Here is a 141,248-nt window from a genome sequence, read left to right as displayed (position 1 = left end):
CAAAGGAATGTAGTAAACCCGCGCGCCCTCGTGGGCCTATAAATGGCATACAATAACAACAATTGAAATAAACCAGCAGAAACTACCACTCCATGGCACCGGGACTGACTGTGAAAGACAACTTTTGCACACGAAAAACACAAGAAAATAACGCAGAAAAAAAGGTGTTGCTCTTAATGTGCAAACGTAAATAGCCCATCCATCTCCGTGGTCAGTTCTGTGATTAAACCAAGAACAGAAATTCGTCTTGAACAAGCTCATCTGCTCTTGTACTCGCACTGACAGCAGTCTTTGTGGGGAGGTGCTGCTCGTGTAAATGCACCTGGTCGACGTCATGGCTACAGTCTACTGACAAGCCTACGAGCGAGCGCTACTTCCTCAAACACAGAGCAGGATCTCAGAGCGAACGAGAGGGAGAAGACGAAGTTGAGAAAAAAGAAAATAAAGAAGTTTAGTGTTAAGGACCCATTGTTGACTATAAGAGGAGGTGAGTTTTAACAATATTTGCTTATTACAAGAACGGAACGGATACTGCTAAAATTTCATAAAACTGAAATGGTAGGCTAACTTAAGTTTGCTTGAAAACTACGGCTCTGGTCATCTGTGCGTAGCCTGCTCTAACACGTTTCATAGCTCGAGGAGGCTAAGTGTGCAATATGGCAAACTACAGAAAAGTGATGTTACAAGTAGCCTAAACATCAACTCTTTGTGCTAGCTATAAGGATGTAGTCTGTACATTTTAAAGTGAAACACTATTAGACCAGAATAATCAAACTTCTTTAACTCAAATGAAACTAGCCTATATAGAAACCATTGTGTGTTTTCGTAACTTCCAGGTCGACTTGAACAAATAACGTCTCTCTACGTACATTTCTTTCGAAATGGGCCATTGACTTCAAGTTGCAACGTGAATGTTCATATGGGCAGGGAGAGGCAAGAACATTATAGCATATCCTATGTAAATATGACTTGTTACGTCGAAACCAAGTGTATAACGTCTCGGAATACTCGCCTCTGGCTAGAGCCAGCAGAAAACAATAAAGCGGTATCGAGTCATTCGGGGAACTTTTTATATGTAAGTTGCTGTAACTTTGGCAAATTTCTGTCCATCTTATGCTGTGTCGAGGGAAGTGACAGCGGTATTCTCTTGTCGCGGAAGTTTCATTAAACGTTCTCAGTTTTCCGTTTTTACTGTACTGCATATATAATGTATGCTGTATTGGACCACTTTGCAGAACGCAGGCGCGAACAAGCTGTCTTTGTTGACTGACATGGATTTAAAAACTTTTCGACTTATGTCGATTTTGTTTTGACAGATATCCACAGAACCTCTGCAATGCAGCATGCTGCTCACTTGTCCTATTTTAGAAACGAGCACTAATCACTTTCCATCACTTTATAGCGTGGTGTTCATAAAGCTCCTTTTATGATAGACTGTGACTTCGGCTATTAGTTGGCCTAGGTTAACTATTTCATTCAACATTTAAGGCTGCGACATGCCTTTGTTGGCGCTCAATTTGTACTACTTTTGTCATTCAAATCTAACCTCAAGGACCATTTCTGTTGTCACCATGGGCAGAAAGCCCCTCCAACCCAACCTGAATAGGGGCTGCTCGTGAGTCACTGCGCTGAGTCAGATTTATTGTATATGTAAGCCAAACAGTGTTAGGCTAAATGGTGAATCATAATCGCCAAAAAGTTGAATATAGACTGTTCCCATCTCCGGCGACGTATATCTGACTGTTTCCGGAGACTCGCACACCATATTTGTTGGTCTTGAAACGCCGCAACAGAATTAACAGAACAGCTACATGTGACAAGGTGAACGCGCATTCTAGCCACACCCTGACGGTACCGGCTGAGTTTTGTATATTAAGTGAAAAGGCAATGTCGCAATAAGAGCACAGAAATAACGAAATAATAGTCATTTGAATAATAGTAAAAGCTGTGCATTCTCTCATGTTTTAATACATAGTCTAGCCTATTATTAGGTGGTCTGTAGACCATCTCCATCTCAGATAGGACGAAAATCGACCTATATTTAAGGTGGCGGGCTTAATGATTGGTATTGGGGGGTATTTTGTGAGAAATATGTCCTGTACTTTGTTTAAAACAAATGCTCAGAAAAAATATATCTTAACTGTTCCATAGGTAGTATTTTTAAATGATGAAAATAAAATAAATTTATTTAAACTGTATAAAGGAGACTGGTGAATATTTTAAGAAACCTCAATGTTACCATGAGCTAGCAGGGTGAAAAAAAATGATTATTTTCACAACCAAAAAATGAATAATATTTATTAGATATTTTTAGGAAAAATATGTCAGGTATTAATATGATGAGTTTAAGAATCAAATGAACCTGCATGTTTATAGAAATGTATTAAACTTATAAAAAGAGCTGATTCTTACATTTAGCTAAGAGACTGTTGGCATAGAGCACATTATTAGCACAAATAATTGACTAAGCTTACCTTTGAGAAATCCAACTCTCTTCAGATCACAGGTTATCTACAACTCATGTATATAAGTGCAGTATGGAACACTGAAGTTAATTATTCTTTTTGTTGACTTATAAAGAAGGGGTTGAGTTCACTGTGTGTTTGAGGCGAATGTGACTCTGGGGCCATTTATTTTTGTTGTTCTTTGTTAGTGCTAGCTTTGGATGTGTAGTGGCTATCTACAAGGCTTGATGTCCAGCAGTGGAGCAGCCGCCATGTCGCTCATTCCCGTCATGATGTGTACCTCAAATTGCTAGAGGAAATGTTGGGAAGAATGTGTTTCATTTTACTCATTTGCTCTTTGGTCATTAGTCTTCAGTCTTGGACTGACCGCCTGGGGCTGTTTGCTGACAGCAAGTAACACATTGGCTGAGAAGATGCACTTTTTTAAAATAACTAATTTGCAGTTCACATGAGCACTGTAATTTTCACCTTTTTTTTCATGGTATTGCTGGTTGGTGCAGGCATGTGGCACATCGGTACAAACCTGCTTGTCAGTCTGTTTTCTCCTCAGCCTGTTTACCAGCCAGTGCAGCAGGGCGCCATCTGCGAAAGTGCTGGTGACCCCTGTAATTTCTGTCTGATTGTCTCCCGGCACAAAGCCCGAGTCAGGACTGTGTCGGCTCCTTTCTCACTAATGGGCTCGGTTTCATCCGTCCACTATACACTTTCACCGCCTGGAGCGGAGTTCTCTGTCTGTGAACCAAGGGCCCCAGATTAGCTGGGATACGGATGGTTGCGTTCCTGCTGCCGCTAATACTCTGCAGCATCTATGCTGCAACAATGATAGCCCATTCCCATAATTCCATGCTGATTTATTGAATGAATTTAAAACGATCAAATGTTGCAATGGCCGGCATGTCGGTGACATGACAACTAGAATATACTGGGCCACCAAAAATTAATAGGACAGCAAAATGCTAATTATCTCCAGTGGCCATCATTTCAAATTCTGTTTCCATGGTAATGTCGGTTCTGTAACACATTAGCTACAAGACCTCAAAACTGAGAAAATATGCAATATGCACATTCATTTAATGGTGTTCTTCTGTAAAATTTAGAAATTCAGCTTCCTTGGCTGAATCCACAACACACAGTGGCAGGCGTCTTGTTGATTTTCCAGGTAATATGATGTAGGCTAATGCTTAAGTTGGTTGGATGACATTTTCTTTAATTTCAAATAAATTATACACAGATTAATTAAATTCCTTTAAATTGAACTTGGAAAAAGAGACAGAAGACAGAAAGTAATTTAGAAAATATTAACTTACCAGTAATTCAACTGATCCAATATTTGAGATGAAATGAATCCTGACAAATACCGAACCTGGCACATGCTTTCAAGTCCTACTGGGTCCAGGTTGGTCATTAACAGCCTTTAACCGTAACTGAATATGCATCTGCAAAGCACCAAGCTTCCCTCAAAGTCTCAAAGTTTCAAGCACCATTATATAGGGAAACCTGTCTTGGATAATCTGAATTTTGAATGCAAATTCGGTTTATCAAGGGTTCCAAAAGATTTTGAGCTCACAACCCACTTAATGAGATAAACTTTCTGTGACCTGCCTATTGGAAAAATGTTTTCTCCTATCTAGCGTCTCTCTTTGTGCAGCGCTGTTCAGTGTCACGGCATACTGTGATGTTGGCACCAGCTTTTCTCTGAGTAAATGTTTACCCCTAACCCTAGCCCATACACCTTTAAAACACACATGCTCACACACACACACACACACACACACACACACAGATTTCAGTCTCCTAAAACCTGGAAAAGGTTCCATCACCAGGGAAATTGGTTGAGATTATATAATAGTGTGTTACGCAGATAATCGTAATAAGGCAATCTGTCGATATTTGCCGATCCTGGAGATTTTCCTGTCTTTGCTCAGTTTCTTTGCTCTATCTTTGTCCTGAGCTGTCAGGTATAAAATTAGGATATGCTGTCGCACTCCATCTGGCCAAGGTCTGGGGAAAAAGAAGAAGGAAAAAGCCATTTGCCTCCCCATGGGGGACCGATTAGGTCCCCCACCCAGACTCACAGGCCTGTCTTTCTGAGCCTAGAGCAGGGGTGTCCAGTCTTACCTGGGAAGGCCTGGCGTGGGTATAGGCTTTTGTTTTAGGCCAGATTCAACCTTGACACCTGAATCAACTAATTAACTAACCATGGTCTGTGACAGTTCTTTTTCTGGAGATGTTAATGGGTACTGAAGAGAATCTTTCTGATTTTCAAGAATGGAAAGCTATTTCGAATTAGAGCAGTGCTGCTATATAGACAATCTTCATAGCAAGGCCTTAAGGGTTGCTTTGTCATTGACCGTTGTTGCAATAGCTCAATAGTTCCCCTTTGGTTTTGCTGTTGTAATGAGCTGTTTGACAAGACTGCCACAAACTGCGGCAAGCCAGTTGTGGTAGCAAGTTTCACTTGAATTTTTTACTACTTTTCTCATGCTGCATTTCAGATTGATGAAATCACATTAATTGGACCCCAACTGTGCGTGTGTATGGCTGATTAGGAACGGTAGTGGATTGTATAAGTCATGTTCAGTGTGTGTGTGCGTGCGTGCGTGCGTGCGTGCGTGCGTGTGTGCATGCATACATACCCTCATGTCTGTGTTCATGTATGTTCGAATATGTTTGTGTATTGTGTTGCTTGTGTGTGTCCGTGTATCACACATGTCTGAGTGTGTTTTTGTGCTGGTATATGATTGTTCACACCTACTTGTATGTGTGAGTTTGGCCTGCAGTGGGTGGAAGTGTGGAAAGCGCTGGGTGTTTTCACTTCCACTTCCAGTTCTGCATGCCCATTTTTGATGACTTTGCTCAATACTGCAAGTTAAACTGTAGGCTACTGCTTCTCTTTTGGGGGTTGGGGGTGGGGGGTGCGGTTGGGGGTCAGACTCTCTTTCTGTCTTCTCCCTCTGTTTTTTCTCTGTCTCTGTCTCTGTCTCTCTCGTCTTCTCTCTCTCTGTCTTCTCTGTCTCTCTCTCTCTCTCTCTCAGCCACCAGGCCTGCTCAGATTTGACAGTTTGCAGTGGGGTGCTTTGCCAGCAGCCCTGGGGTCACGCTAAATGATCAGCAGCGGGCGGAGGAGAGAGGTGGACAGATCAGACAAACGGACGATAAGGGTCATGACCGGGATGGCGTACACCACGTTCTCTTCGTTCTTCATGGGGACAGGCCTCACATGCACTAAGTGTGCGGTGGACTTCGAGCGTGCTGGCCCAGCTAATGTGCTTCTGAACCAGAACCGAGGCTAACAAAGCCGCGTATTGTGCAAGCGACGCAGATGCCCGTGTGCTCACGAGAAATTTTCCCCCTGCATTGTTCTCTGTGGAAGCACACACAGTAAGCTTGTTTAGAGGGTTATTATTTATTCAGTTTGAGGTAGCCTGTAGCCTTACAGAGCTTTTCAAGTGTTTTAACAGTGCTGCTGCAGAGCCTCATAAACACACCTGGTTATCCAGCCCCCCCCCGCAAACACATTTCCAGCTTCGCTTATTAATTTTTCATAAGCACACGCTGAGAACGTTGCGCCAGGCTGCGTGCGCATTTCCCACACGGCCGGAATAATATCTCTCCATCTGTGAGCAGCTGGGTGACATCTCTGCAGCTCATGTTGGAGCCCGTCAGTTTTGACAGGCCAGAGAGGACAAAGTGGCCATCAAACACAGAGAGAATGTGTTTACCCAGTACGCACTGTGCCGGTGAATCTGAACATCTCAGTGATGCGCTCACACCCAGAGACCCGCACGGCAGTTTCGCCGCCCAAACACCGATTTATGACAACAGTGATGGATCCAAGGTCTTACTTAGAATATAGGGGTAATGCCAAATGGATTATCTTCGTTGTCATGCAGAAACCTTGTATCTCCCAAAAAATAAATTAATAAATGTATTCTCAGGAGCAGAAAAAATCTTTGTCACATGGAGCTTTGGAACACATTTCATTGGTTGTTGAGCTGTGATACATTTACAGTGCATAGGGCCTGGTAAGAAGACCACTGTTACTTCAGTGGATACTCTGTATTCCAGCATGCGGATGGCAATGCAGGGAGTATGTAGACGTCCTCTCTCATTTTTCCACTGTGTTACGTGTGTCTCACGATGTCATGTGTGCCACGCCCACAGCGTCGCCTGCCGCAGCCACTCTCAGGCCGACATCCAATCAGAATTGATTTGAGGTCACAGCTGGTTCTGAATGGCATTAAAAATGGCACAGTCAGAACGGGGAAAGGCCTGGCCCTGTGTGGCGTGGCTTTGTGAGAGCGTGATGGGAGAGATGGGGCCCGGGTCTCTGTGGGATGCACCAGCAGTGTGTGAGCTGAGGACAGCTTTAAACCAAGGGCATCCATCCGGTCTACTGGCCCCCTGGCAGGGGCTGCCCCCCGGCCCGCGTGCGCGCGCGTCCACGTCCGAGCGCTGGGGACCCAGAGGCTGCGCGGAAATCAAACGCTGTGTCAAACGCTGCCTTCACGGGCCCTGTAACCATGACAGCGGGAAGCTCTCTCCTCCCTACTGCGGATCGCTCTTTCCCACCAAATCAGTCTCCAGCATGGTCTGCCACTGAAGGCACCCGTGCCAGAGCTTCTCCATGACCGCTGCTGCGTAAATAGCAGCCGTAGCGCCGCGGTCTGCGGAGCCGCGTCTCTGGGGAATGTGTTTTCCTTGGAGTCAGAAAGAAAAAGCTTTGCCTTTTTCCATCAACTCTTTGTCCTTTCTTTCTCCTCTCTGTCCTCTTCACTTATCTGTCCTTACACTGGTCTGTGTAATTGCATTGACTCATCTTTCATCCTTCTCTGCTTTTGAGCTCTCCACCCACACTCTCAGCCTGTCCCTGTTTGAGGGCTCCACCAATAGTAACTGGCCTGGAATCCCAGTGAAAGTAATTGATAATAAAATGTACTCATTAACCTGCCTGCTGTTTCCCTGTGTAATGCGTCAGTGCTCTGTTGTGTTCTGCTCTGCTCCGTCTCCTCCGGCTCCTCACCGTTTCTTGAGCAGGGGCTTGGCGTTCCCCGTCCTCAGACGCGCGCGGCGCGCGGGTAAGCATTGACCCGCTCGCTGCCAGAGCCCGCGGCTGCTGCTGTCTTTACCCCCCCGGGGTGGGCATAATTGGGGTTTGTTTCCCCCAGAGTCTGCTATAATGGCGCACCGCTCTGCGGAGCTGGGATATGCAGCAGCACAGGTCTACCGTGGGTGTTCAGTTAATAAATGTTTAATGAGGCTGATGATTGCGGTCCTCCGCATGGTTTGTTTGAGTTTTATGCTTCTATGCTTATGTCTTCAGAGCCCACAAACACAGCTCAGGTGTGATGGATGCTTGCATGTCTGCAGCGAGGAGGCGAGTCTCGCCGAGACTGTGTAGCTCCTAACCTGTTTTTCAGTCCTGACTCATCCCAGAAAGAGCAGAGGCCTTTCATTAGTCTGCGTGGTGGTGACACAGCAAGGTGGAGAACACGGTCAAGGTATCGCCAGAGTATATTCCAGTAACAAAACAACATGGCTTACATCACCAAAGGCATAGTTTCCATTTGTATATGCCTGCGTCTTTCCAAAGAATTTCAAAACGAGCTCTCGCACGATACCATCTCCAGACCTGCGCAGTTATACAAGAGCCTTTCATGGAAGAACAGAGCTAGTCTGCATACGAGTGGTAACTGCACACTGAAAGCCTGTTATCTATATTTGTTTAACCCAGATTGCTGGAGCCTAGTTGGTAGCAGAGAGCCGCGTTCATATTTCAAGAAGCCAGACTCACGTGACCCTCATACTGGTGGGCAAACGGACTGACGGGGGTTTCCAGGTATAGGGGTGGGGTGTGGTTCTGCTGGTATCAGTCACTGTGAGGGATGAGATGTTATTTGCAATGTTGTTATGTTTGGGTCAGAGTGAGACTGCTGCTCACCTGGGTTGGGTCAGTTGGGTTAGCTCACTCCATCCAGTAGCATGTCCCTGCACGTTCATCTCAGAATGTTTATGTAATTCTTTTTATGGGATGTACTGCGACAGCCAGATTAGCGGGCTGTTGTTTCCAGCTGACACCTTGCCTGAATAAGGTCACATGTCACGCACATTGAAGGGGGTGTCGGCATTGTCCGCACAGTGCTGTGCAGCGAAACAAATCAGGATTTTGCCTGATTAACTCTACACCTGACGGTACGGCAGCGAACTCCGGGAGAAACTGTTGTTGTCATGGAAACCGTGGCCTAATTTTTTTTTATGGCGGGGGGAGGGCAGGGGCCGGTATTTCTGGCCCTCCATTTTCCACAGGGCCAGTCCAAGTGGACCTCTTCAACGAAAGCAGATCATTTTCTCTCTCTTTGATATGGGCCTACACTGCACATTCAGTGGCCTGAGGAACGCAGGACATGAAAAGGGCTATTGTGTTTGTGTGTGTGCATATGCAGGTGTGTGAGTGTGTGTGTGCGTGCGTGCGTACATGTGTGTGCGTATGTGTTAGTGTGTGCGTGCGTGCATGCGTGTGAGTGTGTGTGTGTGTGCATGCGTGTGAGTGTGTGTGTGTGTGCATATGCAGGTGTGTGAGTGTGCGTGTGTGTGAGTGTGTGCCTGCATGCGTGTGAGTGTGTGTGTGTGCATGCGTGTGTGTGTGTGTATGAGTGTGTGCGTGCGTGTGTGCGTGTGCATGCGCGTGTGTGTGTGTGTGTGAGTGTGTGCATTTGAGTGTGTGTGTGTGTGAGCGTGCGTGTGAGTGTGTGTGTGTGTGCATGCGTGTGAGTGTGTGTGTGCATATGCAGGTGTGTGAGTGTGTGCGTGCATGCGTGTGAGTGTGTGTGTGTGTGTGTGAATGAGTGTGTGCGTGCGTGTGTGCGTGTGCATGCGCGTGTGTGTGTGTGTGAGCGTGCGTGTGTGCATGCGTGTGAGTGTGTGTGTGCATATGCAGGTGTGTGAGTGTGTGCGTGCGTGCATGTGAGTGTGTGTGTGTGAGCGTGCGTGCGTGCGTGCGTGCGTGTGTGTGTGTGTGTGCGTGTGTGTGTGTGTGTGAGCGTGCGTGTGTGTGTGCGTGTGTGTGTGTGTGTGAGTGTGCGTGCGTGCGTGTGTGTGTGTGTGAGTGAGTGTGTGTGTGTGCGTGCGTATCCGCAGCTCAACGCTGTGCTGCCTCCGGTGCAGTTGTGGGGTGCTTTGGAATGTGCTGAGGAAGTGGGTCAAGGTTCCTCGCTCACAGGCAGCGCTCCGCTAATCGCAGAATCTGGGGCACGGCTTTCGCTTGACCGGCCCGAGCTCCGCATCGCCGGACGCGCTTTTCCACAGACACCTGCAGGATCACCTTTCCCTTTCTCAGCCCTCTCTCTTCATCCCCCCATCACCAGCCAGCACCCTGGCTTTTAACAGGCACCCAGAACCCTTCCCTAAAAAAAGAATCCCTCGTTGACCTTTCAGTTATAATTTAACGCAGATGTGTAACCATTGCTTGGAGTGATTTTTTCTGGAACACCTGAGTAGGAACATGGTAATGAACCCATGACCCCCAGACAAACTGCTTTGTTTAACATGCCAAGCACACACCAAGTCCATGACCCTTGTAGCGGCGAATGTTGACTATTTCCAACTATTGACCTTCATTATCCTTCCAGTGAAGGTCATTCTCTCGGGTGTATTGTTCTCACTGTAGTTGCTGTATATATGCATACACTATTACTATCAAGCTCTACTTTTGTGAAAACAGATAAGAATGTTGTTTAATGAAGTTTGTACAGTATGTACAAAATACTGTATGTGCAAGGCCTGCTTTTTATTGATGATTGATTCATTTTCTTGGAGCATATTAAATGAATCAGTTTCATCAGTACTTTTTGATCTTAAATGCAGTGGTGGATTGTACGTTTCGGCAGCAGTGCTGTAATGTGCTGATCAGACAGGAGTAGACAGCCCGGTCAGTCAAACTGTGTCAGGTACCTTACAGTCTAAGCCTAACCCTGCTGGCTTGCCAGGGGGGTTTCAGCAAAGTCAACTGGAATCCCCAGTTTTTGTCCTCAAAGTCGTTTTTCCACTAATATGAATGTGTGCTTGCCTGTCTATGCGCATGCTTATATAATTCTGAGTACGTGTGAGTGAATCTGTTTGTATGTGCATGCTCTTACATATGTGTGTATGCGTGTGTGTGTGTGCGCGCACGTGTGCGGTTGCCTGTGTGCGTGAGTGTGTGTGTGTGTGTGCTCGCACTCTGTCTGTGTCCCCCGTCTGTGGTACAAGCTCCTAATTGTCTCCCCTCACACCCTCTCTGACTGGCTGTGCTCACTTTTTCCACTCTCCAGAGGAACCGTGTTTTCTGTTTTTCTGTGTAGAAGAACTCATGGGCTGGGTGGTGCAGAGGGACGTTAAGAAGGCTGAGATCATTGCGGGACAGAGGCAGGGCTATTCTGGTGGGGGTGGTGGGAGATGTAGCTGGGGTGATGGGGATTGTGGATATGCAGGTTGGAATTATTGGAGTGGTTATGGTTGATGTAGAGGCAGGTGTTCTTGCTTCAAGGGCTTTTGGAGTTTTTCTCCACACAGTTCCCTGGAGTTGGTTCTCCCCTTGAATAGGATGTGTTGTAGAGGGTGATGTGTGGAGCTCAGCATGTGTTAACTCTAAACACAGACTGTGTGTGTGATCGTGTTTGTGCATTTGCAAACTTTTGTGTACTCGTGACAGAAGGAAATGGAGCGAGACGTTGTGCGCCTGCATACAGAGAAGCGTCTGTGCGGTTAGAGATTGCGAGATGGAGATGGAGATGGGAGTCTCCCTGTCTATGGCAGTCAATGAGTCAGCTTCTGTGATTTTCTAGGCATTTCCCTGCGTCTGTCTAGCACACAGCGAGCATGTGTTAACCAGGCCGCCTACCCCGCCTCACCTGCGAAAGTGCGCCTCTGTGGCGCTCCAGCCTGGCCAATCAGATCACAGGCCCAGGAGCCCGGTGTCAGGTTTCCTGCGGCTCAGACTCAACTTAAGCAAACAGAATAGAGCCAAAGTTCCAGCCTACAACATTGCTGCTGCAAACCAAATCGGTGCTTGTGGAAGGCCACCAGAGCCCAAATATTTGCTTGTGTCCTCTTAAACTCTTAAAGACTCATATTATGCACAAGGGCCTCTGTCCAGTGTTTAAAAAATAGTACAGTGTTTACTATTAACAAGACACAGGATGGTATGCACTGTTATTCGGTATTGTAATGTTCGGACTCACGGAAATAAAGCTGTTGTTGTTGCACAAATATTTAGTCTCTGTGCACTCTCCCGCAGGTGCACGGACTCCAAATGAATAACCAAGTGGATTCTGCTGTTGCACCCTGTAGGGGTAGACAGGCTGCTCTCAGCATGAATGGCTCTTGTTAAGGTCAAGGTTGATTGTCCATTTGCTCGCCCTCCAGCACAGAGCACGCTTCCAGTATCCGCGGTGCTGCAGGGAACAGGCATGGTTGGCCAGCTGCTTTTGACACGCAGCCTGCAACGCGGCTTCAGCAGTAGCGTTTCCCTCCAAAATGTCGGATTCCAAAAAGTTCTGGAATTCATTCTGTAGCCTCATGAGTCGATCAATGACCATCTGGTCTGCCTGGTCTTCTTATTTACAGCTTATGTCAAAAAATCTGTGTCCTGATGTGGGCAGATATACACCAAACATTTTCCTGTTGAAAAACTAGAGGTTGTTTTGATGAACCATTAGTTAACCTTTGGTTGGTTTTGCAGTTTTGTCTCATTCATTGTTGTATGGCCATAGTATTTTTTTCTTTCACATGTCCTTGGCTTAGTTCAAGGTTTTATAAATATAGGGCTTTTAAATTAGCTGTCTAACTTCTCTATTTATCGTTAACTTGGGTAAGCAATGGTACACAATTTTTAATATAAACAATTGAAATTGAATTGTTAGAAAATGTTTATTATATGATTATGATTAATAATAATAATTATTATTATTATAATTATATATTATAATTACAGTAGCCATACAAGTAGTACTAGTAGGTCATAAAATCTGCGTTAATTCAAAGGGTTAAGGAGCCTCTGCTGTCTGTGCTGTGACAGGTTTCTAAATTGATACAGCACCTTTCCTCTCCGAGGATGTTTTGCATTTTTTGTGTTTTGGGCTGGGTTGAGAAATTTGGGTGTAAAATGAGGCTGTTGAAAACAAATTGGCAGATCGGACACGTATGCGAGTGCTTCGTGCCACGCGCTTTTCCGGATGGAAAACGGCTGTTCGGTGCATATTTCAGTCGGTCGTCATAAACCAGGTGATTAACGTTCAGGGCTCGCACCTGACTCTGTCACCTAGCACTTACACAGCATGAGTCAGGTATCTGCACTGGAGCCCATCCAGCCGGTCCCACAAGCCCGTGTGTGTGAGTAGGGGCCCCGCCCTCTGTGTGAAGCAGCACATGCTGCTGCAGAACTACAAGCGTCTGAACTACAACCTGCACTCTCTGCCACCTTGGACCGAAAGGCTGCCTCTGAATCTTCACATCAGTGAAGTGCTTCCATTGTGGGTCTGGACCTGAGGCTCTCCTGTAGTGAAAAGCAGCTGGAGGAGGTTTTATAGTGAGTTATTTGTAGGAAGTTGAGGCCCAGATTGAGTCTTGGCCTGAGCCTGTAGAGCTGAAAGAGGTGCTTGTTTGTGGGGCCCCACTGTGGTTGGCTGTAGGGGGGTTTGTGGGGGGGAGGGGGGGTGTTTGTGGAGCTCTGTTTCTTTCACCTAGCTCCTGCCTGCTGGACGGAGCCCCAGAGCTTACAGTAACTCTGCTGAAGCCTTCCTGGGCCCCTGCTCAACCGTGTGTGTGTGTGTGCTGCTGTAAAATGAATACCATGGAATATACAGCAAGGGGACAGTGGATACTGTAAATTAACTGTTGCCTTCAGAATCAAAAAAGAAGAAAATGCCATGTCACTGGTTCTGTATGTCTGAAATACATTTAAAGTATGCCATGAAAATATTATAGCACATAATATGCATATCCACAGGCAGTTGGGATTCAAACTCTAGACAGTCTAAACCCCAGTATCTGTAGTGTTTGGCTGCTGCCACATGTCAAATGAGTGCCTGAGCTTTTATATGTAAACTATGTGTTGATGTGGGCACGTTGATCTGAACAGTGGTGTCCGTGTTTGTGTGTCCTTTGTTTTAGATTGTTTGTCAGCCTTATTGTGTGCTCAGGTGCCCTAGGTGTTCCAGTTGGGGAAACTTCCTGCTTTTGGTGTGATCACCTCCACAACTACAGCAGTGACTTCTGATTTTCAGTGTTTCTGGGACCAAAAGACATCCTGATGTATTACTCAGAATCTGACGTAATTGCCTAATTCCTTTTTGGGAGTTTTGATGTACGGTTGCTGATGTGTTCAGTTAGATTCCTGTTTGTACCACACCAGTTTACTTACTAGGTTGGCCTTCTGAGTGCTGTGTTGACACATCGTGTTGTGTTATTTTGCAGGAGGCTGGATGACAGATCACCATGGCTCCCTTCCTGCGAATCGCCTTCAATTCCTTTGATCTGGGCTCCCTGCCCCCGCTGTCGGACCCGCCCTTCTGCGCCATCAAGATGAAGGAGTCCCTCAGCACTGGTTAGGGTCCCGTCAGCTCCACCCGTCACACAGCCTTCTCTCACACATCTCACACACGCACAATCACTCACTCTCTCTCCCGTTCTCTCACTTACTCACTCCCTCATTCAGTCTCTCACTCACTGTCTTTCTCTTACTCGCTCAGTCTCTCTCTTTTTCTCACTCTCACTCATTCATTCACTCACAATCTCACTCTCTCTCAAATACACGCACAATTGCACACACACTCACATTCTCTCACTCACGTGCTCTCTCTCAGTCACTCACACACTCACACACACACACACACACACACACACACAATGCTGATGCTTGCAGTAGAGCTCAGTCTTTCATGATGTCCTGCAGCAGTATGGCTCTGTGTCCAGACCGTCTCGGTTTCTCATGGCCGCGCGCGTGCTTGGCGTGTCTCCTCAGCCCGCGGGAAGACTCTGGTCCAGAGGAAACCCACCATGTACCCGGCCTGGAAGTCCAGCTTCGACGCCCACATCTACGAGGGGCGTGTCCTGCAGGTGATCCTGATGAAGACGGCCGAGGAGCCCCTGTCCGAGGTCACCGTGGGCGTGTCCGTGCTGGCCGAGCGCTGCAAGAAAGGCAACGGCCACGCCGAGTTCTGGGTGAGAAAGGGAGACGGCGGCGGGCGCTGCTCTGAGTGTGCCAACCAGGATCTCTCCCACGGGAATGCGTCTGTGTGCCTACGCGAGTAACATGTAGGCTGTATGCTTTCAGATGGACCTGCAGCCCTCGGGCAAGGTGATGATGGCGGTGCAGTTCTTTTTGGAAGACGCAGACTCTGGTGAGTGAGAAGTAACTCGCCCTTTTTCCACACGTAACTTTATTACCTGAACAAACAGCCACATTAGTGTCTTACGTGCTCCTCCGAGGTGGCTACATTAGGAGAAGACCATAAAGACAGGCCCCTACAGTGTGTGCCCGCGACAGTGGACTTTGGGTTTCCGTAGTTACATTTTCTTATTTTAGTTGTAATGAATTTATTTATCCTCAAAAAATAATTTCTCCCCGACTGTCTTGCCTGTGAAGCAGGTGTTTAGAGGCAGGTCTGCAACTGTAAACCCCTGCTTGCCTGTGTGATTCAGGAAACGAACTGATCAAGCAATAATGTAAAGGTATTTACAGCAGCATCATTTTTATATGATTAAAAAAGGCGAAGCGTGAAAAAACAAGGCCTTGGGCAGGGAGTATGTCTGAAACTAGGCCCCGCCACGTTACAGAGTGAGCTCTACTGCCTGTGTAAGCAGAGCTGGCCACAGACAGGATCTACCAGCTCTGCTGGAATGTAACCCGGCCTGAACTTGATATTTAATACTAGTGCACAGTGTGGCTCTCCCTGGATCTGGAGACAATTCAGCCAAATCCCACTACGTTGAAAGACTTTACGTGTGTTTTTGTTTGTGTGTGTGTGTGTGTGTGTGTGTGTATTACAGCTGGCTCTTCTTAACCCTATAGAAAACCTGGGTGCCTTGTCTCTCAACTCCACTGTTGTGAACAATAGGTTGCCGTTGATCCATGAAACAAAGCCTTTATTTGTTCCGGTGGAGAGATGATGACTCACTGTTTCACTGTTTACCCTTTTAATCATGTGTTTGAGTTTATGCATGGCAGTCAGTTATAACCGATACTCATTTCTTGGCTAATTGAATTCACGCCTGTTCTCAGGTAAACAAGTGAAACTGAAAATGTTTCCCTTAAGCATTGACATTGACATGACATTGAAATGAATGATCATGCATAACAAGGCACAGTTGTTTTAGAAATGTTTACAGCACAGTGACAATCAATTAACTGATTTTCACAGCTGCTCAAAATACATTGGTCAAAATTTAAGTGGCTTAATAGGTTAGAAATAAAGGGGAAAGGCATTGTAAACAGTTGTAAAAATGAATTTTGCATTTCCACTGTGTGCATTTCTGTGAGAAAGCTGTCTTGTGACATCTGATCAAATGGTAAGCTGAGATAATGTTCAGGATTCAATACTGAATAAACTACTTCTGTATTTTTGACTTGCAAATGGAAGTGAGCAGATTAAATGGGGCCCATATTGTGTGGATCTGAATGATTGTAACCCCTGCCGTTCCACTTTGCCACCTTAAATGATCCCCACCCCCAGGGCTGCAAGCTATTTGCACTAAAGACCATAGTTCAACAGCCTGCAATTTGTCCTTTAGCCTTCTTTGACCCATTCTGTCCCACCCAGCTTACTTGGATCTGTTTTACTTTTCTTCTTTGATCTTGCTTTCTCTTTCCTATCTCCCCATACGGCCTGCACTCTGTTTGTCTGTGGTTTTTGAAGTGAAAATAAGATAAGCCAAACAGTGATCTATCCAGACTATGTGCAAGTATGACCATTGCTGGTGTGAGTTGTAGGAGAACAGGAAGTCACTTTGACAGCAGGAAATGTATGTTATGTGCAAGAGAAGGAAGGGGAAGAAGAGATCAAGAGAGAAAAAGACAAATGGGGATAGAGAGAGAAAGACAGTGATAGAGATGGAGAACCCACAGCACAGCGTCTTTATGCCTGACCGGGTCCTCTTTGAACCAAAAACAAATCATTCTGCCAGGACTGAGACAGACATCTGGGCATGCGCTGAAGCCTATGGGCGTGGCTTGGTGAGAGGAGGGGGCAGGGCCCTCTCCATGAACTCCCTGGTTTCCTAAAAAGCAGTCCAGTCCAGGCAGAGGTTAGGAGAGCGAGTCTCAACACCCTCAGGAGTCCTCCTCCTGTGTGTTTCTGTCTGGGGCAGAATGGACGCAGTCAACCTCTGTCAAACACTGAGCCTGGTTAGCAACAATAGCATAGAGACAAAGACCACAGCAACAGTGAAACCTTGTGGCAACTCTGGGCCAGACTTACATACATAAAACTCGCAGCGCAAATTGCAGCCTGACAAGGGTATGTTGATGCATACGCAGTCTCAGTCTTGCGCCTTGATTTATGCCTGCTCTTTTGAGGTAAAGAAAAAAAGAAAAAAATCAACCGTCGTTAATTTCATGAACTTTAGCCAATTCGGCAGAATACATAAGCGGCCACACTTGTATCTCCTTCCCTGCAGTAGAGCTAAGGCAGCATATTGAAGGCCCTTCCAGGTACGGCCGCACAGACGGCGTGACCGCCTCTGCTCTGTCCTCAGAGTGTAAGCAGTCTGTGAAGGAGGAGGAAGGAGCCCTGACACTCAACCGCCGGAGAGGGGCCATCAAGCAGGCCAAGATCCACTTCATCAAGAACCACGAGTTCACCGCCACCTTCTTCAGACAGCCCACCTTCTGCTCCGTGTGCCGGGAGTTTGTCTGGTGAGAACTGGGGAGGGAGCGGATGAGAGAGGGAGGAAGTGAATGAGAGAAGGAGGAAGTGAATGAGATTGTGTGAGAAAGCGTTAGCATTCTATTGATAACGACATACCATCTATGTCCCTAACTGTCATAAAACTGACTGAGAACAGCTGCAAAATGTAATTCAACTACTAGTGTAACTACATGTACTTACAAACTACTCCCCAACACTGCTTAATAGCTTCAGTAGGTTAAAAAGAAAGGGGGAAGAAATGAAGAATTCATTGTAGAATGAATGTTGCATTTCCACGTTATCTTTGCTTGTGCATTTCTGTGGGTAAATCACATATCTGCTCAAATGTGTGTTGTAAGCTGAGATAATTCTCAGGATGAGAGAGAGAGACAGAGTGTAAGAGATTGTGTGAGAGAGAAAGTGTTAGGATTCTATTGATTACATTCTCTATATGCCTTGAACTGACATAAAACATTGACAGAATCTCAGTTTTATCGTTTTTCAACTTTTGTTGCCATTTAGTTTGTTGTTATTTTGTCTGTTGCTATCAACTGGGCTTTTATACCTTTTAAAGAGAACATTTTAGGCATCATGTATTCTCATGCCGGTAAAGGGTACAGTTGGGAGACAGAGTGCTGGATTGTGTTGAATATTGACTCTGTGGAGTGAAGTCCATTCCCCTGCATGTGAGAGAGTCTGTGCAGGCTTAGATCCTCTTGGCTCTGTGGCCTGATGGAAAAACACAGCCATTCCTCTGGCCTTTCTGCACAGTCAGCACAAGAAACAGGGCCGACCCTTTCCTGCCTGCTGTTTTTCTCTCTCTTAATCAACAGGTCTGAGAAGTGCCTTCTGTAACACTCTTGTTTGTATAATGTAAAGTAATGTGAATTTTTTCCCCCGGCTTTTGCCCAGTCTAGATGGATTAGCTTTTTAATGGGAGAGTAAGCCAGTCTTGGAGGTTGTTAGCTCAGTCAGGTGAAAGGGGTATTAGCACAGCATAGCGTGCTATTGCCATGGTGAGTGTTGCCAGGCCACTCAGCCTTCTGCCACTGCGTGCACAGGGCCCAGTGCATGTCTCGTGCAGAGTAATGTACCAGGAATGTAGCTGTTTATGAGCTGCCAGTGTCTGCGGATAGTTTGCGGTGGAGTCAGTTTCTTATATTGCCTTATATTACTACCTTTGTGTGTGCGCGTGCGCATGTGCGTGAGTGAGACTGTTCCCTGTCTCTGTTTGACCAACCTAGCATAACTCCAAAACAACTTTACTGTGTATGTATAATAACAAAATAGAGGTGTCCTTTATGTATCACCTTTCACAGTTTGAAAGTGCTTTAAAGTGAAGGAGGGAACATCACCTGAACTATTCCCAATGCACTGCTCCCACTGAGGCGATCTCAGTCTGCGTGAAGGGAGGGAGAGGAACTCCATCCCTCGGTGTTGAATAGTGTGTTCCAGCCAGGGTTATATGCCTGTGATGAGGTCAGCTCATCATCCACTCCTGACTGAAGAGGAACTCTCTGTTGCCTCCAGTAATTTAGGTTGGCTATTCGCATACAGAGCAAATTCCCTGACAGTTCATCCTGTTTCTCTTCCTCTACAGGGGGCTTAATAAGCAAGGCTACAAGTGCAGACGTAAGTTTCCACCGTACCATGCAACTACTCGCTATACAGTTCTGTTCTGGAATAGAATTGAGTAGAATATAGGTTTTAGTGTGCACTTGTTGAAACCGTAACTGGGACATCTCAGATGCTCCTGTGAGCAACATTCATTAAAATAGTTTCTTTCCTCATAGAATGTAATGCTGCTATCCATAAAAAGTGCATCGACAAAATCATTGGGAGATGTACAGGCACGGCGGCCAACAGCCGCGACACCGTGGTAAGTCTGCAGATTTATCAGAGTCCTGAGCTGTGGCTTTGGTGCTGCTCTTAGTTGTTCTGTGTATAGTGAAATGCATTACTTACCACCATTTTTTTGATAGGGGGTAGACCCATTTTTCAAAAAATGTATAAACTGAAAGTAAACATGTTTTGATAAACATTTAGTAAAATCGTTAAATTTACCTACAAGATTTACCTACTGCATTTTTCTAATTTAGAGATCTAAATATTTAAATCTGAAAAAAATCTGTTTTTTCTTGCAAAATGAGGTAAATGAAAATTTCTATGGAAGCTTTCCTGTGAATGAGGCGTACTATATGAATATTCAATCATTGAATTGATTAGAGGGTGTGAGGAGCATTTTCAGGTTAACAGAGGACTTGATAGCAGTGATGTCATTAGGGTCTCTCAGCATGGGGACGGTCAAGGCACAAAGTGCACTCACCCCCACCAACCAATCAGAGAGCCGAAACTCCCCCAATAGAGAGAGGACGACAAGGGTTGGCTCAATGCTGGTATCAGATGAGAATTTCAAAGAACCCCTTTCCTGGATCCTTAAAGCAGGTCCCTGCCCTCTACATAAATGTACCTTCACACAGGATGTAAAATTCCACTTCAGTGAAGGGTCTGCTTTAAGGGCAGGGTCAGAGGTGTGTTCTGACCAATGTAACACAGCTTAAAACCCCCCTGCAGTGCTATATGAAAGCAGAAGTAAGCTGCCCTGGCAGTGGTAGTGAAAACCTCTCCACCTTTTAGGATAGGGCTATTAAGCAGCAGTAAGACACAGCCTACAGAAGCTACCACAGTTGCTGAAGGGTTAAGTTAATCTAGGTGAAGTCTTACCACCCTGGGCACTGGTATTAGGAAACTTCTACAGTGAGCAGTGATTTGGTTGCTGGCATAAGTTCAGGTAGCAGAGGGTTAAGCAGCAGGTGACTGAGGTGCATGCTGGGAGTCTGGCAGCAGAAGGCTATGAGGCCGCAGCGGCGCATGGAGAGATGGCACAGACAGGTGCAGGTGGAGCCCCTTTGGGCTGACATGCCCCTCGTGTGTCCGCAGTTCCAGAAGGAGCGTTTCAAGATCGACATGCCGCACCGCTTCAAGACCAACAACTACATGAGCCCCACCTTCTGCGACCACTGTGGCAGCCTGCTGTGGGGCCTGGTCAAGCAAGGCCTCAAGTGTGAAGGTAAGGCTGAGCCGCGTGGATACTCACCGTGACACAGTGCTCGCTGCGTCACTGCAGCGACACTCTCCTCAGACTGTGCTCCTCATCCTGATTTTCTCTCTCTCTCTCTCTCTCTCTCTCTCTCTCTCTATCTCTCTCTCACGCCCTCTCCCTCCCCTGCTCACTGTGTTCCTCATCCTGATTCCTCTTTGATCCCTCTCTCTATCTTTCTCTCAATCCCCACTCACTGTGACCTTTATCCTGATTCCCTCCCTCCTCACAGACTGTGCGATGAACGTCCATCACAAGTGCCAGACCAAAGTGGCCAACCTGTGTGGGATCAACCAGAAGCTGCTGGCGGAGGCCCTGACCCAAGTCAGCCAGGTGAGGGAAATGCCCACAGGAGAGAATCACACAGTGTCCGCAGCTATACAAGTGATGAAATATATTACTAACTCTGAAGGCTTTTCTTATTCTAAACTACTGTTGGGGACTGTCTCACTCACTGGAACATTCTCATCCTTTGATCGTTAATCACTGTGAATACAATCCTAAATGGTTGTTGTATGGTGTAGTGGATGGGTTCAATTTACTGAGGCGGCAGGATGGGTCCATGGGATTTCCCCTTCCCAGACACAACTCTGAAGTTTCCAAGTTTTTTAATTTCCCCACCGGATTGCCTCTCTTGTCTAAAATATACTTTTTTTGGTTGAAGTGGCACTTAGTAGCTAAACTGGATTACCTTTGGTAAGGCAGTCTTTCCAGTGAATTTACCCAATCCCTTTAGTAGCCTAGCCCAGAATCAGCCAATCAACAGTGATCATCCAATCACATGATCAATCAATCAATCATTTTCTAATGACCACACGACTGAGGTCGGTGGAATTTGCTTTCGGTACAGCATGGTGGGTAAGCTCAATTCATTAGTGTCAGCAACATCAAACATAGGCAGATATCAACGTCACCTAATCACTAGACACAATCACCTCTGCAACTTCAAAGTATTAACGTGATTGCTATGAGGAGTGGCTTAGTATAGTGTTTTGATGTCTTGGTAGTAGCATTAATTACATGTTTGTTTTTGAAGTGGTCTCTTTATTGTGTTTTCATTTGTTCTGATGGTGGAAGTGGGATTAATCTCTGGAAAGGTCTGGTTTACTGGTCTCTTGTTCTTTTCTGGCAATTGTCAATGTACTGTATTTGTTAAAGGCATACTATGCAGGATTTCTTTCCTGGCATCGCTCTTGTGTTACCTTGAAAAACGTCTCCTCCTCTATTCTCAACCCCACGTATACCCCGAAGATGACAAAGCTCATGCACCAACAAAACGACTATTTTGCCGGTATGTCAGTAGATTTGTAACATCGTATTACAGACTGCTGGAATAATGTCTCTTTAGCTGCATTCATACCAGTCAGGATGTCACAAGTATACCAAAATTATACACCTAAGATATGAATTAAGTGAAAAATGCAATGTGGCTCTCTGACCACGGATGTTTGTGTGTAGTAGTCGACCTGCAGTCGTGTCTGGAAAAAAATACATAACATATACTGTATATTAGAATTCTCAAAATTTGTGTTACCTAGCTCACGATGGTTGGCTTACCCGTGTGAGCCAAGAGAAGTTCATTGTAATCTTAAATTCTCCAGCCTTAAGTTCTTACTTTGTAGACCCACAGCAAATTCTCAGGCCATCATGGCCAGCCAACAAACATTGCCAAACATAACTTTAGTTAGCTACCTCACGTTACTGAACACTGACCTGTCACTTGGTTAGCGATAGATTAGCCATTAAGGCGACTCTATCTCTCTAGCACTAACCCTGCTGAAAACGCACAACTGTTGTAGGTAATCCATACACGTTTCCTCCTCTTCTTCTATTGGCCACATGCTTTTTAGATACAGTCCACAAAGAAAAAAGGGTCATTCCCAGTGCATCATATTAATGACTGAGCATGGTTGTTTTGTGATATTTTCTAAGTGAAAATCCTGCATAGTATGCCTTTAATGGTTTATTTTTAGTTACAAGAACATAAGTGAGTGTATAACTTAGCATTTTATTTCTCATTTTGATGTCTTTTTCATAACCTATTTACTTCAGCTTATTTGATCTTCAATGTGATTTGAAGTTACAGATTTGCAGTTGATTTTCCAGATTACTGTTTTATTAACCTGTCTGAATCTGGATGTCTGAAAAGGTTTTTAAAAAAATATATTATTATATTATTTTTGCATTTAATTTGTGGTTTAAACATTTTTCAAATAAAAATATGGACAAAATTTAGGATCCTGCTTGCCAGACATAATATAGTACAAAAATAAAAAATTTAGATTATAAAATGATACTATATTTTTTTCAATTCTGAATTAATAGAATTTGGAACAGTATATGTGGGGAAAACTTTAATTTCTGGATTTCCCTGTCTTCACCATATAACCCGTGCTTTTTTGCCTATGAATTTGTAGTATAATTAACGTTTGGTGATCTTCACTAATAAAACATTAACAGTAATTATGTTTTCCCCTTCTAATCACCACATTCATTTATTTCTTCATTTAAATGTGTGTGCATGATTCATTTTCACCTTTTCTCCCGTATCTGCTGTCCTGTATGTCCATTGCATGGGGTAGAAGCACACTGTATCGACGGTAAGACTCGTGATTGTTCAGATCAGCTGACTGGTCTTTCTCTGTTCGTGTGCAGCACGCTGTGCAGTGTGCTGAGTAGCCCTGTGGTAGCCCACAATGTGTCGCTGGTCTGTGCAGCTTCAGAAAGGCTTCTAATCAGAGCACTTTGTGTTCACCTTTACTACAGGTTCTCTGCTGTCTTGCTTTGACCTTTGGACTCCTACCCACAGCATGTGGGTGGGGCCTCATGTCTGTGCTCTAACCAAAATCTGTGCGATGTCACAACCGTAGATACAGAGTGATTAGATTGGAAACAGCATTCTGACATGCATTTAAACTCCTGGTCATATATGACTCATTGTGACCACTCAGAAATCTGGAAATTCTTTAATACTTTGTGAAATCCACATTCTAAGATACAGCCGTCCAATATGTCTGCCTAGCCGATTTTACAGATTATTTTACTTGACCAGTCTATTCATTTTGTATCTATGTCTTGCACCTGTGTGGTGCAGTCCTGTGATTTCTCTGTCACTTGCGCATACTCTGTGATTTATAGGCCTACGTATCTAAACAGTGCTGAATTTGTTTTTAGCTGGAGAACATTAGCAAATGCGTCCATGCAGAATGTGTTAATGTTCTGCAGTTTTATTTCCCAGAGAGGATCATTTTGAATAGCTGACACAGTACTTCAGACTCATTTCCTGATTATTTACTTCCCACACTTCCACAGAAATCCACAAGGCATTCAGACAGCTCCCTATCTGACATTGGAATCTACCAAGACTTCAAGACTCCAGGCCTGGCAGGACTGGATGGCACTGGTAAGCCTCTGTGATAATGAGGATAGAAATTCCGGCTGAACTTGGAGTCGAATGGAAAAAGGGATTGTTTGTGCCTGTGGACGTCTGGTCTGGTGTAACGTGTCTGGCCATCTGGCGCGTCCTCCCTTGTGTGTTCAGCAGATGGTGGTCCGTACGGGAAGCTGTGGGACGGCGGCGCTCCCCGGCCCGTGTCTCGCATCTCCCACCAGACCCGCATCAACGTGGACAACTTCGTCTTCCACAAGGTTCTGGGAAAGGGCAGCTTCGGCAAGGTAGGTCTTAGCCGTGATTGTACCCGCCCCTTATTCTGCTGTTCTGCTCTCTGTCCCACAGTTGGCCCTTCAAGCACAGCTCATATGAATGTGTCCATTGCACATTAGCTACATCATTATTGTACGTCACTTTGGATAACAGCGCCTGCCAAATAAAATCTACTGTGCATAATGAACATTATATCCTGTGTGTAATGGTCTCAGGTCCTGCTGGCGGAGTTGAAGGGGCGGGGAGAGTATTTTGCAGTGAAGGCCCTGAAGAAGGATGTGGTTCTCATGGATGATGACGTAGAGTGCACCATGGTGGAGAAGAGAGTGCTGGCACTGGCCTGGGACAACCCCTTCCTCACACACCTGTACTCCACATTCCAGACCAAGGTAAACTCCGCCCGCTGACTTTCCTCACAGAGGTGTATAGAGGGGCAAGTGTCGCACAGACACAGTTTCCGGCAGGTGTCTTACGGTGGGTAAGTGGTGACAGTGCTGTCTGTATCTGCAGGAACACCTTTTCTTTGTGATGGAGTACCTCAATGGGGGAGATCTGATGTTCCACATTCAGGAAAAGGGGCGTTTCGACTTGTACAGAGCCACGTGAGTTTCCCGCCTCATTCTGCACAGTCCCTTTCCTGTTAGTCTATCCCTGCATGCCAGCACACATACGAAGTGACATCAAAACGTCTGCACCCTGGCTTTCTGAACGTCGTCAAATACCCCCATCTCCCCCTCACAGCCCCCAGCCCCTCGGGGCAGTCTGCGGCTCACAGATTTTAGGAGGGGGTGCCGTGGGTCGGGGCTCTTCCTCTCACCCCAGCGCGCTGCAAGCTCCCACGCTCCTCTTTCCCCAGCGCCGCGGCCATACCCCCGCCCACTAGCCACGTCGTGATGGAAACCAGACGGCTGTGTAAAGAGTCTGTTTCCACAGTTACGTGTGTTTTTACGGGATTTCGGTTCCTCCCCTTCTTTGGGGTTTCATTTAGGCTGAGCACGCTGTCGCCTGGGGAGACCGTAAAACTTGCGGTCACGTGACTTGGCGTGCAGCGGGGAGAGTGCGGGCCAGGCCTTCTCTGCCGCCGCCCGAGGTCAGCGCTGGGCTGCGTTTCCGCGCGGCTCCAGGCTCCGCGCCCCGTCTGCGTTACGGGCGCTGTCTGTGCGTTCGTCAGCCCGCGCCCAGAGAGAGCGAGAGAAGCTGGCTCGGCTCCCAAACTCACTCGCCAAGAACAAGGAGGCCACAGACAAAAAACCTGCCAGGACAAGACAGAGGAAGTGTCTGCAGAACAAAGAAGAAAAAGCCCAATTGATTGGTTTTCCTAACGGCACAGAGAGGAGATTGTGGTTCACCCCCGCCCCCCGCCCCCTCTGCTGTGTCATCAGTCAAGGCTTCCCGGAGGGACGGGGCAGCCAAAACCAGCGACGCGCCGACACGTGGAGGCAGGGTCGCGGAGGGTGGGCGCTTGTGCCCGCTCGGCCCCTGGCACAGCCGGGGGGCATGGCACATTCCTCACATCCTCCAGCCGAGCCTTAGCGCTCCACTCTGGGGTTAATATTAACCTGGATTAAAGGTTCCGCTCCGTGCTGCAGAGCCTCAGGGCTTTGTTACTTAGTTACACAGTCAGTCTCTCTCTGTGATTCTAGAACTTTTTACAAAACACTTGGCACTAAATATATTAGGTGGAAATACTGTTTGAATTCTAAAACTGCTAAAACACTCTGACCAGTCCATTTCCGGAGAAGGATTGTAGGCCGATTCCTTTTCAGTGCAGTCAATTCAGGAAATGGATTGAAATTCTGCCTTTGAATTTAAAAATGTGCCATTTACAGTGCCATTTAAACTCAGGAATTGAATGTCAAGTCATTTCCTGAATTGACTGAATTTAAAATGAGTTTACCCCAGACTTGCCCCTAACCATTCCCAGAGTGCTCATGAAGAAGGCACACACATTATGCTTCGTTACATTTCAGAGGCTGGTTGTAAGTGAGCGTGTTTAAAAATGCCAGTTGACTGGCGATGTTTTCCGTTGTCTGTTTTCCCACGTTGCCTGCTGAACTGCGGATGAGGAACGGGATGGTGGACTGTGCCGCAGGGCCATTTGTCTTTGTTTGCCAGCAGTTGATGAATAAAAGAACCCGAATGCAAGCTGTTGGCATTTGTCCTCAACCTGCTCACCTGTTCCCCCTGGAGCAAGGCTGCCTACACAGATTCACATTCATTTTTACACTTTTCACCCCCCTTCATTCGGTTCATTGCCGAGTTGAGCGGGAATATGGCGGTGCGCGGACGTGCCAGCTGGCGGCCGGCGGCTCAGGTTTCGGCAGGCCCCACACATGGCGAGCGGCTCGCCTGTTCAACCGGCGAGCAGAAATGTTCTCCTGAATTATTCAGCAGCCTCTGAGCGCGCTCCGTGCTGACAGCACGACTGATCCCCCTCTCCTCTGCCCTCTCAGGTTCTACTCGGCCGAGATAGTCTGTGGCCTGCAGTTCCTCCACTCCAAAGGAATTATCTACAGGTAAGACATGCCCCTAGGGCATCCTTTATCGCTTCCTCACACGTCTTAAATGTTAAATGTGCTGCTGTAAGTAATTGGCAAGAGCCAGCTGTATTCACAGAGCAGCCTCTTTTCTGTCTTTGTTTCACTTTTAAATACATCAGTAGATTTGTTCAAATCTTCCTAGAGACCTGAGAAATGTTTGTTTTTTGAGCTAACTTGGGTAGACTCTGGTAAATGCACAGAATATACTGACTCTCATGTTGAAAACTGTACACTGTTCTTGTCATAGAAAATATGTAAATAAATAAACACAGGCATGGCAGCCCCTGCGATTACAGTCACAGCACAGTGCAGCCCTGCTCTGGCCCGTGATGAGTTGTGACATGTTATTCCTCGCTCTGATTGCTAAACCTCAGCCTGGTCAGGATTCTTTCATGGTTACATTACTCCAGGGAGCGTGGGCCTGATCGGGCTCTCCCAGCTCTAACTCCCGCATGGCGTTCAGCAGGCTGAGTGACGTTGGGTTTGTTTTATGTGGAGTGAGCCGCGGGTCTCCCATAAGCTAACACTGCGGCAAAGAACGGTCTGGGCATTGGGTTATTATTAGTGAAAGAAGACACACTGAACAGGGGAATGCATGGTACAGACTGGGCTGAACAGCTCTACTCTGAAAGGGCTGGTGTGTATACCACTTAGACTGGCTTAATTCTCTAAACACCTGTATACACATCAGCGATGGTTAACTCCTCTATTACACCTGGGGCATTGGGGTTTAGTTGACCAGAGGAAAGATCGCCACCTACTGGCAACCAACACCACTTCCAGCAGCAGTTTAGTTTTCCCAGGAGGTCTCCCATCAAAGTACTAACCAAGCCCACACTTGCTTAGCTTCAGCCAGTCGGCAGGAGCAGGGTGCATGGTGGTATGGCTGCTGGCCTTTTTTATTTTTATCCTTTCTGAGCTGTAATGAGCAGTTCATCCTCTGCCATGTGAGAAAGCACAGATGGCTGTGATAGCCAGCTGCCCTCACACAGACGGATGTGCCTGTTTAGACAGCTGTCTTCTGGGTGGCACGTGGAGCAGTAACTGTGTCACACTCCTTCTGTCCTCCCTTCGTCTCTTTCCTTCACCACTGCTCCTCCTCACTTGTCCTCCGCTCTCCTCAGGGACCTGAAGCTGGATAACGTGATGCTGGACCGCGATGGACACATCAAGATCGCCGACTTTGGGATGTGCAAGGAGAACGTTTTCGGGGACAACCGCGCTACAACCTTCTGCGGGACCCCTGATTACATTGCACCTGAGGTGCGTCTGTCATATAGTGGCATTGCTTTTAAAGGTCTTAAAGGCACGTCAGACCCAATGTATTTCCTCCTGGGGAACAACCACTTTCCTCACTGTCTGTGTGTGTGTATGTGCACGCGTGTGTGCGTGTACTCACAAATGTGCGCATGTGTTTTGTTGTGACTGCTATTGTTTGTATTCTGGCTGTGTGATTGCATTATTTGCGACACTGATCATTATGTTGTAAGATCAGTAGTTAAATATAGGGGGTGAGTTCTCTTCACCCAACAAAGCTATTGCTGTATAAATGCATCAGAAAGCATTCACCACAGCCATATTGGAAAAAACAACCTTTTATAAAGCACAAAACACTGGGGTCTGGTGTGCAGGTGTCAGAGCTGAAATGGCTCTGATTCATAATTAACCATGTGTGCTTTCACATCGCATTTGCATGAACCGGTGATTGTTGATTGTTGAACTGCACTGTGATTATGGTTGAGCAGTTGTTGAGCCAGTCACTGCACCAGTGACTGATATGAGCACATTGTAAACATGATTGGCCACTTTGGGATTGTGGTAGGTGTGAGTAAACAGGGTCAGATTCTATTGAGTGTGTCTGTGATTATGTGTGTGCTTCTGTCCATGTGTCTGTCCTCAGATCCTGTTGGGACAGAAGTACACCTTCTCAGTGGACTGGTGGTCGTTCGGGGTGCTGCTGTACGAGATGCTGATTGGTCAGTCGCCCTTCCACGGCGACGATGAGGACGAGCTCTTCGAGTCCATCCGCATGGACACCCCCCACTACCCGCGCTGGATCACCAAGGAGAGCAAGGACCTGCTGGAGAAGGTCCGTCCGTCCATCTGTCCACTCTTTGCTCTCCGCGTGCACTGTGTTTACCAGACAATGCTTAACTGTCTCTCAGTTCGTCTGTCAGTCGGTTGCTTTGCCTGTGCTCTGGCTGGCTCCAGTCTGTCAGTGGAGCAGTTAGTGTGTTAGTGACTGGGGCTTGTGGGTGTGTGGTGTCAGGCCAGCCATCCACATCCCCATCTGCACCGCAGCGTCACTCAGCGCTGTTCCGTCTCCTCTCCCCGCAGCTCTTCGAGCGCGACTCCACCCGCAGGCTGGGCGTCATCGGCAACATCCGCACACACTCCTTCTTCAAGACCATCAACTGGGTGGCCCTGGAAAGGAAGGAAGTGGACCCCCCCTTCAAGCCCAAAGTGGTACGGTCCAGTTGTGACAGGGTTCAGCGTGTAATCGGCAGAAACTGTGCTTTTATACGCTTAATAACCCTCTGAAATTCTCTTAAACTCTCTTAGTTTTAGATCAACTGCGGTTTCAGGTCAAGTCAGTCATTCACCGTGTCACACCTTCATGCTCTGACTCTTTTGCTGACTGACATTTCGTTTCTCCCAATCACAGAAAGCCGCCAACGACTGCAGCAACTTTGACCGGGAGTTCCTGAGCGAGAAGCCCCGCCTCTCACACAGCGACAAGAACTTAATCGACTCCATGGACCAGACCGCGTTCGCCGGCTTCTCCTTCATCAACCCCAACATGGAGCATCTATTGGAGAAGTGAGGGCAATGCTTAATCTTGTAAATGAGGAAACGGTGAAACCAGTGTTAGATTACCGCTCTCAAGGTTCAGGCTCTTGGTTTCTTTATCTCTTGATCAAACTTTAAATCAGTGAAATATTTAATGTACTGTATTGTGATTGTAATGTACTTTGTGTAAGCACACACACCCGCCCTACTATTTCAAAAAAAAAAAAAGAAAAGAAAAGAAATGGGACATTGTACAGGTTAGATGTTAATATGTGCATGCTAGGATATTCAGGGTTAGGGTGTGGTTTTTGTCTCACGATCCTACTGAGGGGCTTGTGGGATAGTTTTCCCCTGGGGCAAGTGTTCTGAAGAAGAAGCACAATCAAAATGGCTGAGGTCTCAGGCCTTCACAAGGCCTCTGCATGCATTACTCAGGACCCTGTATAGTCACCACAACGCTAAGTCACCTGACTCTTAATGACCAATGGTATGTCATTGCCCTGAGGTCACTGCATGGAGAAGGCCCACTTTTTCCAGTGGCCAAATGAGATGTTCATGTTAGACACTTAAACTACCAATTAAAACTTGCGTTAGAACAAGACAAGGAGAAGTTGAAATGAACCTAATAGGAAGTGAAAATGTATTACGCGCACAGATGTGCGTGATGCACTCCGATCCCAATGGATCATTCCTCCGTGTGCCTGAAAACCTCAGTCAGCAGCCTCTGCCCAGGTGTTTGGTCCAATCCAGTGCTCTCTGGTCCAGCTGAACTATCAGTGAGTCCAGCTGTCCTGAACAGCTGCTGTTATTTATATATTTTTATGAACAGATGTTAGCTTTAAAGGTCCCGATAGTTCCTTCATCCCAGGTACAAATATAAAAAGATGAAACCGTGTCATTGTGTATGTCATTTCCTGTGTGCGATTTTGTCTGGCGTGCACCAGTTCACCAGTCACCTGTGTTGTCCGGTCCTGGTTCAGATCGAGGCATACGGAGTTCACTTCACTGCCGAGTAAGAGCCCTGACCTGTTGTCACATGATGCATGTTTTGCAGCATTACTGGTGTAATATAGGATATGGCAGGTGTTCCTGCAGCAGGAAATGATGTCACTGAGGGGGGGAGGGGGGCTGGAGACAAATCCTGCACTTGTGTTAAATAAGTGTAAATGTGTGTAATGTTACTTGAATGTAATTATTTTAACAAGAATCAGTAAGATGCTGTATATATATTTGTTCTAACATATATTATTGGTGCGCTAAAGATGTGCTTTTTTACTGTCTTCATCTTTTACATCTTAATAAAAATCTTCATTAATGCTCGTTTGCACTGAAAGATTCATTTTATTTGAATGTGTTGAACTTGTGGTACAAGTGAGAATTCTAGCCGTTCATGAATGAGACATGGTACATATATTATCCTGAATACTGCTCAATGATGGACAGGTAATTTGGCTATTTTCACCGTACATTCAGATTGTAATGGGGTCACACATCATGACAAGTCATGACAGGTGACAGAGTCATTTTGGGGGCACGAAGCAGAGTAAACACCATGAACTGGAAATCATGGTACGGATACTCCAGGCCTGCACTGTAAATCTGAGTGCCAAAATACCAAGCTGTATTCCTTGTTAGCACCACAGAAACGCTTGCCTTTTTGTTCTTAAACAATGAAGACTGAGACCAAAAAAAGGACACCCATCCTCCACCCACAGGACCTCTTCAGCCCAAAAAACTGATTATAATAACATAACCAGCACATATATTTTCAAAGGCAATAGACCAGAGTGATACATTATATCTGATGAATAACACATTCGCCAGAACCAAATACAGACTGGAGACCATATTCCTTATCCCACTGGCTCTGATTATATTATGAACAGGATGTATTTCTAAGCCTTTCCCCCTGAGGTACTCTATGTAAGTGCACAAGGCACAGCAATGTTGCAGGCAGAAAAGAAGGAGCAGTTGGTTTGTAATGTGATTCTAAATCCTGGAATGCCTGGAGCCTGTAATCCTTGGGGGCATCTAATAATGTGTAGTCCCATGTCCTATTGTGGGGAGGATATGGACTATACCCACAAAACAACTAAAATTACAGAATAAAGGGAAATAAGAAATGTTCCTTATAAAATGAGACAGCAGGGACAAATATAAGATGTTTAAGAGGGATGTTTTAATGAACCTAATCATATGCACAGTGCGGTCTGTAAGTACTTGGACAGTGAGACCATTTTTGTTGTTTTGGCTCTATACTCCTGCACATTGGATTTGAAATGAAGCAATGAATATGAGGTCAACGTGCAGACTGTCAGCTCTGATTTTAGGGTATGCACTAGTGAGCACAGCAATAGCAAACAACATGGTTGACCACAGAACACCACTGTAGTGGATGACAGAAGATTACTTCCCATTGTTAAGAAAAACCCCCTTTCAACTGTCACCCAGATCTAGAACACTCTCCAGGATGTAGGCGTATATGTGTTAAAGACTATCATAAAGAGAAGACTATACCAGCATGAACTCAGAGGATTCACTGCAAGATACAAACCACTGGTAAACCTCAAGAACAGAACGTCCAGAATAGAGTTCCCCTAAAAAGTACATCTAAAAAACTGTAGAGCCCTGGAACAAAGCCTTCTGAACAGATAAGACAAGTAAGAACCTGTACCAAAGTGAAGAAAAGATGAAAGTGTGGAGAAAGAAAGGAACTGCTCATGATTCAAAGCAACCCCTCCCCATCTGTGAAACATGGTGGAGGTAGTGTTATGGCTTGGGCATGTATGGCTGCTACTGGAACTGGCTCACTTCTCTTTATTGATGATGTGACTGCTGACAGCAGCAGCAGAGTGAATTCCAAAGTGTACAGAAACATCTTCTCTGCTCAGATCCAACCAAAATACCTCAGAATTCATTGGACAGTGCTTCATCTTGCAGCAGGACAATGACCCTAAAAACGCTGCTAAGCAACCAAGTTTTCAGGGCCAAAAAGTGCAATGTTATTGACTGGCTAAATTACTTGCCCCACCTGAATCCAATTAAACATGTGTTTCACTTGCTGAAGAAAAGACTGATGGCAAAATCCCCCAAAACAAACAGGAACTGAAGATGGCTGCAGTACAGGGCTGGCAGTGCATCACCAGGGGAGATATCCCGCATCTGGTGATGTCTATGGGTCACAGACGTGAGGCAGTCATTGAAGCAAAAGATTTGAAACCAAGTGCTTTACTTAATTTGTCAAATTACGTATGGTCCCCTAAAATGGGAGGACTACGCATAAAAAAGCTTGTAATTTCTACACAGATTGACCAAAATGGATGTAAATTCCATTAAATTAGAGCTGAAAAGTCTGCACTTTAACCTCATATTGCTTCCTTTCAAATACAATGAGCTTGAGTACAGAGCCAATACAACAAAATGTGTCACTGTCCAAATGCTTACAGACCACACTGTATGTAATCTGAGCATTTTTTAATGTATCTGAGCATTTTTGCCTTCCTAAAGTTGAAAACTGGATATGAAACCCCCAGATTACTTTAGTCGCTTTAATTCATCTCAGTAATCAGGATATGGTGAGGATATGAAGAAGAAAAAATGAAAAAAAGGGAAGTTAAGAAATGCAAAGCCTGAGAGGAATTCGGATTACATATTTACAGATTTTGCCCACCTCCTTGAGAATTTTCATTCACTTATTTATTTATTTTGTTTATTTATTCGTTTGTTTGTACATTGCCCTCTAACAACATTCAGCGGACGAGGACAACGGCGTTATGAACTGCATGCGGAAAGGATTCAGGTCGTGCCCAACATAAGAACATTTTTTTCGCAAGCAGTCTTTTGCATTGTGGCTGGTGAAACGCATAGCTCAAATTCAAATATTAAAACGGGGCGTATCAGTAGGAAGAAGTTTCATTAAACGTCATTCCTCATAAATTATTAGTCACCACAGTGACGTTACCGTTTTCGTGGTGCATTCATAATAACTGCCAAAATAAGTGCTAAAGCACAGCGCCGTCTTGTGGTCTTTCGAAGTTTTTTTTATTCATTTATTTATTTATTTTAAAGCTTCTTTCTGACGTCAGTATTCTGCGTCCGAATGAACTGTCATCATTTAGGCATGTGTACGGAAGTAAAGCGAATGAAGTTTCCAATGGAATCACTAACCTCTGAAAGGAACTGAAGTGGTGGATCGGGTTACCTCCTTTTGTTGCTAGATATCTGCAATACTTTTTAAATATATATATATATATATAACAATGTCTTTAAAATGATGACAGCGCTGAAGCACCTCCGAGCATAGCGTGTTATGCAGTTTTATAACGCTAACTAGCTAGCCAGGCGAGGAAGTCTTCACAATGACTGCTAAAGACGTGCTTAAAAATGCCGCAACTCTCGCTTCATACAATGTATTGCTTCAGGTACAGTAGCAACCAGCTAAAGAGAAGTAGCCTACATCCAATGCGTTGACTGACTAGTTAATTCGATAGTTTATGCAGTTTTGGGCATTCCTTTTACAATAAGGGACAGCAAAATTTGCGCTTAGAGAAATGTTAGTTAAAATGTAACATTACTTTGCACGTTTTTGTAAATTATTTATGGGAGAGAGAGGGGGGAAATAATGCTTATAACTGGCCGGGGCTAATGGTGATATTTAATAATTGCATAAACATTCATTTTTCTATCTATTTCTTGTCTAAAGCAATATGTAAGTATTGCTTTAAAACAGCAAGTTTGCGATAGTTATGACAAATGCATTTATGTTTCTCAGTGCTGTTAGTTTAGATCGAATGCATTTATTGCGCTATAGATGCAGACTGTTGTAATCTCATATTATCGCCCATGTTCGAATGTTAATCCTTCTTGTATGCTAGGTTTGCGGATGGAATGTTCAGTGGCTAGATTGACAATTTACTGTTATGACGACATGTTTGTGTTACTTTCCGTTAACTTTCAGTGTATGATTTTTATAAAACGGGTAGCTCAAATCACGGCTATGACGTCAGGTTCCTTTGCAGAATTCAGTAACACTCTCCGTCTGAGAAAAAAACGTTAGCCTAAACTATTTAAATTGGAGTGTGTCTATTAGTTTCATATTGCCATACTTGGTGACCGTTTTATAAAAGCAATACCATGGCCTGTCGCGAGCTATTGCTTAAATATATTTGCAAATATATAGAGTATGTATTGCATTTTGTGGATACACAGATCCGCACCATTTATGGACATCATTATCTATGTGTCACTGTCTGTCTTGGTAGGTGATGTTTCGCGTGCTCACCTTCCTTCTGAATGCCTTCACCCTCCGCTTTGTATCCAAGGAGCTGATCGGTGTGGTTAATGTCAGGTAAATTCCGTTTCTACAGCAATGAATAGCTGAAAGAACAAAAACAAAAACGTTCAGGCCCAAACCAGGGCGTGCACATGCAGTGATGCTGCAATAATTACTTATTTCACACCCGTTCAGAAAATAGATATATTGTGGGTAGTTTTCTTTAAACACGAATTAATAAAATGGTGTTTTAGCAACAAAGTCTGGCCTTCGTTAGATGTAAAATGTGATTTTTTCATCATAATTTAATCATAATTTGAGTCTAACTATTGTGAATGAACTTTTATGCAATTATAAAGTTAAATTCAGCACCGCCGTTACTCATTCTGTTCCTGACTGTGCAGGTTGACGCTACTCTACTCAACCGTGGTCTTCCTGTCCAGAGAGGCCTTCCGCAGAGCTTGTTTGAGTGGCAAGGATGAGCATAACTGGAGACAGATCATCAACTTGTTGTGGCTGGCGTGAGTGTCAGTGTCCACTAGAGGGTGGTGTTGTAAAATGAGAAAAAACGTTTTGTTTTTTTGCTGGGTGCACCTGTCCGAACAATGCAGTTGCACCTGGAGAGTTTATAATTGTGATTTACAGAAAATAATAATATGTTTTATTAGGTCATTGTTCTCTCTGCCATTTTTTGTTGCCAATCACAAGCAAAAACAGAAAAAAAAGATTGTCAGCAGTGAGGATTATAAAGCATTGTAGGTCAAAATGTGTTTGCTTTGATGTTTATGACATTGCCCACCTCATAAATACCCAGTATACTCCCCTCAGAGGGACTGATGACCCTATTAAAGACCAAATCGTATCTCTCTACCCATTAAAAGTCAAGTAAACTTACTGTGTCTATTATTGATCAAGTGAATCGCTCAGTACCTATTCCAGATCCAAGAGGCTCTCACTGTACTCATTATGTCTCCAGTATATTTACATTGAACCAATTACAGGTCCAGTAGGTTTACTTTGTAGCATCACCATCCCGCTCACACTCTCGCCATGTTTGCTGTTCCTAGGGTGCCGCTGGGTGTGCTGTGGGCGTCAGTGCTGGGCTGCGTGTGGCTGTGGCTCCTGGAGGCCCCAGATCCCCAGGCGATCCCCCACTATGGCCCTGCCGTGGGCCTCTTCGCTCTGGCTGCGCTGCAGGAGCTGCTGGCCGAGCCCCTCTGGGTGCTAGCCCAGGCCCACATGTTCGTGCGCCTCAAGGTGACGTGGCGTGGGACGCGCAATAACGTGAACACGCGACACACTTCTGACTGTTTACGGCACCTCACTGAAATATGTCAGTTGTATCATTTTTTTCTTTGTTTGTGTGTGTATGTGTGTTGGGGTGGGGCGTGCTAGTGTGCACAGAAAAAAAAAGAGTATTTCCCCAGGATGAATGAATGTGCACACAGCTTGAGTGTCTTATTCATCTACATGGGTTCTCGTATGACAGAAATGTGATCTCTCTCCCTCTTTTCTCGTTCCCTCTGGCTGTGCAGGTGGTGGCAGAGAGCTTGGCGATGGTGGCGCGGTGTATGCTGACCATGGCGCTGGTGGTCTGGGCTCCGCAGTGGGGGCTCTACATCTTCTCCGCGGCACAGGTCAGGAGGACTAATGTTATGTGTTTCCCTTGTGGTTTTGGTGGGAGCTATTTTACACCATTTGTGCAGTACATGCTTCGATGTTGGTTTGTTTAAGTTGTTGTTTAAGCCGTAAATACAGTATGGCCCTGAAAATGATTGCTTTTGTTTTCTGATGTTGCAAGCTGTGCGGTAAGAGTCATTGTTCATAATGTGAAATTACTGACGTGCTGTATGTCCTTTCTTTGGACTCATAGCTGGTATACACAGGGTTCCTGGTGCTGTGCTATGCTGCATTCTTCCTGCATTTCCTGAGCTCTGGGGAGGCAGAGAGACAGTCTTTTCCCCTGTGCCGTGTGGGGGATTTACTGCCCTCGAGAGTGGACGGGGAGGTAAGGTCATGGTCCGCCCACTCAGGTTCAGTGCCCATCTGACTCCACCTACAGCTGACTGTCACTTTCACCTTTTACACAAGTGATCACCTAACCTATGTATATTGGGTTGTGACTGGTGACTGGTTGTGTTTGTGTGTGGATGTGGATGATTGTGTTGACATGTTGGGATGTGATTGGCTGTGTTCCTGTCTCTGCAGTCAGTGGTGAACTTGAAACTGGCCAGACTGACCTGGAGCTTCTTCAAGCAGTCCTTTCTCAAGCAGATCCTCACTGAAGGTATCGGAGAGGCCGCCAGTTTCTGTTACTGTATTTATATTGTATACATCTGACCTACATATGTAAACATAGTCAGCAGTCATGGTGAGTTACAAGCCCAGTTCCCTAACCACTATACTACTCTTTCACCATCCACACAGTATACACAATCAGCACATTTCACACATGCACACAACTGGCTCCACACTGCCACATAGTCACATTAATGTCAACACCATCCACATATATACACACAATCTACACATATCCCCATCCAAAGGATTAGTGCTCTTTAGGCACTTATACTCTAATCCTGCATCACAAGTACAATGAATGCATTTTCCTCCCTCAAAGCTTTACTTCAGAATACATTAACAGGTACTGCCAGAGCCTTTAGTGTTGCACATGTACAGTAGCAGCCATGCTGTTACGTTGCATTACGCATTGTGTCATTGTGTCACCTTTTTTCTTGCTTGTATTCAATGTGTCTCAGATATTTTATTCTCTCTGAATTTTGGTATTTTCAAATCATGCATCTGACGTACATCTGTTCATATCACAGGCGAGCGCTACGTGATGACTTTCTTGAACGTGCTGAACTTTGGGGACCAGGGTAAGTGACCGAGTCCTGGTAAATATGAACGTAGTGTTTTCCTTGCACCTGTGAATTGTATAACTTCTGACTTCCTCGCCTTCACTCCCTCTCACCCTCTCTTTCCTCTCCTCACAGGAATTTATGACATTGTGAACAACCTGGGCTCCATGGTGGCTCGGTTTGTTTTCCTGCCTATTGAGGAGAGCTTCTATGTCTTCTTCGCCAAGGTGCTGGAGAGAGGGAGGGAGGTCCGGCAGCAAAGGCAGGTAAGTGAAGAAGAGACCACCAATCAGAAGCCTGATTTTTACTTGTAGCCAATCAAGAGCCAGGTGTATAACGCGGCTGCCTGACTCATCTTCAACCTTCCGAAGTTCTCACACGTCACCCCTGCTGAGGTCACTCCACGTGCTGCCGGTCACTGGTAGGGTCAGGCTCAAAGTTTTGAGTCTGGCCTACACTGCATCTAACAGGACAGCCCCTTCCTACCTACCTACCTGGACATAATACAGCACTACGCTCTAGTCTAGATCGACCACTCTGCTGTGTATGGTTCTCGCTCATCCTGACTGCAGAGCTTCTCTACTCTAGCTCCCTAGTGGTAGTCTCCCCATTCACTGCCTATTTGCTGTCATGGTCTGAAGACACATCTCTTCAGGCTGTACCTTGACATAAAGTTCACACTACAATTCCCTTTAGGCCTACCCACCAGTCAAGTAGCACTTTCATGTAGCACTTGTATCTTGATCTTAATGTTGTAGTTCTTTTATCATGTCTCTTGTAATCACGCCTCACTTCTATCTTGAGACTTAGCCACAGGTTTACTGGCTTAGCCTTTGGACTTAGCCATAGCTTTACTGTGTGAACTAAAGCTGCTACTTAATGATAGAATCGTACTTTATCTGACTAGCGTTTGCATTTATTCCATTGACCTTTGGTACGCGCTTACTGCTCATCGCTTTTAGATAAAAGCGTCTGACAAATGAATATAATGTAATGTAATGTACTATAGTATATTTATACTGATGTGGTTCCTGCTCTGACAAGTGTCCACTTCCTGTCTTTCATGCTTGGTGTACAACGTGATGATTGGTCCGCAGGAGGAGGTTGCCACGGCAGCTGAGGTGTTGGAATGTCTGCTGAAATTTGTGCTAGTGGTTGGCCTGATCATCACCGTGTTTGGATACGCCTACTCTTACCTGGCACTGGACTTGTATGGGGGGTCTCTGCTGAGCAGCGGAACAGGTGAGTCAGAGAGCAGTCAGAGACGAGGAGACGGTGTGTCGTAGAGACAGAGCTGTTTTAGAGACGGGTGTGTTAAATAGACCAGCATGACCTGGTGTGTTACTGAGAGAACTGTGTGTGTGTGTGTGTGTGTGCGTGTGCGCGTGTGTGCACGTGTGTGTGTGTGTGTGTGTGTGCACGTGTGTGTGTGTGTGTGCGCGCGTGTTGTGTGTGTGTGTATCCCCCGTGCAGGTCCCACCCTCCTGCGCTGGTACAGTGGGTATGTTCTCCTGCTTGCTGTGAATGGAGTGACAGAGTGCTTCACCTTTGCTGCCATGAGTAAAGAGGAGGTAGACAGGTGAGAATCTGCTGGGAGAAAGCATGCCAGATGGATGCCCACATCTATACACACACACATACGTGCACGCACACACACACACACACACGCACGCACACACACGCAGAGAGGATGAACAATGGACAGATGATTGGAGGATTGAACCGCTACAGTTATATTTGCAATGATAATTAATGAAATTTTTTTGTGAGAATTCAGTTTTTCAAGAGTCTGTCTGATAAACCTAGTTACAGTGAAAAAGGCTGAATTTTCGGTGAAAAGGTCTCATAAACATTGGCAGATGCTTTCCTTGAGTCAAAGTCACAGAACAAATGAAATACAGCCTTGTGCCAGGTTTTTCAAGGGCTGCAAATGAGCAGCATTTAACTGTTGTGACAGAACTGCTGTATCAGAAGGCAACAGGCTAAAATGTGAGCCCTTGCATTCTGTCCGAGACAAGCTGTTTGGTGCCGCAGCGCAGCTACGGTTGCAATTGTTTAGATAGTTTGTTCAGTAAGCGAGGAATTTTTACATGTACCATCTTTGTTCTGTAAGAAACCCCTCAAATACACCAAACGGTGCGTCGAGGTCACCAACACCAAGAAACCAAAGTTGTCACGTCGAGGTCAGCAACTGCAAGAAACCTCAACAAAAGTGTCTGAGTGGCGAAGCAATGCATGTAGTCTTACCCAGTGCTGCTGGAACGGGATTAATTTAATGTTATCTCAGTTATCTGACTCCAAAATGGTGTTTTAACCATTCCTCTGTGCTAACAGTTATGCATAGACTGAGGAGGCTCCTGTTTGCCAGTAGTGTTTCTCTATACGGATCGCTATCTAACTTAGTTGCGGTAGACGCAGCCACGTCTTTGGCTTGTGTAGCCTGCATAAATGCAACTGTGTGTCCTGCCACGACGCTAGTGTATAGGCAAGTGACTACAGGGTGCAGACATTCTGAGTTCTATGTGTATGTTAGGACCTTAAAACTCCTAGGTGTGCAGTGGTTAGAGTCAAAGAGGAATACCAGGTTAAAATGACTGCAGTTTTTTGTTCAGTGTGTTCAGTAATAATGACAATATACAATGGTGAGTGTGAGTGTACAAATGTGAGTGGTGTGACTATACGCATGTGTTGCGTAGGAGACTGTGTTGAGGAGTCTCCTCCAACCATTGCACTTCTCTCCTTATATATAAGGAAAAACCCCAAGTCATCAAATAAAGACACAATCATGACAAAACAGTGTAACAATGAATCCTGCTTGCGCCATCTCTGTAAGCACATCATACTGGTTTGACCTTTGTAGCTCAGACACCAACTCGTTCCCCATGACATCAGCTTTCCAACAATGCAACATGATTACACTGTATTATGGAGAACCTACGTTTTATATAATGCTGATTCAGCATGATGTTTTGCAACTGAGCACTGTCTCTTAATCTCACATGCAGACTCCCTGTCAGCACAGTAAACAGTCTGTTTCCTTTTGGGGTCTGATAAGAGGCACACGTCTGTGAACTGCCCTACAGTTTTGTTCTACCAATTACATGTTGATAGATATAACTCAGCCATTTATCTGTGTTGAGATATAAATCTGTTGTTTGCCTTTGTTCAGTGATTACTGTCATTTACCTATGAACAGGTATGAGTACCATTTACCTGTGAATAGGTATGAGTACCATTTACCTGTGAATAGGTATGAGTACCATCTACCTGTGAACAGGTTTGGCTGCAATTTACCTGTGAACAGGTATGACTGACATTTATTTGTATTCGGGTACGTCTGCCACTGTCCTGGTGTAACTGTGTTGTTTCCGTGTGGGCAGGTATAACCTGGTGATGCTGGGGCTGTCCGTGTCCTTCCTCTTCCTGTCCTACTTCCTGACATGGTGGCTCGGCAGCGTCGGCTTCATCCTGGCCAACTGCCTGAACATGGGCCTGCGCATCGGCCACAGCCTGCTCTTCATCCACCGCTACTTCCTGCGCAGCCCCTGGGCGCCGCTGCGCGGCCTACGCCCCTCCCCCTCCGTGCTGCTCGCCCTCGGCCTCAGCGCCGCCCTCACCGCCCTCTCGGAGGTAAGCTTTCAGTGGCCATTTTCCTTTTCTGGGGTCGGCATCGGCCAATGAGATGCAGGGAATAAGCGGTGAGTTTATGTCATTTGCATATTTTCTGTTTAGTCTCAATGTGGTCTCCTCTGTGTCTCAGTAGTCATCTCCTGCATTTAGTATGTTCTCTTTGCCTCAGTGTGGTCTCCTGGGAGTTCTTGTGGTCATGTTATACATTTAACAGTTTCCAAATGTTTCACTGTGGTATCCTGTATGTCTCAGTAATCAGTGAATTTAAAAACAGACTACTGCAGTTGGATAGTTACTGTAGCTAACATCAACAAATCTGTAGAGAATGCATTTTTTATTTTCTGCTGCATTGTTTTCATGAATTAGTAATTCAATTCACTAGTAACATAACATAATGACGAGAACAGGCCATTCAGCCTAACAATGCTCACCATTTGCCTGACTAAATTAGTGCTCAGAGTACCTACAGACTAGATAGTATCTAACACCATATCAAGCCTGGTCTTGAAAATCCCCAGAGTTTCTGCCTCTACTACGTGACCTGGCAGGTAATGATTTGTAACAGTAAGGTATCATTCTGGCAAGCTTGGCAAGATTTTCAGTGGCTATGAGCTAAAGTATGCTCGATGCAAGCCTCATAGTGAAAAGGATATAGGATATAGGATAAAGCTGAAGACACAGAACTCTTCAGTATCAAAAAAATGTTTTATTTTATTATGCAGACATGGTGAAAGTTTAATGAGCAAAGTGCACAAGTATGGAATATGAAATGGCAGCAAGCATTTCAATGAATTTCCTCGGCGCAAGACCTCTGAGGTTTTCTGCAGTGTGCACAGCTCCGCTCTATGTATTGTTGATTCCTAGCTGCGCACACCTGCGGGATTAATATTTGACCGAGCGTAACGGTCTTTCCCCGCGTCTGCTCTGGGCTTTCGGCCGTGTTCTCCGTGTCTCCTCGCCGTCTCGTTGCGTGTGCTCTCAGAGGCCTCTGTGTGTTTTGCAGGCCGTGTTCTGCTGCGACGGCGGCTGGCTCTTCAGGGCGGCTCACGTGGCGGTGGGCGGGGTCTGCCTGCTGGCCGTGCTGGCCACCGTCCTCTACGCGGAGACCCGGCTCGTTCACTTCGTCCGAACGCAGCTGCTGTCTCGCTACACCAAGAAAGAGACCTAGGGGACAGACTTCCTGAGGAACCCGGGCCACATGGAGAGTTTTAGATTAAAGACTCGTAGGGCCCTTGCGGATCAAAGGACGCCAAGCACAGCAGCGGTCTGCCACCTCCGAATGTCCCTGTGCTCACCTTTTCACACTAGAGACCAAAGGGCTGATGGGAGACTCTCTGAGTAGAGCCTGTAAGAATGGATGGAGGAGATTCCTCCAGGAGTTCTGCTGTTACAGACAGCTGCCCCAGGCAGAATCCTCTGTCCATGTCTCCCCTGCAACATAAGCAGACCTGGACCACTGTAATTCTTGCACTGATTAAGACAGAGCTTAAAGGTTACTGTACCGAATGGATACGTGGTGTTGTATTTGGACCACTGAATAGATTGTATTATCTATTAACTGTATATTTTTATTCAGTAAATGTGAATTGATACCAATGAAATCATTCTTCCTGTGAACACACTCTTGTTTTTTAATGACATTTTTTGAGGAAATATCAAATCAGAGATGGGTCTGTATTTTTGTAATCTTGAAGAAAGTTTAAGCTTTAGTATGTGGTGGTATATACAGTATATGGACTTTGGACAAGCAACCATTGCTCGTAGGTACTGATCGATATATATAAGATTAAGTTATAAGTAACTGTCGCCTCATAGCAAGAAGGTCACTGGTTTGAATCTTGGCTGGGACCTCTCCGTGTCTGCATGGGTTTTCTCCAGCACCAAAGACGTTCAGATTAGGTTAATTGGAGACTCTAAATTGCTCATAGATATGAGTGTGTGTGAAGGGTGTGTGTGCCCTGCAATGGATTGGTGACCTGCCTAGGGTTTAATTCCTGCCTCTCACCCAATGCATGCTGGGATAGGCTCCAGCACCTCGGTGACCCTGACCAGCAATAAACAGGTTGGACGATGGATGAGTGGGTGGATGGGTGGTTAGATGGATGGAATACTGTAAGTGTATGAATTTATTTCCTCAGTTTCCCAAAGGGTGGAGCCATTTCCTTTCATAAGAACATTGTGGTGTTTCAGTTACTGCTTACATATTTTTTCCAGATTTGTGGAACAATGGGCCAACTAATTGTATGATACATTGTTATATATGGTTCTCTCTGTATTCCAAACAAGTTAAGGTGGAAGTGGAAGGTATAAAAACAAGGATCTTTTTTGGAGTTTTTGTCTCCTTGTGGTTCTGGGCAGGGAGGGCTTTGAAGGTGAGTTATGTGGAGGTAAGAGACCTGTTATTTTAGATGTGGGCTTGTCCACAGCATCCTGCCCTGTCACTAGAAACAGGGGTTAATGGTTTGGAACAGCAGGCTCAAGGTAGCCATCCTTTTCAACTGACTGAAGCCACCAAGCATGAAAACACAGTCCAGGTAGAGTGGTGAGAACAGCATTGCTTTTGGTGAGAAGGGATGTAATATGTTGCGTTTCTGCGTCGTCTGAAAAGGCTGTTTTGTGTCTTATTGGTATTTGTAAGCAGGTCATTCCTGTGGCTTGACGGCTTTGTGTCTACACTGCTGAGCTGGAGGACCTTGTGTTAAAAAAAAGCAGAATGGCTGCATAATTTAAAAGCCTTAAAGGAGTAGTGGAGAAACAGCTGTTTCCATTAGCATACCTGGGAGTGGGAAATACACCTCTGTGTGTGTGTGTGTGTGCGTATGTATGTATGTGAGAGAGAGACGGAGATACGGATACTGATGGAAAGACCTACCCAGCTTTAGCAGGTAAGAGTGAGAATCATAACACCCCTTTCTCACGTTTTCGAAAGGTTTCTGCTCTCATCCAGGTGCCTGGTGTTTCATGTCCTCACTCAAAGGTGGTGTCACACTGCAAGGTAAAAAAAAATACTTTTTCTTTACCTTTAAAATACTATTTCATGTTTTTTATGTTGACAATTTAATGAAAGCATTGCAATTAATCATGATTAATCCGGCAATCAACTCATTTTTCAATAATTTGACAGCCCTATTGTTAGACACACATGGTGTATTAATGATAATGAATTCCAGAACAACAACACCTCGCTCCCCGACCAGCTCAATACGTTTTTGCCGACTGTTTGAGGAAAACGCAGCTCTCCCAGCATCCCCAGCCTCACAGCCCCGCCTCCCGCTATGCCCCCCTCCCAAATTTACCCTCCCCTCCACCCACCACAGCCCTCCTGTAGACCTGCCTAGGCTGAACAAAGGAGAGGTGTCAAAGAACCTGTGGCAGAATGATACATGGAAGTCAGTCAGCCTAGGTGCGATACCTGGGCATGCCTGGTTCCTGTGTTAACATATTTCACCTCTCCTGCATCCAGACTGTCCTTCCAATGTGCCTCTAGATGTCCACTGTCATTTCTGTCTCCTAGACATAACTAAGGCCAGAGTTACGTGCCTTACTGACTACATAGTTGTAGCGCTTACCCCCGTCATCATGAAAGGCTTTGAGAGGGCAGTCAGAGAACACATCTCCACCCTATCAGACGTGCTGGACCCCCTGCAGTTTGTGTACTGCACTGACAGGTCCAAAGATGACGCCATTGCTCTTACACCGAGGCACTGGCCCAACAGCTGGCAAAGAAGGGCAACCGTGTGAGAATGCTGTTCATCGATTGCAGCTCAGCGTTCAGTACCTTAGCGTCCATCCTTATCTCCAACCTGGAGGCCTTGTGTGTGAACGCCACACTCTGCCTCTGCACCCTCTGGGTTCTGGGCTTTCTAATGGGAAGACCTCAGGCAGTGCAGGTGGGCAACATTTCATCCTACTTAGCCATCACATTTGGCATCCCCCTAGGATGTGTGTTTGCTTACATCGCCCGCCTACAGTATATTCCATCTGCATCATCGACTGTACAGTAAGGCACAGCTCTAACGCTGTCATCAAGTTTGCCGATGACACGACGGCGGTGGGGCTGATCACCACTAAGAGCACCACAGCCTATGTGAATGACTCTGAGCTCTGACACAGAGTCCCTCCCCCCTTTACCTGCCCAGGCCCTACCAATACCTGCCCCATTCACCCTGACTCCCTGCTACCACACTGGACATTACCACAACCCCCCCCCCCCCCCAAACCACACTGCACCTTACCCCCCCCTCTCCAACAGCCACTTACTACTTATACTGTTTTACCGCTTGCTTTATTTACGTTATTGTTCTTGGCAACTTTGTTTTTGATTTCTATATTTAACTGGTTATGAAACTGCTGTTGTCATTGCACAAGTTTGACAGCGAGATATGGGAACTCATGTAACTCGTGTCTGTGACTAGATTACTTGATAAAGTTGTATTCATTTTCATTAAATTAATCACATGATATTGTCTGCATTTTGGGATGAACATGCAGTTCAGTTTTAAGAAATTAAATAAAACAGAGCCCAATGGCATCAGTCGGTAACTGTATCAATTACCTCATGTTCCTCATTGCTTTTTAATCAGAAGCTCGTCACAGAGCCTGCAAGTGTGCAAACATGCTGCACAAATGCAAAATGCAGTTTTCTGCAAAACGAATAAAACAAACTGATCATCCTTCAGCCACAGCAAGTTCCACAAAGTGGAAACAAAGCTTTGCCTGCAGTATTAATTGGACACTGCAGAAACCTTTGACTGTAGTGGATGGATATTGGTAAGAAATGTCCTGTGGAGATGCACCCCTCACTTTATTAGACTACACTGTGTGTGTGTATGTGTGTGCGTGCATGTGTGTATGTATACGCAGGGAGCTGAGCATGTTGCTCTAGACCCTGTACTTCAAAAATATAAATAGCTGGGATTTCATTTTTCCCCTTCCCCCAGTTGTTCTTTAATTTGTCAGCGAGCCTTCAACCGTCAGCCCATAAAACACATTTCCTCTTCTTGGAACCCCTTAGAACCCTTTCATTTCAAAGTGTTTCAGATCCTTGTGAATTGAATCTCATTTGCTTGTTGTGCATGGAATTCCCCTGGGATTCTCTAGCAGGACTGAGTTGAAGGGGGTGGGGGTAAAAGAGAAGGAGACATGGAGAAAGAGAGGAAGTGGGAGGAAGAAGCAGACCATTTATGATGGGAAATAGACTTATCACCAGCGTTAAGTGCACACTCTGCAACAAGCTACAGGACAGATCAGTTTTGTGGGGGATGATTTTAATTGAACTGTCCTACAGTGAGATTTGGGCATACAAGCTGAAGCACAAGCCGGGATCCTGGACATGAGGTTAAAATCTGAGACAAAGTCAGCCTTTAACCAAAGATTGAGTTAATTCTACCCTCCTTAAATCCAGAATAGAGCTGAAAGTATTCATTCAAAATGAAATACAATGGTTAATTCATGCATGAGAATACTTAGCAAGGACAGTGGGTGTGTTGAGTAATTTTTCATCTGATAACCTGAATCTTAACATGCCCCATTTGAGCAGGATTTGTGTCGAGTCATCTGTTTTCTCACTGATACTCATTTTGCATTGTCCCACATGCCTTAAGCATGCTCTAGCTGTAATGAGTCTTCACCCTAAAACTAAGCAAGCTAATGAACTTCCATGTGGGTGTGGCATAGCAACAAAAAATAGCTTAGACTTCTTTAAAGGTTTGACTTAAAGTAATTCACTAAAAATCACTGCGGCATCATTTAATTTGCTAAGTTGATACAGTGGTTGATCTCATCAGCACGCATTAATGAACAGCATTAATGAATTCTTGGAGCCCTGAAATTGCTGGTTGCTGCTATATTTATTTTTAAGTTACTGTCCACTGTTATTTGGCACTGGATGATGATTGATACATGTAATGTTGATTCTCAGAATCAATGAACTGTTATTAGCCTCTGTAATGTCTCATTGTTTTTAAGTATGAGCAGATGTTTGTCCTTTGGCCAGCAGATGTGGATATGCAGGCTAGGCAAATTGCATCTATTGTTTAACCAGCATTCAATGGAATGAGTTTGTTGTGTTAACCACTGGGAAATATGGATACCTGAGTTCAATCAGGTACTGTAGTGTGGGCTTGGAACCTCCTCAGCAAAAACAACAGATATGATGAGGCATCTTGACAGCATCACAAACAGAGGTTTAGGGAAGGACCTAATATGGCTGTAGGGCACTTAAGGGCTCAGACCTTGTGTGACAGTGTAAAATGAAGGATCAGTGAGGAAATAGATGATAAGTACTTGACAGAAGTGAGAAACAAGAGTATGATTCACAGCAGAATATTGGAATTCGGGGTCATACTCCATCTGATTTGCCTCATTCATAAATACACTGAAGTGCAGGAATAAATCAGCAGCGTTATTTTGGGTTACATTCAAATGAATGGGTCATGTCTAATGAATTACAGATCAAGAAAATCCGTGGACAGTTAACCTTTTATTTATGGCTGAGTCTGTTCATAGTAAACAGTCAGTAAGACCAGTATGGTCAGTAAGTAAAAGTCTGAACAATGAGCCACTTACAGTGACAGCATTGTATAATGTTTTGGGAACTGGGCTTTAACATAAAGGTTGCGGGTTTAATTCCCAGCTGGGATGCTGCCAGTGTACCCTTGATCAAGATTCTTATCTTGACTTGCCTCTGCAAAATATCCAACTGTATAAATGGATTGTGTGTAAAAATGTAATCTCTGTAAGTCACTCTTGCTAAGAACAGCTGCTAAATGCTGAAATGTAATTCAATGTAGCAACACAGCACTATTTTTGGCTGTTTGAACGCAAGTTTCAAGATACGAGTAAGAAAAACTACACTCAATACCAGGTACCATGACAAAAGCTTTGTGCATATTTATTTAATAGAATACGGTATCTGAACTTAAAATATACATTAGAGTAAAAATGAAGCCCCAACCAGCTACAAAGCAAAGTCATTTACAGTGCAGCCTCGAGTTTCCCGCCTCCCCCACCCCCAACACATTCTACTCTTCATGATGTAGTTGCCATAGAAACGGAATGGTCAGACCTAAGATTCCCTCACCCCCAAAAAGACAGTGTAGAATACTCGACAAAGAGCCTACAATCTTTGTAATTAACATCAAAAGCTATAAATAAATGCATTTGTTGCTAAGAATGACCTCCTTTAGATCACCCCTTTCACAATTTTTTTTTCTTCACAGATAAACCAATTTAGCTATGCAAAAACATTTATTATACGTAATATTAAAGGGAGAACTATGTAGCCTTTGTACTGCACTATTTTGTTTATCTAGCTCCCTAGTTTCATGAATTATATGCATGTGCTTAAATTAAAAAGACAGTTTAATAGTCATCCATGTAAGATCAGGATGACTCTGTCAACTTCATAGTTAGATCTGTCTTTGATTTTGATACCCCTACCCTCCACACACATAAAAAGACACAAAATCTTGCCTACAATTTTTGCTTTACAGTTCTATTCCTAAAATGGATGTAAAATGAAAATGTCATTGGATGCAAAATATCAAAACCAAAGCAAATTTCTTCTTTCAGGAGTTTTTTGGGTGAAATTTCAAGAAAGGTGGATTTTAAATATAATAAAAGTCCTCCCATTTCCTCTATTTCTCTCTCTCAAATTGATTTTTGAAAATCAAAATGTAGTATTGGCATGATGGTAAATATAATACGGTTACTATTGCAATCAAATATAACATACAGTAACAAAATAAAATGTATATGTGTAACTAACATGTAGGATAGCATGTGAAAACCACTCTCTTTCTCCTTTTGTATAAACATATAAAGACTATGAAGGCTCTGTAGTTTCTTTTTTTCTTTTTTTTTTTTTTTTAACCTAAATGGTAAGCACCAAGCATAGATTATCACCAGGTACGCAGTTGGGCACGGCAGGGTGGCACAATTCAACACCTCAGTAATACTGGTGTTTTTATTTCTCTCTCTCTTTCTCTCTCTCTCTCTCTCTCTCTCGCTTTCTGATGTTGGGATCATCATGGGAAACAGTAACACACAACACTCAGAGGAGGAAACCTAACTACACTCCCGCACCCTAGTGCACATCTCCCTTGCACCATTGCAAGGAAGAGAGATAATTCACAGAGTGGTGAGGACTTATCTCTTCCACCACAAGGGGGCTGGACCCTATGAATGAGGAAGCCCATAAATGCCCTCAGGAGCTACACAAGTGGGTATATAGGTCTTTGAATGTTGAAAGCAAGAAGAGTTGCAGCCGTTACATGTATCATGAATAATTCAATTCAGGGATTAATATCTTGGAGTTCATAAAAATAACAACTGCAGTTACAAAGTGGCAGACATACATTTCAATTTTAAACCCCAAAGCTGTGGGCCAGTTTGTTAGGCACTATTCCCCTTGCACTATCAAGTAAAATTTTTAAAAGTTTTTTTCACTTTTTACTCCTACACTAGTTTTGTTCCTGCACTGAAATTAAAATATTTCATGATATATTTGAAGACACACCCTTGTTTATATTGAGATGCAATGCATTACAGAAATGGAAAAGAAAATCAAGTGTAAAAAACACACTTGAATACTGCAAGAACATATTACACCTGAGGTAACAAAAATATTGTCCTTATGTGTTTGAAATCCGTAGGACATGGTTAGAACACTGCAGATAATGGTTGTGACGTGGTTTCAAATCGTTGTGGAAAGAAGCTAAGCAATATAGCCTTCTGTCTGATTCTTGGCTTGAGCTTTCCCTGTGCAGATTCATCTATAGTAATGGAAAGCCGTAATTCCAGTGGACTGTTTTGATTTTCAGCTTCAATGAACTCACAGAACAGAACACTGTCCTCTGAATCGTACACAGTAATAAAGTGAGACCGTGTGACAATGCAATAATGAAAGCACTGCAATGCGTGTCATATATATCATTTTTAAGTATGTTATGCCACTGTTTTTAAATTTTTTTAGTTTTGTTCATTAATGTTGGACATGATGACAGACACAGAGACAATGAACAAAAAAAGGTAACCAATATGCATTTTTAAATTGTATTCTATTAAAATTTTATTTTTTTAAATTAAAATTAAAAAAAAAAACAGCGCTGTAACATGTAGACATGAAGAGAACATGTCAATGCAAGGGGTGTGGTGGAAGAGAATTCCCATTCAAATTTAGTCCAGGTGGACTACTAGAAATTTTTTGCTCGATATTTTATGGTTTTGCAGAAATCTGTAATGGGTGTTTGCTTGATAGACATATTCTAACTGTGACGCTTTTTTTCACTTGCAAGTCATCGGGCTAGGCGTACTCTTACTTTGGGCGTCTGTCATATGCAGCCTATACTTGATTCAATTTGATTGTTGTGCCTTTCCTACGATGTGGCCTATTTCAAAATGTATTTTGTTGTGAAAGGGTTACCTTGTTAGGCTACATATTAATTTTATGACTAGTTGATAAAAACAAACAATCAAACAACAGAGTAAAATCCGCGAAGTCTTTACTAACACGTTTCAGTTGGGTTTCATTTCAAAGGACAAGAAACAAAAATGGAAACGAAACTGCGGCACACCACGGGACGTCAGTTATGCTGGTCAATAGTCAACATCAGTCTGTTTTTTTTTTTTTTTTTAGACAAGTAACAGCAAAAAAAAATCGCATTGCGGTTTAACACTGAATCGCATTTAGACCTTAATCTATGGGAAGGTTCTGGAAGAAAGGATAAACTACAAGCGCCTGATAGTGAAAATGAAAGAGGAGTTTGTAGTCTTACACGTGCTATGTCCAATAGTTAATCCATATTGGGTAGGCTATTTCAAATCGCTCACCCATTTCGGCTACGAATTCCCTGTAATTGCGTATAGGTCTAAATGATACCATGCTCCAGTACCAAACAAGTGTATCTGACTTTCAACTGGGGGAAAGATTGCATAACGTTAAGATAGCCTGACATGAGGAAGCTACCGTTTGCAGACGAATGTTGCAGGTGGAATGCGCTTCTGAGCGTTATCACCTAATGAATTGTTCCATGACGCAAAAAAATATGATTAATACTAATACCCTACCTAACCTACATCTTTGGGAGATTATGAATAAAATATAGACAATTAAACCGCGGTATGCTTATTCCGTAATCCATAAAAAAATGTTCGTTTGATGAATATTTTTTTAAAAACTCGTTTTGATGGAGATTTATGTTATGGAAAAATACGAATTAAAAGTAGGCAAATTTGGATTCATAGTGGTATAGCACACAAAACATCTCAAAAGAATGGAACAAAACCCGTTTTCAATTTATTGGTTTGTACAGGTTGAGTCATATTTTCTTGCACTATTCTGGCGAGACTAAAAGCCATATTACATTGTGTTAAAATACGTCCCCACATCAAACGTAGTTGCAAGATTAATGGTTTATCCTTGAAGGCGTGTGAGTGGGTCAATGTGCTTAATGCCTGCTACCATCATAAACGGCGTTGAAAACAAAGATTATGCTTCACAGCAAACTATCCACCATGAATCGCAGCGGATATTTTTTCCTTTGTTAAAATATGGCTTACTGATTTGCTCTTAAATTTTGTGCGTAAGTGAACGTGACGAAGTCCTTTTCCAGCGCGCGAAGCCGAGTGTGGTTTTGGCAGCCCCAGTTTGAGAAAGTCGATGTGTATTTAGGCGGCTGAGCATGCGCAGTCACAGACTGTGCCATATTGGAATGAGGCAGTGAGCGGAGAGGCGAACGGAGACGCGGCATCTGAAATCGACTTGAAAAAACTCGGAACAGGTGAGACAGACATTTGGGACCTAATTACTTAAGTAGAGTACATCCTGAGCTAACGGGCGAATGCGAGTTCGTGCATTTTCGTGGTTCCTATGTCTTTTTTCCCGTTTCTAAAAACCTGGGCTGTGCTCAATAGAGTGCAAGCGCCCCTATTGCTACAGCACAAGCTCTGACGTTTCAGTAACTTGGTCACAAGCGCTAACTGAGCACGGTCAATTGAGGCAGCTTCTCAGCCGCACTCGACAGGGACAGTTCCACTAAATGCGTTGCACGAACTGCACGCATAGAAAATGCATGTTAATATATTTATGGAAAATTTCAGTTTTTTCTTTTCACTGTTCGATGCCTTTCATTCTAACATTTCTTCGGTAGTTAAAGTTGGACGATCGTCGATTTTGTTAGCTACGGTATATCGCTAAAATCAAGTGGATAGCCGAATATACAGACAGTGCTAGAATGTTGTGTCATCAGTCATCTGCGACTGGAAGCTTCTGTTCGAAATCAAGGTTAAACAGGCTGTGTAACTCCATTTCGTACCTGATGTACTTGATTACTCTGGGATATTTATTAATAATTAATCTACAAGTATGTTTTACCAAAAGAAATTCAATTCATAGGTATACATTTGCGTGTATTTAAAATGATGTGCTGCCCACGCAGATAGCTCAACAGCAAAATATAATCACGTCTATGTATACCCATCGTTAACTTCATGCCTATTCTGAAACTGTAGCTGCCAAGCTCATGGCTTATTGGTTAAATAACACCAATTATTTGTGCTGCTGGATCTCTAACTTTGAAGTGCTAACTTTAGCAAATGTGGTTTAGTTGTAAAATGGCGGCACAAGGTGTTTATTTATCAGAAATAGTTCACGTTGACGTTATGTTTTTACTCCCGGTGAAGTCCCGACCACTTAACATAAAAGTATACGTTACGTCAGAACGACCCGTCCCAGTGGTGTTGCACGAGACGATGTGATCAGCACGAGGGTGACAAGTCAGGTAGCCAGCTCCCTGACAGCGTAGCCTACTCAAAACCTGGTTCTACGGATCACAAGACTATCAACACAAAGTCCACTCAAATCTCTGCGTGTACCGGTATCACTCACAATAGTACAACGTTCATACATTTCCATTGTCAATTTAATATAAACATTTTTACATTCAAGTTGCAACCCAAACAGCAATAAAGCTCGCGGTCGCGAGGGCTGTCCTTCAGTTTTTTGCTAGCTTAGCTAAATTGTTTGTGACCAAGTCCTTCGTAGTCAACGCTCCAAGTTCTAACTAATTTTTACTTTTATTTTATATCATAGGTAGAACCAACATTGCATTTTGTCATCAGGTTATCTTGCTAGGTTACTGAAAGCGATGGCTTTCGGCGCCGTAACTTCTAAATTGTTTCATAAACAAACACATTTTGTTGGTGGCAAGATGTCCTAATCCCGCGTGGGTCCTTGTCAACGGTCGAAGTTCAGACTAAATTCGTTTCTGTATGATTAGGCTCTAGCGCTTTTGGCCTTTCTGAGGACCTCGTCCGCGAGCCCACAACTGGAGTAGCTATTGTAGCGCGAGGATGCGGCGGCCGATGGACTAGTAAGCTATCTGAAAACAAATTTGTGTGTAGAAATGATATAAGTGAAATACGCCCACTGCGATTTTAGCTGTGAGATGCCTCCTCCCACGCGAACGACTCGGCCAGAAAACAGGACACACGCTGCGTGATTTCTATTGTTTAGGGAATGCTAAGGGACACGTTTAATGCATTAATACATAAAGCATGTTTGAAGAAGACGTCATTTCGTTTAATGCGAGAACTGCAATGACAGTAGACTTACTGTAGGTCTATGCATGGGTGTGCGATGACAGCAAACCAAAATGATGATTGGCCATAAAATGGTGTTGATAATGATGTGCCGCCCAAAATGAGGATTTACACCAAGGAAATCATATTGTTTATGTTTTAATCATTTCTACACTGTATTGTTGTCCTGTTTTATGCTTACAGTGATTGAGTATTAATTATAGGTCCTATGAATATGACATCTGAATATAGTTTTCAATTTAACCCCATTTTTATACAAAGGTTTATTAATAGTGACATGGAAATGCTTTTGTGAAGTCTTTTGGTTGTAAATGGCAACATGACAATATTTTGTGTTCTACATGCCAATACATCTTTGTTCTGTTGCCTTTTTACATTTGTAATGTTAATTTCAGAATTGAGATGTTAACTAAAATATTCAATAAGTAACAGCACTTTTTTTCTCTATAGCCTGCTTATTTTGGTGCAACAGCGAGTGGGTGTATGAATGCAGGTATTTTTACCTGAGGAAACAGCCATAGGGTCTGAAGGTTTATACATGTGTTTGAGTGTGTGATGTCTTGTCAGTTAGGAGAAGTTGTTAGCTCTTGATGTGGTATGCGCTGGAGGTTTAGAGGAACTTGCGCACTGAAGAGAATGAAAGTGAAAGTCAGGTCTACTTCCTGCTAGTCCATTCAATGCAGCCCAGCTCAGATTAGGCCTTTCAGTTACAAAATTGTTTTATGAGGCTTGTTTCTATATTATAATGTAGGTGACAGGGGTAGTAACCTCACCACCTCATAGAATGGTAAAAGTCCTGTAAATGGTAAAAGTCTGCCTTGCTTAAGAGGTGAGTCTGTCTGCTTTGATGTTTTATGCAGTGATATGTTTAACCATCTTTTCTGCGCATTGCATAGTTTGTGCTTGGCCTGAAGTAACAGTGTAGGTTTAGAAGTGGAATCGGGATTCTCGGTATTAACCTCAGTCCTTATCACATCTGACATTGCATGTTGAAGAAGAGAGCCGGCTGAAAGAACAGTATGTCCACGGATGTGGCTTCAGTGTTAACAGTTTCAGGAGCTGCTGACGCATCAGGAAGCTGAGGGAACTTTAGAGAGAAGTCAATCGCCTTTTCCCGATTGAGAGAGCACATCACTGCAATGGAACTGCAGTGTGGAAAGAGCAGCCATGTTTAAAGAGTGCTGTGTGCTCTCAGGGAAGTTACTGTTCCTTCCCTCTAGGCTGCGCTGTTGCGTTTATCCTGCCCTGTTCAGTCTGTGCTAGTTACTGTCAGTTTAAATAATTGTCAGTGATGGCAGACCTTGAACTGGCACAGGTAGTTCACCTGTGTTCATCCTATTTCAGATGTCAACATAACCTTTGAAGTTTTTGAAAACTGAGCTTTGAAGAAATTGGGGGTTTTGCTTTGCTTTTGTTTTCTGGCATTCTGGATTTGAATTCCCATTATACATTTTCAGTAGGCTATATCACATGATAGAATATCATCTGGAGTGGTTTTGAACTATGAACACTAAATAAACTTTGCTCTTTTTTTGTCTTGTTCTTGTAACCAGGCAGCAGGTGGCACTACAGCTTTGTTCCAATATTGTAGGACTTAAGTAGTCAACAAACATTAATATTTGTAATCTGAGATATATCCTAATTTAAGGAGAATGTGATCTGCAAAATTTTGTTTGCTGCAAGAAATAGACGCGTGAGATGTATGCGTCTTTTAAATGCGATGGAGTCACAGATGCTAAAGAGTGGCCTTTGTCTCTTGTGCCCAGAAGAGGGTCTTACAGAGGCTGGAGTCAGGCACAAAGAAAGTTTTCTGCCTGTGTTGTTGTCCCTGATCCTGACTGATTGTGCAGAAAGGGCAGGGTGAATGAGAAGCAGTGCTGGCCGAGCTGCCGGACACTCATTTCAATATTAATAAAGATATCAGCGCTCACAAAGACGGCCTGACAGCCTGTTTGAATGGACAGGCATTGTGTTTGTGTGTGTTTAGTCTACCCTCTGTGTGTGTGTGTGTGTGTGTGTATGTGTGTGTGTCCATATGCGTACGGGTGCATCTTTCTGAAGGGTATGGTCTAACCTTGAGCGTATTCTGTTTGTGATTTGTGTTAGATTTGTTTTTGTCTGCTTTGTGTGTGTGTACGTGCCCGTCTATGGAATATTATGGGTTTCTGGGCATGGCGTTCTTGATTAATTGGATCCAGACTTTGTGAGAGACAGAGACGGTAATGGATAGGCGTCTGTCTGAAAAAAGGCGCATGTTACAAGTCAATATTCCATACATCTCTGCAGTGCATCACTGACTCTGCCAAGTTTTAACATCTAGCTGATTCTTGGTAGAATCACTCCCTAAACTGTGGAAGTCAGCAAGGAAGGATGTTTAAAGCAATTATCAGTAGTCTATTTATTTAATTGTGGTCTGGTCAAGGTATTTTCACTCTGTCTCACTGCTAGCAATCATTTGACATTATTTTCTCCCCCAAAGTTGTAAGGGTGAATGTTTATCGGGTCTGGCTGGGTGCTCTTTGTTGAAATTTTCCTTTCCCAGTCAGAGCGCTTGGGTCCCCTCTTCTTTTATTTGAGGGGGAGGGCTGCACCCCTCCGGTTTTGGTTGTTTGGAGTGGTCGCACAAAGCCCCCCGGACGGCTGCATTGAGAGGGACGCACGGGCGTGCGAGCAGAGGGTCTGGGTTGGAGACACTCCCTAATCCTGCCTCCCCTCGCTCGCTCGCTCGCTCTCTCCCTGTGGTTACCGGGACCCCCGCACTCTCTTACACATTTAAATTAGAGCCCCACATCAAAACAATCGCCCTCCCCAACTCCCACTCCAAGCCATGGTCCAATGTCTCATATTCTCTGTCTCTCCCCCTTCTTCCCTTTCTCTGTCGTCCTCTCCCCTTCTCTCCCCAGCGCTCCCTCTCCCTGCGTTCTGTAGTTCTTTTGTTTGCCGAGTCTCTAATAGCTTTTCAAAAAGTGATTGTAGAGCAGAGCACTTAGTGTCCAGGTTTGTCCATGAATGCCAACCGTACACGCCATGTGGGCCTTCTCTCGTCTGCATATTGTGTGTGTGTGTGTGTGTGCGTGTGTGTTTGCTCTCTTTCCACAATGAGTCCCATGCATCCCACTGGAAGTCCGCACCTGTTGCGTCTCGTTACTGTCCTTTGCAGTGTGCATTTCTTGCAGTTTGCTTTGTTTTCCAAGTAGGATGAAATAAAAGCTTCAGTGATCTCTCAAAAGGCTATTAAATGTGCATTTGTTTCTCTGTCCCGTAGTTGGAGATGTAAAATGAGGGCGGGAGAGAGTGAGTGGGAGTGTGACTAATGTGGTAAAAGAAGTCTGTTTTGACAAACTTTGACCTGCCGGTCATGGGTACTGCATGCAGGAGAAAGAATGTTACTTTGTTTTGCTTCTTTTAAAAAATTTCTCCATCTGTGCTGGCATCACTATGAAGTGCCTTGTGACCAAGATGATGACCGTTATCAGGTCTTTCCATTTTCTCATGAGCATTTCCCAGTCTCTCTCTGAGCTCTATGTACTTCTCTGCTCTGTCCCTCTCAGCATATACCCTCTGACAGAGCTGATTGTGGTGCTTCACGGTTCCACCAATAACGTTCGAGGAAGGCGACTGCACTCTCAGACGCCATCCCATCAGCGGCCCTGATTAGACTGCTTTTAGAGAGGCCAGGTCCGACCGCGCGCGGCAGCGGTTCGGGCCGCACGTTGCTACGGTTGCGGCGAGCGGCCACACTCCCTGACATCCCGGCTAAGCCGGGTGCTAATCCCGCTGGAGACGGGCTCAGCACTGATCATCACTGACAGGGCGTAGGGAGTGTGTGAACACAGCGTTCAGCAGCGATCATCGCACAGACCGGCCCATCCTGTCCTAAATCAAACATTGACTGCAGATTTTGGCGAGGCTCCTGTACCGGAGTACAGGAGCCAGGCCACACCGGTTTGTTCATTCGGAAGGAAGAATTTTCGGGGCGCTGGGAGCCAGTGTGAAATCGCTGGGAGACGAGTTGCCCTTGAACATCAGACACGTCGCACATGTACTACATCACACATGTACTGTAGCAATCACACGCTGCCAGCCTGGGCGAATGCAAAAGTCAGACTGCATAGAGACAAACAGCAGTCTGTCTGTGCGAATGGACATATTTATTTATGTGTTCAGTATGTCATCAGTTTTTCTGTTCAATTCATGCTCTTCTCTGTTTTTTAAAGGAAAATTCCTGCGTGAAATACTGTGACACTGTTCAATTCAAATATTGGTGATGTACACTCAACCAGTGTCCTATTTTCCTACTTTGTGTAGTATTTCAGTTTCTCGCCATTAAAACTCGAGTTCTGTAGATGATGTGATGTCACCTGGTGATATTGCCATAGTAGTCACAATGGAGTTTTATAGTAGCGTGTATCTTCAGCTCGCTGTAGCACTAACTATAAGTATCAGATATTAATTTCACACCATTAGGGACAACACGTCAGGGGTTTTGCTTGGAATCCTTGCTAAGCAACTTTCTGTAATTCTGCTACTGAGGGAAGGACATCCCTATTTCCACCATGCTAGCAGCCTCAGTTGTCCAGAATGCAACGGCATGCTTTCCTGAGGAATTTGGGGTGTGGCCACAATCTCTGACTTTGATTTTAGCCTTGGGTGGCGAAAGAAAGTAGTTGGCTAACGTAGGAAAATAGCACACCAGAGCAGATCTGGAAGAAGCCTGACAGGATAGCAAGTGAAAACTGAACATTACAATAAAGCTAAAATATATTGCAAATGTCAGATAATAAACAGTGGAATGAATTTCACATCACTGTAAGTGTTTTAGCCTGGAGTTTTTCTTTAATTCTAAGTGCGGTGTAGGGCTGAAATTGACATTTAATTTTTTATTGGCAAGACAGATAAACGGCCCATTTTGCTGAAACTGCCATTATAATGGTCTTTTAGAAGTATACAGTAATTCACAGGTTTGGGAAGGGGAACCTCAGACCAAATCTGTAAATTATTTATGTGATTTAATGTAACCTGTCTCCCCACTCTCTTCTCTCTGTCCCACCTGTCTCTGCTGTAGTGCACAGCTGTGAGAGCGGCTGACCAGTGTATGTGGACAACGGCACTAGGCCTACAACACTGGGACGTGGCCACCAGGGGGTGCCAAAATGAACAGTGAGCCGCTGGAGTCCGGTGAGTTGAGAAGGAGCAACATCGCATGCTCATTCTTCTGGTTCTTTTTGTTACCAAGGTATTACTGTGCTTGATGGATCACTTATGAGCTGAGTTAGTGTATTTAATGAAAAGGATGGGGTCTGTGTAAGTCTAACTGAAGAAGTGTATATATTTGCTGAATAAGGAGAGAGTGTGCAGGTGGAATTGGTGTGGTGATATTGACGGGTCAGTGAGGGGGTGCGCACTGCATGTTTCAGATGGGGGCTCGGGGCAGGATGAGGGTGACTTCAACTGGGACGATTTCCTGGAGGAGAATGGGTTGTTGGCGGTGCCCCACCATGCTTTCAAACATGTGAGTCCTTCCCCCAGAACACCCTCTTCACACGCAGTCTAGTTTGAGGAAAACACCAGATGTCAGTAGATCTTAGATGTCAGTATCATCTTAGCCAGGAATGGCCAACTCTGGCCCTGTGAGCCACTGGATCTGCTAGTTTTTGTTTTCACTTCAAAGTAAGTACCGGTTTAGACCTGACTAGCCAGGTGAGGTGAGTTAATCGGGTAATCAGCTGGTTTCATTAATGAATTTAGTGCTGAATAAAAACCAGCAAACACTGTGGCTCTCAAGCTAAACCAGTTCATTTTAAAGTGTAGCTTAAAACTTTGATCCAGTTTGAACCTTGGTGGCTTTTGGCTTGAGAAATCCTGGGCGTGTCCAGCCACATGGACATTTTGTGAACAGTGCCCTCCACCCCTGTCCCAAGGTGGACCTCAGCCTGCAGACCGGCCTCACCCCGGGCATGAAGCTGGAGGTGCGAGTTCGGGGAGAACCCGACGGGGGCTACTGGCTCGCCACCATCATCACCACCTGCAGCCAGCTGCTGCTCCTGCGCTACGAGGGTTACCATGACGACCGCCGCGCCGACTTCTGGTGCGACATCATGACCGCTGACCTGCACCCCGTTGGCTGGAGTCGACAGCACGGGCAGCCAATGAAACCGCCCGAAGGTGAGCCCTCGTCCCGACCACAGAACTTCTCCACCTGGGCTCCTCAGAGATGGAACGAACTCCCCATTCCTCTAGGAACCACTCAGTCACTGCCCATTATCCACCATGGTCTGAAGACGCATCTCTTCAGGCTGTACCTTGATTAACTCTAACACTACTCCTCTGCAGGGCTTACCCCAATCTAGTATCACTTATATCTTGATCTTCTAGCACTTTCATGTTGCACTTGTCTTTATCTAACACTTTCATGTTGCACTTGTGTCTTGATCTAGCACTTACATGTTGCATTTGTATCTTCATCTTGATGTAGCTCTTTATCATATCTCTTGTAAACATGCCTCACGTCTAGTTTATGACTTGCATAACTCTGCTTATTTAGCCAGTGCTGACCGTGTGAACTAGACTTGATGTTCACGGCTTTGGATAACTGGTACCTCATCTGACCTGTGTTCTGTAGCTGATACAATGACCTTCAGTACGAACTTATTGTACATCGCTTTGGATAAAAGCACTTGCCAAGTAAAATGTAATTTAATGAGTGGGAGGGAGTATTACACTTTGGGCTCTTGTGCCAGCTGGTTTTAGGCATCACTGTATTATTGACAGCTTTCCTGGCAAATTTACTGAAATTCATTTTTCTGCTGATGCCTACCAGGTTTTGAGTACACCCCCCACATATAAAGACCCCCCAGGCGAACATGTCAAAGCGACACAGGATGGCAACGATGGCAGGAGCGTCCTGACAGTGTACACTAGACATGTCAAAGGGTTCAGGGGCATCTCCACAGTGGTTTCCTAACAGTCAGTTTAGATGTATGGTCCTTAGTGGCAGTGTGTGTACATGTGTTACACGAGCACTCAGTGTGCATGTGGACGCGGGAGTGAGAGAAAAGGACTCAAGGGATGGGTGGCTAACAAGCTCTGTATATCGCTGTACACGTTGTACTTCCACTTTTGCCATTCCAATAAAATACTGCTGTTCACCGTCAACCGGACTAGCTTCATAACGTTAGTGTCCAGAAGGGCTGTTAGTGTATGGCTCATGAAAATATGGCTCTTGCTCGTTCTATTGATAAAGCCCATTCTTGCACAGGAGCAGATAACACCACTGCTACACTGGGGAAAATTCCTCCCTTTTTGACTGCCAGGTTTTTGCCAGTTTTATGCTAGTGCTCTGATTCTATTTCAGATATTTGCCTCTGAATAGCCGGTTTATGAATTACCTTCCAAAAGGGGTGTGTGCATTCCTCTGGATCTCTCTTGATTTTCTTACCCTTCCTTTAGGCGTGCGGGAGAAGCACGAGGACTGGGAGTCTCTCCTGGAGACAGCCCTGTCAGAGGCTTGCAGTGCCCCTGCCAACCTGCTAGAGGGGGTGAGTGAGCGGGGCAGTTACATGTAACAGGTCAAACGTGGAAATCCTAGGTACTGAAGACTTGTCTTGTGTTCTTTAATAGATATTTCCGTGAGACAAGCATGGGTTTAATAATTATTACAAACACTCTCTGTTGGTCTCAGCCCCATCGAGGTAAGAACCCGTTGGACCTACTGGCTCCGGGTTCGAGCGTGGAGCTGCAGGACGGCGAGGACCCGGGGGTGGCTTGGGTGGCGGTGATTGAGGAGAACGTGGGGGGTCGTCTGCGCCTGTGTTACGCTGGAGCCGAGGGGCTTCCCCAAAAGCATGCGAGGCGCTGGGTCTTCTACCTGCACCCCTTCCTGCACCCTCTGGGCTGGGCAGAGGAGCACGGCTGCTCACTGGCTCCACCTGCCGGTCAGTGACAGACCCGCACATTGTCTTCCTTCTTGTGCCGATTCTGTGTTACAGTGACTGCTGATGTGTTAAAGATCCAGCTGCAGTTCAAGAGGTGATGCTCACTAAAGATGGTGGTTCTCTGTCAGTGTCCACAGGCCACTCCCTCAGTAGCAAAGCCGTTAGTGCCTCTCCAGGCCAAAGTAGTAAACACATTTATGCTGATGTAATATAAATGGAAAAATACTAATTCATAAATGTTTCTTCATAAAAATGACTTTTTTATGGTATTGGAATCCATAAAAACAGCAAGGCAGTGATGATGGGATTACAAAAAAATGACCGTTAAGCCAGCCACATATTATTTAGCAAAAAATGATGATAATGATAATAATAGGTTTTGTTCCTCAGAAGATGTGTTAAACTGTCATGTATTTGATTAGATATTATGTTCTTTGTACGGTTTATTGTGTGTGCTGTGTACACAGACTGTGTTAAGCGTGTTTGCCTAGGTCCCCATGTGACCGGCACACTGATGTGTTACAGCATTGCGGGGACTTCGCAGCGAGGCAGAGTGGGATGAGGTTCGACAGAGCATCAGCGCGCAGCCGCAAGACTTAGCCATCACCGAGGACCTCTTTAAGGTAAATATCACGCTCTACATCCCCCTACATCGCTTCTGCCTGCCGCAGAGCTTTTTGGGTTGGGTTATAAATGTAGGTCCACTTTTACTTCCTGGATATGAAGACTCCACTGGGCCTCTGTGACCTTTTTCTGACCCCTTAATCCACAGGACACGGGGTTGGGTGCATTCCGTCAACTACCTACCAGTTTCCTGTCAGGAGTTTCCTGTTTCTTTGTTTGACCCGTATGATTCTCAAATCCTTTTCTTGGTTTGGTCCCGTTCCCAGTTCTGGTCCTCCTGTTTTTTCCCTTTTGCAGAACGCTCTGTGACCGAAGGCCCCTCAACTTCAGATTTACTGAAGGGTGACGCAGGCAGGCTGTCTGCCTGCTCCTGTGCTCCAGTATTAGCCTTTAAAGGACGGGGCACAGCCCAGTTAGCCTGCTCACATCTGTGCCCCTCTGTGTGCAGGACAGGCCAGCCATATCCACCCACTGCTTCACTGAAGGGATGAAGCTGGAGGCGGTGGACCCTTCCTCCCCCTACTGCATCAGTCCCGCAACAGTCACCAAGGTAACAAACCTCCCCTGCTCAGAATACTACCGCTGCCTGTGTTACCAACTCATCACCCCCTAGGCCCTAAGCAGTTATTGTGTTGTTAACACAGGTGGGCCTAGGCCCTAGGCAGTTATTGAGTTGTTAACACAGGTGGGTCTAGGGCCTGGGAAATTATGAAGCTGGCTGACAGAATCCAGAGTGAATGGGCCAGCCACCTCGGAGCACTGAAAATGCAGTCACTGGTTACCGGATGAATATTCAGACCATAAGTGCCTTGCTGGGGTGGGATCCGTGGGATTGATTAACTAATCCTTCAGTAAGCTGTAACTCGCTGTACAGGTGCTGGAGTGATGTAATGTGTTTCAGCGGTTGATGATACTGTGTACTGCACCCAGGTGTTCAGCGACAAGTTCTTCCTGGTGGAAATGGATGACCTGCGGGGGGAGAAGGGAGGGGCAGGGTGTGGCACCTCCTTCCTGTGTCACCATGGCAGCGCTGGGATCCTCCCTGTCCAGTGGAGCCTCAAGAATGGGGTGCAGCTCAACCCCCCACCGGGTGAGTATCCCATCCTGTCTTTCACACGCCCGCAGACTGAGCACCTACCCATCACCGTAACTGTCCGGATCCTAAAGGTGGGCTGTCACTGGTACTTACTGTGGCTCATGATAGCAAGTGCCATTACTTGCCGCAGTAACTATAAATTGCTAACTGTACTTCTCCAAACCTTTTTGTGTGCACTTTGTAAATCGCTATAGATGAGAGCATCTGTTAAGTGGCTAAATGTAAAAGTTAAATGCAACCATCCACATCATATTTATTCTACAGTGTATATGGAGTTACCATTAGTAACTTGTAATGTGCTATTACTGCAGACTAGCACATAAACATTGCTTTGAATAGTTTTTAATTGTTTTAGTTTTGAATAGCTTTGAATAAATTTGAATAGCTTTGAATAAATATGAGTAGCCCCAGATGTCTAACAGGTACGCACAGGATATTAAAGTACTGGTGTTGTAATGGACCACATGTACTCTAGGTGCTGGGGAAAGGTGTTTGGTAGTAAATGACAGTAACAGAATGACCCGTGCCTGTGTGTGTCCATGTTCATGTGCTCAGGATACCAGGGTCAGGACTTTGACTGGGCGGATTACCTGAAAAAGTGCGGAGCAGAAGCCGCACCCCAACACTGCTTCCCCACAGTGAGTCACTTGTGCTTAAGGGTACCGTCTAACCCACTCCCATTAGCTGCCATTCCGGCTCTATGACTAACGTTTAGGAGGTCGGCCGTATTTCTCGCCTGACAAAAGAATGAAACTTCAATGGCTGTTTCACGCTCTTTCTATAAATTCTGTGTGAATCCCCTGTACCAAAGTGACATCAGATGACTATTACAATTACCACTGCAGTTTGATTAATGCGCGTATATCTGGAATTGAGCGAAATTGGAATGTCATACTGAGAGAGGACACATTCATCAAAGGGTAAATTTGCCAGAATGTAGTGGGTGCCGAAACGGAGCTGCGTTCGCGGTTCACGCTTGAGTTGTCACCGTAAATTGTGCATCGTGTCAAGCGGTTCTCACCCGGTGGCGTGGACACGTGATCGAGCGTCGGCTCGGTGTTTTAAGCGTTTTAATAAATCCGCCAGTCGTGCCGCGCGTCGGCCCGCTCCGACAGAGCCGCCCTCACCGCCGCTCTCTCCGCCAGGAGGACTGCGAGCACGACTTCGTGGAGTCGATGATGCTGGAGGCCGTCAACCCCCTCTCCCCCGAGCACGTTCACGTGGCGGTGGTCACCAGGGTCAGAGGTCAGCACGTCTGGCTTCGTCTGGAAGGTGAGAGCGCGCCTTCGGGGGACACCCTTCAGGAACCCGCCTCCCACCTTTCACGCTCCGCCAGGCCGCTGTGTGCGGCTGAGGGAGATCAGAAATGCCCAGCAGGAAGCACACAGGGGCACGCTAGGCCTCAGACATGGTGTTGCAGTCTTGCGGTTTTTGTAATGCGCTTGTTATTTATTCTTACTGTGTCTGCGCACCTCATTTTTAGGGGTGAAACAGGCCATCCCTGAGCTGATCGTCCATGTGGACTCTATGGACATTTTTCCCGTCAGCTGGTGTGAGACCAACGGCTACTCGCTCCAACACCCCTCCAAGCCCCAAGGTCAGTGGCAACTGCAGGGGTGAATACACACGCATATGTACATGCAAACGCTCACACGCACAGACACATGCACACGCACAGCTGGTTTGAAGTCAATTCTGTTTCAATTTTAGTTCAGGAAATGGACTGAAATTCAGTTTGTGAATTGAAAAAATCCAATATTGCTCAGTGAGTGATTTTTTCTTTTCAATGAAATGAACTCTGACGCACACACACACACACACACACACCTTTTGTCTGCGACTTGGAGAGCGTCATCCCTCCTATTTCACACCCTCCCTCAGAGCAGTCACAACTTGGTTTGGCATCAGTACTCAACCCTGATGGGAAATCTGTGGGCTCTGGTGCCAGTTGGCTGCTGTCCACCCATGTTAACAGAAGATTGATCCAAGTTTAGGCTCACTCCTTCCCACTTGGAGGTTCAGTGATTTAAAAAGAGCTTTAAAAAATCCCTCTCTAGATACGAGCATCCGTTTAGCATTTGTTCATCATCGTGAGGGTATCACAAATGAGGTTTGAAGGATGAATAAATGATTCTGCACCTGGCCTAGTGCTGGACAGGTGGTTTTCTGAAGGGAGGTGCAGTCATTCATCTTGGTGTTCGTCTTGTGTTTCTGCAGTTCAGAAGCAGAGGCGCATTGCAGTGGTACAGCCTGAAAAGCAGTAAGTATTTTGGGAGGGAGAGTTATTGCATTTAGTGATGTTTTTATTTAATGTTTTTAAATTATATTTCAGTAATACTCATACACTCATACTCCCCTGAACTGTGTGTGCTTCACCCTTTAGCAGAGCTCCACCCAGGGCCACGCCTCCTGACGCAATAAAGCAGCCAGAAAACGGCCAATCGGACGGCGGTGAGTAGAGGCCCTGGAGACACTCGCTCTGATGCGTGATGGGTGCTGCTAGCAGTACATACAGTGTTTTACCTGTGCGCTAAACCCAGCGGTGTGTTTGGATAGCTGCTAGTCTGTAGAACTCTGCGGCTCACCGCCTCCTTACTAACACTCTCCCTGCGATTCTGTTTTCTGGTCTTTGCACCAGCAGGACAGGGCAATGGGAAGTACTGCTGCCCCAAAATCTACTTCAACCATCGCTGCTTCTCAGGGCCCTACCTGAACAAGGGCCGCATTGCCGAGCTTCCTCAGAGCGTGGGCCCTGGGAACTGCGTGTTGGTCCTGAAAGAGGTGAGAACCCAGCTGGACTTCACCAGGCGCATGCTGTGTGTGATAGCGATTGGCTGGAATCGGGATATCACAACACGCTTTACTGATTCTTCACTCTCATTCGCTCTCCATCTCTGTCTTTCCTCTTCTCTTTACTCCATTCTGTCCCGCTCTTTCACTTTTCCTGTCTCCATTTCTACTCAGCTTTTTCTCCTTTCTTTCCCTCCTGCTTCTGTCGCTTCTTCATTCCCTCAGTCTTCCTCTTTCTCCCTCATCTCTTCCTTTCTCTCTGGATTTAGTCCTTGTCCCTTTAATCTTCCTCTCCTGTATTATCTCTGATTGCCTTCTTTATCTCCCTGTCCGGCGTGTCCTTGCGCAGGTGCTGACTCTCCTGATTAATGCGGCCTACAAGCCCAGCCGTGTGCTGCGGGAGCTGCAGCTGGACGAGGAGTCTCGCTGGCAGGGTCACGGGGAGACGCTCAAGGCCAAGTGAGTGGCCCGCGCCCGACCACGCTCCGGGCCCCGCCCGTTTTCCGTCCGCCTTCAAACGCTGCCGCTTTAGCAGCTGCGCCGTGCTGAACTGGGCTGACCCGGGTCAGCCTGCGCTTGGCCTGGCTGACTGTACTGTGCCGTTCTGACCGCAGGTACAAGGGGAAGAGCTACCGGGCCACGGTGGAGATCGTGCGCACCGCGGACCGGGTGGCCGACTTCTGCAGGAAGACCTGCATCAGGCTGGAGTGCTGCCCCAACCTGTTCGGACCGCGCATGGTCCTGGAGCGCTGCTCGGAAAACTGCTCTGTGCTCACCAAGACCAAATACAGTCAGTACTGACGTTCAGCTCCCCCAGTCTGTCTGCCTGTCCGCCTTTTCTGCACCAAGGCAAATGCAGTCCTTCCGTCGATGCAGTCCTCCCGTCGCTTTACACATTCCCCATATTTCACCGTTGCACTCACTGGCTTTCTCTTTTCCATAATGGTTTGAGAGCCAATTGAAAGTTAAGTGTCTGAAAGTTAATTTGCTCTATATGTGATTTTGTGTGTGTATGCATGTCTGCTCTCCAGCTCATTATTATGGTAAAAAGAAGACCAAGCGGATTGGACGGCCACCAGGGGGACACACTAACTTGGAGGGCGGGGTGAAGAGAGTAGGAAAGAGGAGGAAAAGGAGGAAGCATTTCTTCGTCCACAAAAAGAAGCGATCCGCCTCGCTGGACAACACTCCTGCTGGCTCCCCACAGGTACCTCCCTCCAACCTTCTGGCCGCTGCCTCTATTTAAACTAAAAAAAAGCCAAACAGGATCTACCAAAATAACAGCACTGCATTCTGGGAAGGGATTGGGCCCATCCCTGACTTTGCTGCTTTCATTCCTCAGGGAAGTGGCGAGGAGGAGGACTTGGACGAGGACGATTCGCTGAGCGAGGATTCGGGCTCCGAGCCGCAGGACGAGCTGCTGGACGATTCGGAGCACTCGGAGAAGAAGTCTCAGCCCCCCTCGCCCACCCCCACGGACCCCGGCCGCCGCCCACGCCGCCGCCGCAAGGCCCCCTCGCCGTCCTACTCCGACAACGAGAACCGGCCCCCTTCACCAAAGGTGACGCGCCCGCACCTGTGTGTGGCGACAGAATCGTGCTCTGCACGCACCTTCGGTGTGTGGTGTGTGTTACGCCGTAGCCTCATGGCGGTGGCTTTTCCCTGATGTGCAAGACATGATTGTATGTCTGGATTAAATATGCACCCGTCAGTAATTGCTGTGTCCTGTGCTTGTGTATATCTCTAAGCCTGTGAATGATGTGTCCTGTGCTTGTATATATCTGTAAGCCTGTGAATGTTGTGTCTTGGGCTTGCATATATATACAAGCTTGTGAATGATGTGTCCTGTGCATGTTTATATGTATAATCCTGTGAATGATGCGACTGGTGCAGCTAAGTCTTTTGTATGTTGACCTGTATTGGTGGTTTGGTCCTTGTTTCAGAGCCCAAGGGCTGAGGTGCCAGAGAAGCTGCTCTTGGACAGCAGTCCGTTGGAGTGGAGCGTGGCAGATGTGGTGCGCTTCATACGGACCACTGACTGCTCCCCACTGGCACGCATATTCCTGGACCAGGTACTAATCCGTCAATCAAATATTGTTCCTATCATAGGAATTATCACAGTGTTCTGAGAACTGAATGCTGGGGTCAGCACACTATGGCCCAGGAGTCAAATCTGGCCTGCATAACTTCACTGATGGGGCCCAGCGCTACTACTGACTATTCTATCAACACACTGGGTGAACACTGGTGAATTGAGCAGAGACTGTTGCCAGAATTACTGTGACCCAGCTTGAACTGGTGATGAGGTAAGCACAACAATCAGTAATTGCAAAAACGAATATGGCAATTACCCAGCATTCAATTGAGCAAGCAGTTCTGCATTAACATAGTATGTGAAGTTAGCTAAGCTAGTTACAGTAATTAGCTATATATAGCACCAGCTAGTCAGTAAAAGTGCTTAAATCACACCAAGGATTCCAGAGAACCATTTCTTCTTCCAGCTTAATAAGGTAAGTACAAATATATAAAAGCTCCTTATAGCAATGATGCTTATAGCAGCAGAAAATAAGTTCTAGAAATGAATAAGTTTTGATCAACCTAGGTTGGAGATGGGAGATACATACTGAGGCATTATTTAAATGATTTGATCGTAAAGGAATGAAAACTACAAAAACACTCATGCTAGTGTTGACCAAAGAAACTTTATGAAACTTTAAGAGCCAGACACCTGCCTGCACCAGCTGCCTCAGGGAGTGTATCCATCAAAAGACAAGCAGTCAGTCTTTTCCTCACAACCTGCTGGGCTGGGCAGATGGTTCTATTCAGCAATGAAGCAGGAAATAACCTGCCAAGCAAAATCCTCACTCTTTTCGTGACAGCTACATGTTTCTCTGAGTAAATCGTGGCTAGCCGGCCCTTGTCTGGATTGAGTTTTTTAAATGATCCAATTTCTGGTTCCCTCTCATTAGGTCCTTTAGAACACACCTGATGGTTTCATGTGCTTTGTCTGTTCATCTTACAGAACAGACCTTTTATGGTCAACTTCTTTTTACAAAAGAAAGCCGTGTCGAGTGCTTTTTAGAACTGCTTTTATGCTGTTTAGTCAGTAGGTTAGTGGAACCGGAAACGGTTATGCACAAGGGGGTGATTGCACTCTTGTGCTGCAGTCAAGGAGTTAACTGAACAACAGAGGGCAGTGTGTGAGAAGTGCTTTCTGTTTTTAAGCCATATTAAATATGAGCCTTCAGAAGTCACAAAGCATGTTGAATTAGGTAGATTGAGAATTACCTTTAAAAGCATTAAGTTTATCTAACAAAATACATTTTAATAGCTACAAAAATCAACTAAGGTTTAAAATTAAGACTTAAAATAAAAATGCATTATTTCACTTTGCGCATTGAATGAACTGAGGCATTTAGCTTAGCCATCTCTAACTGAAATAAAAATGTAAATACACAGTAGGGCTCTCTGCTGAGATCCAGTTCCTCGTTATACTGATAGCGTACACGCTGTATACACGTGTGAATATCATTGTCACTGGTGAACTGTAATAGAGAGTGAAATCTGTAATAGATCTGTAAAAGAGAAATGTAATTTTAGAAGTTCACACAGGAGCCCTTCTCTGTAAGTGCACTATCAGTAACCATATCTCTTTCTAACTGCCTGTGACTGTGCTCCTACCTGTGTTGTCAGGAGATTGACGGACAGGCCCTGCTGCTACTGACCCTGCCCACAGTTCAGGAGTGCATGGGCCTCAAGCTGGGCCCAGCCATCAAGCTGTGCCACCATATCGAGAGAGTAAAGCTGGCGTTCTACCAGCAGTTTGCAAGCTGAGGGCGCCAGGGAGGCCTGTGACCCACACCGGTACCTGTGCCAGGAGCGGAACTCGCGCCGATCCGGTTTCCTCCGGAACCTGGAGAGGCACGCAGCTTCATCAGTGTAGTTCCCTTCCCATGGCCTCATTCTTTCTCGCTGCTGCAGTGTGGACTTTTTTGTTTCATCAGCTTTGGAGACGAAACGGTTAATTCAAGAAACTAAGCACAAGAACTGAAATTGAAGGGAATTTAATGGGGAAGTTAGGTATTTGATATGCAGGGTATGTATAGTGTAATGATGTGTTTTTTTTCCTTGTATATATGCTTTACTTGTAATTGGCTCTTTAACATTTGAAAAGTATTTGTTTATTTCAGGACAAACTACTTTTTAATTAATTTGTTATACAGTTTTCATATAGATTGTTCCAGGAGTGGCCTTTTTATTTGAAACAGCCAACACCAGATCCACTGTTTGTTATAGTCAAATTACATATGTGGGGTTTTTGCATTCATTGGTCAAAGTCATTGTAAAAACATAAAACATCCCTCTCTCTCTTCTTGGTACTTCCCCCCCCCTGCAGCTGTGACACAAACAATTGTTAAGAATAACAAAGGACTGCCAAAACCTAACCAGATACAAGAATGTGTTTATCCACTTTAAATTGGACTTAATGTGAACAAATGCTGACATGAGAATACCCTGTGTTGATCTTTGGATGACAAAAGCTTTTCCATACAGCTCTTCTATATAGATTTTCTATCTTATGAAATGCTATTAATGTCTATACAATGCAATAATATTGACTGGAAGGAAAAAGGCAAAGAGTATCTGATAATTGACACATGGATTTTATTGATTTTTGTTACATTTGACTTTGCATTTGTCTTTTGTTCATTTGGAAAAGGGCACGAAGTGAATGAACTAGGAAGTGTTCGGATTGCAGAATTGCTGTCAATTCAACCATACACTTGTGACTAGGTTGAATCTGTCCTTCTACTATTTCAGAGATCTGTTTATAAGCTACAGCAGCAATATTCAGACTTTCTCTGGGAGAACGGCACCGTGAGCACATTTTTGTTGTTATTCAGCACTTAATTGATAAATTAAAGTAACTGCTTACACCGTTAACTTGCCTCCACCATTAAGTCAAAAGTGGTTTTTGATTTAAAAACAAAAACCAGCCGCTGTGCCGTTCTCCAGGGGCAGGAGTGAATACTCCTGCTCGTTTTGTTAGATTGACTGTGTATCTGTGCTGGCAGCAGTTTTTGTTACAATACTCATTGGGTGGTGGGGGTGGATGGTAAACTTTTAGCTTCAGAAAGAGCCCAGGCATTTTTATTGACCAGGGAAGATGGCAGCATTTGGTATGACCGTGCAGTAGTGGCCTGGTTGCACACAATGTGACCAGAGATGCAGTTGTGCTGCTGTGGGGCTGCAGGCTCTGGCTTTGCCTGAGTCTAGCTTGCTTCCAGGTCTAAAGTGTTAAAGGGCAGGGCTCCCATGTAAAGCACTGGCAGATTAAAATTTTGTGTATTTTTAGAGAGAAGAACTCCTATTTCTGAGTTGTAGTTACCCTTTGGATCCAGTTCATAAAGACCTAATGTCAAGTTAATTTACTACTAATCTTTTTGGGAGTTGTGTGACATTTCCCAAATCGTATGAGCGGTCTCTCCATTAAAATGAGTTAGGCAATTGATGATAACCTTGTGAATAACCCCTGTGTTACATGTTCTGTCTGCTGAAGAAATATGACAGTGTTTGTTCAGGCAGAAGAGTTGCAGAAACGGAACAATCAAAAAATATGCAATACAACTTGCAGTATCGCTAATGTTTTCATTCAATACATCTTGGTTTAGTAACGTGGATGATAAGGTTTTTCTTTCTTTTTAATGGATCCATTTATTTGTGCATGATTGTGTCTTACTGTTGTTTGCTAATTTTACATTCCACCCACTTGTCGAGTGGTTTGTGGAGTTTTTTTTTAACCAAAATTCAAGTTTGTTGTTTTTCCAGTGATGCGCTTTGTCTTTTTTTTTTGTCAATTCTAAGTTCCCACACTGTTTGCCTTCATGGTCCTATTCTGTTATTTAAGGTTGATAAGGAGTGCAAATGGAGAAACAAAGTGATTTGATTGTTATTGGTTTGTGTATGTAAAGCAAATTGTATATACGTTTGTGGAATATAATTAATATTTAAAACCAAAAGACAATAAAAAATGAATCTCATTTTCAATAAGTGATTTATGTATTATCAAACATGGTCTGACATTGACAGCGATCTTGTAGGAACAGTTAGCAAAGTACTACAGGGACGATTATTCAGTACTTTGATTGCATTGGTTTCTTTATTTTTTAATAACCCAAGACAGTTTATTTAATACATTTCCCAGAATTCAATCTGTAGACGACGTATGTCGTCATGACGTTCTTATTTTGTAATGCATGAAGGGGCAGCTGGAACCACTGGGTCTGAACTCTGCAAAACAAAAAAGTGAAATCCGGGTGGACACCTTGCCTGTATTGTGCCGTGATTTAATTTATTAGCTACGTGCCTCTGGCAAGTTGTGTGTAAAGCACTGTTATCGCAATGTAGTCTTTATTTGCTGCTTCGCACGCTACAAAACTTGGACTCGGCTAGTTAGCTAGCCAGCCAGTCAGCTAACTGAACTCCAAACTCCAGTCTGCTGGCTTGTTCGCAAGCAACCATCAGAATGCATACGCAAAAGGGGATGACGGAGATTATGTTGATTCATTCTTGTTAAAAAAACTTTGGTTAACGAAGTAAAATTACAAGTCTGTTGCTAACCGTAGCGACTGAACGTCAGAAGAAGTCCTCTGGAATCGGTTACATGGACCGTCGTGCAAAGACGAAGGTGAAAGAAGCAACACAGCCAGCTAGCTAGGCAGTCTGCAAGTTACCGCTATCGAAATCATTGTATAACTAATTAGACACAATTTGTAGACGAGTATAGCTATCGGTATGCAAGGTATTGCTGAGTTAGAAACTACGTGCATGATCTATTTGAAATGAATTTACGACATTGGCCAAGAGAGCTAGCTAGCGTACATTTATGCGTAGATTTAAATATGTCAGAACAGCTAGCCACCTAGCTAGTTGGATAAAACAAAAATCGAGCTAGCTAACGAACAAGGAACTAGGCAGGCGTGACAGTGTTATCTGGCTGAGTCAAACGATCTGGAAAGCTTGCTAATTGCATTGGCGGACCACAGTACTATGTGGTACCTAGCAATCTAACGTCAGTTAGCGATATACGACAGGTTTTTCAAGTAGTCGTAGTATTACTCGTGATGATTCGTTGCCACGTAATGTTTGTACATGTGCCACTGTGGCTGGGATCAGCGACTGGTTATGCCCGCACTCAGCTAGTCAATCAGTTTACTAGCGTGCCATTCTGAAATGAATGGTAATAATCCGATAGTAAACATTATGGATTAGCTAAACATTTCGTCCCCCTTTGAATACAGTGAGGATGGGTCCGCCAAATCAAGATGAATTCAGGGTTTGTAGTCCCTTGGATTACGTTACAACCAGCTTTATGGATCGTTAGAAGTACAGAAGACGGAGGACGAAGATACACTTCTGGGGTGGAGTATTTGACATCCGAATGAGGTCATCATATTAACTTTACGTGTCAGTTGTCAATTACAGCGGTGAATTGTCCATCAGTCTTCGTCCGACCTCTCTGGATATCATGGTGGACATCGGGATGGAAATGTTATCACGATCAGTGGAAGGGGGTGCTCACAACGCAGTGGTCCCCGCTGTTTCACCCCACAATTCGTCCTTGTCTGTGAGCCCCACGCCCGACGCTGACAACCGTGGCTGCAAGAATGGTGCGTTGATGGACTCCTTCGGCATATTCCTTCAGGGACTGCTGGCGGTTGTGGCCTTTAGCACGCTTATGTGTGAGTATAACGCCACATTCCACAAGAGCATGCTTCGTGAATTCATGGAACGCCTCGCAACAACTCACGTGTCAGTCAGATTGCTTTGATGTCTAACAGGTGAATATCAATAACACCATCCTGAGTTACATTGGTTTAGTTTGCCCAGTAACCCTTTAATCATTAAAAACCATAAGCCACTGCAGAAGGCTTGAGGAAAAAAGGTCAGAGGTCTTTGCTTGTCCCTTGGGGTGAAACTAATATTTTCCTAACTGACAGATTCAAAGAATCCTTCCAACTGTTACAATTGCTTTTTATCAAGCCCAGACGTCATGAGGTGGAGGCCATAGAGTCAGCATAGGGTGTTGCTTTTAGGTCACTGGCCTCAGTGGCTTTTGGAGAAATGCAAATCTTGCATGTTTCTTTAGATCAGTTCTCAGTTGAAACCATTTATATGTTTATAATAACCGTTCGTGATACTTTAGCACAGTGAAGATGTGCAGACTGGCAAATGAGTGGGGCGTGACAGAAAAAGTGTAGAACTGAGGAGAAATGTCAGTTGTGGTGATAGCCTCAGGAGGAAGCAATGTGTCCAAGCGCTGCGATTTTTCCGCATGACCTTGTACCTATATGAACGTTGGGAACAATGCAATCCCACCATCAGAACCTTTGGACCTAGAGTACTTGATGCTTCAAACCATACAGGCATTTAATGCCTGTATACATATTCATTAAGATCATAAAGAATGTAAGAGACCTTACGTAGACCTGGCCTTAAATATTGATAATTGTCTATACAGAATTTGCCTGTTATAGGCACTGTTTACTTGTCAAATTTGGAATAGGGACAAAGATTTTGGTCACCTGTTGGCCGTACATATTCAAAATTGTGCAATAACAAACCTTTCTTAACCGTGATTTGTGTAGTCTTTTCTTCATGCAGATATTTCTTTTCATCTTGCCTGGCACAAAATGAAATAGAGTAAGGGTATAGAGAAAATTATCTTGGACAGTTAAATATGGTTAATCTGGTACAAAATTTTTAAAGGAGGAGAGGAACAACATGAAGAGGCAAACAGTATTGTGCAGCACTGCGGACAGAAAGTGAAGTCTGGAAATGTGAGATGCTGCTCGGAGTTTACCTATTGAACTCCCCCCTGTACTGACCACAGCCTGAAACTGGATACAGCATTAAATTTTAATGAGTTATTAGTGTTCTTTCACGTGGGCTTTGCAGAAAGTCTGGAGTCGTAATACTGAATTTGCTCAAGGTCTTCACCACGTTTGAGAGCAGTTAATGGATTAGACACAACCCTCTTGCTGTTATAAGGTAGCACATAGCACAAATGGCATAGTGAGTCTAGGGTGTTTTCTGTTGGTTGGGTCTGCTTTATTGACCAGCTGTGTTGAGGATTTCAGGCAGTTTATTGATCAGGGCCTACGTTGATAGGTTCTGTATTATTGATCCAGTTTTTTTGTTATGGACAGGGTCAGTGTAATTGACATGCATTATGCCCCCTACCTGACCAGATCACTCCAGTCACTCACACAGATTGGCGTGTGTAAGGTAGCCCATTGCTTTTTCCGGTTGTGCATTCTTCTCACCTTTCTCAGCAGACATTCGGCTTTGTAAGCAGATCCACCGAGCAGCTCTAATTAAATAGCCTGATCTATCGCCTCTTTGTCTGCTCCACCACCTTCAGAAAATGGAGATGTGTGCTTTTTCAAAGGGAAGAGAAAAGGAAGGGAAGAGGTGAAAAGGGAAGAAAAGAAAGGAAAAGAGGTGAAAAGCCAAGAAAAGAAAGGAAAGATGAGAGAAGGGAAAGCAATAGTGGAACAGAACTATTCAGTGGCAGTGTGTGTGTTGGATGAGCGGGTAGTTTGAGCTGTGGTGCAGAACTCCATGCGATTACGGTAGCACACACTTCTTCATGTTTGAGGGCAAGCAAACAAGTCCTTTAACATGCCTAAATGCATGCTATTGTCACACACTTACACATGTAATCCCTGAGTTTGGTACTTCACTGCAGGTGCAGCTACGTTGTGCTATAAATGTGATGTTGTAAACGTTATGCTGTACTTGCCCACGGCGGGGTTGGGGAGATTCCGGCTCTCGTGGTCAGATTCCGCTCCGAGTGCTATTTCCTATGTCCTGACCTTTCCTCTGGAGCTGCCGTCCCATCTGAGAGAACAAGGTCCTGTGATCTTTTATCAGGCAGACCACAAACAGGAGCGTGGAGTGTTGAGTCACATGCCAAGTGCCTGTATCACGTGAAGCTGTGGTCAAGCTGTTGTGTAAATAAACTGGCTGGAGAGTCTCAGCTGTTCTTCGCGAGAAGTCGTTGCTTCTCTTCCTCTTGTCTTGGTCTCAAATAAGTCTGAATAAAATTTCAGGGGGGGTTTATAAGGCAAATGGCAAAACCAAGTTTTCAGTGACAGTTTACTGACAGGTTTATTTAGCACGTTCAGCTTTTGAAAATATGTAGTCGTGATTTGTGCTCCTTCCTTATACCAGCACACACCCCACCCCGCTAACTCGCCATGCAGCGTTGAGGTTTGTCACACTATAGTGCGCATTAACCGACACTGCCACGCAGGCCACAGAGCCCTCCGCCCTCTTTCTGTCACCTCTGCAGAAGAGGCAGGGTTACAGTAAGCTTTCAGACACGCATGCAGTCGGCCCATTTGCTAGTTCCCTAGCTTCTGTTTACCTCCGCACAATCCCCCCCCCCCTCCCCCCCCTTCGGTGTGTTGAGGCAGCGAACAGCAGACCTTGGCTTTTTTACAGAAGTTTACTAGACGATAAGAGCTCTGCGGTGTATTTGTGGGCTCATTCCTAAACATTGGACAAATCTTCTTTTCAGACTTTTTTTTCTGAATTCTCACTGACTGATTCAAAAACAATTCTGCTGGAGTCAGCATCTTTAGCACTTGTGTAAACCCAGTGGGGAGGTAGAAGGGTATCGACAAACGCAAGTTTATACGGTTCTTAGATCATGTAATAATGTGAGGCAGTATATTAAGTTCAGAAAGAAAGCCATTCCAGTCAGTATGAAAAAAGGCAGCTCCATTTCCTTGGACTGGTCACAAGCCAAGCGGAAGTCATTCTGGCTCTAAGCTTATATCATTTTGCTTTTCCCGCCGTACCAGTTTGTTCATTGTTTATCACATACTGTGTGGCTGAAGTATTGCTCTAAAATGAAGCACGGATTTGTGCATACATGCTTCTGGCTGGCAGCTGCTACCCAGATTGGTGTAGCCTATCTGTTGTACACCAATTGTGCTGGACGCTGCAGTTTGTAATCCTGTTATTATTTCCCTGCCGCAGTTACTGGTCATGCGTTCAGCACGGTTATTACGGGCAGAAAGGAGGACCCGGTGCTGTCGCTTCCAAAGCCGGGGGAACAGGAAAGGGCCGAGGGGAAGCCGGGGCTTTTATTACCACTCAACAGCCAGGTCAGGGACACGGAAGACGGATGTGTCCCAGCGCAGGTGGCCAGCCGGGGTCCGAATTGAACCCGATTAGTGTGGCGTGACGAGTTCGGCAGCGCAAGCACATGCTCTGTACAGGACTTTAGGCAGTATCCGGGCAACTCTCTGTCCAATTGCGCAATGGCGTGTGTCAGGCAGACGGTGGGTACAATTCTGCATTCTTTGGTATGAAGTACGGGGAAGTAATCCACCATCTTTAAATGTCAGGCAAGGCCCTCCTGGTCTCTGTTCCCTCTGCCGCATATTTAGCACCCTAATCAGGGAGGTGGTGGCTGCAGGGCGTGACCTCTGACTGGAGAGTGACACAAAAGGTTGGTTTGCTGGGCGGGTGATGAATGTTATTGTTAGCTGTGCTGTTTGCATATCGCCGACCATGCCACCACACTTTAGATTTTATTTGAACTCTGTGAAAATAAGATTTTCCCCCTCCGCTGTGTAAGGTCTGGCAGAACATGGCTTGTCCTTTGGATGGAGCTGGAAGCAGGGCCATGGCTGTGGCGTGTTTTTCACGCTGTTTAACACTGTTTATTTCCCTGAGGTCGTCGGGCTGAGGTCATCGGGAAGGGAGGACACTAGCGCTCTGTTGGTCGCAGGCAGCACAGTGATGTAACCGGCCTCTCAAGCCCCCCCCCCCCCCCCCCTTTTGGATTTACATCCTCCTGGAACGATGAATGTAAATGGATCAGTGGAATTTCCTCCTTTAAGCCAAGGATTTATGGGATAGTTCACGTAAAATAATCTACTGCGCTTGTAGCAAGTCGTGGAATAAACGGCTTCCCTCCTGTCATGTTTTCTGGAGTCGTGAAACGGGTCAGTCCAGCCTGCAGGTGATCCAGCACATCGGCTACGTGATATGAATGAATATTCCATACGGACATCTGTGCCCTCATGGTTTTGTGACCATGGTGTTGGCTCTCTTCTGTTCTCTCTGCACTGGCTGAATGGGCGTTTCACAGTTCATGAGTTCCTGTACAGAACAGAGCAGGCAGAATTCAACCCAGGCCTGAAGTGCAAACATGCCTTGATAGAAAGAGTGTCATCAGCCTCCTGACTTCATTCATTGGCTGCTATATTACTGAAGTTTACCTGTCAAGATGCCAACAGGGTAGGATGCTGTCGGGGGGGAATCCTTGCTCTCTCACACTTGTAAAGTGTCCCCTGAAGGGGATCTACAGTGCTATGAAAAAGTATTTACCCTCTCCCTGATTTGCTCTGTTATTGCATATTTGTTGTACTGAACTGTTTCAGATCTTTGGACAAAATTTAGTATTCGACAGAGGGAACGTGAGTAAACACAAACACATTTTAAAAATTATTTCATGAAAAAGTTATCAAACACCCATATCACCATGTGAAAATGTAATTGCCCCCTTAAACTAAATAGCTGATTGTACCACCTTTATCAGCAATAACTGCTACTAAACTCTTCATATAATTTTATATCCGTTTTACATCCCCGTGGAGGAATTTTAGCCCACTCTTCTTTGCACAACTGCTTCTGACAAATTGGTAGGTTTTCAAGCATGAACTGCTCGTTTCAGGTCCTGCCACATTTCTATTGTGTTCAAGTCACAACTTTGCCTAGGCTACTCCAAGACTTTCATTTTGTTTCTTTTCAGCCATTCAGATGTAGAGTTGCTTTTGTGTTTTGGATCATTATTTTGCTGCATAACCCACTTACACCTCCTTCGATAATGGCAAGTTGTCTAGGTCCCAGGACAGAAAACATCCCCACACCATCACACTACCACCATTATGTTAGATTGTTGGTAATTATGTTTTTACAGTAAAATGCTGTATTTAGGCTACTTTATGCCAGACATAATGGGACCTGTGTCATCCAAGTTTTACTTTTGACTCGGCTGTCCCAAAAGGCTTGGGGGTCACCAAGGTGATGTGACACAAGTATTGATGTTTCTCATGGTTCTCAGTGATTTCTGCCTTGCGACTCTTTCCATGATCCCCATTTCGTTCTTAATGTGGAGTCATGAACACTGACCTTAGCTGAGGCCAGAGGGACTTGCAGTTCTTTGGGTGTTTTTCTGGGATATTTTGTGACTTTCTGGTTGAGTTGTCGCTGCGCCCTTGGAGAAATTTTAGCAGACCAGCCACTCCTGGGAAGATTCACCACTGTTCCAAGTGTTGTCCATTTTGAGGTAATGGCTCTCACTGTGGTTTGGTGGAGTTCCAGAGTCAAAATGGCATTGTAACCCTTTCCAGACTGATATAGTTCAACTTTTTTTCTCATCTCTTCTGGAATTTCCTTTGATTGTGGCTTAGTATGCTTTTAAAAACTTTGTGGTGACTGCTTCACTCTGATGGCAAGGTGCAATATGAGTGAGGTTTAGATTCAACAGGGCTGGCTGCAATCAAGTCTGGCTGTGTTCAATCAGCTGAAAGTTAATATTAATTAAATTTGGTTAGCCTAATTGGTTGATTGAGTTACTAAGGAGACAGTTAGTGTACTTTTTCACATTTTTGATGTGGGTGTTTGATTAGGCTACCTTTTTCCTTAAATAAAGGAAACAATATGTGCTTTGTGTTTACTCAACTTCTCTTTGTCTATTAGCCTACATTTTGTCCAAAGACCTGAAATCATTCAATATCACAAATATGCAGTAATAGAGGAAAGAAGGAGGCAATTTTTTTCACAGCACTGTATGTTGTCTTAAAGATTTATGCTGCCGAGAATAAGTGCTATTGGACACGGAGTGTACCTCGGCTTTCATTGCACAGCTGTTGTGATGCATCTCTGCTTTTAGTGATTCATGTAAAGTTGGGTGCGTCAGACATTCAGCCATGTAAAAAACACATTTAGGCATTTGCTGGCTCTCATCCAGGGTGACTTTGTGCTTGAAATGATTAAGTACATCATATTGGAATGATTCATCAGATGTTTTCTCCATATGATGTGTGTAACTTGTCTTTCTACTGTCTTGTGTGACTTTGTAACTTTGTGTTATGTCAGGTCCCCCTTACAAAAGAGATGTCGATCTCAATGGGGTTTTTCCTAGTTAAGTAAAGGTTAAATAAAATAATAAAAAATAAAGATGTGCTCCGCGCTGCTGGCATGTTCCTTCAGCCTTGCTGTTGCGCAGCTAGCCTGCGCAGTATTGTATCCCTCCTGCTGAAGTGGTTTTAAACCCTCACATGCTCCATAAAGGGACTGTGTGCAGGTAAAAGCTAACGAGCTACCACAGTGGTGGTAGCTGTGGTCAGGATCCATGTCTGCCATTACAGAATGCATCACAGAGCCTCCAGAGAGTAGCTTAGGCAATGGGAGTTTGTTGGCAGGAAGCAAGACACAACGCACTCATGTCAAAACCCAGAGAGGCATTAGAGATAACTGAGTACCAGTGGGAGTCGAGATGCTTATTTTTTATTATGTTTGTGATAAACATTTGTAATGTTTTGTCTCCTATATTGTGCTGGTCATAAAAAACCCCTGAATACCATGTCATTTTAGCGAGACAGTGTCCTGTTCACATGTTACCTCCGGTATTTTCCCCTGGTTGAGATAGAAAATCTGACGCTGACTGCTTCAGAGTAATTGCCTTGCTCACTGCACCTGGGGTCGTAGAGAAAATTGAACACGCTGAATGATGGCCTCTTTTCCTTGTGTCTTTTAAACCTCTGCTCTGTTTGTGTACATGTGTGTGCATGTGTGGACGAGTGTCTGTGCACGTGTGTACATGCATGCATGCGTTCCTTCGTTCATTCATTCTTAGCTGCCAAGGATAAATCTAGAATGTATTGGAATGCATGCACACATTTAAGATCTAATAAAGTTTTGCAGAATAAGTTAAAAGTCCTAGTCCTTAATCAAGATTAAAGGAACACAGTTATAAGGTGGCTTTGTGAAATTGCCCTTGCTATGGCTTTGTAGGCCTGCACTTCGTGTGGAAGTTTTGCATTTAAGCAGTGTTAATTAAGACTCCTGGTCAGCCTTTGCACTGGATGACTAAGGGAGGTTTCCATGCCTTAAGGTCCCCCTTGTCAGTTGAAAACTGGAAAACCAAGAAGTGCAACTTCAGAATCCACCCATTTCCAACAATCTACTTCGAAATCTGCAGATGTGTTAGAACACGTTTTGTTACGCAGTAATTTAGCCTCAGTCCTCATTGTTTTTTAGCTCCACTTGTAAGTTGCCCACCATAAGAAATTTTAAAAGAAGGGCCTTAACTCTATAAACCTTTTAAAAAATAAAATAAAGTATTTTAATAATTGATTTGAGATTTTCAAGTGAAATTCCTTACAAATCGCAACACAAACAAGAAGCAGAGATTTGTCGGCCAGTGTTAAGTTCTGAATGTGATCTGTATGTATAGCTAGTGAAATCCAGCCAGATGTGAGCCTGAATAGAGGCTCCCATTCTCCTGTGCCCTGCTGGTCCTCACTTTGACTGGTGTCTCTGTCTCCTTGGCAGTGAAGCGCTTCAGGGAACCCAAACATGAGCGAAGACCCTGGAGGATATGGTAAAGAGCTGCCTTTCATTTCATGCCTTTATAGCACGTAGCAAGATCAAACCCATTTCCATTCACTGCGAGGTGCATCGTTCATCAGTACAAGCATGCTGAGGGAGAGGATCAAAGCGACCTCACCAAAACGACGGCTTCATCATTTCTGTATTTTACATCCGCAGGGAAGAGAACCTCAGTCAAAATGCCATCCCTGTTTTAAATTGAGAAACAAAACAGAAGCTCCCTTTTGGGATTTAAATTGGTTATATGTTTGTTACATGTCAATAATTGAACCTGGTCTGTTTTACAACTTAGAAAATAAATAGAACAAATTTGTGCACGTGTGTGTGTGTACATGTATGTATGTGTGTGTGTGTGTGTGTGTGTGTGTGTGTGTGTGTGAGTGTGAGAAAATGGAAAATTCAAATAAATTTGTCATTGTCAGCACTAGGATGTCCCACTTGTGCCATTACCTGTGTGAGTATAGAACTGTATTCTTCTCTGCTGCCTCACTCTTAGGTTCCTGGACACATCTAAGCAAGCCATCGGGATGCTGTTCATTCACTTTGCCAACGTCTACCTGTCGGACCTCACCAAGGAGGACCCGTGCTCACTGTAAGCGTGTGCGCTCACTGTGCCTACTCCTGGATTCACTGAACGTTTTCCTTCATTTTGAGCCAGCCAAACACAAGCTTTTGCTTCTCAATAAACACCACAGTGATTTCCTAAATTAGTTTTTTTGTCAAACTGAGAAGGAAAAGAGCGATAACTTGCATGCAACTGGAGTTCTAAGGAGAAACACCAATTGAGTCCAGGCCATAGCCTTAGTTGTGTACATTTGACACTGGAATATCTTTTACAGTTAAAATTTCAAAGTGATCATTTTCAAAATAGCCATGTTGACCGTTGCTAACATTAGCCTGTATGTTAGCATTGAAAATAGATGCATTCCTGAATGATGCGCGTGTGTGCGCGCGCTGATTACAAAACGCGGGATGTAAAACAAAGATTCAAACTGAGTATTTGTGACAGTCCTACTATACACTGTTGTGTCAGTAGACACCATTCAGCCATTTCTGGGTGTAACTGTGATTCTTGGTGTAACTCCACAGGTACCTCATCAACTTCCTCCTGGACGCGTCACTGGGCATGCTCCTGATCTACGCAGGGGTCCGGGCCGTCAGCGCGGTGGTGGAGTGGCGGCAGTGGGACTCGCTGCGTTTCGGGGAGTACGGTAAAGACCACGCACTGGGGCTCAGCCAGCATGCAGCTTGCCTCGAGAAAGAAAAGTTTCTATCTTTTCTTCTCTAACACAAGTGTGAATACTGTTCTTTAAAATAGGTAGTTTTACAAGTTGAATTGTTTTTATTGTATTAATGTCCATATGGCCATTCTACATACACTCCAGATGGCAGTGAAGTTCCATTCTCAAACGTAAAATAGTAGCATTGAACACAGTCACTTAACACAATGAACATGCACATATGTTGGGCCAGTTGGTAGTACAGGCTGAATCTAATTACATTACCAATGCTGTTCAGACCAACTGTTCCATAAAGCTACAGTACGTTCTTTCAAAATATTGCATGCTTTTAACTTTTCATGATCAAGTCATTTCAGAGCTCACACACTCAGATAATCAGAGATATAACCTATTACCTCTAGGGGAGGAATCAAAATAAAAGTTTTCATTTGAATTACATTTTTATTACATTTCATGTTATTAAAATTTTAGTGAAAATAAACTCAAGCTCAAGAGGCAAAGCACTTTTGTTTGCTGAGTGCAGCTGGTATCGCAGTGCACGTTTAAACATTGATTTTTCAGTTGAATTTTCTATTTTTATATTCTTCCTTTAATTCAAAGTTTTTGCTGCTTGTTGTTAACCAAGTTACCCTGTACAAATCAGGCTTTTATTGTCTGATATGAGCACAAATGGAGCGAGACCAATCTTTTGGCTTTATGGTCAGATTCCACTTAATCTCCTGTTGCGTTCTGGTGTTTTTTTTTCATAACACGGTCCGTTTCCAATAGAAATGCTGATGCTTCATCGCCTGTTTAACTCGCATTCTTCCTTTAATACAGTCTGTCTGTATTTCTTGTTCATATGTTCTTTATATATTTTTGGACCATACATCACTCTTGGATAGTATTCCAGAACAGGCCTTCATTTTCCAAAGGCTGTCATTAGTGATTAGCCTATTTCTTAAAGTGACTTGCAGGGTTGCTTGCCATAATAAGTCAGCCTGCTACAGTATGTAATATTTCCCAAGTGCTCTTAACCCTTCTGAGAACTCCATGTTTGCCTGACATTTTGTTCCACTTCTCTGCTTATCACGTAAGATATTTCCAGACTATTTTTCTGTGGACTGGTATAAAAGAAGCTTCCTTTCTGTTTTTACAGTCTGTAGATTGCCATCCTTTGGTACAAATATTGATATTATATATTCTTCTATATTTATTCTATATTTAAATTTCTATATTTTTGTTACTTCTGTATCCCCAATGGCTCTAAATACATTTTCCAGCTATAGTTCAGTGGTGCTTTTAGTAGTCCTGCTGTTACTTCAGCCTTGCTCACAAATGTATTGTTCATTATCTAGGTTAAGACTCTTCTAGCCTGTATTTTATGAAATGTAATTTGTAATGATTTTGTGCAAGAGGGAGTCATATGTTTCCTCCATTAATCCATCTTTGGTGTTGGTCTGTTCCATCATTCGCTGAAGTGCAATGGTTTCTGCTGCTTTTTAAAGCTTTTTCAGTCAGTGTTAACACCAAGAATGAAGGACATTAGTTAATATTTGCATTTTTAATGCATTGAATCTATTTCTTAGTTTCCAAGAAACATGTATTTATTTTAATTTTATTATTGTGTTATGCTATCTGCTTGTGTTGTTTAGGTCTATGTTCATTTATACATCTCTCAAAGTGAAAAACTATGTTGTTATGAGGTTGTGTTGCTGTTGAATACAGATTTCAGCAAGTCTTTTCCAGTTATATAGTTTCAGGTTTGAATGGGTCATAAAAGAATGGGTTCTGACACTCCAAGTTGTCTGCTCTGTTGTAGGGATACAGATTCTAAAACGTTGCCATTACTGTTAATACAGATCTTGGAAAAATTAGCAAAATAGCCATGGAATAACCCCCAGTACCCTCTTCCCTTCATTGCCCTTTACTGTTATTTTTTAAAGTTTTTGTCAATGATGGGAATTAGGCTTGTTTGAGTTTGAATATATTGAGCATTCATTGTTCATGTCAGTGGATGTTCACCAGCATTATTGATTCTGAATGGTCATTATTATTGTCACGTAACTGTGGTCTGTTTCTTCTCTTTTTTAAAATAGAAGTCATAACTGTTCCATTAGTAGTTTCCCATGTCTTGTCTATCTGTATTCACTAATGCTTAAGATATCAGTTGTGTGTCTGGTTGAGCTGACAAGGCAATTACATATAGCAATTTGACCATCTGACTCCCAGCTCTTGGATATTCTTGTTTTTGACTTGATAGAAACTTTGTAGGAGTAGAACGTTTGTATTCTTATATGCAATAATAATCATTCATATTGATTACAGGGGGCAGAGAAGATGTATGTGTGAGCAAATGTAATTTATTAATTTTTCCTATATGCTCCCATTTCGATTGGGTTTCCTAGTGCCTACAATGGCCACTAGGTGACGACATTTCCTGAGTTTTCAGAGCTTTGTAGTAAAGTAGTACAGATTTGCATAGCGAATATGTGCTTTGCATCTCTAAGTTCTCTTTGGACCTGCTAGAAATAGACAGAGGATGAAAGGTCAAGGTCAGGAATTTAAGGGTGTACACTGAGCTGTATTAAGCATTTTGAATCAATCTAGATTACACTGAACAACCTATGGACAAGGATCAAATCCAAGTTGGTAAAAAGCTCCCACACTGTTTAGTAATAGTTTTAAGGTTCATTGAAATATTTTTCTGTATACTGCAGCTGAGAAACAGGATCTCTGCATTCCCAGAATACAGCACTAATAGGCTATGTTATAAAAGCTGGATACTAAACAGTAATGAATGTATTCACCCTATTGGAATGATGCCTTGCCGTTTAATCACACACAGGTCTGGTTATTTCTGACACCCCCGCTCCACCCCTCTCTCTCTCCAGGAGAACCGGTGCAGTGCAGTGCCTGGGTTGGGCAGTGTGCCCTCTACATCCTCATTATGATGTTTGAGAAGGTCCTCATCATCCTGGTCCTGCTCATACCACAGTGGAAGCAGGTGAGCACACCCCAGGTGCATGATGGGAAAAGTGGAGAGGGCCCTGGCAAAGGGCAGGTTAGGCCTGCTGGCGCAGAGGTGTGTTAAAATCAGTGGGAGCTGAACTGATTTACATAGGCTGTGTCTCAAAGTGCTCTCATTCACTCACTGTATTCATGTGTCCAACATTAATCAAGTCCCTCTGTCTAGTGATGCCAGTGATTTAGTTTGCTGGCAGGCTAATTCATTTATATTTTAGTTTTTTAGTTACTTGTCCTTGCTCACATTCTTTTCATGTGGAATCTGTGGATAGAAATGAGAAGGTTACAATTCGTAAAGCGCGAAAGTGTTGATGCAGCAGTTTCTTTGCACATATGGAAAATGTCTTATGGAGGTGTTAAATTTAAACAGACTCCTCGGCCTCTAGATATAGAATTTACCTTGGGATATTAAGCTCACCTTCCTCTATTGTGTGTGTGTTTGTGTGTGTGTGTGTGTGTGTATGCGCGACAGCTGGCTCTTCTTAACCCTATAGATAACCCAGATTTGGAGCTGGCCATAGTTATGCTCATCGTCCCCTTCTTCGTCAACGTGAGTGACCATCATCATCCTCTCTTATATATTATGAGAACTGGATGTGTCATGCAGTGTGTCCAGTGGAATGCTGGTAACTTTTTGTATTACACTCATAGAAACTGTCTGCTTATGTTTCATGCAATTCATATGTCTTGCTGTGGATATTTTCTTTTTCTGAGGAAAAAACTGTCAGTGTCATTATGTTGTCTTTGTGAAATGAAATTGGATTTCCTGATGAGTGTCTTAGGTATGACCCATTCTGTTTTTGGTGCAATGGTGAATAATGCTCATTAGGTATATGCAGGTATCCATAATTACACCAATAATGCCATTTCTAAGTTTCTGCCAGTAGTGAGGTACAGTGTAAGTACATAGTATTGATAGTACATGTAAGTGTATGTGTTAATCTCAGTGCTTGAGGGTGTGTAAATATGTGAGTATAAGTGCTTGGCTTGTGCAAGGTAGGGAGTGATTGAGCGTATATGAGTTAGCAGGATGTGTAATTGAATTTAGGCCCATTAAATACTGTGTGTGTGTGTTCGGCCCATAGGCCCTGATGTTTTGGGTGGTGGATAACTTCCTGATGAGGAAGGGCAGGACAAAAGCCAAGCTGGAGGAGAGGGAGGGCGGGGATAGTTCTCGTGGCAACAGCAAGGTGCGCTACAGACGAGCGCTCTCCCACGAGGAGTCCGAGTCTGAGGTGAGACCCCAATCTGCTTCAGCTCAGATGCAAAGGGGGGTTCAGGATGGTGCACGTACTTTCCTCCTTAACCATCATTGCTTTCCGCGAGGTATATAACATTCTGAACCTAAAAATCCGGATTCACATCTTTTGGTCACTTCTTTTATTGTTGTTTAAATCTCAGTAGATGTAAAGAATGCTAGGTTACAGTGGTAAGTTTACAGTGGAGGATATAAATTTGAGAGCTAAGCCCCAGCCCTGCTCACTGCCAGCGGCTCTCCTCTTCACCCTTAGGTCCTGATCTCTGCTGATGACGAGATGGACGAGTCTGACATAGAGGAGGACATGCGCAGACTGGCTAACTTCAAGCCCATTAAGAAGAAGAAGCACCGCCTCGGACTTCCTGTCTGACTTACCCGTCTTACCCTGCCTGTTCTCCGTACCCCTGCCGCCTCCATCGCCACACCCCCCTTCACTGGCTTCATGGCTCTGGGGGGCATTGGACCCTCTTCTAATGCAGTGCTGACAGAACTGACAGCCCTGGTTAGCAGTGTGGAGGTTGAGGGAGGTACGTGTGAGTGACGGTCGGGGGAGCCAATCAGAAAGTGTCTCCAGCCTCCAGTCTCCAGGAATCCGGGTCAGTGTTGGATCCTGGCATAATGCACAACAACCTGGAGTGGTGGGTGAAAAAATGGGTACATGCTTCTTGGAAACAAAGTGATGATTGCTGTGAGGTGCTCTCTCTGATGTCAGAACATGCCGGACAGATCAAATGAAGGGAGACACTTTCCTCTAATCATCTTCGCATTGAATGTTACTTTATATTGTGTCTTGCGTTTTTATGGCAGTTCTCGATCTGTTGGCTGGTGTGACTGATCTTCTCTGGAGTGGCTGGGGGTGATCTTGTACTATGCATTAGTGTTATCTGTTCTTATATGACATCTCTGTGATTAATGGTTTAAAGGGTATCATGGTATGTAGTGTTTCTATGGTCAATCGGGTGAAAGGAAGTACAGTGGTATGTGACATAGGACTGAGGGCTAGGGTACTCCCTTAATTGGTCTGTCTGGTTTGTCTTTCTCTTATTATATTGTCTCTAATCTATTGTCATACATTGACACCTGCACATAATATCTATTTTACCCCAGCCAGTTCTGTCCAGCCTAATATATGTATGTTTAGACTGACTGCAGATCCTTTAAACCGTTTTGTAGGGTGTCTGTTTGTCTGTGTGGCTCCTATGGGGTCCAGTTTCATAGGAGGAAGCATTTTTTTCCCCACAGTCCGGCTGTGACTAGAGGTACAGGCTCCTAACTTTAACGACTAACTCTGAATGTAAATTGTTTTTGATCATACGAGCGAGTGTATTGAACACAGAAGGGAAACGTAACCAAACTCAAGCACACAAGATGGACGGATCTGCTCTGACCTCCAGTAGTGGTTCACTGAGTTTTTTTGCCTGTTGTGAACACTTTGGGAGTTGCTGGTACCAGGGTTCAGGAAACCCTTTGCACATCGGCTTGGAGACCATGAGCTGCTCTTACTGTGGACAGAATGGGGAAACACACTCATGTCTTTGTGTTCCTCACACACCTTCTCATATCAATGCAGTAGGGCCTCAGTACAGTAGCTGGCTTCTGTGTAACAGCATATAGGATCATTTTGTGTTTATTTCATTGTTTTTTTTAATATGCTATAACATTTGGGAGCTTCCAGGGATTCTCATTCCATATCTAAGTATACCTTATGGCCTTGGTGTCCTGAAACATTTTTACGGTTCAGATTTTGGTCAATACACTGTGATCCATCAGTTACTGTGTCCTGTGTTGTGTGGCTCAGTGCCTCCTGCCTGTGTGTTCTGCTGATTTACTCCAGGCTGTGTGTGTGTGTGTGTGTGTGTGTTCATGCGCGTGTGCGTGTGTGACTGTGTGACGCATCTATGTCTGTGTTGTCAGTGCAAGGGTATAAAAGTGGTAGGAAGGTGCTTGGTGAGCCCATTTCCGATGGTAAAGGTTATCCGGTTAATCCTCAACAAAAGATGCTGATTCCACAACTGTAAATCACACAAAATGTCTGTATATGGCAAATGTTTACTTAACTGACTGCATGATATATAGTATTTAAGCACTGTGGAAACATCAGAAAGAAAATGTGAAAAATAACAGAAAACGATCTTAAATGTTTTTAAGAGTACTTTTATTTGCTTCTCTTAATAGTCCCTGTCCAAAGTCCCTGTCAGCTGGAACAATGGCACATTAGATACGTTTATAAAAATAGCACTATTAGCTCAAAGCTTGTTTTTATACGTTATTTGATTATAGGAGTAGGTTAATAGATACGTCATGCAAACGTCATGCTAATTGGTCAGTATATAGGAGAAGAAGCATTTTAAGCGTCTTTCATCAAATTCAAAATGGCAGAGAGTCCAATATGGCAGACGTTATGGGTTCTTGTGGCAATTTTGCTCCTCATGAGTAGAGGAACCAAATTACTGAATTTTGTCCTGGTCGAACAGTGCGCACGGGCTGGGCTCCTGATTATCTAAATTTTGTTGTGCACTGTACTGCCACCTGGTAGCCATTCTGTGTAATATTTTAACTGAGACAAGAGTTTAGCCCTCCAAACACCCAATCAACCTGCAAATTTGGTAAACCTGTCTTACCAACTAAAAGTTATGGAAAAGTGTACTTATACAGCCATTAGCTGGATATTGTGCTTGTTATTACAGCATATCCACTGCTTTCAGCTAATCACCACTGAGAGAAAACTGGCAGTAGGAAATGATCTGAGACGTGAACATTGTCCTGTGAAGCACTGAGAAATTTAATCTGGCCTGCTCACACACACACACACACACACACGTGCATGCGTGTGTGCGTGCGTGCATGCAGAGGAGCATGGAGGCACGGCCTGTATGAGTTTTCACATTGTGTCTTGGGTGTCTTGTTCAAAGGATTAACTTTTTTCGCCCCATGTCTGTCTCAAGGGCAACTGTGAGTAAAAGGGACCAGGATGCTTTTCTTAATAACTGCATTAACCTCAAGGAGATGAGAATGACTGGCCACAAGTCAGTCTGGTTAGTGAATTTTTTTTTTTTGAATGGATGATGTTAACCATGATGGTGCATTCGCTTGAGTGGTCACAAATGTTGGTCGGACTGGTAGCTGGACTGATGATAAAATGTGTTAAAGTTGAGGAGAAACAGAACTGTGGAGAAGCACTGTTGCCCTCACTTCCACTGCTATTCGTGGAGCAAGGAAAGGACATGCATAATGTGCTTACATTGCATATATGTTTGCAATAAAGTTTATCAAAATGTCCACTGACCTTGGTTTCGCTCAGTTTTGTTCACAGCCTTCCTTTTCAGGGAGATCTGTGAAGAAAATCAATGGCATTCCACATTCGACCATTTTGAAAGTGTTGTGTTTGATCTGTTCTCTCGGGTACTGATATCATGAGTAAGATTTTGGAATGGGTACTGGGGAAAGCATAGCTCATTGTGAGCTGTGGTATTGCCTGTCCAGGGCTTGCTCCTAGGAGTCCGTGTGTAACCTATAAGAGCATGTGCAGTGTGGCCTAAGTGCTGATGGTTCTGCTCTCTCTGCCCCAGTGTGATGGGAAATTAGAGTTATTTTGAGCCATGGTGCAGGAAAATTACAAGATAAAAACAATAGGTCTTAACCCTGAAAGAAAGCCTTATTCCCTGTAAATCCATGCCACTGCAGATCTGTGAATCAGAATTTAGACACTGGAAGCCCTACCAGGTCCTAGGGTTCTGTGTATTATTACTTTTTTATTTGAGTAAAATTATATTCAATAATTTATGCCTGGAAACATGGAAAGTGGGTCAAATGAGTGTTCACAAGAGCATATAAAGTGCCCGGCATGTAAGTACTTTAGCTGCATTTCTGCCTTACTTTAATGTTGTAAAATTAAGCCATTAAAAATACAGAAATGGGAGTAGTTTGTGAAAGTGAACAGTCTGTTCTGTATAGCATGTTGAAGAACCCCAGAGGGATACGCTTTGGGCAACAGATTGTAGCCACTCCCAAAATAATCATCTGCAGCTCGACCCCACTCCACCTAATGTGAGCCCCACCAAAACCCTGGTCCCAATAGAACTGTGGCTCCCAGCCCATAGCATGGAATTGCAGCTCTCTGATTCACATTCGCACCGGCGACTTGGATGTGTTTTTCTTTTGCGATGTTTTTTTTTTGTTAAATGCCTCTCTTGAACTTTTATTGCCCCCTCACAGATCCCAGAGGAAAGGAATAATGGCATGGCATGGACTAAGATGAGGGAGGGGGGTGGGGGGAAGGGGTGTTACGGGAAAGCTGAGCTGCAGGCTAGCGCGTTACCGTGGAAGTTTGCTTGTTTATTGTTTGTGTTTTAATGATCCTGATCTTGCAGGAATGTCTAATGTGGTCTGGGGGCCTGTGGAGTGTTTCTGTCTCTTCGGTACATAGGCTAATCCCTGCCCCCATAACGACTGCGTAACAGTAGAAGAATGCAGTAGCGCATGCAGTTTAAGAGAAATGGAAGGGAACATTGAACAGGGCGCAGTGAACCGTGACAGCAGTTCCTAACTTGCCAAGCTGAGGATAGAGAAATTGTAGCGAGTGTGATTAAGCGCCTATGCTTGATAGAGAGGGGGAGAAAAGTTTAGAAAAGTTGCTTTTGCCCTATCCAGATGTCAAATCATGGGAACACTATTCCCAGCCGTATAGCGGATTACGTCATGCCTAACAATAAACCATGACAGCAGGGGCAGACTGAGAGACATAAGAGGCGGAGCCCGCTGCCTTGCAGACCTCTGCTAACAGACTGATCAGCTGCCACTGGGCAGGAGAATATAAATGGCCTGAGAGGAGCGGAGGGGGACCAGCATCAGCTTTGGCCTGGAGCTTACTGTACTGAAGCATTGGATCTCCTTCAGAACCTGCAGAAACTATGTCTGAGGTAGGATGCGCTCTGTAATCAATCTGAGGACAGGCAAGTGGCTCATTTAGTAAAATCGTAAGTAGATTGCAGTTGTATCAGTTGTGCAGCATAGAGACAAAGCTACTGTAAAAAGGATAACAGTGGTATTTAAGGGACTGTAACTGGTACACAACCACACTGGCAGCAGTAGGAGTAGATATTCAAAGCTGAGATCTCTGTGACAACTGCACAGTAGACTGACTCTACTACCCTCAGTCCACTTAATGAGATGAGTGCAGGGTCACAAAGGGTCTAGGAGGAGGGGCCAAAGCTATGATCCTTCTCTTTCAGCCCAATGAGGAGGAGCTACAGAAGCAGCGGCCGGTGATGAACGAAGAAGATCTGAAAGGAGCCAGAGACAAACTGGGGATGGGTGGAGAGGTGAAGAGCAAGACCTTTGAAGTCATGGAGGAGTGCGGTGAGTTTAGTATCATTTCCTCAACATGTGAGCCATGCAGAATTGCCAGAACTTCACATTTCTGAAACGGTTGTATGAAATGGTGAGCTATGCGAGTATCTGGTTAGTCCACCATAAGGTTAATGTTTCTCTATCCCTTTATTCCATTCAAATATTACAGATGTGTATTCCTAAAGCTCAATATGCAAATATCTGAAGTATTAACAATTAAAACCATCTATTGATTGAATGAATCTGCCATTTTACCCATTAATGTTGGTAATGATGATGCATTTTCATTATAAATGCCTACACTTCTTTTGACTTATATTATTGAAAAATAATGTATTCTTGATTAAGAAGTTAAATCAGAGTATCATAATTGTATTAGCCCTTGATAAATAATGAAAACAATCAGTTCTTGTTGGTAGTGTCCTTAGACTTTCACTCTCCGCTGCAAATTAACTTATGGGTAGAGAGAAAATATTACTTTACGATATAAACGTGAAATGAGAATTTTATGAACTGCCTACTTAAAAAATAATTTAAAAAAAAAAAAGCTTCTTACCTTAAGGATGTATTTCAACTCAAGACATTGTTGTATATGGCTTTCCTAGTACTCAGAAACAAATGGGTTGTTTTCTTGTCAGAATAAGGATGTTAATCTTAACATTCCTCACAGTCAGGGTCATTTTTAAAACAAAAACAGGAAACATTGAATCTGTAAGTGTGGTGCTGAAGGGGGAATTTGTCATTTGGTTGTTTGTGGAATTTCTGTGGTGTTTGTGTTTCAGCTGAGAGTGATTAAGTGTGCCCTAGAGGAGGCAGTTGTCATTCCAGTTTCATCATGATCCAGTTAATAATCCAGAGAGAAAGAGGGGGAAGGAGATTGTTTGTAAGAGAGGGCAAGAGATTCAGCAAGCCAATTTTCCACTCCTTCTTTAGAGCGAATGTTATTTACCAGAGGGCGGAGGGGAAGTGACAGTCTGAGTTTGAGGAAGCACCACCCTCAGACTGGTCCAAGAACAGCGAGAGGAAGTGGCATTTGTGCTAACAGGAATATCAAAGTTTAAATTCACCGGCCCTTTGGTTGATGTTATTAAATAGTTAATTTAGAAACATCTAGTTCTCCACTGAGGCACTCCGTTGTTGTTATCAGGGAAATGAGCTTCCTGTTGATACTTGCTTGTCATTTATCTCGAGTTGAGCTACTCTTCTACTTTGATATTGACTGCTTGTGAACCAACTAACAGGTACATTACTGCCACCTACTGTTCTGAAGTGTGGAGACATCTGAGTGTTTATCCTGAGTTCCTTGCCTGGCCTTGTTTCCTCCAGAGCGTGTGGGAAAAGTGGCTCCGTCCGTGTTCAGTGGCTTGAGGTCCGGTGCAGAGACGGCCCTCAACAAGCCTCCAGCCAGGGTGTTGAGGAAGTAGCACGGTGGAGACGAGGGGTCGGTCATTCTGCAGCCTTCAGGAGGATGGACCAATGGACACTGGGAGAGTGTGGAGGACTTCACCTGTCTGCTGCGATGGTGTGGGAGTACTGAATTCTGGGTTGGTATGCGTATGTGAAAGGCACCACCAGGCAGCCAGTGGTTTTATTTCTAGCTTCATTCTTGAGTGATTTCAGTAGATCATGTGACACTTCAGTTTCCTCAAGCTTCGTGTTGTTGTGATATTTAGCTTTTGCAGATTGTATAGGGCCAGCGTACAGATGGTGGTGTGGCAGCACATTGCACTATAGAAGGGGTCACATAATTTGGAGGTCAATTTTATGGTATAAAGCACAAAACGGTTCCTAATCTGTAATTATACTATAGTTTCCCCATAAATGTTTCATTTGCCTTTGAGCCATTGCTTTAACAGTGGCGCCCCTCAGAGCTTTTGCCCTCTCAGTATTCAGTCTCAAACTCTACCAGGATTTCAAATCAGTTCCCTGTTAATCCAGTTACTTCATGTCTCAGAAATCTTTAAGCTCATGATTTGAATGTCAGTTTATTTCCTATATCGGCTGAATTGAAACTGAACTGATGCCACTCCTACTCTGTACCATCAGTGCGAGCATGCTTGTGCGCGAGTGCGTCTGATCCTGTAACCATGCGGTTTTGCAGTGATCCGTTCACTTTGCACTTCAGCCAATGTTAAACTGTTACTGCCATTTCTATCGGCCTGTTTATGAATAAAATTTCAATGTAAAATCTCTGCCCCTGCCTTTGATGGTTTGTGAGGACCCAGAACAGGGGCAGTGGACACCAGCCATAACAGGAGCCCCACACTACACACAGAGCCTAGGACCAAAATGTATACATGCCATCAATGGCTCTGACTAATCCGTGGCTCCACAAAGCACTCAATAAGTAATATAGTGATAGAAAATTCTAATAGTTTTGTCATTCAATCAGCAAATGCACTGCCATATGTCAGTGATAAAAGTTACAATGTATTAAAATGTATTTATCTCGTAATAATTCTCATAAAAATTGAAGTTTCAATAAAAGTGCTGATAATCACAGTCTAATGGGACTTTTTTGCCAAATTAATTTAATTAGTTGCACTCATTTTAAAGGCTTGAGACTTTCAACACATAAAAATCACAAAAAGTACATACAGGTCAACTTCAGGAATCCACTTTAAAAAGATCTAATAAAATGTTTAAACTGCATATACTTTGCGAGCCTGCACTGTGCATCTTGCACACACACAAAACGTAATACTGATTGCTAAATCAACAATGTTTTATGGGCTACCCACTTTAAGTGTTTTACAAGAAATAAAAATATGCATAATGCAGAGAATGACAACTAATCGACTGCATTGTGTAGTTAACTGTGCAAAACAAAACTACTTTGTGCACTGGAGACAGTATACACGTTTAGCATTTAGCATCAAAGGACTATGGGCTTTAATACAGAGCTTCTTGTGTCTTGGGCAAAGCACTTTATCCCAACCTACACAGCAGTGAGTAATGTTTAAGGTGTTGGCACTCTCTCTGTATGGTCACCCACTGAACGTTTTTTTTATTTTTTATTCCCACTGTCCACTTCAGTGCTGTTAGTTCTATGCTGAGGCCACATATTACTTGGTGTCATATCTGTTGGCCCTTCTTTGCCATTTGTGCAGTAAGCAAGCCAATCTCTGTAAGGTGTGTGCGCATGTTGGGTGTGCATAGGGTACGCATTTGGAGTGTGTGCATGCGTGTAGTGTGCATGCATATGATGTGTAGGGTGTGTGCGCATGTGTATAGGCTGCACATGTAGCTGTAGGGTGCGTGTGTGTAGGGTGCTCGTGTAGCTGTAGGGTGCGTGTGTGTAGGGTGCTCGTGTAGCTGTAGGGTGCGTGTGTGTAGGGTGCTCGTGTAGCTGTAGGGTGCGTGTGTGTAGGGTGCTCGTGTAGCTGTAGGGTGCGTGTGTGTAGGGTGCTCGTGTAGCTGTAGGGTGCGTGTGTGTAGGGTGCTCGTGTAGCTGTAGGGTGCGTGTGTGTAGGGTGCTCGTGTAGCTGTAGGGTGCATGTGTATAGGCTGCACATGTAGCTGTAGGGTGCATGTGTATAGGCTGCACATGTAGCTGTAGGGTGCGTGTGTGTAGGGTGCTCGTGTAGCTGTAGGGTGCGTGATTGTGTGTGCAGGATGCGTGTAGCTGTAGGGGAGATGTTTTGTCTTTGTGGTACTGCGGCACAGACAGGCGATGAGGGTGGAGAAGAGCATCAGTCAGGGACAGATACAGCTGGAGTAATGAAGTGGAGAGGACTCCTCTATCAGTACCCCCGCGTCTCTCCAAACTGATAAGGCTCCGCTCAGGACTGCAGGGAGGAACGGAGGAGGCGCGGGGAATCAATCACGCCGCCGTGGCGATGATGTGTCGCGCGAGCTCTCATCCTCGGCCAAAGCCCTGCAGCCACACCCGTGTGCAGAGCTGTCAATCACCGCTTGCACACGGCCCCATAAATAACCACGCCCCTTTGCTGCTTTTTACCTTTTATTTTTGTCCTTGTACAAAATTAATTTAACAGAATTGGTTACTGGTGCCGATGGGGAAAAGGGATAATCAAACGTAAGGGTGGGCAGGGGATGGAGGGATGAAGAGAAAAAGGAAGTGGGCCAGGGAGTCCTGTTACTTCATGAACTTGTCGTGCTGGTCCTGCAGGATCTTGGCGGAGGACTTGGCGTCGTAGAAGAGCTCGTTGATCTCCTCCACCTGCTCCCGCTCCACCCCGTCCTTCCCCTGCACCCTCCCTAGCAGGCTGGCGGGGGTCAGCAGCTGGACTGCGTACCTGCGGGGGGAGGGGGGGTTAGCACAGGAATCCACTCGTTTACAGAGCCAACACTCTGGTCTCAGGATTATTATCAGTCTTCGCTTCTCTTGTACACAGAATGATCAGTGTCTTCATTTCTGTTGTGTAGAGCGACAGGCAGAGTGATGAGTGTGCTGGTCTCTCCTGTAGAGATCAGCGTGACGGTCACTGCTGTTACAGGCGATTTAGAGCAGTCTCTCTCACCTCAGTGTGGTCTTAGTGCCGATCTCTCCCAGGTGATTAAGAGCCTCTTCACTGATACTGATCCCCTCTGTCTGCGCCCTGATCTTAATGATCTGCAGAGAGAAAACAGCAGGAGTGTCACACCAGCCTGAACCACACACACGCGCACACCTGTCTCATGATCTTAATGACAGACAAAGCTTAACAGCACGTGGTGTCTCACATCTACGCGCGCATGCACACACGCACACACGCGCGTGCGCACGCACACACACACAAAGCCCGAAATGGGTCCCAGACACCAATTCAAATTCCCAATATGCTGATAATTATACAAGATGTATTGTACGAGATGACTGGAGGCCCTCGAATGTGATTAAAAACCGTAACGAGGTAGTGTAATCTGCGCCGGAGTCTTTATGGTAGGCAGGAGAGATGAAACCTACAGCAGACACACATTTCAGCGGCTGCCAAGAAACCAGGTTGAGCCTAAAGCAAATAAAAGTGACTCGCGTAAACACCTAGGATTCTGTCAGCATGAAGCCTAGCTTAAACAAAAGCGATGGAATCCAGCCCAGCGCGAGTGTTTAACCTAGAGCCGCAGAAAAGGCCAATGCTTCAGACCCTACTGAGACTGCTGGCTCACTGTTTAGACAACTGCAGGGAGCACAAGCATTTATAACGTCCGAGTGTGTGACCTGCTTCATCTCCTGGGGTGTGTAGAGCATGGTGCGGATTATCATCACTCTGTCCAGCAGGTCCAGGGGGATCCCGTGGGGGGAGGAGATGTCCTCTGTCCCTCTGAGACAGAGAAAGAGGGAAGAAAGGTAGAGAGATAGAGAGAGAGAAAGGGGGGGGTTGAAAGAGATTGAAATCATATAAATATAAAGTATAAAGTACAGAGTGCATAGAAATGCCCCTAACAATGAACGCTGGGCTGAATTAGGCAGATTTGAAGTTCTCATTCAAATTCAGAAAAGGGAATTACATTTTATTGAACGTCTAAAAATCAGTCCAACAAACTTCTTAGAATTTATGTCACTCCAAACCCAAGAGTTCAGCCCAGAAAAGTGTCCCCTCAGTCAGCTGGTTCTGAACCTCTCTTGACTAACATTAGCATGTACTAGCACAAACCAGCTTCAGATCAGCACTGCTTCAGAAATGCCCATTAGAGTCAACCAATTTATAAAACACAGCAAAAACTCCTATCTGGATCATCGGAACAAAAAACAATCCTAAAATATACTGAATTGTTATTGGGCCATAAACAGAAAATACGCACTGGCAGAGTATCTCCTCCGGCAATAATTACACTTGTATTTCATGCCAATTTGAATTTGAGAGAGAAAGACAGAGGGAGAGAGATCTTGATCTCGATTGGTGCATATGCGCGACGATCGGCTGCAGGCTGCCTGTGCCTGCCTGACTCCGCCCCCCACCTGACGAGGCAGTTTCCGCGGTTGGATGCGAACACCACAATGGGGGAGATGGAGCTCTCCAGGGCTCTGTGCAGGTAGGTGAAACACTCAATGTCCAACATGTGCACCTCATCCACAAACAGCACGCCTGGCACCAGCTCGGCCACACCCTGGTCGATGTAGCGGTTCACTACTTTGTTGATCTCTGTGCGCAGTTTGTCTGAAGGGAAAACCAGACAGGCAAAAAGTCTGTTTAAGGACACAGACCCAAAGGAGCGAATGGATGCTCTACACAATGTGTGGCGGCCATTTTGGATGGTCTGTTTTAGAAATGGCCAGAGCTGTGAGGTGGACCAGCTTATCTGGGACACTTTTAGCATGTGTCATTCTACCTATTAATGAATGAAAAGGTAGAATGAGAAAGATGATGAAGGTATGGCCTGGTCTTACCTGTGATCTCGGTCTTCTTGGGCTTCATTAGCTGCCCCATCATAGACAGGATGTCCTGACCCCCCTGTGGAAAACACCCATATGTGAGGACCAAAGAGGGATGTTTGCTTGAGGAACAATCACTGTGTCCATTAGTCTTCATGCTATCTGGACTTAGTGTGTGTTATATGAACATGGTGCCAGCAGATGCAGGTGTGTATACACACTGAATTTGTGGGTTCATTTGTGTGTAGAGAGAGAAAGGGACATGAGCAGGCCTGATGTCAGAAGGACCGTGAGCGGCGTGGGTTACGGAGGGCCGTACCTGGGGTCGAGCGTTGGCCACGTCCAGGTCGTGTAGCGTGACGTCCTGGACGATCTCCTTCTTTTTGTGAACGTCCCCCTTGGGCAGCGGGACGTACTCCTCAGCCTCCAGGTCAAATTCTGTGGCAAAGGTGTCACAGCGGCCTTGTCTCTGCGGGGGACAGTGAAAGGAGGAGTTCACACCCAGTGAGAGAGAGGGTAGGGATTTTACATACAAAGCAGTCACTACAGAAAGAAAACCTATAGGTAGAGCAGTTATACATCCGTCAATACAGAACTGAACACAAAAGGAGAGGGTTTGTGTACATCAGCGACTACAATATAAACCAGAGATGGGAGAAGGGAAGAGAGCAGAGAGAGAGAGGAGTCCTATCGCAGGTGTATGGCTGGTGTTGGTGCCAGCGAAGGTTCTGACAGTACTCCAGGCAGGGAGGGAGGGGATCAAAGGGGGGCAGGGGGGCAGGGGGGCGGGTGCAAGAGGGCTGTCAACAGCAACAAATGTTACGTGCACCCTGCTACCCCCACCCCGGCTCCGGCCCTGGCAGCCAACCTAGCCCACCTGCGCTGATTAAAGAGCCCGTCGACACACACTTATCAATGTGGGCCGTGGGGAAGAAGAAAGAGAGAGGGGCGCAGCGAGAGAGATGGAGAGATAAGGGGAATAAAGTCAGGCACTGAGAAATGAAGGAATGAGAGAAATCCATTTTGAACACAACAGAGGGCTTGAGATTAAAAAGAAAGGCGCGCGGGTTTAGGAGGAGAGAGAGTGCGAGGCGGGAACGTGTCGGAGAGCGAACAGAGCGGGGCGTGTGTGCTAGAGGACACAGCCTTGTGGTAAGGACATTCTCCAGCCCTACATATGGACCTGGGCCTTTTCTGGATGAATACAGGATGGTGTATGAACAGCATATGCAGTGCTATTATGAAGCCTGAATATGCTGTGTACGGCAGCGGTTTATGTGTCATGTACATTATATGACCAAATGTATCTGGACACCCCTTGGACTAAGGCTGTTTTTCATGGTTTGGGCTAGGCCCCTTAGTTCTAGTGAGTCTTAAAGCTGCAGCATTAAATCACATTTTAGACGATTCTGTGCTTCCACAACAGTTTGGGGAAGGCCCTTTCCTGTTTCAGCATGACAATGCCACCCGGAAACATAGCGAGGTCCATACAGAAATGGTTTTATCGAGAACGGTGTGGAAGAACTTGACTGGCCTGGACAGAGCCCTGACCTCAACCCCATCCAAAACCTTTGGGATCATTTGGAAAGCCAACTGCGAGCCAGGCCTAATCGCCCAAACGCTGCCCGACCTCACTAATGCTCTTCTGGCTGAATGGAAGCAAATCCCTGCCAACATTATAGTATAAAGCCTTCCAAGAATACTGGAGGTACTTATAGCAGCAAAGGGTGGACCAACTTTGTATTAATGCCCATAATTTTGGATGAGATGTTGGATGTCAGGTGTCCACATACTTCTGGCCATGTAGTGTATGTGTAGCATAATGTAATATAGTGCATGTTGACTGTTCTGCAGAGGTATAGAGGGGTGCGAGATGCACAGACACAGCTGTTTTATTACCTTGACTGCTCCACTGTTGGCCTCAATGTAGATGACATCGCCCACCTCCACACGCTCCTTCTGCAGACTCTCATAGATGCTGGGGTCCAGCTGCAGAAACAACACTGTTACGTACACACTGAAGGCTCAGCAACACACACACACACACACACAGACACACACACACACAGACAGACACACACACACACACACACACACAGACACAGACACACACACACACAGACAGACAGACACACACACACACACAGACACACACACACACAGACAGACACACACACACACACAGACACATACACACACACACAGACAGACACATACACACACACACACAGACAGACACACACACACACAGACAGACACATACACACACACACAGACAGACACATACACACACTGTCCACTGGTGTCTTGAATAATAAGCACACAAAATGAGCAATTAATTGCAGCCTCAAGCAAAGGAATTAATTTGAGTAATTCCTCTGGATAAGAACCTTATCTTTCATCACATGAAAGATTTGCAGAGTGCTGAATCTAACACATTGTGTGCTATAAAACATTTCTGCTTCCTTCACAGTCTGATGCCTCTCCCTTGGAACTAATGCCCAGCTCTGATACTAGCAGGCGCTCCTCCTGTATCCCTCTGCCTCTCACCTAGTTACCCCTCGCCCGGTTCCCCTCAGCTGATCGCCCTGTTACCCCTCAGCCGATCGCCCGGTTACCCCTCAGCCTCTCTCTCTGTAACACCTCAGCCACTTGCCGTTACCCCTCGCCCCGTTCCCCCCAGCTGCCCGCCCTGTACCCCTACGCCTCTCTCCCTGTACCCCTACGCCTCTCTCCCTGTACCCCTGCGCCTCTCGCCCTATACCCCTGCGCCTCCCTCCCTGTACCCCTACGCCTCTCACCCTATATCCCTACGCCTCTCTCCCTGTTACCCTTCAGCCTCTCGCCCCGTTCCCCTCAGCCTTACCTTCAGCTGCTTGGTGCCCTTGCCGGTCTTGAGGCCGATGATGACGTGGCTGATGGTCTTGCCGTAGCCGCCCATGGGGTTCTCCGTCTCGCACGGCGTCAGCTCCGTCACCTCGCCCTCGTACACCTCCTTCGTCTCCTTGATACGCAGCCCTACAGGGAGGGGGGGGGGGGGGGAGCACACACCGTTATTTACGCTGCACAGGACAGCCACTGTAAGGCCTTTCTACCTTAGGATAATGCACAATAGGTTCACAAAGGACCCCTGCATCCCTTGGTCCACCGACCGGATCATTTATTGCTATGTAATAAGCGTGTGCATTTGTGAATGGGCGTGTAGGGCTCTAGGAGTGGGGCCGTAACACTGGGACCCTTGTTCCTCCCATACTGAATCTCTGTTTCTGTGTGACACGCAGGTGGCTGGGGGGGGGAGGCACGCTTCTGAGAGACGGGAGGGCGGCTGTCTGTCAGGGGCGGTGTTATCAGAGCCGCGGAGGCGGGGTGCGACCGCTGACAAGCCCAGAATGCGGGACCGGGCCCTGTGCTGCGAGGGGCGGGGCTGCGGGTGCTGACAGACAGCCCTCCGTCAGCGGGGGCTCCATTTCCACACCGCGACAGGTCGCGTCAACACCCGCACAGGCCAGCTCTTACTCCCCCCCCCCCCCCGCCCAGAGGGAGGAGTGTGTGGAAGGCGACGCCTACCACCTTCCCCTCTTCTCCCGCTCTCTCTGCCAACAGGTGATAATGCCACTGAACACTCATCTCTTTCCCCCTTTTTCCTGCTAGCGAGACCCCTAAATGGCCCATCCCCTGCTGCACGACAGGGGTCTGTTGCACGTTCAGAACGGCGAGGCTTGCGAGCCACTGCATAGCAAGAGATACGATTAGGCCACTCAGATAAAGAATAACAACCCCAGCCAATGGGAACTAATCATTTACTTTATGCTTCTACGGGTGCAAGAGGACATTATGTAGCAGCTGTCCATGTGCTCACTCTCTTTAATTAATCTACATGGGGCGACATAGCTCAGGAGGTAAGAGCGGTTGTCTGGCAGTCAGAGGGTTGCCGGTTCGATCCCCCACCCTGGGTGTGTCGACGTGTCCCTGAGCAAGACACCTAACCCCTAATTGCTCCCAATGAGCTGACTGGTACCTTGCATGGCAGCCTTTCACCGCTGGTGTGTGAGTGTGTGTGAATGAGAGGCATCAATTGTAAAGCGCTTTGGATTTTTTGGTATAAAAGCGACATATAAATGCAGTCCATTTACCATTTACATAGCTTGTGCTAACAATATGGAAGATTCAGGACCACTTCAGGTTTAGGACCACTGCTGGCCCCTGTACTACAGTGTTGCAGAATCGCCTCACCGATAGCCCTGCGGAAATTCTCCATCAGCACCTCCGTCTTCTTAATCTCTGTGGAGTACACCTCACTGCCCACCATGGGGCAGAATGGCACCTTGTTTCCAAGCTCCTGGGCCATAGCCAGCGCTAGTGCCGTCTGCAAAGACCAAAACAGACAAATATAGTACATGTGATTATCAGAGCAAAGTTACAAGCAGCTCTTTCTCAGCATTTCAGTAAGAGGCATTGTACACGTTCATGTCTCAAAGTCTACGTCTAAATGAAAGAAATGATTCATCATACAATTTGGCACTTTGTTTTCCAATAGCGAAATAACAGTCCATACCTTCCCTGTTCCTGGAGGTCCAGCCAATAAGACTGCTCTCCCTGCCATCTTCTTTGAACGGATCAGTTCCACAATGATGCCACATGCCTGCGTGACATACCGTAAGGTTAAATTCAGTCACATGAAACATCGCTTTGATCACTCGCCAATGAGTTTCAGTCGCAACTAGTAGCTACAACAGAACATAATCTGTAAAGAAATTCTGATCACCAACGCCGTTTTTTAAAATGTATTTATTTTTAACCTTATTTCATCATGTCATTAATAAATACTGCTCCTGTAATAAGTCATTTAACACTGCAAAATTTCACGTTAGATCTATGTAAGTTCTATAGATCTATACAGAAAAACATTCACAGACGTGATATTGTCTACGGACTATGTAAGTTAACGAGTACTGGGAAAGCAACCTAGCCATCGGTATACCTGCTTTATACTGTTTATACCCTGCCAGCCATGTGTAAGACACTGCGGAATGCATTTTATTCAATTTACGATAATTGGTTATCTAATGTGGTTACCCAAACCCAAAGTCATGAAGTTCTGACAACAGCTCAAATAATTATGACTGGCCATTGTGTTAACAGCATTTAGCTAGATAGCTTGCGTTTCTATTACGAAAATTAGATACCGAATAATAAAGCAGCGAGCAATAAACAAAAACAGTGTAACAGTTAACGTTATGATGAGCAAGATAAATTAACATCAACATTACCTCTCTTGCAGTCTCCTGTCCCACTAAACCGGACGCAGATTGCTTGGCGTTCCCGGCCTCATCTAGACCTAGTCCCTTAACGTGACTGTGCGAGGCGATGCGCTGGGTCTTTGTGGTACTTTTCACTTCTTCGATCTTCATGCTTATATTATAAAAGTTTAAAGATGCTTACGGACGAATATAATATCAGTAAAAAGGCTATGTTAGTTTCTGTATAGTCAGTTACCGTTTACGGTTGAAGTTAGACACAACACGACGGACTACAATGTGTTTCCATGTGGGTTACTAGGGAAATATGGGAAGTACCGCTCAAATATTTTCGTCACGGACTGCAGCGATTGGACAGAGCTAAGCTTAACGATACAGCGATTGGCCAGAAGTGCTGCTTATCCAGTGACGATTCTCTTCTCCCGCCTCCTTTCAGGTTTATTTCCGCCTGTGTTTCTAACGCAAATACCCTACTGAAACTAGTCAATTATTCATGTTGGCGTGCAACGTTGCGCATAGTTGGTGAATGAGGAATGTAATTAGTATTATGTATGAAGACAATATAACATTATCTTGTAACTGCAAATAGCTGTCAATAACCAGCAATCGTATAATGACACCAGTTGAACATCCACATGCGTTTGCTTTTAGCTAGTAGTAGTGGGAGTAGTTTCTCTGTTGCACAGGAAGCGTACTTTTCATAACAGTCAGTTTCCCATTACTACAGTAGTAAACAGGTGTTAGCTGCCCGAATAACAGGCACAGTAACTTTTTAGAAACTTTTTAGTTTTGACCTATGACACTAAACAATGTATTACTGAGATTAAATACGCACACTTGGTATTTAGGATTGGCGAATTCAAGATCATTCAATTAATTTCTAGATACTGAGTCAAGAGTCCAACTAGCCAGAAGACTGAATCGCCTCCGTGTGGTAACAGTAATGGAAAACTCGGGAAATAGCCGTAAAATTCTCAACTTTAACGTAGGGGTGCTGGGACATGTCGACAGCGGGAAAACGTCACTCGCCAAAGCCCTTAGCAGCACAGCGTCAACGGCAGCTTTCGACAAAAACCCACAGTCCAAAGAACGAGGCATCACGCTTGATCTGGGATTCTCTTCGTTTACGGTAGACCTTCCCGAACACCTGCAAGAGGAGTGCGGGGCTCGCGGGTACAACAGCCTGCAGTTCACGTTGGTCGACTGTCCTGGACACGCATCGCTCATTCGCACCATCATTGGAGGTAAGACACAGACAGCTGATCTGTCCCACCTAATGCGTAGCTAGCTGTACTATTATTCACTGTCATTACTCAACCTTGTTCAAGACAGCTAGTCCTTACAGAAATTGATTATTTGAGTGGAGCCCAGAGGCCGAGTTGCCGTGGATTGCGTTCTCCCACTATCTGTAATGAAATTTAAAACCTTTGTGGACAAACGTCAACTGACCATCGGGTTGCAGATAACGCTAGACCGATTTAGTTCCACAGTATCCGTGTATGAGGTACACAACCGGTTATATACTGTTTCTCTGACCCATTGGATTACTTAACCTGTAATGTTAGTAAGTTGAAATGGGAAAAGAAGGCCTGCCCATATTTGAACTGTATACAGTATCTGGAGATGGTGCAGAGAAACCCAAAGAGAAACAGCAGTGTTTGTCCAGTATAAAGAGTCGTGAGCTTATGACATACGAATCGCAAGCACCTGAGGGTTGTATTGCGCTCGTCATCATCAGCAATTAAAGCAGCAATTGTAACGGGCAATATCTACTCATACCAATAGATGGCAGCATCCCACAACAGAAATGCGTGACCTATTCCTGATGTGAAATTCTGCGTTTCCCAAGCTGCACGCTATGTCTACTTTTTTAGCACACTGTTTGGGCTGGCCTACTGTAACTGATTCTTTGAACTGATCAAGGGAATGAGGGGAACAACTTTAGATTAGTCCTTTGCTAATAACTTTGTCTCAGAAACTCGATGCAAAGGTTTACATTTCTGATGTTTGACTTAAAAGGTATGAGTCAGCTTGTTTCTACTGTACACCCACCCCATCCTCAGTTCCCCCTCCACAAACTTTGCCTTTGGCACAGGGAAGTCTCGAAAGGAAGAGAAAGAAGGGAGAATGATAGAGCGAAGAGGAAGGGGAGGCGAGGGCAACTCCGGAGGGACCACAGGCACTTCCTCACCAGCAGGGTCCTGCAAATTCAATCCCCTCTCTCCTTCCTGCCTCCCCAGCCCTCTGCCCTCTGTTTAATACACACTTTTATTATTTCTATTAATGTCAGGAATAGACACTATATCCTGTAAGCGGAGACGCTAACTCGGGGAGAGAGACTTGGAGCGTGGGAGTGAAAGATGAGAGAAATGGAGAACAGGAGACCGAAAGAAGTGGGCTAGACGTCTGGTAGTTTAAACAGCCTCGGATGTGTGAATGGCAGTTTGTTTGACTGGATGGCACTGGACACATGATGTTGATTAACGTAGAAGGTGTGGGGTTGGGGGGACGTTTTTTTCTGGGGCGCAGGCTCTGTAATAAACTTCCTCTCGCGGCCCCGCTGGGAAGCACGCAGGAAAGAGTAGGGGAGGAAAGACGCCCGAGTGAGCTTTGTCTCTTATTTCATCTCTCCCTCGTCTTCCCCCTTTCTCTTACCCTTTTACTGGGGTCCTTCGGCCTTCCAGACCAGTCTCTAACTACAGATGTGTGTGCTTCTCTGTTCCTGTGGTCTTCTCAGCCAAGGCGCTGCTCCTTAAACTGAACTGGCACCTTTTCCAATGTTGCAGTCCGGGGGAATGCACGCACATCCGAAATATTCCAACAGGTGCAGGATAAAAAAATAGTTAGTATAGAAGAGAGAGTATATCCGCACACTGTTTTATCTGCTCCCAAAGTGATTTAATGGTACAACGTTTCGACCTCAAAGGTCTTACCTGTATGTACCTGACGAAGACCTTTGAGGTCGAAACATTGTACCATTAAATCACTTTGGGGGCAGATAAAACAGTGTGTGGATGTACTCTTTCTTCTATACTTTTTCTAATGTTGTCATTGGCGCACATTGGCTTGAATAAGATGTACCCCGTCACGTCACTTTTGGAGACGCGATGCAGCTGTTTACGTTCGTCAACAGGAGGCGTGGTCACATTAGTTTAAGTCTGAATACTTGAGCGGAGAGCCGGAGTGATGTTTGCCGGTGCCGTGCTTCACCGCCGCGCGCGTGATGTCCGTCTCTGGGCGCGTGCGATGCGTTCGCCCGCGCCCGTGACGTTCTCCGCGCCAGCGCGGGCGCGTGACCTCAGCGTTTCGCCCGTTTCGCGCAGGCGCGCAGATCATCGACCTGATGATGCTGGTGGTGGACGTGGTGAAGGGCGTGCAGACGCAGACGGCCGAGTGCCTGCTCATCGGGGAGCTCACCTGCCCGCGCATGGTGGTCGTCCTCAACAAGACCGACCTGCTGCCCGCGGCCAAGAGGCAGGCCGCCGTCGACAAGATGACCAAGAGGATGCACAAGACCCTGGAGACCACCAGGTAGCACACACTCGACTGGACACATGCGTGTACGTGTCCTACACAGTGTAATAATCATAGAAAAATAATGAGCGTCATTTATTTTAATTGTTGCATATTTCTTAAATAATCCCCCCCCCCATTATTTGTCCACATATTTATAATAAATGACATCAACTTTTTTTCATTTTTAATGTTACATTTCATACTTGCAGTTTTCCTTTGTGGTTCTTTAAAAGTTCTTGAAATTAATTAAATAAATCTAGAAACCATGTTAATATGGCCATTTTCTTGGCATTGTCCTGTCTGTGCTGTTTTTGGCAGATTTAAAGGGTGCCCTGTCATTGCTGTGGCTGCAAAGCCAGGGGGTCCTGAGGCCCCAGAGACTGAGGTGCCTCAGGGAGTGCCTGAACTGATAGAGGTAAGCAGCGGTTACTGTACATGAAACTCTGAAAAGTCTGCACCATGCTAAAGAATATTCTGGGGACACTTGAAAAGCACAGAAGGGTCACAGTGCATTTCAAACAAAATTAAAAACCTGGTAAGATGCTTTGAATGACATAAGTGGTTATTGATTTGTCTGTCTTGGCTCAGTTTGTGGTTCTAAGTTCAGTTCTATGTCAGAATGCTGTTTCAGCACTTTTAATGGACTGTTTTTAGTTTCTGTGGCGTAACCCATGTTTCCCCCCTCTTCCTCAAGCTGCTGAAAGCCCAGACGTACCTCCCTCACAGAGACCCCTCAGGGCCCTTTCTAATGGCTGTGGATCACTGCTTCTCCATCCGGGGTCAGGGCACCGTCATGACAGGCACCATACTGCAGGGGGCGCTGTCCCTCAATGACACGGTGGAGATCCCTGCTCTAAAGGTACTGATTGAGTGCACTGCGTGTGAAGGACTTGTGTTGTATCAGTCACATCTGTGACTGTGACAATGTAGAAACATGTACACAGTATTTGTTTGCATTTGCGCACGCCTCTCTGTGAATGTGTCCTCTACATAGGGGTCTATGGGAATGGGTGCACTTCTGCATGGTCCTCCAGTTGTAATTAGAGGACTGTATGTTTCCTAATGGGCAGGAGAGCTGGCTCCAGCACGGTCGGAAGTTCAGGAGTTGACTGGGATTCAAAACTGAAGGGGGGGTAGGGGGCTAGAGGGCGACCGAGCTGTGTGTGTGAGTGAGTGAGTGAGTGTGTGTGTGTGTGTGTGTGTGAGTGCGCGCGCGTGTGTGTGTGTGTGTGTGAGTGCGCGCGCGCGTGCGCGTGTGTGTGTGTGTGTGTGTGTGTGCGTGCGTGTGTGCGTGCGTGTGTGCGTGCGTGTGTGTGTGAGAGAGAATCGTTCAGGGAGTACAGCAGCCTGCTAATTCAGACCAGATGCATTCCTGCATGCGGAGGGCAGTTTACATTCAGAGAGAGCAGGTTTTTTTGTGTCTGGGTCCTGGTGCTGCTTTTGTCTGCTCGATATTACCTCCCCTGACCTTTTTGCTTAAGGGAATGTGATATGTGTGAAGGTGTCTCAAAAAGAGGGCACACAGCTCTCGTTCAGTTCAATGGGTGCTGTACTGAAAGGTGTATTCTGAAGTTTCCCCCGATTAGTTTATTTATCCACCACAAGATGGCAGCAAAGGCCAGTGCAAAAAAAAGCACCAGCGCCTCAAGATGTGGTTTCAAACTACATGAACAAGAATTGCAGTATTATGTCTCCCATTTTATTTTCATTATTGCTCAGTTCTCAACTCAGACTCCAAAATTAAGCAAAAACGCCTTGGCGTGGTAAAAAAGCCACCTCCCGAAGTGTGTTTTGCTGTGACGGGAATGTGCGTGTCAGCGTGTTCGCAGCGAGGTGTGTAGACAGGTGAGAGGGAATCCCTGCATTGGAACACGTAATGCCTCTCCTGGGTAACAAGGCCCAGAGCAGCTCTGCCCTAATCCCCCTGCAGCTTTCAGTCAGCCTGGTTCAGCTTCTGATCCAAGAGACAGCTCACCTCACCTCAGACACACACACACACACGCACTCACACACACACACACACACACACACACACACACACACGCACACACACACACACACACACACACACACACAAGCACGCACACACGGACTCACGCACGAACACTCACTTACGCACTCACACATACACACAAATACATATTTGCAAGTTCATAGTCCGGCAATGTCATGCATGCAGAGATGCATGTTTTACATGCTCCCTTCTTTATGTCTAGATAAGAATTCACACGCACACAGCATACTTAGAGGAAAATGTGCTCATGTATACAGTTCCCTTCAAAATTGTTCACACCCTTGAGAATGATATGCAAATAAGTCTAATAAATAAACAGTACAGGTTTTAAGTTTGAAAAATCTCTAAAATGATATTCTTGTATGCTGATTCAATTACTCAGAGACAAAATTATTTATTGAGACTTGAGGAACTAAATTTGCCCTGCTATGCCTTGCTGTTTCACTGGGGTGTAAAAAAAGGTAGCGCATGCAAAGTCTGTGTGTCATCCATCACCATGGAAAAAGGACCTTTTAGCAAGACAAGGATCCTAAAAATACCACAAAATCAACCAAGAAATGTCTTTACTGCCACCCTTGCCTATCGTCACCAATTGCTCATGTCCTAGCATCCTCCTATCAGAACCTGCTGGATCAACTTCTGGTGCACTTTTGGCATAAAATAAATAAATATGCATTGTTACATCGAACAGTACCAAAACGTGTGTGTGTGTGTGTGTGTGTGTGTGTGAGAGAGATAGTACTGTACGTGGCTTGACTTTTATGGTCCTGATCGAAAGATGCAGCATCTCCCAAAGTTTTAAAGGAAAAAGCTTGCGACTTTGGAGGAATTTGTTTGGTCTAAAAAAGTAAAGCTACGCAGGTGCTTTTGCTGGAACATAAATGCTGGTAAGGCTATTGCAGTAAATGAATAGGTTTATTAAGTTCTAATGGACTGTTACATGAGGTAATAGCTGAATGTTGTTTTTTTTATAAAAATATGCACGTTACATGCATGTGTGACCCCACCGGGCCCCGTGTGTAATGCGGGCGTGTGGCTTTGCCCCCCCCAGGTGACCCGGAAGGTGAAGTCGGTGCAGATGTTCCGACAGCCCGTGGGCTCGGCCATGCAGGGGGACCGGGTGGGCGTGTGCGTGACCCAGTTCGACCCCAAACTGCTGGAGCGGGGCGTGGTGTGCACCCCGGGGTCCCTGCGCACCCTGCACGCCGGCCTCGTCTCCGTCCGCAAGATCGGCTACTTCCGGGGCGCGCTGGCCACGCGGAGCAAGTTCCACATCACCGTGGGGCACGAGACGGTCATGGCCCGGGTCTCCTTCTTTGGGCTGCCCCCCTCCAGCTCCTCAAGCGCGACAGCCAATGACAAGACGCCCTCAGATCAGAGCCCGGAACAGCCACCTGCTAACCCCGCCTCTACAGAAACAAGCCCCGCCCAACCTTTGTCTGACTTGACTCCCCCAGACAAAACGTTCTCTTTTGACAGGGAGTACATATATCAGGAGGAGTATGTGATTGGCCAGCCAGGGATGGGGGAGGGGGCTGACCCAGAGCAGTGGGCCTTGCTGGAGTTTGAAAGGCCTGTGACCTGTCCCAGTTTTTGCCTGGTGATTGGTTCGAAGCTGGACACGGACATCCACGCCAACACCTGCAGGCTGGCCTTCCAGGGGCGGCTGCTGGAGGGGTTCGAGGATAAGGGGTATGCGGAGAGCGCCCTCCCCAGGCTCAGGGTGTTCAAGACCAAGCAGAGGGAGGGCCAGGTGGAGAGGGTGAGTGGCTGACTGGTGTGTGGGGGGGGGCTGGGGGCGTGGTTAAAGGAGGGGTCCTGCGGTATCAAGCTGAATGAGTAGCTCCCATAGCACAGGGGAGCCCAGTCCTGCTTCTGCAGAGCTGCATGGTGTCCTGGGTTTCATCGTTATTCAGTGCCTATTATTGGTCAGTTAAAACAGATTACGCAATTAGCTCACCCCACCTGGTTTCCTGAATCTGCTAGTTAGTTTGCTGATTTTAGGGTGGAAACAGACCCTGTGGCTCTTCAAGATCAGGGCTGGCCCACCTGATGTAGCGTTTCTAATCAAATTTAGAGTATGCTCCATTTCACCCCACTGGGAGATCATTTCCACTGTCAGATGAGAAAGTTCCCACTAAGATAGAATACGTGCACACATAAATTACTGTTACCACTGACATGACCTTGAAACATGCCATGTATCCAAACACACTGAACACTCCCTGCTAACCTCTGGTCGTCAAGGGCCACCATTTAGTAGGCTTCAGAAACATTATAGTTTCCGTTTCAAACTTGAAAGAAAGGTAATTAGATTACATTCAAACTGATTTCTCAAATTAAAATAATTGGAGCTCAGAGACAGTGAAATATTCACACCTTTTGGGTCTTCAGCAAAGACGCCGTGGAACTTTCATAACACTGCGTTCTAATTCCGCATCCTCTGAATGTCGACTGTATTCAAGGGCTCATATTAAATAACAGACAAAGGAGTGTATAAATATTATTTCTGTGTAACAGTCTTAGAAAGGATGCCATCCAGGTTAAAGGGGAACTCAACCAACAGCAAATCAGTCGTGTAATCCTCTTGCCGTTTGTATCTGAAATCATACCTTGGTATTCTGGAACTGGAGCACATAGTTAATGTTTATGTCACCACCATAAGTTCAGCAGATTTCACTGATCTTGATATTATCTGGAAAGCTCATCTTGTCATCCATGCCTAGTCTGACCCCATCCAGATAAAATACAGATGAGTGCGTCTGTCTAGTCCCTGTATGACTTTGAGGAAGTGCTTTGGTTTGGGATGATTGGGCTCATTTGAAGAACGGTATGAATGATCAGTTTATGAACTGTAATAAACAGGTGTATGACGTAAGGAACAATGCTTTGCATGGTGAACTCTCAGGGTTCTGTGAATGACATGGGCCATACAGTTTCTAGGTGCTTTGTGATGATTGCAGCCACTTGAATCACTTGAGGAGAAAGGTGTGTTTTGGCTTGCAGGTCACATGTTGTGTGAAGGTGAGGTGACTTCAAGGTCACACAGCAGTAGCGTTACTGGTGGAGTCTGCTAACGGCCAACCATCGCAGCCCACCTAGACGTCTTGTCCCATTTTATTTTGGTTGGAGGGATGTTTGTTTTTAGTTTTTTTTTATCAGCGTTTGCATGCCCCTCTTTTCCCTCGCTCCACTTCCTTCATCCCTTCATCTTCCCTCTTTACCTCAGAGGGCAAGCCCCCCACCCCCCTCCGCTTGTCATGTTTTTGTCCTTGTTTGAATTTTTGGCATTTCTGTTGCTGGTGGTGCATGTTCCTCAGACTGAGCTCCCATTGTGTGCGCGCGTGTGGGAGAGGTATGCGGGCCCTTGGCGTGTGGTGCTCCGTGACACGCGTGTGGCCCCTGACGCCAGCCCGCCCGCCCGCCCGCCCGTCTGTCTGATGCCGGCGCTGTTCGGTCACACCTGACTGACGCAGGAATCGCCCACGCTCTGCAGGCATGCGCCTCTCTCTCTCTCTCTCTCTCTTTCCCCTCCGTTTTCTTTCCTCTTTCCTTTGCTTTTTTCTCCCACGTTCTTGCTCCGTGGCCCTCTTTTCATACGTTCCATTCTTTTTTTTCCTCATTCTCTCTGTCTTCTTCCGCACGTTGTCTTTTCCCAACAGGGGCCTTTGGCGGCCTGTTCTTTCTCTGGCCGTCGCCCTCTTTCTTTCCCTCTCTTGTGTTTCTTCCCTCTCTCATATTGAAAAGATGTAAAAGTTAATAAGGAACAGAGCTCATTTCATAGCGAGCTGCAGCTAATGGCAGAGTGTTGAAAAGAGAGTTGATTGGATTGGGTTATGAAGTGGTATTTCAAGACAGTGCAAAGTGTCACTGAATGACTTTTCACTGTAGCAGATAAATTATGCCTAAGCCTGAATTACCAGTGTCTCTTAAGCATATATTTAACTTATTTAAGTCGATTAAAGGAACATGACAGAAAGGCCTACGCCATCAAGTGAACGTCACAGTGCTCCTTACAAAAGCCTTAAACTGCTGTCATGGATCTTCAGTACAGACGTTACCTCACACAATCTCATACAAGTTTGGAAAATGTTATCACAGGCATGCAGCTACTGGATATCACTTTTATATTTTCATCTAAATGTACCAGCAGTGGAAAGACCAAAATAAAGGCTTGGACAGACAGATATCTTTTTTCCTGATGGCTTATTATCTAGCTGGACTGTAGTAGTCGATGTGTAGTCAATATAATGAACGCCTTAGATGGGCGAAAGTATCATCACAGGAGGACAATTGGGATACGTTAACTTCCATTGCGTTTGTGCTGCTTTAAATGAGAAAAATAACGAGCAGCTACATTTTGGAATATTAGTGCTTAATGCAGGTTGTGATAGACTGTGTGGCTTTGTTCGTCATGCGCACACAAAAAACACAGTACACTCTGCTCCTCTAGCTCATGGTGGAGAAAAGTGCAGTGAGCCTCTGCACTAAGCACTGTGCCAGCTTGCCCTTTGGCCAGTCACTTACTGTTCAAGTGTCCTTTGTGCCCAAGCAAATTGTGCTGCTTCCGAATCCATCATTGAGCACCAAGAAGAAATGTAACCTATTTGGTAGGCTTTAATGCATGCTGTTTTTTTTTGTTCGTTTTTTTTTCTACAATACTTCCAGTCTTTCTGTTGAAAAGGGACGCAAACAGCAATATTTAAGTATGAGCATGTAATGGTTATTGTGGAACTTTTGTAGTAGTTTTGTAGTAACATAGCATTCTTTATTTACTATGTTCTTGCTTGGCAGTGACATCGTGTGCTACACTGTAGGCTACACAAACCATAGAATGTAAATATCTCCAAAAGGGTCTATTATCTATATTATCTATTATTATCTATAATTTAATAGCCACGTTTTTTGATCATTCAGTACTATGCACTATGTTTGATTTAAGGGGGGAGTTTCTCAGTGCTTTAATCTTTGGCCACAAAACATTTGCCTGTTCACTTACAGATGCAATGTAAATATTCATATTTATATTGGATCTGTTTGTAGTATTGATGTAGTATTCATGAGTGTCATCAGTCAGCGTAGACCGTGAGCCGTGTGAATCTGAAGAGCCGTCACAGGGTGTTTCCTGGCGTCCGAAATCCCTTTGTGACCTCAGTCCAACCGCTCATCCGAAATGAGGGAAATATTCTCACCTCTTTTAAAATCAAAACCTCTTTTAAAATGGAAGAGCTGAAGTTGGGAGATAAAAATCGCCTCTTCTTTCCCCTTCGGTTTGCGGCGGTGTCCGGCTCTGAGCAGGGTATTTTAAATGCGGTCTAAAGCATTGTGAAAAGGCAGTGGTCTATAGGCTCTTTTTTCTGATGCGTATGATGTGTAGTTTATAGCACAGCGTCCTGTTCCAGGCCTCTCCACGCTTTACAGTGGGCTGCGTGCTGTGCTGGAGATCAGCTGCCAGTCAGGACGTCAAAAATAAAGATCTGTTCTCTGAGAACAAAAATGCGTAGCTTACTTTCACATTTTAATTGAACATGTTAGAGTTGGAAATAAATGTCAGGTTTTATGGAAAATATTTAGGAAATTTCTTGGAATTGAAAACCACCCTCTTGAAAAGTGTTTGGACTGACCTGTGCGAAAACGCGTGGTGAGTAAGTGGCCCTTCAAAGACCGGTACATACGTTTCAGTCTTTCCAGCCTAACTCCATCCCTTGCCTTTTTTCCCCCCCACAGTTCATCCCTTGGTGTCCTTTCAGCACAGATAGTGAACTTAGTGGGGGAAAATGAAAAAGGTTCACTCCGAGTTCATCATGTAGGGCTAAAGCAAAGTCTGTGTGTTCAGTCCTGACCCGGGGCGAGAGTTCAAGTGCGGGTCGGGTTTTCTTTAGCATAAGCGCAGCACCTGGGGCTGTTGACTGCAGCTTAGCGGTGACTGCGCGCTCACCCTAACCTTGACCTCACCGTGTGGGGTCGGGCCGCATCGCGTGATGTCACGCCCCACGCGGGGCCGTCGGGGAAGAAGGAAGTAGTGTCCTTTCCCGAATTTGTGCTGCTGTTTTGGATTGGGGGGGAAGATGCCTCGCATTCTTTGCATTTTTACAGTTAGAGAGGCTTCGGCGTCGCGCCGATTTGTTTATTTTATTCATGCAGAAAAAGGCTGATGCCTTATCAGCCGAGCCCCTGTGCGGCGTACAGCTCTGCGTCACGTAGGGCCCGGGGTGGGGGCGCGGGGGGGCGGGGCAGACAGAGCGGTGCCCTCTCTTTATCAGCAGGGGGGTGAGAGAGCATTCTAGATCAAGATAAGGAGGGCAAACAAACAAAAACCAGAAGAGAGCGAAAGACAAGGAGGAGGCAGACCGACAGACGGACGGCGGGCGTGGAGGAATGCCGCGGGGCCAGGTGGAGGCCTCCGCCGGAACCGCTAACGTCCCTCTGAGGGCGGGGCCTCTGTGCCTCACACTGGACTCAGCGCACAGCCTCCGCTCGTGCGGAGATAACCTGCCTGCAGTGCGGTGCTTTTCTTCCAGACCCCTGCCTGTGAATATATGTCCCTGTCACAATGTGCTTAGAATTCTGTTGGAAATATGTGGTCATATATTTATATTAGGTTATGTCAAATATCTTACATGTTGTTACTTTAAGATTGTTTGATAATTGGTTCTCCATATATAATTACAATTTTAACAAGATAGCTAGCTAGTTTGTTACCAAATGGCAACACCAAATGTGGCAAACTGTCCCGCTGCTTTGCTTGTCAGGCTCATAACCAATCCTTTGAGCCAGACAGCATTGACTCAGATGTAAGATAAGTTTGCCTAACTGGGGACATGCTTTGTCAATTAACCAATGGTCAGTTGCTACTTCAGTTGTAAATCATGATCTTGTGAGGTAGGGCTCCAGTCAGAGACAGTGATTCAAGCCCACACACACACTCACACACCCTAACGCACATACAAAAACACACTCTCTTCGTGCCCTAACAAAAGGACACTTCATGTCCCGTAGAAACCATGCATATGTGCACAGGCACACACACACAAAAATATAACTATCCAGCTGCCACTGACTTATGACACAATGCAGGCAAAAATTATTGAATTGAAGTTTGTAATTTTTCTTTTGTCTGTCAGGTGATGGATGACTATACTGTGATTGGCCGTAATCTCTTCAAGAAGGAGACCAACTTGCAGCTGTTTGTCGGGTTAAAGGTCAAGCTCTCGACCGGTGAAGAGGGAGTCATTGAGGGGGGTTTTGGACAGAGTGGGAAGTTCAAGATCAGAGTACCAGGTGAGTTCTGTGTGCCTGTGTGTCTTTGTGTGAATGGAATTAATAGCTGCTATAATCTCTTTTCAGGCACGATGGACATAAAATAATTTTAGTCTTACTGTTATCGTGTATCGTACATGAAACTAGAGTCACTGACCTTAACTAATGAATTCTGCACGCAACTCTTCAATTGTCAAATAACGTCCTGTACATTTTGCAGTGTAAATTCTCAGTTCGTCTTATTTCACATTCATGTACACCAGGAAAGTCGCAAGCATAAATCTACACTATGCCACTCCAGCCCACACTCACACCCCCCTCCCCCCCCGCCCCCGTTCCCATGCCTTTTTCCTCCCCCCGCGTTATTCTCTCTTCCTTCTTCCTTTCGCTCTCTTCACCTCTCCAGCTGATTCAGTAGTGGGTGACAGGATGTGGTGAGGGCAGCAGGCCCGGAATCCTGAGGAACATTCCGACCATTCTGCTGGGGGGTTTCTTTTGTTCCGGGGGAAGTCTGCACGTGTTTATTTTACCTTCTGTCCCTCCGTCTCTGCAAGGGGGGGGGGGAAACAAACCCTTAGGATGTAAGGGGCACTCTTGTTCAGAAGTCTCCTGACCCCTTCATATCCAGGCACCACCGGACACAAGGAATGGCTGCAGTATTCTAAGTTGCGGCAGCTCATAACGCCACTGCTTGTAAAAGAAGCATTGATTAACAGTGATAATAACTGCAGAACTAACGGGTGCTCAGAAGCTAGACATAGCGTTGGTCTATGTGGGCTGCTGTGTAAATTGGGCACTGCGGGTCTACAGGCCTCCTCTGAGAACTGGGGGTGGATTATTGAGGGTGCTTATGGGGGGTCCTAAGGATGAAGAGGGGCTGCTATAATTATCTGTTGAAGCCACCTCCCCACCCCACCAACACACGCATGCACACACAGCCCACAGCTCACAGAGATTGACTAGCCTGGAGTCTGGGTGTAGTCTAAGTATTGCGGTGAGGGGCCTCAATTACCTCCTGAAGGGAAAACTTGGAAACTGAAGAGCTGGGGGGTAAGGGGCTGTGGACTGCCCATTTTGTCTTTTAGGGTGGTCTCACACACATGCACACACACACACACATAGTATGACAGTACTCATGGAATAAGCCTCTGAGCACCGCTGATACCCGCTGGTCCCCATGCCTACCGCTTTATGCAGCCCTGAGAACTGGGCCCTGGCAGCAGCAGCCGGGCTCTGAAGCAGCGGCAGACCTTTCCTGGGACGTGCCCTTCTCTATCTGACAGTGCGGTGCCAGCGTCTCTGTTTGTCCCACATGTGCTCTGCCCTGCACTACAAAACACTTCCACCCCCCTCCCGTAGGACCCGCTGCCTCCCTCTCCCTCCTGTGACCCTGCTGTGTTTGTTTGTTCTTCTTCCCATCGACATTCTTCTAGCTTCCATAGCTGCTTCTTCAAGGCACACAATCAAAAATGTTGTAGGAGAGAGAGAGGCAGAGAGAGAGAGAGAAAGAGAGCGAGAGTGGGGCAGAAAGAGAGAGGGGCGAGTAGAGCTCTCCAGCCATTGCTAGGCCTTTGAAGCCTCCCCCCTCCCCTCTCTTCCTCTGCTTGCCCCCGTCCCTTCCACACAGACTCCACTGTCCCACTGCGTCCCCCCCCCTCGTCGCATAACCCCAGACTCATCCCACTCGAGGCCCTGGGCCCAGCAGCCTGGCACCAGACAGTTATTCTAGCCCCCAGGCATCCACACTACTGTAGGTCACAGGAGAAGATGGGGGAGGTTGAGAGGCTCTCATATTATTTAATGTGCTCATAACGGTTAAAAATACATGAACGTGCGAGCAGGGTTTTCATGGTCTTCAGCAGCTCCACAGTGAGTGCTGGTCTTGTGTTTGCTTGTTTTGTGCAGTAATTGAAATGACAGTTTTATGACAATGAAAGTGTTTGTTTCCCCCTCAATGTGGTTTAATGTAATGAAATAACTCCTAATTAATTTGAAGATCTCTAAAGACAGAAAAGTCACAAAGGCTAATTCTCACAGCCTGCCTCCCATAATGCTCTACAAAGACTCTGTTGTTTCATGATTTTTTCTTTTTCTTTTTTTTTTAATGTTCAGATATCTTTCCCCGCTCCCCCTCCATAGCCCAGTGCTTGAAAAAAAAAAAAAACAGCAACTGCGGAGAACTGTATTTAAAAAAAATGGATTACAGTTTTATTTTATTTTTGTTTGAAGCGGATGAAAAGAGGAGTCGAGCGCCCTGATTGAATTAAATTTCCTCTTTGTGAACGTTGACCGGAGCTTTTGACAGTGTTCTCAGCCTCATTTTAATTAAGCTTTTGCGTAACGGAACAAGGAAGGAGACAAAGACCACGTTAAAAGAGAGATGCTTTTATGAAGGGGTTTTGTGTTTGCGTGCGGGCCCGGCGCCTGTGTGTGTGCAGTTTCTTTCTTTTTTTGGTACGATGTGCCTTTTTTATTTATCGTCGTCTTCGGCGGCTGCCGGCGGTAAGCTGCTCTTTGAGGGATTAGCCAGCAGCGAGTAGCGAGCAGCGAGTAGCGGTGGGAGCGTGCTGAGGTTGTGCCGTGCAGGTTCGGATCGCTCCACCCTGGACCCCCCGTCCTCCTGCTCTCTTCCCTGCTGTACTCTTTGACCCTTCGCTTCACTTCACTCTGTGCAGAGGAGGGGTTCCCCAGCAAGGCCTCCGCTGCCGTGTACCTGCTTCTCCTGGATTACATTTTCATTTCCTCGTTTAGCAGACGCTCTTATCCCGATTGATGCAGATTGTTAAATGTCAGACGGTGTCCTGAGTATAGTTTTTTAAAATTTTTTTGTATGTGTGTGCGGTTGTGTCCACGTATGTATGGTTTTGAGGGGATGTGAAGTGTGCGTAGGATATTGTGAGGACTCTGGGTGTGTGTTTGTATGATCGTGATGACATTCAGTGTGTGTGTGTATATTTGTATGTATGCAGTACATGTATATGTATATATATATGTGTGTGTGTGTGTGTGTGTGTGTGTGTGTGTGTATATATATATATATATATATATAAATACACATACACATATTTATATAGTTGGCTCCATAATGTTTGGGACATAATATTTCTCTTGACCTGTATACAAATTTAGATTTGGAATCAAAAAATTCACTTGTGGTTAAAATAAACGGTATTTTTACGGCATATTTACACAAGTAGAAATTGCATCACTTTTTTATACATAGAAAATGCTTATCCTTTGCATGCAATGACTGCTTGAAGTCTGTGACCCATGGACGTCACCAGGTGCCGAGTACTTTCTGCAGTGATGCTCTGCCAGGCCTGTACTGCAGCCGTCTTCAGCTCCTGCTTGCTTTGGAGCTAGTTGCCTTACGTTTTCACTTCAGCATGTTCAGTTGGATTGCGTTTGTGAGGGCAAGTATATTGTATAGTTGTGAGGGCATAAAATGTACGTGTGTGTGTGTGTGTGTGTGACAGCACGGACTGTTTATGAGGGCATGACGAGTGCACATGCAGAGATTTCTATGTGCACAGTCTGCTGAACCTGTAGTCATAACACTCCTCTGCACACTCGCGCTCTGATTGGTCGGTGTTTGTCTCCTCCGGCGCCATGTGTTCTGGGCCAGGCCTGTTCTGCGACACACTGACGAGGTCTGATTGGGCAACACCCTTTCACATGTAGAACCGTAAAAAAAAACAAACAAAGCAAAGGGTGAACAGGAAAATCCAGGGTCTTTATAGAACTGCCACTGCACTTTTAGCATTCAAATTCAAAACGGTTCTCATAATGGAGAGAATAATGTTTTGAAGACCAGCCCATTTTCAGATGAAAAACATTTTGTTTGTGCTGACTGTGTGAAATCCGACCAAAATTTTATTTTATTGTGGCCGAATTCGTCCCACAGCTATACACAATACGTACAAAATGATGTGTGCATTATATGCTTACATTTATTATTTTCTCAATATCATCACTTATTGTCGAGAAGCATCATTCTGTGTGAACAAGGCACTTGCTTACAGTGGGCTTTTCTGAAGGAAGTGATCCCTCCTTCCAGGTGCTAATTCTGCTGAAACGGTGAAGTAAAAGGGTAGGAAGGGTCGGCAGCATCTTGCTTCCTGTAGAAAAGATGTTTCAATCAACGGCTGAGCACTGCCATTTGTTATGTATCTGACCCTTCATCATGCATCGTTGGAACATATGGAAGTGGCTGCATCACACTGACACAAGCTGGTCAGGATCCTATGGTTTTGCAACTCAGTTGTTGCAGCTCCCCTTCCTCCCTCAACATTAAAGATCAGATTCGGCCTGATAACCGAGTTTGCCTTGGTCGAACAAATTCTGGAAAAATTGATTTTTTGTAAAATCCATTTTGCATGAAGCCTATTGTGTGGATTCCTTTACCTTCAATGATCATTGGATGTCATGGGAGACTTTTGTTTTTTTTAAATACTATGACAATATATTTTTTTTCCTGTGTTCACCACCGCAGAGTATATCCATGTGGAGTGTTTTTTTTAATGTATATGCGTTTGTCTCTTCCAATTTGTCAGTGGGTTATCGCGTGTCTAGTGTGTTTGGTGTAACCTTTTCTTTGTCTCGAACAGAGGGGCTCAGTGCCGAGACCAAGCAGCTCCTCTCCTCAACCTCCAAGAAGAAAACGAAAGGTGGGAACAAGACCGAACCAGTGAAAGAGGAGGCCAAGACAGACTCCCAGCCAATCGGCATCAGCCTCAGCTTCAAGAGATACATCTTTGACCCCCATAAAAAGATGGTGCAGTCCTGACTCTCAAGAGTTTTCAGAGCCAGTGACCAGAAGTACTTGAAACAATGCAACGGGAAAGGGGGATGCTTCTGGAGAATCACTACGAGGGCTGGCACCACAGATCGACGTGGTAGCTCTGCCTGAGAAAATTAATAACCTTACACGCCACAGTGCGAATTGAGTCTTAATTACTGCAGATTGGAAAAAATGCAGGTGGGGATAAATTAAGAGGCACGAGACCTTTCTCAGTCTTCCAGTCAAATCCCAGACGCTAGAGCTCTGACAATATCCTGGATCATTGGGATGAGTGGGCTGGGAGTTTCCAAGCTGCTTCTCTAACTTTCCCCCCTTACTCATCAGCAGAGAGTCTGCCAAGGCCAGGGTCCATGTCACTACTGCCTTAACCAGCTCTTTCAGTGTCTACCAGATTTTCCTTTTTTCAAAAATCCAGTTAGATTTGGAGCACTGGCACTCGGTTTTAATTATGACACATGTCCATATGGTATATGAATTTCCACATTCCTTTTATCATAGCCTCACTGACACGGTCACCCCCATTTACTCAAGGTCAACCTTGCACTGTATTTTCTTCATTAAGCTCAAATTTTATCTATTGGCTGCTTTGAATGCATTTATAACTTTACATTTCTGCAGTTTTCTTTCTTGGCCTTTTTTCCGGAAGCATTTTCAGTGGGTTTTTCCAGAAGTGAATACTCACGAGCTAAGCTGCAAAAACATCAGGAAAGGTCTCCCTGTGATTGACAAATGATAACGTGTGGTGTGATACAGTTTTGATTGACACTTAAAGATGTGAACAGTGATGTAATCATAACTGACATGTAGCAATGAGCGAGTAATAATATTGTGAATGACACTTGGCATCTTGGGTGATGTAACAGTGAATGACATCTAAGGAGGCTCAGACTTGCAGTTCAACCATCGATGTGATTGGCTGGGTGGGAGCGGAAAAGAGAAAGCGTACTCGGGCATTGTTTTTCCCTGGCAGATGTAATCGCTCACCCAGTACATTTGTATCCCTCCACTGCGCTGCAGTAGAGCCCTCCATTATCTTTGCCTTCAGCTACATTGATGTTCAACTTCTTGCTTTTTTTTTTTTTGCTTTTAAGGATGTTGTCATGGTAATGGCAATAAGCGCAATAAACTCCTCTTAAATCCAAAACTTTTGTCTGAAAGGAAACCCATGCTTTCGTCTGTCAGGTGTATGTCTGCCCTTCCACAGACGTAGATGTAGAGGGTCTAGTGTTTGTGGCTTAGATGCCACACAGCAACTGCTCCTGGTCCCTCACAATGGTTGAACCGCCCTATCCAGTTTCACAAACAGACAAGGCATGGAGGAGGAGAGCGGACTCTGCTCCTCTCTGTCCCTCTCTCATCCTCAGTGACAGCAACGGGGCAACAGATGTATCGGATGTACCTGTAGGAAACAGGTGAACGGGTGTTCCCACCAGTGATAGCAATGGTGCTCTGCAGTATTGAAATATTGACCTTTACTTTAAAAACTGCTCTCTCTGCCATTGTAAATTTCATTACCAAAACGCCATAACACAATATGAACCAGAGCTCCTAAACCCTTGATAGAAGGCACACTGCGTAGCATCCTTAATGATTAATGGTCTCTGATATATTAGATTTGTTTTCTGATGTCCCCATGCACCGCACACCGCTGTATATTAATAAACCCGGTGCATGCAATATTCACTAAGAAGGTGTGTTGTCCATATGTACTGATGGAAAGAGTGTGTATTCCACAGTTCTGCTATCAAGTCCTTCAGTCATCCACCACAAAGAAAATTATATAGAAATGAGCCTGTTAGCTCAAAATGGAAAAATGCCTTTGTAAAGGCCACTGTATATTGGCCAACACAGACAGAATGATATCTCTTTTATGGGTAAACTATTACACCTGCAGCTCTTGTCAGATGCATGCTGTAGAATTTGCTATATGCTGTAAATTTCCCCTGGACATAAAACCTGCAATATGCGATTATTTCCTGTGGTAGATGGAAACGAATTTGAAAACCAACATTCTGGAAATGGCAGGACGTCTATGTATGCCCCATTATAGTATAGTAAAAATGTAGGTCCCAAGCTCCATGTCAGGTTATTTTCTTTGTGAGACAGGTTGGAAGTTTTGGATGTGAGACCTTGGTGAATGAGGGAGAGAGCACAGAAAGGTAAGTTAAATTCAGATTTTGGGATGTGTACTGTATGAGGGTGAATACCATATGCAGTACATTGGGTAAACACACTACTAATGGGAGTATACTGAATGCATACTGATGTTGGATAAATTCACCATCTATAGAATGTGGGTGTACTGGTATGTAATCTAAAGTATAGATAGGTGATAACTGGGTATACTCAATAGAACTGTCTTGGTGTGTACTACGTGGGGAGTAACTGGGTGTACAATATAGATGGTGAGAGTATACTAATACAGTATGGATGGTAGTGTACTGGGTATATACAATATAGATGCTGAGTATATCAGTATGTGTAGTACAGATGTGAGTATATTGGTATATACTCTGTGGGTATCTACTTATATACAGTGTCATGTATAGGTCAGACTGTGCAGTGTTTACACTGTACATGCGTTTGCCAGAGACTGAATATTTTGGCTGTGTACAGTAAAAGATGAATATGCTGGGTGTATACGGTTTAGATGTTGTTTATAAAGGCACAAACAGTGAGGTTCTGTAAGGCAGGTGCATGAGAGCCAATGATGTCAATATATTGTCCCTGTGGACATTGAGTGTATCAGGCCAGAGATCACAAGAAATCTGAGTTGTGCCATTAGCCATGGAGGGAGACACCAGGAGAGGGGACAGTGGTGGGATTGTTCCCAAAGACTGACAGCCTTTTAGTCTTATCTTCCTGAGTTACTCCTACAGAAACGAAAGTAGAAAAAAACTCTCTCTTTCTCTCCTTACCCTGTCTCTTTCTCCAATTTCTCCTTTTCTCCCTCCTGTCTCTCTGTCTCCCTTCTCCTTTATTTCTGCCTCTTTCTCTCTGTCCATCACTCTTCCATATCCCTTGTTCCTCTCCCCCTGTCTTATCCTGTATTCTTTCCATTTTTTCCCCTCCCTTTCTGAAAATATTGTTTCTCGCGTATCTTCTCCCTGACCCATCTTTCAACGTCAGCTTGTGTCTCCGTTTTTATGCCATTTTCTGCTCTAATTAGCAAGATGGTAATTGTTTTTTTTTAATTTTTTTTTTTACCGAGCATTATTATAACAGACCAGGCCCTGTATTCATGAAGCTTGTCTGAGTATGAGTGCTGATCTCAGATCAGTATTTCCTTTTAGCCGTTAATGAATGAAGTTCGGAAATACACAGGGGAAACCTGATCCTAGATCAGCATGAATAGGTAAATGGGGCTCCGGCAGTCCCGCCGTCCTCAGTGTGTGTGAGCACGGACACGTCCCGTTCTCCGCGGACGCACGGCGGATGCGTGCGCGTAGATGAAGGCGGGCGTGTTTGTGCGTACGTATCGCATGTCTCCGAGCGCGCTTCCTCTGCAGAAATGGAGCGGAGGGGACGGATCGAACAGATAAATACGTGGTAAGAGGAAGGAGCTGGGACACAGCAGCTGGCGCTGGCTTTCTGATGGTAAAGCACTTATTAATGAGATAGGGCTTATCTGTGCTGGTCGGTGGAATTCCAGCTTTGATGGGCGGCGAGTTTACAGTTAATATATATTTGATTGATAAGCCAAAATGAGAGAGAGAGAGAGAGAGTGATGTGAAGCAGCAGAGGGGGTTAGGGACAAAGGGGGGAAAGGGGAGGGGTAGATGGGTACTCTGGGGGAAAAAATTCTATCCCCGCATGTAATAAAAATGACATCAGATTGAATTCCTAATCTGCCCCATCCTCACAGACACACAGAAGACACATGCACGCAGGCACACAAATCTTACCTGACATCCACACGCTTCATCCACGTTGACTTCAATAGATACACACACACAAACACACACACACACACGCACACGTGCGCGCGCACACACTTGTGAGTTACAAAGCTAAACCCATCAGGAATGTTTGCTCGGGGAAGAGCGGGGAGATAAGGGAGAGATGGAGATGAGATGTGGTGTGTGAATTATAGCCGACACGAGAGGATGTGGTCGTGGGCTCGCTCGGCCCTTCTCCCCGCTCGCGCCGCGGGCGGGAGGCGCCGTTATCGGGGGGAGACACCGGCAGATAAGGCCTCCTCGCGCTCAATAACATCAGTCAGGCCGAGTGGTCCAGATGGGCAGGGAAATATTGAGTCATATTGCATTCTGCATTATACACTGACCCCCGGACACCTGTGATTAAACATGACAATTACAGCCGCCTGGCTCCCCGGCGTGGGGCCGGTGGCACAGTTAGGCTGGGAAAATGATTACAGCGAGGCCTGCTTTACGAAAGTAATAAAGCGCTCCTTCAGGGATCACTGAAACTATCACTCAGCTGTCCTCACCAGTCAGCCTGAGAAATGGATCAATATGACGCAGAGGACTGAAGTGAGTAAATTATCTGTCAACTTACAGTGTACAGCTGAAATGCTAATAAATGTGAATATTTGTCCAGAAATAGCCAAAAAAAAAAGGTCTACTTTGATCACTAGGTAGGATAGGGGTGTGCTGTGCATTTAAGAAATTAATTGTGGTTGATATGCTGGTTAGGACAGAGGAGTCCTCCAAACTGCTAACAGTGGAAGGTGTGCATGAGGTTGACCTTCCGGATGAGAAAGTTTGAAAGGAGAGAGGAACAAAGATTAACCAGAGAGTGAGCGAGAGAGAGAGTGAGCGAACACGAGAGACAGAGGATCAGGTGGGAAGGATTGAAGATGGTAAAGTTATCCAGCTCGCTCCCCACCTTCCATTCATCTCTCGGTTTCTCTATAGATAGAAATCTCCCTCTGCTTCGTTAAGAGAGACAAACAACCATGGGCAGTGTGTTTCTCTTCCCTGTGTTTGCGGTAACGCGCGTGGTAATCCTGTCTGTCTTTGCTGGGAGCAGCGATGAAGCCCTATCTGAGCGAGAAGCGATGGGGGTGGCGGTGGAGGGGGTGTAATCCCATCTTTAAGGCTACGGTTAATTAAGAGAAAACAGAGGTGGCTGCCTTCTCGGGGCTGTGTTGTCGGGCGTCTATCGCAGCCAGGGGAACCGTCGCCTCCGTGAGGCACGGGGAGAAGGGCGCGCTCGCCGGCACCATAACCGCGGGGCTGAGGCGTCGTGCTGCCGCGCTGTGCCGCGCGGCGAGTCCGCCAGTCACCAAACACGGTTTCGAAACGGCCAGTGAGGACCCAGAGGAGCAGTGTGACGGCAGCGCTTGGAGAAACCGCACACCTGTGATTTTAGAACTGCACAGAGAAGGACTGGCGAATGCTGCAGCTCCACTGTGACAGTAGGTCCGAGACGGACTGAATTGTTATGACTTTCAGGGCAGCGCAGAGAGGCACAGATACTACAGCTAAATGAACTGGACAGGGTCTGAGCCCCTTCATGGATGCCCAGACCTGCTTGAGAATGTAAAAATTTAAACCAGCGATAATACAGTATGGATTAATTTGGGAAATAATTGATATGTCATTCTAATAGGCAGCATCTGGTAGCTGTATTTAATGCCTGTTATAACTAGCTGTATATAACTCATATTCTAACATAATGAGGAAGCACAATACTGTAGTTCCATATCACTGGCAATGTGGCAGGGACTTTGACTGTATGGTATCATTCATGTTGAATATTCCAACCAGCATCAAAGGAAATACCAGTTTATCTGTAAATCAGTAATAATCGAAATCGGTTCCATTTACATCTTTTTTTAAAATACAAGGTTTTAAAAAGTAAGTTTGGTTTCCATGGACACCATCATTCACATACACTCTGTGTAGGCAAGCCAACATGGACGTACAAACAGTACACCTGAGCCATTCAAATTTGTTGGTTTTGTATGAAGATTTTGAAATAAAATGCTTTATAATTTTAAAGTCACATATCATGAAGTGTTCAAGATGAAATTCTACTCTATAGCAAGTACATAGTTTCAAAATACATTTTTAGTACACGCACTAATCTTATTATGTAGCAAGCTCATATAATGAAAAACATTACCTGTTAAGTTAACTCATTTTTGGCAAAAATCCCAAAAACCCAATAATTTCAGGCTTGATGCATAGACGGGAGGTAGAACAGTAAAAATCTGGGAAGAAAAAAGATCCAGGGGACAGGGTAAAAATGAGTGGGAAAAGAAGGAAGAGGGGGATCAGAAGGAAGGGGGATGGGCAGAGGCAGGTTAATTGACAAGGGAAAGGAATTGAAAAGAAGAAAAAAGAGGCGAGCGGCAGAGAAAGGAGATTAAAAAGAGTAATTAGCAGTCTGCTGACTGATAAACGGGCAAATCATTAATTACAGTAGTTTAACTCTTGGGGATGTGGTTAGGCTACTAACGTCCTCGTCTGGTTTTTTTTTCTTCTTCTTTCTCTCTCCATCTCCTCAATCCAACAGCCCCCGTGCCTTTGCTGAGGTGGCGGTTACTCTATAAGCGAACCGATTTAATTTTATTTCACATCTGGGCATTGTTGTAAGGGTTTCTCCCTCCTTTCAACGCACAAGATCACAGCTGAGAGACAGGTTTATTCAGAAGTGTTAATGCTGCTCCTTTGTTGTGCTCTCATGAGATGCGACACATTTCACAGCTCAAACAGAAATATGTGATTACTCACACTGTTATATTTCATTATCAGTAAAACTATGAATGTTAACACAATTGATTATATTAAGATGGTAATATTGTGTCTGTTTCCATTGCAGAGTTCTGCATTGTACTGATGCACGCCAATGATCAAATAATATTCTTGTTAAGATAAGCCCTTCCCTCTTTCACTCGCTCTCTTTAGCCTGTAAATGTAATTAACTCTTATTAAAATGAGCATTTTTAATTAATGTGGCGCTGCATCAATTTCATCTCCTCTGATTCCTTCTCTCTCTCTCTCTCTCTCTCTCTCTCTTACTTTCTCTGTCAGCCTTTCGTTTCAGCCGCTAAAACGCCTCACCTCTTCATTCAGAAATCACATTCATGTCCGTTCTCTTATTTAAATGGCTGGGGTAATGATGACAGAGGTCACACTGCTGTATTGAGATCATGTCCATATCAGCTGGAGCTTTTACAGTGAGAGTCTTTGGTTAGGGATAGAGAGGGAACAAAAGAGGAGGTGAAGATCTGGCATGGCAATTTTTTGAGGTGGGGGGAGGATGGAAAAATAAATATAAGTCCATCTCCTGCTGACAAGTAACCTTCTGCTGACAAGTAACATGGCGCTGATGTTGTCTGCTAGTTAGTTCTCACACCTGGTCCAGACAGACCTGGCTAGGCTAGTGATTTGATACTCTTTTTGCTTGAATTTTTCAAGATGGAGGAAGCGTGAGCGAGAGTGTCGGAGTGGTGGGGCTCTGGAATTGTCTGCTCATGTTGTGTGGCGCGCAGTAGTATTTCAATTTGCCACAATTCTCTTTTGTGTAGCATGGTACCTGCTTCAGAATGTTTACACAATGCAATCCTATATCCTTTCACAAACTCTGTCCCCAGAACTGTGGAGCGGCGCGTCGGCATGTGGAAAAATATAAGTCCTTCTGACTAAATGTATACATGAATATGGAAAATATGCTCCCTAAGAGGATTTGTTTTCATGGGGAACTTAAGAGGGTTGTATGGTTTCAATAAAATTGGAGAGGTCATCATGAAAATTAGCATGCTTGCTTTCCCTCCCGTTTTAAAACATGCATTTCAGACATTCGCTTTAGTAAGCTGGAAACAACCGTCTGCATGGAGATGCTTGTGCTTCTGACATTAGGTTTCAGATTATGGGGAAAGGCAAGGAAAATGGATTTTAAAACCCCAATTACTGTATGTAATTCTTTGTTGACTAGAATGGTTACATCCCTTAGCCTGTAATTACACATTAGCCAGAAATACAGTTGGATGCTGAGTGAAGAAATTTGGGGTTCCATGCACATTGTATGCTAGTAGTGTGATGCAGGGATTGAACTTAATCTAAACACAAACCAATTTCCCTGACTGAAATTCCACACAGCTAATCCATAGGTAGAAAGAGAGAGGAACGAGGACTGAGCTGAGCAATCATTGCGATGTAAAATGCGGAGAGGTGTGGATGAGTAACAAGAGAGTGAGGAGTTTGGGTGTGGAGAGGTGTGAGGCGGAGGTGAGAGGTGGGAAAGTAGGAATGGGCAGGAGGAGGGGGGCGTAAATCATGTTTATGGATAGAGTGTTGCTCCTAGATGCGTGTGGCACGCCGGTAACGGTGGGGCTCATAAACAACGGCCTGACAGCACACTCATCACCGGGGACAACCCTGCCTGCCGCCACGCAGATAAAGAGGGGGGAGGGGCCGGCGTGGCGGGAGACGCACTGTTCTCATATCAGCGCCATCATCCATCTCCCCTCCATCACTCCCCATCATCCCAGCGGCTGGGAGAATATCATCTCACCCTTCCTCCCCTTTCCTCTCTCTCCCTCCGTTTAGAAAAATGAAGGCTGCTTTAACCTACATGCTTCTTTCAAACTGAAATGAATGTTGCTTCCAAAAATAAGTGATAACTTCTGTCTCCTTCGGTCGAACCCAGTTGTCCCCAAACTCTGGACAAGACTACTGAGACACTAGCCATGCATAAGCCTTTTCTTCCATTTTAAAACATTACTGTGTTTCATAGAAGTACTACATGTTTTGGTTTATAGCTATATTTTGTGAAACATAGGTAGGCTTTTTGGGTGCTAAAACTAATTGTGTTCTTGTGCAGTGGCAACTGATAATCGTAATTGCAGTAATAATTAAAATATGAAAACCAATATGCTTATAAAAAATGCTTATAAAAACACTGTGTGAAAAAAGTAATGAAAAATTGTATATATTGTATAGCTACAATTAAAATAAAAAGGAAAAAAAAATTCTAATAATTTTGATTAAAACCAATACGTTTTTAAAATTACATGGTAAAATGATATGTTGCGTTATAGGCTGGATCACAGAGGTGATACAGATGCAACTGCTGATTCACAGAAAATAAATGGCAGCTTCCCCACAGAGACCAAAAAAGAAAAAGAGCACCTTTGGCTTTGCAAAAGAACTGAAAGAAAATATGCTTGTCAGCTATTTACCTGGTAACTTTTTTCCATGATGTTGCATACTCTATTTTGATAAGAGCTACAAGTAGCCATAGCAAATAACATTAAGAGCAAAATAAAACTTAATCCTTGTTGTGCACATATATTTTTGAAATAATGCATTTGCATAAATACTATTTACTAATTATTTTTTTAAATGAAAATACCTATTTGCATTAATATAATGAATAGTTTTGCTAAATACATGTATCATTGCAGGACCCATGTACTGCCATTTTCAGCTTTGTTTTGTACAAAAACTGAAGTACATCTGTAATGTATCTTCTCATTTTGGCCAGGTTTGTTCAAGTGAAAAGCATTCATTCACTGAAGTTTGACAAGCTACTTTGAACGAAGCAAAACAAATCTCATATTGTGCATTGTTCCATTTAAGTATAAAATGATTTATTGCTGGGCTTAATCCAACCATGTGAAGCAGGTACCTCCAGCTGTTGTCTTGGAATCTGAGTTATGTCTTCACATTGGTGCGAATACAGTTAAATGCAAAAGTATTGAGACTATTATGCATTTTTGTTGTTGTTTTGGCCCTGAACTCCAGCACATTGGATTTGAAATAAAACAATGAATAAGAGGCTAAAGTGCAGGCTGTGAGCTTTTAATTTTGTGATCCATAGACATCACCAGATGATGGGTACTCCCTGGTGATGCTCTGCCAGGCCTGTGCTGCAGCCATCTTCGGTCCCTGTTTGTTAATGGGGTGTCTATTTGGCACTGAAAACCTCCCTTAGACCTTTTGCTAGCTTTCTTGCGCATGAAGCAAAGAAATGTAGGTTTAATCAATACAAATATATGGTTTAAATATCCCAAATTGTAAGACGGGTCATACGTGCTGAAAGCTAACTAACGTCCTTGAATTTGATTGAAAAAAATGACTTAATTATTTTCGGAATATTAAATCTCAGTTGTGAAAGCACACATAAAACCTAGAATTACATGCTGTATTACAGAAATGTTTACATATGCATCATGACAGCAGTTGCAATGAAGCAAAGTCCCAATTTATGTCATCTGACGATAAGTGCCAACACATATTGCATTACACATCACACAAGGCTGTGAATGGCCAACAAATGTGTGGTATGACAATCCCACAGTGTTTAATCCAAATATACCTCTCATTTGCATATCATGTAGCTAGGACCTACATTATCCATCAAGAGTACTTTGTCCTTTACGCTTGAATGATTTTGCATATGAAATCCTATTTGGGATGTTGCAAAGGCAGCAGAGCATTTCTTAAGCGCAGTAGCCCAGGCTGCTCTGTGTGGACTAGTAACAACGGTGATGCAGTAACCCACCGAAGACTAGCCAAAATGAGCCGCAGCGACTGCAGTTTCTCCAATCTTCAAGCGCGTGGGGGTTTATAAAATAACAGTAAGCAGGACTTTAGTCATCTCCATTATATGTAACCTACATACTTACAAAAAAAAAATTCAGTTATGGTGTCTCGGCTACTAAATCTAGCAGTTCGGGAAAACGTCAGGCACCCATGCTCTGGCAATCGTGAGGAACAGGCGAAATTCCAACATTTATCGACAAGTTAATTCGCCTACGTGCTTCGGAGATGCCAGTCATCAGTTACATATAACTTTTGGAATGCTTACACTGTAATTGTTGAACGTCATGCAAAGTAGCACTGCGTACCGAAAGATAAAGCCATGCAAACATTTACACATTTTCCACACATGAATTGCTCAGTCACGGCATTGCGTGCCGTCCGCATGCATTAACTTAGGCTAGCGCACAGAAAATCAACAGTAGGTCTACTTTAATTCTAAAAATACTGATGTAAAGGCTGCATCACGACCTACGTAATGATGACACATTGTAGGTTTAGGCACTTAACCTGTAGCCTTGTTCGTGTTTTATACTTTTATTAATTTTACTTTTAGCTAATTTTCTCATGAAATTGAATGCAGCTATTGGGTTAACTTCCTCTACAAACATGTTTCTACTATATAGGCAAGGCTTGATCACTTCGGTTCCTTTCCCATCGGAAATTTTGAGGATTAATGACCTAACAACGACATCTATTTTCTTTGGTGTTAAAAATGGCCTAATACTTGTACCACAGTTCTTTGTCTGTTGTGCATACTTCTTATAGTACGATCTGGAATAGCCTTTGGAACAGGAATGGACGCTGGAACCAAATAAGGAGACCTTTAGAAAAATTGTATTGGAATAGCATGTGTCAAGCCATAACATTAGGTAAATATAACTTGTTTTTATGATGAATTGCAAAGTGTAGTAAAGTTTGATGAAACATAGAAGAAAAAGATCAAATATTAACTCAATAATGCAGATAGTTGTCTGCCATTCAGTAGTAATAATTAATCTTATTTATATAACATATTCATGCAACTGAAACAGAAGGACAAACAGTTGAAGGTATGGGTGAAAATTTTCTGAAGCTTATTCCCACAAAAAAAGCTGATTCTGAGTGAAATATTTGAGAGTTAAAAAACACCTTATGCCAGAAAAGAAGATGACCCTTCAAGGCCACCATTGTTCGCTCATCACTGCTGGCTTGTTTGCATATCTATCCATGCCTTATTATTCACAAAGAGAAAACATTTATGCAAATTTGTGCTGGCACCATAGCAAAGCAATATATTGATATCCTGTTTCCCCTGCACCCTCGCCCTCCTCCCTTGCTGGCCCAGCATTGTGTTTCTGCCTGTCTCTAGTGCATACTGGACCTGTCAACACCCTTCACCCAACCTCCCCCCTTACTTTAACAAGACAGCAAAAGAGAAAGGGAGAGGAGAAATAAAGAATAAATGAAGGGTAAAGAATAACCGCCAATCACTGTGGCCAGCGGGACCCGACAGCCAGAGGAGGAGGGCGAGAGACGGGGTCGGAGGTCAAGAATTGCGGCACCTTGAAAAATGCCACGTGGCGCTCGCTCGCTTGACCGCGCGGTCCGTCGCGCGCACCTGTCTTCCCTTGACAGGTGATTGTAGGTGTCTGAGCGCACAAAGGTGCATCTAGCGGGGGGTCGCATGGACTCGGTGGCCCCCTGGTGACACATGGGACGGGGCGGCGTGTGGAACCTCATGTCTGTGAGGCAGAGATTGGGGTGTGTGAATATGTGGTGGCGCAGGGGGAGTGTCATATGGGGGCCAGGCTGCAGAGGGAGGGTGGGGGGCTACGTTTCGGGGAGGAGATCAGAGGGTGAGAGGAACACTCTGTCAGGCGCTTTATTCAGGCTGTCTCCTGGCCACCCTCACCCCTTCTCTCCGTCATACATGCGTTCATATCTCTTCTTCCTTTTCTCCCAGTTTCATTATTACTCCCCATTCAGCCTTAAAAAGAAGCTATCCTGACAGCTTGACAGGGGAGCTGTGGAAAAGTTTAGCAGGCAGCTTTGAGCAGAGTGTTGGGAAGTGAGAATTAGCTGTGAAAGTGATTGTGTGGGGAGACTACACAGGAGTGAAGTTCTGAGGGGAAGACAGAAAGCGGCATCAGGCTAATGAGAGCCCACACATGGGTCAGAATTGGGTTTATTTTTAGGTTTAAAAATACGATTCAGTGTATATACTGTCACCAAAGGACTGAAATAGTGTTTACTAAAAATGTATTTTTTGGATATGTGTAAAAAACAGTTAAGAGCGGAATTGCAGAATCACAAGAGAGAGACATGGTATGATGCAAAGAGAGGGAATTACAGGAAGATAGAAATGATGGAAAAGGTGAAAATAGTTGTAATATGTGATGGACTGGTGTCCTGTCAGGGTTTGTTTGTTTGTTCCCAATGCATGGTGGGATAGGCTCCAGACCCTCCCCCCACCCACCCTGAATTTGACAAGCTGGTATACATGATAGATCAAAATTGATCACATTTAGCTATTTGTTAAGGCTGAATGATGCGAGTTTTTGTTTCTTTAGTGTCATAGTTGACCAAAAGTGTTCACAGTAATTGGTTTATCAGTTGTTGTGCCAGTGGTGGCCATAAAGAGGGCAGTATATATCTCATTGGTGAGTGTGATGATCTTTGTCAGTGCCCTGCAGGGTACTGTTGTAGGAATGCATGTACAGAACACAAGCAGAAAGGTAGCAAAGGCTAGTTTACTTCTGACAGAGAATTTTAAAAAACAGAATGGAAAATTCAGGTTGCCTCAGACAAAGGAAGGCCTCTGTTAAGAAAAGTGCTCCATGGATAAAAAACGTAAAAACCTCGGAAGATGAAGGTGCATAGACCACACAAGATCACTTTCTGCCACCCACCTTCCAGACCCAACCCCCTGCCCCTCGTATCTGTCTCACCTTTGCCGTACTTGAGGAGCCTTTTCCAAAGCAGGCTGACTGAGTTACTGTCTCTAGTTTCAGTACAATGTGAACCAGGACAATGGTGGCTCAATGTGAAATTAATCCTGACAGTTTGGCATGCTAAAGGGATTACACTTCCACTGCACCGTGCTCTGTCCCCCTCTCCTCCATCAGCCCAAATATGGGTGTACCTGCCTGTGAGCTTATACTCCACCTCCCCCCACCCCACCACCCACCCCTTTCCCCCTCAAACCACCTGTCTTGCTTGGCGCTGCAAGCAGATTGGATCCACTGTACGATTAGTAAGCTGATAGCTCTTTGTTGGCTGTGTAAAATGAAATGTTGCTAATTTGTCACAGACATGTCCCCCCCCTGGGTGGACAAACCTCAAGTCCTTGCTCACAAACCATTGAGTCTCCCAGAGGAATTCAAGAGAGAGAGTCTATGTAAAAAAATATTAAGGAAAAGCAATAATCTAGGTGCTAAATGAAAACATTTATACCAATGTATGTTCCTCATATATTATGAAAATGGAAGCCTTAATTTTTGTCAACTCTTGTGTGATAGGGGAAGTGGGGAAACCAGCACTCTCAGCAATGTGACCCCTGACCTGTAATTAATCTCCACACCCCTTAATCACATATAGCGTTCAGATACAGCACAGTCTTTGTCTGGCACTTTGCACAGATGCAAAGATCACAGAGAAGGTTTGGCCATTGTGCCGGGTGTGAAAGTTTCATGAATATCAAGGATTTTCCACCCAAATGTGCTTCAGAATCACAAGATGGATGAACATTTTTGCTCACGAAGGATCAATGCGCTATCATGAGATCATAGAGACCACCAGTGTTTGAAATGTCCGCTTCTGCGTTTGAGCCTTTGAATTGGTGACTCACTCTGGGTCATGCAGCCTGGCAGTGACAGGAGGTCGGGGGTGGGAGCGTGTGGAGGGCTGTCTCTAAATGGCCGTTTAAACCATCATCATTAACTATATAGCGGCGGGTTATTTGCAGTTCTTGTCTAATCTGTGGAGTTCAAAGGGGAAGTAGGCAGTTCCTGTGTTGTGGCTCCCATTCATGCCATTCAGTGGCAAACCAGGGGAGGTTTCTAGGGCTGAATATGGTGTGAAGGGGTCACATGAAAACCTCCGGCACATGGATCAATTGGGACACAGTCATCATGGTAGGATGTGACATCACAGGGTGGAGGCAACCTACATTATTTCCTTATCTCAAATTAGTCTATCTATAAAACGTGTCTGGTTTTTCCCATTCAGGTTCCTGGATATTTATTTATCTAGTTATTGTATTATTCAAGGTGATATTACTGTTGTGTCATTTGTGTTCAAGTAAAGCTGTCCTGTTTGCACTGGTGAGGGTGCCTTTATTAACATAAGAACCATAAGATACGTTTTTGCTAATGCAATGCTAAGGAAATAATTACACATGTCTCACCAGAGCACTTGTGAGAAACTATTTGTGATAGATTTTTTACTTTAAATAAATAGGGACATGCACACCACTGATAACTATGCAGAGCTAGCCTATCTGTTCATCTGGATTAAAAGTTAAACAGTTGATGCTCGAAGGCGAAGAGCACAGGTTTCGGGCATCTTAAATAAATTAGTGCAAATTTGCACAACTAAATTAACTTAACAAGTAACTTTTTTTTCAAGAAAACAAACACAGGAATGTTAATTGGCTGCAATTGTGCTGGACAGCACAGGGAAATCAAGCGTGACTAACGACCGGCCTAACGGCTGCCGCACACAGGAAGGGAGAAATGGAGGGAAGAGCACAGGACAGATATGCAATATGGGTTCCATTTATTACAGGAATTTCACCTTTAAAATTATTGCAAACCTTTCTATACATCCCATTATCAATTATAGTTATAATTATAGTTACAAGTGGAAAATTGTGGAACACATAATGTTTTCTGAATTAATGTAGGATAATTCACGGTAATGTATGTGGGGCCCTAGGATGCTGAATATTTATTAAGCAGTTTTCAAGGTGTATACTGCAGACAGTAAGTTGATTTGAAGTAATGTGTATTGTATTACCTATTGAAAATGATAAAATATAAGCTACAGCACCCCTGGTGTATACAGTAACATAGTGTATGGCTGTGCATAGACACACTCTCTCCTCTAACTTCCTCAGTCCAACTCCTGAGCCAGCTCTACTGCACTATCTGATTGGAACCCAGCCACTGTTTTCATAAACACAATTTTTAGGGATCGCATATATACATAAACACTGGCACTTCAAATCCGGGTGTCACTACTCCCTAAACCAATGTCAGTCATGCTGCAGTTTTAAAAGCCTGGTAGTTACTGCTCTGCAAGCTTATTTAAATACATCTGACAATGTTCCCTTTTTAGAAGCCATTTATCCAATACAGAGGAATGACACATTATTGGCCACCAGTGTGCATCATGGTCCAGTAGATGTCAACATACAATTTCACTCTTCATCACCAGGACCAATCATCTTCTCCATCATCTTTCTTGGGAAATAGAGCAGAAGTGAGAGAGCAATACCAGTGAGGGATCTCTGAGAGGGTCAGCTGACAGAGAAACCAATATGATCTCTTTCAAATACTTAAAAAAAATCAATATACTATTTGTGTATTGAGAATGCTAAACATACATGTCCTGTCTCTGGTGAACAATTTAAGGTAAAGCGTTATCTGTGAACAATAAATCTGATAAAAATTGCGATCATCACCAAAATATAATTTCCAAAACATTTGTAAATTTGGCCATCACATTTGAAAATATACACATATTCTGTCAAGTCTAATTTTATATTTTGGTTGCATTTTTTCATAGTTCAGGTAGTTTATTTTGTAATGTACATATCTGTTATGTATATCCAGCCCTGAAATACAGAAAACGGAGCTTGTGTGTGTGTGTGTGTGTGAGAGAGAGAGAGAGAGAAAGAGAGAGATGTGTTATACTAGTTGCCAAGATTTAACATGAATGTAAGTGGTAGTTTAAAGCATAGCATAAGGACTAAAAAACACATTCACTGTGCAATTTACACTTTACTACCAAAGTTTTGTATCATTTTGTGTAATAAGGAATATAAATATAAGTTATCATTGGCTGAGATAGCAACTAAAGTATCTTTCTATGTTTCATGAAATTTTAATGACTAGTAACAAGAGGCCGGGTAATCACAAGTCCTGTTGGCAATACCCATGTGTCTCTCAGTCAGTAGGAGCTTTGATTTACAGCTACAGTATTGCTTGTTCAGGTTTTCCTGCACAGACCCTGTATAACTAACTTGATGTTTAAAAGGGATAGTTCACTTTCTGGGTTTTAAAAATATTATTTCAGGTAATTCCAAAGCGGCTTATACAGCTATACCTCCAGAGGGTGTGCATCTGTGCCAGATTGTTTTTTTTTTTTAATTAGCATTTAATATTATTTTAATTTGGAACTGTTCTTTGGCACATGTGACTGGAATGGCTGAGCTCAAGTAAAGCAGTACTGGCACAATATAAAATGGACATTTATCTTGTAATCATGTAATTGTGAATAAATGCTGTGAATTTCATTTGTTCATATATAGAACCTCTGGAAACATCAATGCACAAGCTACATTGGAGTTACCTGAAGTGTATTTTCTTGTTTTAGACCACAAACTCCTGAATACCCCAATACCAGCCATTGTAAAGCCGGCTGGTCATCCGAAACTGCTGTAAATATCTAAAATATCCTGCACCTTTGTCTGGTCCAATCAAATACATTAAATAAACATCTAATAATATGAAAAACCCCACTCTTCTCACAGGGGCAGGTCACATTAACTGAGGCTTAGTGCACCAGTTAGTGTGAAACACTTTCAGAACAGGACAGTGTATTCCTGCTCCAGTGTATTTTTGCTCCTGTGTATTCCTGATCCTGTGTATTCGTGATCCGGTGTGCCTTCTCTTGTGCGTAACCCGCCTGCTGTTAACGTGACACTGTCGCTTTAGGCAGTGCTGTCTTCCTTTTCTCTCCACTCTTCTCATTTTTATTATCCTATTCCCTGCCTTTATTAATGCTCCCACAAAGAGCACTGCATTCAGTTTAGCTGAGCGGAATTTAGGATATATTTTCAATCTTGTAACTCAGTCGTGTAATTTGATCATTAAACAGGCTTTAAATACAAAGCGAGGTTCAAATGTTTTTGCTGAATTTTCAATGCTCCACTTTAGCTGTGGGTCAAGCTGGATGCATTTCTGTGGTGAGCTCACCTGGGCAATCCCACATACAGCAGTGGCCCAGAGCACTGAAGTGGCTGAAGTGGAAGTAGGCACAAGTGTGTCTTGTGTTACACTGGAACATAAATTGTCTTTAACAATGTGTACCCTGAGGTAGTGTGGCATTGTTCACACATTATAGATGCTTCACGCTTGCAACGAAGCAAGCATTTTAAACTAAATCTGAATCACATTTGCTGCATCTGAATATGATCAGTGTAATTTGCCGTGATGTTTTGTCATGACAAGCATTGAATTCCTTCGGCTATCAAAAGCTAATTAGCCACAGAACTTTTGAAAGCGATCTTGCACAGTTATCGACTACAAAATTCAATATCTGGGGACGGACCAGCAAACTCTGAGACACTTGAGATAAGCTGTAGATGAGTCCTCATCTGTTGAAATGCAAACTGCCATGTAACACCTACACCAGTGTGGATCATAGGAAACTAAGCTTAGGTCACTTCATAGTCCCTGCTGAGCCCTGACCAGATGGTTGCTGCTTGCTGTGAGCTCATTTCTCTCATGACTCTGTGCCATTTCCTCTGATGGTCGTCAAATTTAAAGTAGCCTCTGTATCTGTGCCAGAGCGGTGGCCATGCGGGCTCTTCACATGCTGGTTCCGTTACGTGGTTGAGCTGCGGCTGAGGAGCCTGGCTTTAATTACCATGTGAGGGAGGTAAACAGCGGGATTAATCAGCAGAGTAAACAGCCTGTTTGTCAGTGAGAAGCATGTTGGAAAAAGGACTCCAGACTCATCCGAAGGGTGGCACTGGCAGATGAAGGCAAGCTGCCTCTGGCTCATGCCAATGTTTAGCCCCCCCAACACAGCCCGGATCTGTTTATGCCCCGTTTCTACCCATACCGTTCCTTCCTCTACCTTTTAGGCATTTGGCCACTCCAAAAAAATTCTGGATGCTATGATCACACTTACATGTAAGATAAATTTAAAGAGCAATCCGTTGCTTTAAAGGTTTTATGCTTTTTTGTGTAATACAGCTCTGCTATGATAACAGTCGCTCGAACTGCTTATATCCATATGCTGCAACTAGAGCTGTTGTCTTTCTAATAACTTCATGAATTCTGAAATGCTTTCCCGTGTTTACTGTTGTCTATGTATTACAGTGTAATGGTGGTGAGAATTTGTTTGCAGAGCAACACAATATAAATCATAAGAATACATTCTCCGAAGAGTTGATCACAAAAAAAGAATACATTCTCTTATATCAGTACTACTTCTTGGTCTCTGTCTTTGTCTCTGGATATGATCAGAGATGGACTTGATAAAGAAATGATGTGGTCTGTGTCAGCCTATAGAGATCAATGGTCTTCCGATATATCTGGTCACTGACAACATGGTCAGGGAGGCTGGTCCACATCCAGACAGCAGAGTGGATGAAGTGCCTGTCCAGGGATTGTGTTCCAGTTACTGGGAGGTTAAAGGCATCCTTTGGCATGGATGTTTAAACTGGTGGTACAACTTCTCTCATGTGGTGATGGAAGCATGGCATGCATGTTTGGATATTGTTTGTCTGCATTGTGTGCAATACTATAATGGATGGAGCTGAACATTATTGCTTCGAT

General features: G+C 44.7%; 7 protein-coding genes across 17 annotated transcripts; 6 read left to right on the top strand and 1 right to left on the bottom strand.

Annotated features, from left to right (window-relative positions):
- The first annotated feature begins 333 nt into the window (after window positions 1-333).
- On the top strand, window positions 334-30,761 carry LOC118207872 (protein kinase C delta type-like). Of its 4 annotated transcripts, none has more exons than XM_035382016.1 (19): window positions 334-487; window positions 13,917-14,046; window positions 14,464-14,663; window positions 14,776-14,842; window positions 17,196-17,355; window positions 18,948-18,979; window positions 19,141-19,226; window positions 20,288-20,417; window positions 20,680-20,780; window positions 23,030-23,047; window positions 23,760-23,850; window positions 23,992-24,122; window positions 24,327-24,500; window positions 24,622-24,713; window positions 26,565-26,627; window positions 27,776-27,914; window positions 28,552-28,740; window positions 28,989-29,117; window positions 29,317-30,761. In XM_035382016.1, the coding sequence occupies exons 2-19, from the start codon at window positions 13,938-13,940 to the stop codon at window positions 29,473-29,475; spliced, it is 2,070 nt and encodes a 689-aa protein (XP_035237907.1). In that variant the 5' UTR covers window positions 334-487; window positions 13,917-13,937; the 3' UTR covers window positions 29,476-30,761. The 4 variants fall into 4 exon arrangements, with proteins under 4 accessions (XP_035237907.1, XP_035237906.1, XP_035237909.1 ...); XM_035382015.1 differs by having other exon boundaries at window positions 23,989-24,122; XM_035382018.1 differs by lacking the exon at window positions 23,030-23,047.
- Window positions 30,762-33,547: 2,786 nt separating this feature from the next.
- rft1 (RFT1 homolog) lies at window positions 33,548-42,825 on the top strand. The gene is made up of 13 exons (XM_035382354.1): window positions 33,548-33,862; window positions 34,703-34,788; window positions 35,118-35,234; window positions 35,781-35,970; window positions 36,249-36,350; window positions 36,587-36,721; window positions 36,922-37,000; window positions 37,542-37,592; window positions 37,710-37,840; window positions 38,672-38,816; window positions 39,048-39,153; window positions 40,955-41,204; window positions 42,208-42,825. The coding sequence occupies exons 1-13, from the start codon at window positions 33,800-33,802 to the stop codon at window positions 42,370-42,372; spliced, it is 1,620 nt and encodes a 539-aa protein (XP_035238245.1). The 5' UTR covers window positions 33,548-33,799; the 3' UTR covers window positions 42,373-42,825.
- A 9,061-nt stretch (window positions 42,826-51,886) lies between these two features.
- Window positions 51,887-72,289, top strand: LOC118208075 (scm-like with four MBT domains protein 1). Of its 5 annotated transcripts, none has more exons than XM_035382353.1 (21): window positions 51,887-51,985; window positions 58,870-58,982; window positions 59,222-59,316; window positions 59,726-59,969; window positions 61,254-61,342; window positions 61,486-61,738; window positions 62,264-62,361; window positions 62,811-62,912; window positions 63,293-63,452; window positions 64,014-64,096; window positions 64,604-64,730; window positions 64,942-65,055; window positions 65,676-65,718; window positions 65,845-65,909; window positions 66,100-66,239; window positions 66,598-66,707; window positions 66,863-67,038; window positions 67,280-67,455; window positions 67,591-67,809; window positions 68,192-68,320; window positions 69,942-72,289. In XM_035382353.1, the coding sequence occupies exons 2-21, from the start codon at window positions 58,958-58,960 to the stop codon at window positions 70,080-70,082; spliced, it is 2,589 nt and encodes an 862-aa protein (XP_035238244.1). In that variant the 5' UTR covers window positions 51,887-51,985; window positions 58,870-58,957; the 3' UTR covers window positions 70,083-72,289. The 5 variants fall into 5 exon arrangements, with proteins under 5 accessions (XP_035238244.1, XP_035238243.1, XP_035238242.1 ...); XM_035382352.1 differs by having other exon boundaries at window positions 66,097-66,239; XM_035382351.1 differs by having other exon boundaries at window positions 65,842-65,909.
- A 195-nt stretch (window positions 72,290-72,484) lies between these two features.
- Window positions 72,485-90,734, top strand: LOC118208341 (store-operated calcium entry regulator STIMATE-like). 2 transcript variants are annotated; one of them, XM_035382922.1, is made up of 9 exons: window positions 72,485-72,936; window positions 73,550-73,990; window positions 81,888-81,936; window positions 82,441-82,536; window positions 83,034-83,155; window positions 86,059-86,171; window positions 86,664-86,741; window positions 87,277-87,426; window positions 87,703-90,734. In XM_035382922.1, exons 2-9 carry the CDS (start codon window positions 73,777-73,779, stop codon window positions 87,817-87,819), a joined length of 939 nt encoding a protein of 312 aa, XP_035238813.1. In that variant the 5' UTR covers window positions 72,485-72,936; window positions 73,550-73,776; the 3' UTR covers window positions 87,820-90,734. The 2 variants fall into 2 exon arrangements, with proteins under 2 accessions (XP_035238813.1, XP_035238812.1); XM_035382921.1 differs by having other exon boundaries at window positions 72,485-73,990.
- A 1,121-nt stretch (window positions 90,735-91,855) lies between these two features.
- Window positions 91,856-94,990, top strand: mustn1a (musculoskeletal, embryonic nuclear protein 1a). Its single transcript, XM_035382923.1, has 3 exons — window positions 91,856-92,368; window positions 92,681-92,807; window positions 94,125-94,990. The coding sequence occupies exons 1-3, from the start codon at window positions 92,360-92,362 to the stop codon at window positions 94,220-94,222; spliced, it is 234 nt and encodes a 77-aa protein (XP_035238814.1). The 5' UTR covers window positions 91,856-92,359; the 3' UTR covers window positions 94,223-94,990.
- A 1,759-nt stretch (window positions 94,991-96,749) lies between these two features.
- Window positions 96,750-104,525, bottom strand: ruvbl1 (RuvB-like AAA ATPase 1). Its single transcript, XM_035382920.1, has 11 exons — window positions 104,385-104,525; window positions 103,670-103,756; window positions 103,348-103,480; window positions 101,981-102,132; window positions 101,014-101,103; window positions 99,434-99,583; window positions 99,130-99,193; window positions 98,701-98,899; window positions 97,960-98,062; window positions 97,283-97,374; window positions 96,750-97,057 (listed from the first exon to the last, which is right to left on the bottom strand). The coding sequence occupies exons 1-11, from the start codon at window positions 104,523-104,525 to the stop codon at window positions 96,898-96,900; spliced, it is 1,371 nt and encodes a 456-aa protein (XP_035238811.1). The 3' UTR covers window positions 96,750-96,897.
- Window positions 104,526-104,870: 345 nt separating this feature from the next.
- On the top strand, window positions 104,871-123,107 carry eefsec (eukaryotic elongation factor, selenocysteine-tRNA-specific). Of its 3 annotated transcripts, none has more exons than XM_035382918.1 (8): window positions 105,484-105,616; window positions 106,436-106,570; window positions 107,696-107,903; window positions 108,207-108,303; window positions 108,583-108,747; window positions 110,954-111,664; window positions 117,027-117,183; window positions 121,770-123,107. In XM_035382918.1, the coding sequence occupies exons 3-8, from the start codon at window positions 107,716-107,718 to the stop codon at window positions 121,946-121,948; spliced, it is 1,497 nt and encodes a 498-aa protein (XP_035238809.1). In that variant the 5' UTR covers window positions 105,484-105,616; window positions 106,436-106,570; window positions 107,696-107,715; the 3' UTR covers window positions 121,949-123,107. The 3 variants fall into 3 exon arrangements, with proteins under 3 accessions (XP_035238808.1, XP_035238809.1, XP_035238810.1); XM_035382919.1 differs by having other exon boundaries at window positions 105,518-105,616; window positions 106,468-106,570; XM_035382917.1 differs by lacking the exon at window positions 106,436-106,570 and having other exon boundaries at window positions 104,871-105,616.
- Window positions 123,108-141,248: the final 18,141 nt, after the last annotated feature.

The sequence above is a fragment of the Anguilla anguilla genome, chromosome 11, assembly GCF_013347855.1.
Source record: "Anguilla anguilla isolate fAngAng1 chromosome 11, fAngAng1.pri, whole genome shotgun sequence".
Classification (NCBI taxonomy): Eukaryota; Metazoa; Chordata; class Actinopteri; order Anguilliformes; family Anguillidae; genus Anguilla; species Anguilla anguilla.
This window is presented reverse-complemented; position numbering and strand designations above follow the sequence as displayed.

Excerpts from the sequence above, each read along its gene's own strand:
- LOC118207872 (XM_035382015.1), top strand. The coding sequence starts at position 13,938 with ATGGCTCCCTTCCTGCGAATCGCCTTCAATTCCTTTGATCTGGGCTCC. Across the intron at positions 14,047-14,463 it reads GAAGGAGTCCCTCAGCACTG|CCCGCGGGAAGACTCTGGTC; the intron begins GTTAGGGTCCCG and ends GTGTCTCCTCAG. Across the intron at positions 20,418-20,679 it reads GCAAGGCCTCAAGTGTGAAG|ACTGTGCGATGAACGTCCAT; the intron begins GTAAGGCTGAGC and ends CCCTCCTCACAG.
- rft1 (XM_035382354.1), top strand. The coding sequence starts at position 33,800 with ATGACTGCTAAAGACGTGCTTAAAAATGCCGCAACTCTCGCTTCATAC. Across the intron at positions 33,863-34,702 it reads CATACAATGTATTGCTTCAG|GTGATGTTTCGCGTGCTCAC; the intron begins GTACAGTAGCAA and ends CTGTCTTGGTAG. Across the intron at positions 39,154-40,954 it reads AGTAAAGAGGAGGTAGACAG|GTATAACCTGGTGATGCTGG; the intron begins GTGAGAATCTGC and ends CCGTGTGGGCAG.
- LOC118208075 (XM_035382349.1), top strand. The coding sequence starts at position 58,958 with ATGAACAGTGAGCCGCTGGAGTCCG. Across the intron at positions 65,910-66,096 it reads AAACGGCCAATCGGACGGCG|CAGGACAGGGCAATGGGAAG; the intron begins GTGAGTAGAGGC and ends TCTTTGCACCAG. Across the intron at positions 67,810-68,191 it reads ACCGGCCCCCTTCACCAAAG|AGCCCAAGGGCTGAGGTGCC; the intron begins GTGACGCGCCCG and ends TCCTTGTTTCAG.
- LOC118208341 (XM_035382922.1), top strand. The coding sequence starts at position 73,777 with ATGGTGGACATCGGGATGGAAATGTTATCACGATCAGTGGAAGGGGGT. Across the intron at positions 82,537-83,033 it reads AAGGAGGACCCGTGCTCACT|GTACCTCATCAACTTCCTCC; the intron begins GTAAGCGTGTGC and ends GTAACTCCACAG. Across the intron at positions 86,172-86,663 it reads TCATACCACAGTGGAAGCAG|CTGGCTCTTCTTAACCCTAT; the intron begins GTGAGCACACCC and ends TATGCGCGACAG.
- mustn1a (XM_035382923.1), top strand. Across the intron at positions 92,808-94,124 it reads TGAAGTCATGGAGGAGTGCG|AGCGTGTGGGAAAAGTGGCT; the intron begins GTGAGTTTAGTA and ends TGTTTCCTCCAG.
- ruvbl1 (XM_035382920.1), bottom strand. The coding sequence starts at position 104,525 with ATGAAGATCGAAGAAGTGAAAAGTACCACAAAGACCCAGCGCATCGCC. Across the intron at positions 97,375-97,959 it reads CACCCCAGGAGATGAAGCAG|ATCATTAAGATCAGGGCGCA; the intron begins GTCACACACTCG and ends TTCTCTCTGCAG. Across the intron at positions 97,058-97,282 it reads GGCACTAAGACCACACTGAG|GTACGCAGTCCAGCTGCTGA; the intron begins GTGAGAGAGACT and ends CTCCCCCCGCAG.
- eefsec (XM_035382917.1), top strand. The coding sequence starts at position 105,316 with ATGGAAAACTCGGGAAATAGCCGTAAAATTCTCAACTTTAACGTAGGG. Across the intron at positions 108,304-108,582 it reads GAGTGCCTGAACTGATAGAG|CTGCTGAAAGCCCAGACGTA; the intron begins GTAAGCAGCGGT and ends CTCTTCCTCAAG. Across the intron at positions 111,665-117,026 it reads GGGAGGGCCAGGTGGAGAGG|GTGATGGATGACTATACTGT; the intron begins GTGAGTGGCTGA and ends TTTGTCTGTCAG.